This window comes from Cervus elaphus, chromosome 1 (genome assembly GCF_910594005.1).
Source record: "Cervus elaphus chromosome 1, mCerEla1.1, whole genome shotgun sequence".
NCBI lineage: Eukaryota > Metazoa > Chordata > Mammalia > Artiodactyla > Cervidae > Cervus > Cervus elaphus.
In genome coordinates this window covers 73,935,101-74,079,279 of record NC_057815.1, presented here as the reverse complement: position 1 = coordinate 74,079,279, position 144,179 = coordinate 73,935,101, and the positions used below count along the sequence as shown (strand labels likewise).

Here is a 144,179-nt window from a genome sequence, read left to right as displayed (position 1 = left end):
ACACAAGGTTTTGTTTCTGCCCTCGCAGAGTCTGTTTCCCCAGTCCTGTGTAAGTTCTGGCGGCTCTGTGGTGGGGTTAATGGCGACCTTCTCCATGAGGGCTTATGCCATACCCAGGTCTACTGCACCCAGAGCCGCCGCCTCTGCAGCATCCTGCTACTGACCTGCACCACCTCAGGGCACTCAATATGTGGCTCAAATTGCTCAGTCCCAGGAAGGCCCTCTTTTTCTTTCGTGTACCCTCCCAGCAGTACAGGTCCTGACCCGATCACTTCTCTTCCCTTCCTACCCACTTCCATGAGTATCTTTTTCACAGTCTTGGTTGTGTAAGAGTCTTTGCCAGTCTCTAGTTCAATTTCAGTGTGATGTACCACATGTAGATGTATTTTTGATGTGTTTGTGGGTAGAGGTGAGTTACACGTCCTCCTACTCTGCCATCTTGATCTGAATCCTCAATTCAGTATTTTAAAATGCCTAATATAGGTTTGGTTTCTGTAACTGGACTCTAACTGATACACTCTAAATATGCAATACAGACCTATCACAGTATGAAACAACTATACTCTTTTTCATTGTTCTTAAAATTTGTCTTCAATTTTACTCCATTTGCTATTCACCAACAGACAGTTTGCATAAAGGGCACACGGCATTCTATACAAGTTGTATAAAAGCTGTTGAAGTATTTTGGGCCATAACGGAGTAACTATGTTGAAATAAGTAGAAACTTAAATTGAACTTTTACCTTTTTTTCTTCTTGTAAATTGTAGCATATGAACTGTCTTAACATAGGATAGGGCTCACATTTTCCCACAGACACACTAGGTATTTTTGAACAGTTCTCAAGAATTGAAATGCTACATGGTTTTATATTTAAATGTAGACTTCTGTGGGGGAAGGCATTGCTCCCTGCTGTAGAACTAAGCAACTGTTTTATTTCTCTGAGGATGATTAAACGTTCTTTCATTTAACCAAATCAGATGTTCTTTTCTATGCAAGTTTCAGGGAAAGTGTTCTTAAAGTTTCTATTAATCTACATTCTCAAGTAATACGTCCCATTAAATCCTGATAATGAGGGAATTGTTCCTACTGAAAGTGTTATCTCTCTGGATGATATACAAGTATGTAAATTGTACTAATGACTGTTTTGGGCCCTTGTAGAAATATTGCATTAAACAAACAAAATCTCACAGTCTAGAAGGAATGTCTATGGCTGAACAAGAGAGAAATTTGTAATAGGTTTCCAAGTTAATTATAGATAGGACCTCACTAAAATCCTCCAGATAGTGATCTAAACTGCTTTTAGCATCCTTTTATTACTCAGGATAATTTTACTTTTAACATTATAAAAATTGATCATGACTGAAAGAATTAATCCACTAAATTGTTTTTTCTCTTTCTGACATCAAATTTACCATTTCTTGTGGCTCTCAATGAATTAAAACAATTAATTCAATATTTTGTCATATAAACTCAGCCAAAAATCTAGATTTTGCTAATTTGACACATTCTATATATCATTTTCAAAAAGGAATTATGATCCTGTTTTAAATATCTCTGTGACCTTCATCATCTTAAGTACATGGACGATAGTCTTTTTCTCACAGTCCTTACCCCTTGTCCAAAATTAGATCCTTTAGATTCCCAGACATTGAAAACTGCTTGGTAATAAGGATACAATTTAGTCACATTGGTTATAGCAGGTAGCTTCAGTTGCCTATTCAGCCATCATTCACACCATTTTCCTTGCTAACCACACCTGATTTTTATATATTTCTGGCAACAAAGTTGTCCACTGAAAAAGGGTATGTGAGGCAACACTTACAAGAATGTGAGCGCTGGAGATGTGGCAGTGATTTTGTGAGCATGAAGAGAACAAGTCAACATGATGAGGGATGAAATTAACATGATGAGGCTTGTTGTGGATGGGGGAGTAGAAAGGAAAGGGGCTTTGGCTTTGATGGTATTTCAGAGCCAATTATGGACTTCTTCTACCTTCAGAGCTTTTAGTATCTAAGGTAATTAATGGCTAATATTTAAACTGCTTTTCAATGGATCTTCTATGTTATAATCAACTCTTACAGATTTTGTAATTAATGATTTGTCATCCACTGGTCACAGGGCTTAAATTAGGTTCCTGGACCCAATTCCAACATGTGTGTGTAAAGGTGTCCCCACATCAATGAACAATTCAGTCCCCACTGTTCAACAAAATCATGACACTGTCTAGCTGGAGAGATTCAGATCCTACAGATTAAGGGCTTAGTCCCACAAGACTGTTATTACCCTGTTCCACTCCCCTCTTCAGATGTCAGCCATAAGTCCGGGTAGTCACTTGTACATCTGACACTGGCTGTTGATCAGAGATTCCCACCTCTTCCTTCTGCTCAACTGATTTTCTAGAGGAGCTCAGAAAACTCAGAGAAAATATATAGAGAGATATGTATATCCATATGTATACTTTTATGTGTAAGTTGGGAGCAGCCTAATGGAAGAGATGCATAGGGCCAGGCACGGGGAAAGGATGAGGACCTTCCACACTCTGTTATCGGCATGCTGCTCCTCCAGCAACCCCATGTGTTCACCAAACCAGAAGCTCTCTGAACCCCATTCTCTGGGGATATTATGGAGGCTTCATTAATAGGCAAGATTGATTACATCCTTGGCTATTGGCAGCTGGTCAGCCTCCATCCTTTCTCTCCTCCCATGAGGTCAAGGTTTCCAGTTCTCTAATCACTTGTTTTGCTCCAGCTCTCATTTGGAGGTGCTTCCCCAATGGTCACTTAATTTACATAAGAAAAGATGTATTTATCACTCTTAACATAGGAAATTCCCTGGATTTTGGAAGCTGTGAGCCAGTAACTGTGGAAAAAGACCAAATATATATGAGAAATATATGTTGGTCATCTGAATTACCAAATATGTGTTTCTTATAAATTACAACGTTGCAGGGCCAGAGTGTTAAAGTTGTTCACATCTTCTTTATGGTCCATACTTAAAAATCATTTTATAAATCATTTAATAAATCCTCCAGTCATCAACCTTAACATTTGTATTTTACTTCCTGCCCAGTAGAGAATGTCCTCCCCTGACAACTTTTCACCACTAGTAATAAGAAGGGCTCTGGACCAAGCTCTCCTTTTACTCTATTTCCTGACCAAAACTGATGCTTCTTCATGTGGCCCTTCATGATGTGCATACCTTCTCTTCTTAAACTGTAAGTAATAAACTCGTCTTTCAGTGTTATTGACCTCTGCAATTGAGACAGTGGTGCAATGGGCAGGGTGACTTGCTGTTTAGTGAAGGTGCCCCTAGCTTGCTCTTGGTTTATTAACTGTATTCACCAGAAAATGCTCCCTAGGAGGGCATGGCTGATGCTTGTGCTTTAGTTGTAGTGGTTTTATCTGTGCCATTTGTTGCATTAGTGTTCCAACCTAAATCGTAAGAGGACCTCTAAAGTATATGCCTCTATGATATACCTGGTTTAATTTAGATTTATGGAAGGACTAGCCACCTTCTGGGATATATAACTGGCTCCACTGGTACTGTTGGTTGCTTTAACCTGTGCCCGGGAAGGGGTGGTTAGGTTGATTGACTAAACTGCAAGGCAAAAGGTCCTTGAAAGGAGTGAGGAGAGGCTTCTTCCAGAAGGATTGTGTTGGAGGCAAGTCTGATTCACTGACTCAATAACACTGAAATCAGTGGAAGAGTCAGATTAAGTTCTTTTCTCTGAGAAAGGGGCAAAAAAATTTGATAGTCATAAATTGCATGGAGAAAAATATGTGGAGTAAAGGGACAGTGAGTGTTCTGAGGATAGAAGTATTGCTGTAAATGGTGCTTTAAAAAGGTGCAACAACCATGTATGTGAATGAAGTAAAGACAGGAGCTATACATTTACCTGGAAAAACATTCCAGGTCGAGGAATTAGCAGATGCAAAGTTCTGAAGATGTTTAGTTTGGCTGGGGTCATGCAATGAGGGGGCAAGTCAGAGAAGAGTGTAACTGATTGGTATAAGAATTAAGTGATAAATACAGAACACAGCACAGTGATATGCAGGTAGTAAACAATGAATAACTATTATTTATCCATTCCATTTTATTGCAATTCAGAATGCACACAATCTTGGTATGTTTTTTAATTTACAACTTTGTTCCTTGGTTCACATTTTCTGTACAAGGTAGCTCATTATGGCCTAGAAACACAGTTCAATTCAGTAGCTCAGTCATGTCTGACTCTTTGCGACCCCAAGAATCGCAGCACGCCAGGCCTCTCTGTCCATCACCAACTCCCCGAGTTTACTCAAACTCATGTCCATCGAGTCGGTGATGCCATCCAGCCATCTCATCCTCTGTCTTCCCCTTCTCCTCCTGCCCCCAACCCCTCGCAGCATCAGGGTCTTTTCCAAAGAGTCAACTCTTCGCATGAGGTGGCCAAAGTATTGGAGTTTCAGCTTCAGCATCAGTCCTTCCAATGAACAACCAGGACTGATCTCCTTTAGGATGGACTGGTTGGATCTCCTTGCAGTCCAAGGGACTCTCAAGGGTCTTCTCCAACACCACAGTTCAAAAGCATCAATTTTTCGGCACTCAGATTTCTTCACAGTTGTCTTAGATTCAACTTTTTATAACTTTTTCCCCATGTCACTCATATGATAATCCTGACATTCACACTTAATAACTGAGCTTTTAATCTCACCAATGACATTTATGGCACTCATGAAAAATGAAAAGTCCTGAAGTCTGCAGAATTTTCTATTGATTTCTCTTATTTATGAACCAGAGTGGTATATGTAATTTTGACACCCCAAAGCTATTATTATATTATGCCTAAAATTGTTGACCAAAAGTAATGTGAAATATGGAAAGTTATCAAAGACATGTTAATTGAAAAGGACAGGTTGCAGAACCATAGGTAGAGTATCCATTACTTTAAAAACAAGTGATGTGACTGAGGAAACCAGATCTAAAAGAGACACGTGCACCCCAATGTTCATCGCAGCACTGTTTATAATAGCCAGGACATGGAAGCAACCTAGATGCCCATCAGCAGATGAATGGATAAGGAAGCTGTGGTACATATACACCATGGAATATTACTCAGCCGTCAAAAAGAATTCATTTGAACCAGTCCTAATGAGATGGATGAAACTGGAGCCCCTTATACAGAGTGAAGTAAGCCAGAAAGATAAAGAACATTACAGCATACTAACACATATATATGGAATTTAGAAAGATGGTAACAATAACCCTATATGCAAAACAGAAAAAGAGACACAGAAATACAGAACAGACTTTTGAACTCTGTGGGACAAGGTGAGGGTGGGATGTTTCAAAAGAACAGCATGTATACTATCTATGGTGAAACAGATCACCAGCCCAGGTGGGATGCATGAGACAAGTGCTCGGGCCTGGTACACTGGGAAGACCCAGAGGAATCGGGTGGAGAGGGAGGTGGGAGGGGGGATCGGGATGGGGAATAAGTGTAAATCTATGGCTGATTCATATCAATGTATGACAAAACCCACTGAAATGTTGTGAAGTAATTAGCCTCCAACTAATAAAAAAATTAAAAAAAAAAAAAAGAACCATTAAAAAAAAAAAAAAAAAACAAGTGATGTGTGTTTAGGCATTCAAGAAGGGGTGCTAAAATGGTTTTGTCTTGAATGTTAACTGAGTTCTCAGAAATAAGGAGAATAGATGTTAAATTGTAAATACAACCGCATCTTCATTGAAATGCTTGACTATCAATGTAGGATATGCATTGGGAGTGAAAAAAAATTCCTCCCAGGATTAGCTTTTTGCCCATATCAAGGCTAGATTGTGTAATAGACTCTCAGAGAGCTAAGAATTCTTGAGAGCAGTCAGAATGTGACTATTTTGGGAGAGACTTGTAAGTGTATGGAGTGATTCCTGCATCTGTTTGAGAAGGAGTGATAAATAGGCTTTCCTAACCTTGAAGCCAGGTGGAGGGCCCTCAGAAGAATCATTTAGTTAGCCTAGCTTGTGTCCTCTGGGGTTTTATGGCTGTAAGGCCTGGCATGTGACTCCTGCCTGAACAAAGAAAGCAACAAAGAAAGAAATATTCCTGCACTTGCTGAGTTTGGTGGGAAATAGATGTGTACTTATGTAGACCCCAGAGGAAGCAAGAGGAGGGGCTTGTCCAGAGACACAGAATACATGAAGAGACCACAGAACAATGGGGCATTTGAAGCTGGGAAACAAGCAAAGATGTCATTCACATCTAGGAAACTGCAGTCAGAAATTCCTGGATGAGGATCTTGGAGGATCCCTGGAATGTCTCAGTATAAAGCTTGCAATTGACCACCTCTGAGAGCCCTGATACAGACAGTAACCATATCAGTCAAGTAAAGTCTTTCCTGACCTTAACTTCTCCCTTCCCTGCTTTACTTCTTGTGGAACCAGAAAAGTCCTGGTGGATAAGGAGGTAGAAGTGAGGAACAAGATAAGCAAATAATGAAGAGGCCATTATGCCCTCAACTCCTTCCCCACAGCCACTTTCTTAACCCATGGCGGGTTCCAAGCAGGAGCAAAGGAGAAGCTTTAGTGTACTAAAGAGGTACTGGGTTTTATATCACGTTAAAGGATGCTTTTAGAAAGGTAAAATTATGCTCTCATGCAAATGTAAAATGAACTTGTGCCTAAGATTATATTTAATTTATAAGTTAATGGGGGAAATAGTATAAGCAGATGCACGTTTTGTTATTGTTTTTATCAATCACTAAGTCATGTCTGACTTTTTGTGATCCCATGGACTGTAGCCAACCAGACTCATCTATCCATGGGATTTCCCAGGCAAGAATACTAGAGTACATTGCCATTTCCTTCTACAGAGGATCTTCCTGACCCAGGGATTGAACCTACGTCCCTGATAGCTCAGTTGGTAAAGAATCCGCCTGTAATGCAGGAGATCCTCGTTGGATTCCTGGGTGAGGAAGATACACTGGAGAAGGGATAGGCTACCCACTCCAGTATTCTTGGGCTTCCCTTGTGGCTCAGCTGGTAAAGAATCCACCTGCAATGTGGGAGACCTGGGTTCAATCCCTGGGTTAGGAAGATCCCTTGAGAAGGGAAAGGCTACCCACTCCAGTATTCTGGCCTGGAGAATTCCATGGACTGTATAGTCCATGGGGTCACAAAGAGTCAGACATGACTGAGAGACTTTCACTTTCACTTTTTCACTCCAACATTGGCAGGTGGATTCTTTATTGCTGAGCCGCTAGGGAAGCCCAGGTGCAAGTCTTAAGAATATATGTAACAAATGCTTCAGTGTAAAGCATCTGTCTTTGCCAGGTTAGTGTGCACACAGTAAGGGTCGGATGAAAGCTAAGGACACTGAGTACAGTAAAAATTCAGAGCAAGAAAATAGTACATGGAAGCTGACAAATCTGGTCAGACTCTGGAAGTACATATTAGGAGCAGAGAATGACCTTACGATAAGCAGAGGGAAGACAGGGAGTGGTTCTTAGCAGAAACACTTAAAATAGAGTCTGGAGATCATGTTTCCTGGGGCTGAAGAATCATTTAACTGAAATGGGCTGAAGATTTTAGGAGTAACATGAGAGAATATTAACAGTGTAGGTGAGACAGATGACATCTGCTTTGCTCAGCATTTTAGCTCTAGCCCCAGGCTGGGGTGCTTGATATTTAATATAGGATTAATAGTTTTTTTTTTTTGCGTGAATGACTGTTTACATTATTATAAAGTGAAAAAGGCCATGAAGCTTTGGATCAGCAAAATGAGCTGGATATTTTAGAAATGTGATGAGTAGTGGTAGAGGCGTTGGAGTAAGAAAGATCAGGCATAGAGACTTCCCAGGTGATCCAGTGGTTAGTTCAACTTAGTCCAACTAAGACTCCAAGTTTCCAATGCAGAGGACTTGGATTTGTTCCCTAGCTGGGGAACTAAGATCCCACATGCTGGGGTGGCTGAAAAGTAAATAAAGAAAAAAAAAATAGAAAACCAAGATCAGGTATAAAATGCTGAGAGCCTGAAATGAGGGTGGGGGCTTTTGGAAAAGTAAAGGAAGAAGTAGGTGTGAACTCTATTATAAGGATAGGATTTGTGGGCAGGGTTTGTATATATGAGGGACTTCCCTATAACTCAGATAGTAAAGAATCTGCCTGCAATGCAGGGGACCCAGGTTCGATCCCTGGGTCAGGAAGATCTCCTGGAGAAGGAAATGGTAATCCACTCCAGTATTCTTGCCTGGAGAATCCCATGGACAGAGGAGCCTGGCAGGCTACAGTCCATGGGGGTCACAAAGAGTTGGACACAACTGTATGTGTATATACTAATATATGAAGAGGGCCAAGGGAATAGAGAGAAAAAATATTACAGGTTATTTCCATATATTTAGTTTATATTGAGGAAATCTGTGCTTAGAGCAACATTTCCATTAAATTTGCCAATGTTTAGACATGGAAGACCTTTGTTTTTTTTTTTCTGTAGACATACAAATATGGTCATAGGACATCCCAAAGCAAAATTTGAAAGTCGGGGAAATACATTTTCCCTCCTTTTCACACATTATCACCATTTTATTCTTGACCTCTTCCCTTTCATTTGAATGGGCCCTTCTACCCTCTTCATGAACTTCTCTCCGTAACCTGGAAAAGCAACACTTGATCCTTGGACAAAAAGCTATGACCAACTTAGACAGCATATTAAAAAGCACAGACATTGCTTTGCCAACAAAGGTCTGTCTTCTAGTCAAAGCTATGGTTTTCCTGGTGGTCATGTATGGATGTGAGAGTTGGACTATAAAGAAAGCTGAGCTCAAAGAATGGATGCTTTTGAACTGTGGTGTTGGAGAAGACTCTTCAGAGCCCCTTGGACTGCAAGGAGATCCAACCAGTCCATCCTAAAGGAAATCAGTCCTGAATGTTCATTGGAAGGACTGATGCTGAAGCTGAAACTCCAATAGTTTCGCCACCTGTTGCAAAGAAACGACTCATTGGAAAAGATATTGATGCTGGGAAAGAGTGAAGACAGGAGGAGAAGGGGACAACTGAGGATGGGATGGTTGCATGGCATCACCGACGTGATGGACATGAGTTTGAGTAAACTACAGGAGCTGGTGATGGACGGGGAATCCTGGCGTGCTGCAGTCCATAGGGTCCCAAAGAGTCAGATGTGACTGAACTGAACTGAACTGAACTTAGTCTAGATTCCTCCAAAAAGCAGAGCCCAAACACAGGCTTCTGTAATGGTTATTTATTTTAGGGAGTGGCCCTAAAGATTAGGACTAGGGGAAGGGGAAGAGTGACAGAATGAAGTAGAATAGAAAGCCCCTTTAAGGAGGTCCTATTACCTGGTATCTGCTGTGGACAGCAGGGCCTTGATCTTGCTGGAGACTTTTTGAGTTATGTAGCATGCCTGTCAGAATTGTCTGTGAGCCAGAAGAAAAAAGTATTTATCCATAGGCTCCTTTAGCCCCTGGATCAAGACTTGCCTCAGAGTGTATTAACTCTTTCTCACTGAGTTTTGCACGTCAGAATAGGTGAGAGGGATCCTTCAGGCAGTGGAGGTTGTCAGTTTAAAGAAGTTCCAAGATAAAAATCAGAAATTATGTGCCACAGTTGAGGCATCATGAAATCAGATTAACCTAACCTACTTATAGCTGAGTGCCCAGAGTGCCCTAGCAAGAACAGCTGGAGTGAAAATGTGGGTGAGAAGGGTGTGAGCTGGGCAAAAGATGTGTCTGGTACAGTTCATGCCTTGAACTTGTGCCCTTAATTCAACAAGTTATCCTAATTAAATCATCATACAGCATTCAAAGCTGGTGACAACACTTAAAAAGATATCCTATACAAAATTAGGATAACCTGCTCTGTGGATATCAGTTTTGTCCTTAGCCATCCCAGAACTTGCTTAATGAGTCTATGAACAGAGAATCCAGGTAACAGGTGGAGGCAATGCTTGAGTATACCATTATAAGCTTCTTTTTTTTTTCAAGGATATCTAACTACAGCTTCTCCTCGAAGGCCAAGGTGCCAGTATCAGAGATCAGTGCTAATTGATATGTCACTGTTCCTCAAGGAAACTAACCAGTCCTTTGGTGACAGATTAATTATATCAGACCCTTTCCACATTGAAGGAGGCCAAAATTCACTGCTGTGGAAATTAATGCATGCTCTGAATGGTTTCACCTTCCATGCCTATAGATCTGCCATCTTTGCCACCATATATGACCTTTAAAATGCCATATTATGAGACAAGTCTTTGGTAAGCAGCTCAAATTATAGATGACTTTGCCTAGGCTGAGAAATTGATGCTGATTTATTTTGGCCAGTGAGCGAGTGTAATTCAGGGGGCTTCCACATGGTACTTGCGACCACAACGTTTCTTATTTTTATTTCAGGGAACCGCTGTGAAAATTCTGCCAGTTATTAAGAACACTAATACCAATTATGTACTCAGGAACTGGGGAAGTAACCACAGGGTGAGTCCATGGATTCTTAAGAGCCACTGTGAGATGGACTTGGGCCAGGATTTGATTTATGATTTGGCCTCCATAAAGCACCTAATATAACCAAAGTTCATGTTTATGTTTCTGGTTCCAGATATTAGTAAAAGTTCAGACCCTGCGAAGGTCTGTGTATTTTCCCTTCGCAGGGTATAGCTATTATGATAAATATCTGTGAATCCCTTTGTGGGAGAAATGGGAGAATGTTTATTCTGTACTTGACTTGGTTCCAGACTTTCTCCTCCAGAGAACATGACCTCTACTGCAATCAATGGACTCTGGCGTGAGAATTTACTCAGATGTGGGATGTGAGTGAGAAATCCTGACTTTTCATTTGTAGCAGCTGACTTCAGCCTTCGGCTTGTCAATTCTTGACTTTATTTGATTAAACAAGTACACTTAGACTTCATGCCTCTTTTTTCATCCTAAGAACACCATGGTCTTATCCCTTCTACCATGGCCCCTCTGTTTATGAACTGACTGAGTTTGAGTTAATAGTTGTGTAAATTGCTTTCTGCTTATGGTCGCCTCTATGTTCATTCATTCAACTGACAGTACTGATGGAATGTGGACTGTGTGCCAGCCACTGTTCCAGACATTGAGGGTGCTGTCAGGAACCAAAGAATAAAGTCCTGTTCTCACAGAGCTTACATTATAGTTGGACATTCACATTGTCCAACAATCACTAAATATACTTAGAATTTGTTAGCGTGACTATAATTTGGTGGCAATAGTAAACATTTTAAATGCTGTTTAAGTATCAAATAGAGTGCGGTGAACTCACAATTTATAAATAGTAAAGAACTGCTATAAGTTGTGAAGGTATAAGTTGTATTTAGTTATGTACTTCCTATTTTTTCCTTTTCCACTTCTTGTAGACATTAGAACCATCTTTATGGTAACTGATATGCACAGATGTTGAAAATCCTAGACCATATCTATAGTGTTTATAATACATATGTAGTATTATGTTGTTAAAAGGCAAAAAAAAAGTGTATTTTTAAATTTTAGTGCTGGGAGTTGAGCTGTGGTAGAAGGATGTTGAATCTACAAACCACAGCTTCAGAGTATTGCCTGGAAAATATGCTTGGTTGACCTAGAAATTTAGGTTGGCACATTTGCATGTATAATATGTAAGAGGAGATTAATGTATTATGCACACAGTAAATATCTACTCAGTAATATTAAAGATGAGTTAAATATGTATCATATCAGAGTAGTGATGCTTAACTAGGAGAATGGACAGAATTAATTGAGGGTCTTAAAGACCTTAAAAGCCTGTAATATGAATTCCAACCATACTGGAACTGGAGGTTCTGATGTTCTGTTGGTTTGTGGTAGAGTCTGGGCATCTGTATTTGTTAGTAGCTCCACAGGTGATTGGGATGTACAACAAGCATGTATAAACAGTGTGTAAAAGGTACAGAAAGTCTGGTTTTAATTCAGTGCAAAAGAACTCTCTTACAACTATTTTATCTGAAGAGTCAGCATAAGTAGGATATCAAAATAAAATGGAGAAAGTTAGTACTAATATTCAGACATATGCTTATATACATACTATTATTGGCCAAAGTAAACTGTGCTAAACAATTTCTTTTTATTTTCATCATGAACCAAATGTTTCCACTTCATATGATATTGTTTATATTAGTGTAAGTCAAAGACATCCCCATATTTCTTTCTAGACTACTTTTACTATAACCTCTACAGCAAAGGCAATACAACCGAGTAAGTTCAGATTACTTATACTTCCCATCTTTACCATCCACCTGTATTCTCATTAATTTTTTTATTCATGTATATAAATGGGTGTGGTTGTGATGCCTATTCTTGGACATTATCTTTTTCTCTTGTTTTCTTTCTTTGTGGAGATATCTCCACTGGAAAGCCACCATGAGTCTCTCACCTGATGAATGCCGTGTTGTTCTGTCCAAATTTCCCCCATTAGAACCAAGTCATTCTTTTTTTTTTTTTTTGTCTGCAAGGATGTTGACTGCCCACAGGCCACAGCTGAGTCACACTGTAAGGATGGCCTGTATCTGAAGGAATGGCCTTGCCCAAGTATGTCATCTCCCGGGCACAGCTTTCATCCATTGACTAGTCAATATAGGAGACAAAGGCCTGTCCCTCTTGCTTTAACACAGCTCTGCAAGGCCTCTCCTCCAGAGGTCTTGGAGGATCTGCAGGGGCCTTGGTTGCAATTACATTGCAGTTCAACTTCTCCTGCTGCCCAGTCCTGCTTCCATCAACCCCCACCGGTGTTGAACCCCAGGGAATTCCCCAATAAACCTCCTGCAGTTAAATCTCTATCTCCAAGTCTCTATCCAGGGGACAGACCTAAGATAGGCATCTTCTGTGATTGGTGAATATGCAAGATGGAGGCCTGCATGCATTTCTCAGCCCTCTGAGGGTTTTTCTTGTAGATCTCTTATTTTCCGTGAGTGTATGCTTAGGCCAGGTCATGGTCTTGTCATTGAAGGACCCTGGCCTTCCAGGAGACAACCGTGGTGTATTGCCACCTGAGACAGGGTGGAGTCACTTGCTCCATATCTAAAGTCATGTTCTTTGATCAGCCTTATATATAATAATCATCTTTTGATCTCCATCTAATTGTTTCATCTATCTTCTAGTTAGGAACTCAGGCATGGTAAGACATCTATGTGACTTATTGAGCCATCTAAAACTCCATTGAATATTACCTCATTGGGTTATCATGACAATTAAATGAAATATGTTTAAATTGCTTAGCATAGCATCTGTGCATGCATGCTAAGTTGCTTCAGTTGTGTCTGACTCTTTGCGAGCCTATGGACTGTAACCCACCAGGCTCCTCTGTCCGTAGGATTCTCAAGGCAAGAATTTGGGAGTGGGTTGCCTTGCCCTCCTCCAGGTGATCTTCCTGACCCAGGGATCAAATGCACATTTCTTATGTTTCCTGCATTGGTGGGTGGGTTCTTTACCACTCGTGACACCTGGAAAGACCCCAGTGTAACATCTAGTATTAAGTAAGTACTTGAAAAATGTTGCTTTTAATTATTTAAAATAATGTGACTCAACATTATGTGTATTTTTAAATGTATTCAATTTATCCAGATTCAGATCCCTCTGAGTAGTTTTTGGAAGTTTTGATACTGGTATGAAAAATGAAGATCAAGGGGAATTTATGTATTAAATTTTGGTTTTTGGTCAATAACCATCAAACCGACCTATATCTACCACCTCAAAGTTCAGTTGCCTGTTTGCGATCTTCAAAGTTTGCACAAAGATGGTTTTAGTTCTCCTCCCCTCTCTCTGATTAGTAGCATGTATGTTTATAAATCTTTCTAGGCAACAGAAGAAGCATCCAAATGACAATTCTCTGAGTCTTGGACTCTCATTCATTCATTCAATTAGCGTTCATTGGTCACTTACTCTGCACTAAGCTTTGAGTTAATAAAGCCTACATGTGCTATTTTATTTAATCTCCCAGGAAGAGAACTCCTTTGCTATCATCATTTCCTAGTAGCTTAATTGAAATTTCTTTTCTAGAGGACTTTATAAAGCATTGCACATCTTGACACAATTTAAAAACGATTATGTGCAAAGGTAGGAAAACAAGTTGCATTTATTTTCAGTGAGCATCCTTCTGCTTGGAATTAAATAACAGGAACGATGCCAAGAGTGAACTGTGAAGAGGGCCATTTTAAAGACTTATCCATGTTTAGATATATGGATCATCACATGAACATGAGATGATTTGGGTTTTGGGGTCATGCAGGCCTTGGTGGTAGTGGTTTAGTCACTGAGTTGTATCCAACTGTTTGAAGGCCCATGGATGGTAGCCAGACAGGCTCCTCTGTCCATGGGATTTCCAGGCAATAATAGTGGAATGGGTTGCCATTTCCTTCTCCAGGGGACCTTCTCAACCCAGGAGTCGAACCCGCGTCTCCTACATTGCAGGCGATCTTCTGCACTGCAGGTGGATTCACTACCGGCTGAGACACCAGGGAAGCCCCCATGCAGACCTTAGATGAAGTCAAACCCTAACTAAATAAATTATATTGGCCTTTTCAGTCCTTGAAGCTCATTGTATAAATTAAACAAAATACCACAAGAATTACTACAGTGAATTTCCTGGAAAGGAGTACTCCTTCAATAAAAGATAATGGTGCTACTAGTAATAGTACTAGTAATAATGGTCATACTATTAAGTCAGCAAAATAAAATCCAGTTATGGCAGATGCCATTCAACAGCTATCACCTTTCAGTTCCTTAAGAGAACCCTCATTTTGTACAAGTGCTAGACAGTTCTAGAGCTCAGGGAAGTTGGTCTTTCCTACCCCACCAACTCATGAGGATAAGTCATAATTAGTCTGAAGAAGACATTTAGATCTCATTCCCCTTGAGCTGTTTCGTGTATGACTGTCTCAAGCTCTCTAGGACAGAAGGAAATTTTCTGAGGAGCTTTTGGGAAATGTTTTTCATTCCTGATGAAAAGGAGAAAGGTGCACAGGAATATCTCTTGTCATTACGGCCTCAGCACAGGAATATCTCTTGTCATTACGGCCTCAGCCCCTTCCTCCTCCCTTGCTTCTTTACTCCTGGCTGGGTGATGCTCAGAATGCTACAGTGACTGCAAGGTGACAGGCATAAGGAAGAGCAGCTACCCTTTTGAGGAAGCCAGAGCAGAAAAACTGCAAAAGCAAAACCTCTTGAAGGTGCCTAAGCTATTGGTTGTTGAATATTCTACTACTTGAAATCACGGTTGGCATTCACAAAATAGTCATCAATAGGCACATGTTGGCATGCTTCTTAATCTGTTGGCAATAATGATTATGATAAGGAGAGAAATTAGTTCAAGATGGTCATCACAGGATATTGCAGTGATCATTGATATTGCAATGGCCGTCTTCCTTATTAAGGTAATGTCTGAAGAACTACTGAAGCACTTTCTGCCAGTTCTGTCTTTGGTGGGGAAAGTAGCACAGCTGTATTATGGAGTTTTCCCAGTGTACTCTGTACTTTTGGAGGATCACACATGGTCTTTTAAGTAATTTTGCATCTGTAGGTCATATCTGCCTGGAGTTGAAGAGGACTCTATGCAGGGCACGTCCCAGTTTACTCTGGAGTAGGAATCAGAGGTGCTGAAGTCCAAGCATTATCTCCCTTCCCTGACTTCTCCTCTCCTGGTTAATCTCTGCTGAGACTGGCTTGGTGACGCTGAGCACTGAGAGTGCTCAATGATGGCTGGGACTGTCTTACAACAGGGGGCTAGAACACAAATATTGGCGTCCCACTAGTGTTTCAGTGCTACTCATCACAGGGCAGGGCCAGGCACTGCTTATACCACGTCACCAACCCAGCTACTGAATGGGGGCCTTCTTTTCCTTCATCTTCTTTTCTCCAGCTTAAATTTCTGGGGCTGCAGAGAACAGTGATCTAAGGTCCACAGGGAAACTATGAAATAACAGTATTGGAGAGTTTATAGGAATTCTCTGCTTATCAAGACCACAAGTCATAGAATGACTATCAATTAATTGGGGAGGTAGTTGGGAGAGTGAATGTGGTTTACCACAATACATTATGGCTCAGACGGGGACATCACTTAGCTAGTGACAGCTCTGTCAAACAAAATCACATCAATGATCCATAAAAATCAACAAATGACTTGGAAATAATTGGAAGACGATGGATAATGCATTTCACATAGAAAACAGTTCACTTTCAGCAGAAAAGGAAATGTATATTAACTTTTTGAGTCACACATTTATTTGTGTGTTTACTATATTACTGTTATGGTTGGTATTTATTTGAAACATCACTTTTGCTTGCAGTTAAGTGCTTCTAACTGAGGGATCTCGATGGAGAGAAGGAAGAGCTGTTTCATCCAATATGAAGAGTTGACTCTCCAGTGGAAGTTTTAGTCTGGCAACAGAGAAATAAAAGACAAATTCTACCAACATTGGTAAACTCCAGCATCTTTTGAAAATCTCCTTGGCACTACTCTCCTTGTTGTGCCTATGTCAGGGTTATTTGAAGTTGTCTCTTGCTCAGTCCAACGTGAATGAGAAGACACAGAACCACATTTTTTATTAAATGTGAAGCCCAGACTTTGGTACATTTCAGCTGTGAAAAAAAGAGACAGGGAAATAGTCCATGTTCCACTCACTCTTTAATGAAAGACTTTCCATCACAAGTATTTCCTCCTTTGTGAGTAGGCTGTACCTAGAATACTGAGACTAACAAGCTCGGTTTTCACTTGTGAAAACATTACAGGCAGGTACATGGATCTTTAACATCACTCCACAGTTTTTCAAAAAATAACCTCTCTGATGTTAATTATACTTTTATAAAGGCTAATTATCATATTGAAGATAAATATGGAAATGATGAAATTAAAATAAGTAAATTTTCTTTAAGGCCATTCCTTTAAATAGGTACTGTGAAGTGTCAGTTTTCATTTTTTATTCCATTGAGTCCTAGTTATCCTTCATGGCTTCTTAAAGGGCACTGTGTAATGGGAAATTCCACTGGGTGAGTCGGCAAGACTTCTATGACTATATCAGATATTGAATCTTTACTTCTTTTCTTTTTATATGTTGGGGTTCCACAGGAGGTTAAACAATATTTTTGTTAATAATCAAATACAAGGGACTTCCCTGGTGGTCCATGGCTAAGACTCTGAACTCCCAATGTAGGACACTGCATTCCATCCCTGGTCAGTGAGCTAGATCCTACATCCCTCAAGTAAGAGTTCACATCCACAACTAAAGATCCTGCATGGTGCAACTAAGACCTAGCACAACCAAATAACTAAATAAATAAAAATTAGAAAATAATCAAATACATACTCACACTCAGTAAAATACATCTATTTTAAATGTACAGTCTGAGGCTTTTGACAAATGTGTTTATCCATGGACATTAGTGTTGTGTACAGTGTTTAGCTATTATAAGCAAAGTTGTAATGAACATTTGTGTAAAAGTTTTAAATTTGGGGGCTTTTTTCATTTTTATTGGGTAAATACTTAGGAATATAATGGCTGGGTAGCATAATTATAGGTTTAATTCTATAAAGATTTGCTGAACTGTTTTCCAGAATGGTTGTGCTATTTTGTACTTTTATATTCCTACCAGTTCTAGTTGTCCCAAATCCTCACCAAAACTTGAAATAATGTCTTGTTAATTTTAGTCATTCTAGTGGATATGTAGAGCTATTTTATTGTGGTTTTGTTTTTCCCTGATGACCAATGATACTGAGCATCTTTTGATGGATTTAATGGTCATCTGTATATCAAGTCTTATGAAGCACCTTTTAAAATCTTTCATCCACTTTTTAACTTTTAGCTTTTTAACTGAGTTGTTTTTCTTTGTATAGAGTAGTGTGGATTCTCTCTATATTTTGAATTTAAGTCTCTTGTTACATATATATATATATATAATAAAAGTATTCCCCCATCTATGGTTGACTGTTCATTTTCTGAAAGGTGACTTTTAAAGAACAGAGTTTCAGGTAGATTCCCTATCTCCTCTTGAAACTCTGCTCTTTAAAAGTCACCTTTCAGAAAATGAACAGTCAACCATAGATGGGGGAATAGTATATTTTCTATGGTGAAACAGATCACCAGCCCAGGCGGGATGCATGAGACAAGTGCTCGGGCCTGGTGCACTGGGAAGACCCAGAGGAACTGGGTGGAGAGGGAGGTGGGAGGGGGGATCGGGATGGGGAATACGTGTAAATCTATGGCTGATTCATATCAATGTATGACAAAACCCACTGAAAAAAAAATAAATGAAATAAAAAAAAAATAAAGAGCAGAGTTGTTTAATGTTGAAAACATCTAGTTTATCTTTTTTTTTTTTTTCTGTTTAATGTATTTTATTTTCTGAGAAATGTTTGCCTGCCCCAAGGTGGTGAAATTTTAGTTTTAATTTTAAGTCAATGATTTCCTTCAAGTTAATTTTAGGATGTTATGTTGGGTAAAGGTCAAGTTGTTTTTTCCAAATAGATATCCAGTTCTCCAGGACCATCCTTACCATGTATGTGTGGGTATATTTTTTGGATTTTCTATTGTTTTCTCTTTCATCTACATATTTATTCTTTCACCGGTCCCTCATTCTCTTGATTGCTGTAGCTTTATAGTAAGGTAAATTGAGTATAGTCCTCCATGTTTATTTTTCAAAGTTCATTTGACTGGTCTAGATTCTTTTTATCTCTATGTAGATTTTAGAATCAGCAGGTCAATTTCTATGAAAGGCCTGCTGGAATTCTTACTAGGATTGTACCCCACCCAGAAATAATTCTTTTACTTCCCACATATTTCTCATTCTGATTACTACTGCTTTCTTTCAATAGATTCCAGTTCCGATATGGTGTCATTTTCCTTCTGCTGGGAGATTTTCTTTTACTATTTTTCTTAGCACAGATCTACTGGTAATGAGTCCTGTTGGCTTTAATCTGTCTGTCAAAATCTTTGTTTTAATTTTATTTTGAAGGATATGTTTTATACATGTGTACCTTACAGTTTACGTTTATTTTTTCAGGTATAATGTCAACCATTCTTATTGATGCTGCCCTGTTTATAATGTTACTTTTTCTAAAGCTGCTTCTAAGATTTCCCCCTGTTTTTTTCATTGAGAGCCTTGCAACTATGGGTTTACAGTTTTTACCAAATATCGAAAACTTTCAGGTATTATCGCCTCAAATATTTTTTTTTCATCTCCTTTCTTTTCTGAGACTCCAGTTTCATGGCTGTTACACTGTTGATGTTTTCCCTCAGGTCACTGAAGATTTAATCATTTTTTTTAACCTTAAATAAAAATGCTTTAACTTGAATAGTTTCTATTTCTATGTATCCAGATTGCTATTTTTATGTAGTCTCTAATTTGATGTTAAGCCAATTGAATACATTTTTTCAAATATTTTATTTTTCATCTCTAGGAATTCCATTTGGTTCTTTTTTATGTCTTCTATTTCTCTCCTAGTGTGACAAGCAGTATAGTTACTTGCTAATCAGTTTTATCCTTTCAAGTTTAATTTTTAAACTTTGTTATGGCAGGTTTGGGCTTCCTGGGTGGCTCGGCAGTAAAGAACCTGCCTGCAGTGCAGAAGATGCAGGAGACCTGGGTTTGACCCCTGGGTCAGGTTGATCCCCTGGAGGAGGGCATGCAACCCACTCCAGTATTCTTGCCTGGAGAATCCCATGGACAGAGGAGCCTGGCGGGCTGCAGTCCATGGGTCACACAGAGTTGGACACAACTGAAGCAACTTAGCACGCGTGCATGTATGGCAGGTTTATAGAAAGGATAGTTTATTCTAAGGATGGTTTAGTCCTAATACTTAAGTGTGAGTTTCCGGAGTCTTCACTATGTGTTCTGTGTGTTCAGTGAGGAATTCCCACTCTTGATTGCTGGAAACTCAAGTGTCCTGTACCCCTGTGTGAGCTTTGGGAATGAGTGAGATGCGGTTTCCTGGTGCTTCTTCCTTTTCTGGTAACTGTTCTGTGCCCAGCATTATGGAGGACCAGTGTAAGCTTTTACAGGTTAGCAGTAAGCCAAATTTTCGAGGGGACTTGTCTGGAGTGTCTAGCAGTCATTCTTTGTGAAGCACTCTCTTTACTGGTACTCTGCTTCATACATTTCAGCCACCTTTACCCCACAACTTGGATTTCTGTCTCCTCATCTCAATGAGAATGCAGAATTCTTCCCTGAGAAATGGAATAGAAAGGGCCTATAGGCAGAAAGCCTAGATGATTCTAGAATTCATCTTATTTTCCTTTATTTTGTGACTGCAAAATTCTGTCCTTGTTTTGCTATATTGGAATATGGATATTTTGTCTAATTTCCTGGCTGTTTATGGCAAGAGGACAAGTCCTGTACCAGTCAATCATTGTGACAAAAAACAATAATCTAATTTTTAAGGGCATTTTTCCAACTGAAATTATCTGAAAACCATCCCCATATATCTGTTTCTAAACTGTATACACATAAATACTAGGTTGAATTACATAAATGAACAGAATTATGTAAATAAAACATTATTTTCTTAAAGAAGTAGTTTGAACTATAAACAAGTCATGGCCATATGTCCAGATATTCTAGAAAAGAAAGTTTTGAATATGTCCCACTTTGGATCTCCATGTCACAATCCTGGTTCTATCACATCCTGTGTCTATAATCTGGGAAGGACTTATGCAATAAAGAAGGCGTTATGAAACAAAAAGATTTGTAGGTAAAGAACCACCCAGAAATAAATACAAAAGCCATGTGTGTGTGTGTTGTGGGGATTCAGTGCTAAGGCAAGGTGTTGCAAATCTGGTAGCATCTGGAGTTACTGTGCAGAATTAGTTAAGTATTCTGGGAACTGAACATTAGTGGGGCTATCTTGAGAATAAAATCCATTAATGAATTTGCTTCTGGACTCTTTGTTCTATAATTTTAAGTGATTCTGTCAGTTGGAAACTCATTTGGTGATGTAGTTGACCTTTAGTAAACCTCAGTGTACTCACTAATGTATCAAAAGAATTACTGGTAATGCATTCTGATGATAGATTAACACCATAATAGGCCCCTGGAGTGGAGCTTTCATACTATATTCCTCCAAAGGACTGTCCAGGGAAGGATAGATCCCAAAGATGATTCCATTCAATTAGCCGGGGAAGTGCAGTGATATCATGACCTGTTCTACTTCTTTAGATATAGGATCATTCGGAGATGGGCCTAGCATGGTGGGAGTTTCCCTGGTGGCTCAGCTGGTAAAGAATCCGCCTGCAATGCGGGAGACCTGGGTTTGATCCCTGGGGTGGGAAGATCCCCTGGAGAAGGGAAAGGCTACCTACTCCAGTATTCTGACCTGGAGAATTCCATGGACTGTATAGTCCATGGAGTTGCAAAGAGTCGGACACGACTGAGCGACCTTCACTAGCATGGAGAAGTTGATCCCTGTGTCTCCTAGAAAGAGACTGTTCTGTTTTCTAGAATTTTCCTACAGGAAAATTTCCATTTTGGAGTTTCTTAGCTTTGTACGTTCTCAGTAATCAATTTGAATATGTTCTATGCCTGGAACTAGATTGTAAGCATATATCAGAGGTGCTGTTAAGCAGCTATGTTTTTAATGGTGCCTGGCCAGGCAAACACATATATCAGCTATGGTGCAGCGTTAATTTCTTTCTCTCTGTTAGTGTGGAGTGGAGAGGCAGGACTGACAATTTGAGAGTGAAGACTGAGGGTAATGAGCAGATTTCATTTTGTGCATTATTTCTGAGAATATAGTAGCAGTTACCTAAAAGATTGTTTCGAGAGAGATTCTGAGGCAATAGTCAGACACTGCAGGAAAGTATGCCATGATCAATTAATGGTAACTGTGCTCGAAGTCTAGGTAGAAGAGGAGAAAGTGGAAGCACTATTTTTTTTTCTTTCGGCATCCCTTGCAAGTGGAAACTAAGATTGCTATAAACTATATTTTAAGAAAAGAGAAGCAGGGGCCCCACAAGTACAGAGTGAGGTTGCAGGGCTATGCTGCAATGTGCTTGAAAGTTAAGCTCTAGAATTTCAGTAGAGGCTGGGTAAGGAAGGTGATATATATGCAATAGTGAGTGAATATTAGAGAGAGTATGAATGGCTTTATTGAATGGAAAACAGAGTGAATTTTAGATTTCCTTGGAGATGATTTTCATGCATAGAAAAGGCTATTTTTGGTTATTTTAAAGTAATATTCTATTTATTCAACTTACACATTCAGAAACTTTGTTTTTCCTTTAGTCTTGGTTCATCTTATTATTCTATTTTTAAGTGGAGCAAAATTTGATGATTATTTTGACTAGTTTGGTTTAATTTACAAACTTGGTCTATTAAGTTGCTTCAAATCTTTTAAACTTCATTTAACCTATTTCTTTTTTAAACAGTTCAAAGGTACAACTAATTGTCAAAATCATCCCAAATACTTAAACATTTCCAGAAAGTCTAATACATTCCATATGGTGAATCAAAAAGTATTCACCAAGATTAAATACCATTATATTTTTCAAACAGAAAAAGCTTAAGAATAGTCGCTCAGTGAACACAAGGCTAATCTGTTAGATCCTTTGAAGTGTCAAATTATTTTAGAGTTAATTTAAATATAAAACGCAGACTCCTAAGTTCAAATTAAGTCCTTAGCTTATCATCTTGTAACCTCTTTGATTTAAAAACAGGTAAAGATTGTTTGCTTTAATATAGAATTTTTAAAAATCCCTATATCAAAACCCAATAGAAGACAGGTATTAAATCTTTCATGGGATATCAAGGTATAAAGTAAGAAAGATAGTTATCCCAGGATTCCAAAGGTCCATGGAAAACTCTAGATTTCCATGAAATATATTTTTCAAAAATTACTTCTGTTGCAAACTTGGGCTACAATTATTCAAAACCAAGAAGGTTCCTGGCTTCTGGGACTCCCACTTTTTTTTTTCGAAGTGAGGTAAGACTCATTATAACACAGAATTAACCATTTAAAGTATGCAAACCAATGGCATTTGACATGTTCACAGTGTCACACAATCATCACCTCTACTCATTATCAAAATTTTTTCATCACCCAAAAAGGCAACCTTATACCCATTCGTCAGTCATTCCCTAGCCCTTTCCCAGGTGGCACTAATAGCAAAGAACCCGCCTGCGAATGCAGGAGACATGAGGTGAGGGTTTGATCCCCAGGTCGGGAAGATCCCTGGGAGAAGGACATGACAAACCACGCCAGTATTCTTGCCTGGAGGATCCCATGGACAGAGGAGCATAGAGGCTACCGTCCATAGGATTGCAGAGTTGGACACGACTGACGCAACTTACCATGCTTGCAGGTGTCAGCCCTTGGCATCTGCTATTCTGCCTTCTGTCTCTGTGGATTTACCTCTTCTGAATATTTCTTATAAATTAAACCATATCGTATATGGCCTTTCATGTCTGGCTTCCCTAAACTAGCACAGTATCTTCAAGGCTCACTCATGTTGTAGTAGGGATCAGCACTTCACTCCTTTTCTGGCTGACTAATATTCCATTTGTGTAGATGCACCAGGTTTTGTTTATCCTGTCCAAAAACTGATGGGCATTTGGGTTATTTTTACTTTCTGGCTATTGTGTATAATAGTGCTTCTATGAACATTCATGTACAAGTTTTTGTTTAAATACCTGTTTTCAACTCCTCATTTTGAGGAGCTAAGAAACTTACCCACATTCAACAGCTAATACTGGAATTGGGATATGAATATGGACTTCATGGTCTAAAATGTATGTTTTTTCCAGGAGAGAGCAATACTTTCTAGGGAAAAAAAGAGCCAAGGAGATAGTCCATTTTTTTTTTTTGTAAAAGGATTTGAAACTACTATTTTCCTTTCATAGAAGAATCAAATGGAATTTGATTATTCCTCACATTCTAAAGTAGTCTATAATTACAAAGGGACAGAAAAGACTTAGAGAAGAAAGGGATATAATTGATTATAAATTATCCCTACATTTACATATGGACACTGTTTCTCCTACTTCCTTTCAACTTATGTCAGGGGGCTTCTGCTTTATAAATATTATTGACTGATATATCAGTTAGCTATTATCTGGAGGAAAAAGTCTCTGAGAGCAAACAGCATCATGCTCTGTCAGTGTCCTTTTGTAAATGATTCCCTCTAGTGGCTTGAAATTTTTGTCACTATGTTGACAAGATTTTTGTCTTTAAAAATATAAGCAAGAGAGACCCAGTATATTTGTTACTGATAGTAATCAAAATCACAACAGCAAAGCAATAATTCTGAAGGTTTTGTAATGACTGTCATTACATAGAGGAAACCAGGGTGATCGTTTAAAATATTTATCACACGAAGCTACATCCTGACTTTACATTCCAATTAGAATAAACTCCAAACTCTTTTCTGTGCCTTATAAAACCCCAAAGGCTTGAAGTCTGCCTGTTGCTCCATACTCTTGCTAGAAGAGTCAACCATCGGGGTTCAGGAGCTTCTCTGAATCTGTGTCATTGTTTTGTCTCCAGCACTGGAATAATGCCTGGCAAATCTCTGGTGCCATTAGAAGCATGTGAGTCTTCTCATGAATGAATGAGAAGTCTTCTCATTCTGAACGAATGTCTTCTCCTTCTCCTCTCTTGGTCTGATCTCCTCTCTTTTTTCAAAACCTTGAGCACATCAAACTCCTTATTGAATCATGGCCTTGGCATTTGCAATCCCCAGTTAGCTGGAATTTTCTCCTCCAGATCATTGCATGTAGAGGAAAATTCTTCACACCCCTCAGGTCCCAGACACCATGAAGAGATCATGTGAGGTAGATTCCTGCCCCTTTCATTATATCCTATCACATCATTCTTTATGTTTCCTTCACAGTCACACTTTGCAAAAGCTAATTGATATATTTGCTTGTTTCTCATTTGATTTCCCTCAAGATGGCAAAATGTCAAGGTCCAAGTCTTGCCTATTCCTTAGAGTATATTAAGTACATAAGACAGTGTGTACTATGTGGTGGTCCCTCTTTCATTATAAATGCATTGAATAAGTGAACCAATGGCATATCACTGGAGAATTTTCAAAGTAAGTTAAAGTTGACTGACTGTAATAACCTTCAACAATCTCAGTGGCCCTGATTTTATCAGAAGTCCACTTTGGATTATTACATTTAGGAGGAAGAATAGAGCAGAGTTACTTAGCCCTGAGGCTTTCCTTTGGAACAACATTGGGATGGATCACTTAGCTGACTCATCATAGGTTGGCCAAGTGGGTGAAGTTTTGAATGATTTCACACATCCCTTGGCAATGTATGACTTCTATGCTGTACTGCAAGAAAGGCCTAAGCCTTATGGCCTTTGGTACCCTAATTTTCAGTGGTGAACTCAACTGATGGACCCCAGGAAAGGACTAGATATTCTTACGGCTCTATCAGAGAGCAAAGCAGTTTAAATGAAAAAGGGTCCAAACTTTGGAGTTGGAACTCGATTTGAATTTTAGCTCAGAGACTGAATAGCAGTATAATCCAAGGCAAGAGATTTAACCTCTCTGAACCTCTGTGTGTCTTTGTCTAAAATGCATAAAGAATAATAATGCCACACAGAGTTGAGGAATAATGAAGCTGAGACTAAGGTAAAGGTCCCCTGATATTTGCCAGGGTGCTTAACCATTTATATAAGGTGAAAGGTACATTCTAAAGGGAACAGGATGTGAAGAGGCTCTGAGACAGGAGAGAGACCATGACCCATCTGAAACACTGAAAGATGGTGATACATGATCTGAGCCAGTGAGCAAAAAGGAGGCCGATGGGAGATGATGCTGGAGAGGCAGGAAAAGGGAAACATGTAGGGACTTAGAGCAATGGGAAATCAGAAAACAGTTTCAAGCAGGGAGTAACACATTGCATGTTTCACTTTGCTTTTGTTTTAATGTTTTGGCCATGCCATGGGGATCTTAGCTCCCCAACCAGGGACCAAACCTGTGCCCCTGAAGTGGAAGCTTGGAATCTTGACCATCAGACTGTCAGGGAAGTCCCTCACTTTGTTTATCTTGTGTAACACACTAAATGTTTCATGATTCATGAACTACTGGGTTAAGTTTTGAATTCAGATCTGCTGACTTCAGAGTTTCACCTTTTCCTCATTCTCAACAGGTACACCCTAGCATTCTCAACAGGTACACATTCGTCCTTTAATAAGGGCTTTAAATGTCTAATCCACTAGCTATGTGACCTCTGGTAAATTATTTACCCTTGCCATATATCATTGCTCACATCTCTAAGACTGTTACTATGTGTGTGCTCAGTCATGTCCAACTCTTTATAGCCCCATGGACTGTAGTGTGCCAGCCTCCTCTGTCCATGAAATTTTCCAGGCAAGAATGGAAATTTTAGTATGAAATTTTGGAAATTTTAGTATGAATCTCTCTTTGGGTTACTGTGAGGTCAAAATAAGCTAAAGGGACTTAGAGCTCTTAGAAAGAAAATAACAACATAAATATAAGGAAGCTGGCATTGTTTTTAATGTTATGGTTGAAAGGTGATGGCTTTACACCGTGAATTCCCCTGTATAATTTGCTTTGTAATGGCAAAATGAAATGGCCCTAAAGAAGTCTAGACATAGCTGGCCTCCCTGATATTAGTGAAGCTGAATAATACAGTGGGGTTGCCATTTCCTACTCTAGAGGATATTCTCAGCCCGAGGATCGAACCTGCATCTCCTGTGGTGGCAGGAGGATTCTTTATAACTAAACCACCTGAGAAGCCCACATTTTGAAAATTAAATGCTTTGTAAATGTTTGGCACGAGGTACATACTAAGTATCTATCTGCTACAACAATCAAAATCATTATTTAACCTTAGAGATAGGGTCAGGGTAAATATATACTTTAGGAAGATGATGAGGAACTTGTTTTGTGAGAGGTGCTTCTTTCTTTGTCTCTCAGTTGAATTCTACCAAACAAGCTGTTCGTACAAGGCAGAAAGTCAAGAGACACATGTCCTAACCTCACCTCTGCTGAAAATTACTTTCATCTCCTTGGACCAGTTATTTATCTGTGATTCTCAGTTTCTCCATCTGTAATGGGAATTGGAAATTTTAGTATGAGTCTCTCTTTGGGTTACTGTAAGGTCAAAATAAGTTAAAGGGGCTTAGAGCTCTTGGAAAGAAAATAACAACATAAATTTAAGGAAGCTGGTGTTGTTTTTAATGTTGTGGTTGAAAGGTGATGGATTTACACCATGAATTCCCCTGTATAATTTGCTTTGTAACAGCAAAATGAAATGGCCCTAAAGAAGTCTAGACATAGCTGGCCTCCCTGGTAGTAGTAAAGCTGAAGAAATATCAATTAAGATAAATGCCCCAAGGCAAAAAAGTCGTTAGCTTTTTGATTCAGGAAGAATCTAAATATCTTCCTCAGAACTCAGATAGTCATTCATAAATTTCCTCCGGTGTGTTTCTGTGACTCAGAGGCAAGAATGCACTGTATCCATTTTATAAGATGAGCAGCTGACTTGCCTAGGGTCACAGAGTAAATCAACAGCGATTAGACTCTATTATTTCCTGATTTGGAGTTCAGAACCAGAACTTACTAGACTTAATTGATATCCCAGCTTGATTTTGGAATTCACTGGACCTTTCTATTAAACTATGTCACAAACCATCAAGGCAGAATAATTCTGAGATTTCTTCCCACTTAACCTGTCAGTCACAGCCTTTATGTTCTGTGCTATGCTTAGTCACTCAGTCGTGTCTGATTCTTTGCAACCTCATGGACTGTAGCCTGCCAGGCTCCTCTGTCCATGGCGATTCTCCAGGCAAGAATACTGGAGTGGGTTGCCATGCCTTCCCCAGGGGATCTTCCTGACCTAGGGATCTAACCCTCATCTTTTATGTCTCCTGCATTGGCAGGCAGGTTCTTTACTACTAGCACCCCCTGAGAATTATATTATTTCACATATAATATATATGAAAGTGAAAGTCTCTCAGTCATGTCTGACTCTGCAACCCCATGGACTCTACAGTCTGTGTATTTCTCCAGGCCAGAATACTGGAGTGGGTAGTCTTTCCCTTCTCCAGGGGATCTTCCCAACCCAGGGATCGAACTCAGGTCTCCCACATTGCAGGTGGGTTTTTTTACCATCTGAGCCACAAGGGAAGCCCAAGGATACTGAATTGAGTAGCCTTTCCCTTCTCCAGGGGATCTTCCTAGCCCAGGAATTGAACCGGGATCTCTTGCATTGCAGGCGGATTCTTTACCAGCTGAGCTACTAGGGAAGCCCCCGTTTATGTGATGAGCTTGCTATTTGCCAGTTACGCTGCTGTTTTCTAAGGATCTGCAAATACTTGCCTCAGAGCAGGGCCAACTTAAGACCAAGTTGTGAAAGAGGCCAAGCTTGCTGTGTTATTCATCTCCTTGGACCAGTTATGTATCTCTGATTCTGTTTCTCCATCTGTAATGGGAACTGGAAATTTCCCATTCCCATTCCCAAAGCCCCAGTTATTCCTGGTCTCCTTTTATCAAGATCTACTGTAGTTATTCTCCTCCCACCTTTTTACATCAAAGTTTACCTTTCCAATGTTCTGTTTCCAGTGCCTGTGAGAGGTGAATTCTTAATATCATAAGGGAGGTAATAGGCACTTAATTGAACTATCACAAGAATTTTCTGAATCCTAGATTTTTATACCTAAGGATGATTTCATTTTTATTTTTGTGTCTTCTATAGATTCATTTTCTGAAAAAAAAATGTAGCTATCAAGCCAACTGCGTATATTAAGTAATAGTTAATCTGTTTTCCCATATTTAATTAACAAGGGACTTAAACAGCTGCTATGCAGAGCTCCTGATCAGCATGAGATATAAGCAGTATGACCATCCTGAGATGATTCTATCCAGTAAAAAGCAAGGAAATTTCCAGCCTTGCCATATGCAAATGGAGAACTTCATTAGGCTTTAAAAAATAGCAAAAATTTTGCTCTTGAAAATCTATGTTCCTCTGTTTAAAAATACTTCATTTTCGGAGACCTAGGCTAAGAGCCACTGACTTAACCGAAGTCATCGCTCTTGGGTTAAATGTTAGGGTAAACATTTTTAGGAGTTCTCAAGGTCTATAAAGATTTTTTTTAAGGGTCAGCATCTTAGTTGAATGTTCAAGAAACATTTTTACCATAATGCACAAATATTTGCATTAACTGATAAATGCCAGGAATTAATAGGTCAAGAGAAATAAATTTCTGCCCTTTGCCTTAATGAAATGACAGTGTAGGGAGAGCAGACTTTAAGCATTCTTTATTTATGAGTAGTTTCTGGTTTCTAACTTCCACCTCTGAGGAAATGTGAAACAAAATCTGTGACCAAATAAAATAATGAGGAAAATGAGGAATGCAGCTATTTTGCCTATAGAAAAGATTAGTCATTGTTTGTCAAGAAAGAATCATGGGCCCGTCCTCCTAAAACTTTTCCATTGGGCTTTATAAGACATTTAATTTCATCCATGGCTAGGATTTCATTTAGCATTGCTACAAGAAACATTCATATGACTCTTTTTTTCTATTTTGTTAATTAATTTGTGGAGAGAAAATCTTTTCTACCTGAAGCTTGATATTTAGGAAATGAAACACTATCATATCCTCACACTGATTGAGCCTTTCAGATTTATTATCCAGATATATCAATTATCACATCACATCATATCATATTGTAACTCAAAAATAGTCTTTCCTTAAGTAAACACTAAGCTCTTCAGCCTGACCTAGGAGATGTTATTGTTGTGACATAGGAGACAGAATATATTTAAACCTGACCTCATGCTCTTTAATTCTTAGTTAACGTTCAAGGGTCAATTTAAGTGCTGCTTCTTCCAAGAAGGACTTCCCAGGTGGCACAGTGGTAAAGAATCCACCTGCCAATGCAGGAGATGTAAGAGATACAGGTTCGATCCCTGGGCTGCAATGGGAAGATCCCATGGAGGAGAAAATGGCAACCCACTCCAATATTCTTGCCTGGAAAACTCCATAGACAGAGGGGCTTGGCGGGCTACAGTTCATGGGGTTGCAAAGAGTTGGACATGGCTGAGCACAGATGCACAGGGGTCTTCTGAGAAACCTTACCTGCTGGCACTAGCTGGAAATGAATGCTTTTTTTTTTTTTTCCTGTGAGCCCTATATCATTTTTAAATTCTCTTATACGCTGTCTAAAATCAGAGTCATGTACTTATTTTATTTCTCACTGTAGATGGTGGATTCTTTTAAGTGAGGGCCTTTTTGAAAGTCTATATTCACAAAAAGCGTAGATTGGCAGAGTCCTTGATTATATGTACTGATTGAGTGAATGAACTCAGTCCTTAGTTCTTAATATTGGGTAACCAAAGTACATATATCTCTTAGTGTTCAGTGTATTGTGAGCTATTTACTTGGGCCGTAAGATATTTGGAAGAAATGATCTGACTCTGCTGGAAATGGAGATGGGGCTAATGAGGGCATTTAAATTTTTTTTTGTTTTGTTTTGTTTAATAAAAAACTCGCCAAAAACAGTGGGAAGGAGAGAGAAAAGTTTCCATGGCAACCTCCAACGCTGTACCTCTGAAGATTCAGTTTATACATTTAAAAAAATGTGCCTTCATTTATTCTTCCCATGGAGACTGGGCCTTAGTTAACTGCAAAAAAGTTTTATGGAGGAGGTTTTAATGATACCTGCCAATTTGGGGGAAGGTAAAGAGGAAAGAAAGCTTACCGTAGCTGATGAAATATACCCAGACTTCTGCACTTTTTGACTTCCCAGAATAAATGTGTATGAGTGATGATGGGAGGAGTGAAGGTGGGGTTCATGCCTTGTCCAGAAGGAATATGACTAGACTGACCTAATGCCATGTTTGTCCACATTACCCATCTCATTCTGTGGTGGTTTTAGTCACTAAGTCATGTCCAGCTCTTTTGTGACCCCATGGACTATAGCCCGCCAGCCTTTTCTGCCTATGGCATTCTCCAGGCAAGAATACTGGAGTGGGTTTCCATTTCCTTCTCCAGAGGGTCTTCCTGACCCAGGGATCAAACCCACGTATCCTGCCTCTCCTGCGTTGGCAGGCAGATTCTTTACCACTGAGCCACTTGGGAAGCCCCCATTTCATCATACTGTTAGCTTGAAAGAAGCCTTAGTAAATACAGTTAAATTGATCATCAAATGCAACCCTTTTTTGGTGTAGGAAATATATGAGTTCAAAATCAGCATATGTTTATCAAGAAAGGTAGAGGGATAAATTTTGACATTAAAGTTAATTAAAAAATCTTAGCTGCCCAGGCATTTACTAGCCATATGGAATTGAAGAGTTACCTAATTTTCCACAAGCCAATATTTCATCATGTGTATAGCAAGGACAGTATGTACCCTATTAGGGATTTTGTGACATTTAAAAGACCAGAACAGGTCATGACATACACAAAGATCTCAGAAAACATTAGATGATGCTGATGATAGTGATGTAATGATGGGAGTGATAGTTGTGATGTGATAATGATTTCCTTCTGTAAATAGCACAATGTTATGCATCAAGAATAAAACAAATAAAATCTTGCATAGGAAATGCCCTCACAGAGATTGTGATTTAACCTGGAATATGTGACTGTCACAGTACAATTAAATAGTAATACAGTTCAAACTCCTAAGACAACATCAAAGCCCCTGATTACGTTTCCTGCTACCCTTCTGTTCATCTCCTGCCACCACACCCAACACAAGTTGACATTCACACGCAAGCCATACCAATTACTGTCTCCCCTCCGAGCCCACCACCACCCAGCTCTCATTCTTCTGCCTTACACATACCACTTCTTTTTGGTCTGCTCTCCCCCTCTTCATTCACCAGCTGATCCATCCTTCAGAACTCAACTTCTTGAAACTGTCCCTACGTCTCTTCTGGGTCCCAGAGCACTCATATTTATCTCTGTTAAGAAGCATTTCATTACATCAACATTTATGATGCATGTGCCAGCCACTGAAATAGGAATGGGATACAAAACCCAAGAAATCATGAGATCTGCCCTGGGGAACTTTTGCTTTTATTTTTTACTATTGTCCTTGTGCTTAATGACAAATGTTGCCATATTTTTTTATCGCCCCCCCCCACCCCCCTTTTTAACCTAAAGGATGAATACAGGGTCTGACATGTAATAGATAATAAAGGTTGATGGGATAAAAGAAAGGTTGATAGAATAAAAGAAGGGCTTCCCTGGTGGCTCAGATGGCAAAGAATCTGTCTTCAATGAAGGAGACGCAGATTCCATCCCTGGGTCAGGAAGACCCCCTGGAGAAGGAAGTGGTTACCCACCCCAGCATTCTTGCAGGGAGAATTCCACGGACAGAGGAGCCTGACAAGCTACAGTCCATGGAGTCACAGAGTCAGACAGGACTGAACAGCTGACACTCACTTTCAGGATAAAAGAAAGAGATGGAGGCATTTAGCACAGAGAACAGTTACACCAAATAGACTGTCAGTGGTAGTGAAGAAGGAGAGTTCAATAAGTTAGGCAGTAGGAAATGGAGGTTAGATAGACAGATGCTCTGATTCCAACAAGGCTGTGTTCATTTTGAAGGCATGCCTGCTGGGATACTTTTCTCACAAACAAGTGGGCACACCAAATGTAAGCTGTCTCATTTAATCTTATAAGCATATTGAAAAGAGGAACGCAAGCCGGTGGCTGCAGAGGGACAGTTATCGCATGTATTTGAATGTGTCTTGATTCTCTTTCAAAGCCAGTTTTGCTGCAGAATATTCATTGTTTTTATAATCAGGTGGAAGTTATTCCTCTATTTGTGTAGGCCATGTAGGAGTGAATAAAATTAAAAGTCACTATTTTTATGCCCAGTGAGTGATTGGATTGTACTTTAAGCAAGGGTAAGCCCCCTAAGTAGAGAGACATGGCCCAAGGACAGGTTCCCAATATTTGAAACACCAGATGTCTGTCCCCCTGGGGAGAAAGCCTCTACTAGAGAGGAGAGGGTTTTATATTTTTATTTTGTTTTTTCCTTTTGGGTGATGCTTGTTTATTTCTCTCTTATTCATTTGTAGAAAATATTTATTGAGCCCTCAGGCTATTTAAGGCACCATGCTAGGTGCTAGGACTGAAGTGGGGCCTAGATCAGATCTGTGCAGAGATATTTAATGTAGATTATCAGAATTTCTAAAAGAGGATAATAGCAGATGTAGGCCTAGTCCCCAGTGTATACCCTGCCACAAAAATCTACCCCCCACCTATCTTTTCCAACCCCAAAGCAGTTTCACACAAAAGAAGTGACCTATTTTGAACCTGAGTGGTAGGGTGCATTTACTGTTTCTCGAGCCTCTGTGTGAAAAAAATAAAAAGGAGAAAAACAACATTTCTGTTGGGTTAGAGTTGTAAGCAAGTCTTCCCAGCCAGGAGCAAAAATGATGACATCATTTTTTTTTTCTATCTTTCTTTTTTTGGTCTCCACTACTATACCGAAGAAAAAGGAATCATTTTTCCTTTCTCTCTTCCTCACCAAAGCTGGTGAAGGAGGCTTGTCTTTTGCTATTAACAGACCTCCACCCTATTCTCAAGGAATCTTAATAAGTGTCATCTAAGAAGGGCCTAAGGAATGAAACTCCAGGAAGTTGCTAGAGGTGAAAGCACCAAACTCCTCCCTGCAGAGCTGGCATCAAGGCCCCATCGAGCTCAGGGGAGTGGCTGCATTGGAAATTTGGACTAGGCACCACACTTTCTCAAAGCGGGTGCGGGGTGATCTGCTAAAACTGCAAGGAAATACTTTTGTTGTAATAACTGACCAACTGCCACATGGCTGTAGATGTTAAATAAAACATTCTTCCCACCAGATTACTCATTTGTGAAGGCTTTGGTAATAACCAAAGTTATCAAAATGGTATTACTAAGGGAAAAGGACTGAGATTTGGTGATAGAACTTCTGGTTGTAGATTAATTTAACCTCTAAATACAACTTATATTTCCTTTTAAAAACTGTGTCCTTTATATGTTGTTTTTACCAAAAATCGCCATATTTGATCTGTGAAAGAACACATGAACTTTGACATTAAGGCAGTAAAATTCCTGCACACTACGAAGTTGCCCAGGGTTATCAAGTTAGGAAGCGGTGGAGCTGGAGCTGAAATGGTTCACCATCCTTTATATGTCTAGAATCATTGCTTTTTTCACAACCTTTACAAATGTATTGATCTCGAAATATAATATTGCTTATGACCTTTCATTGGTTTCAAGAGTTTCCAGTAGGGCTTCTTAAAGTCAGGCAGTATATTTAATATTACTGATGAAGAATTAAACATGATTTAAGACCATGTTGCAGATATGAGATGATTTAATCATAGGATACAACAAATCCAGGAATTTTCCTCTCAGTAGCATAGCACTGTTTATAAAATGAGGTATGATAGATTTTACACGAGACTGCAAAATAATCATACCCTTTATCATATATTTCTCCAGCCATTTTGCTTTGTTAATGGTTGCACTTTCAAATGTTGAGTTTTTACATCGCTGTTAATACACTACTTTAAAAAAAAAAAAGCTATTTAACATTGGCCCCTCTTACATTAACTGCTCTTGCCATGTATTGTAGATGATCTCCAAAGCTTTCTGTCAACATGCAAAACACAACCAAAAGGACTGTCCTATTCACAGTCACTGATAATTGTTACCAGTAGAACCACGTTGCATGTTTAGTCCAGATTAGATTGACATGTCGTGGTCTAATTCAGTTGAAATGGAAAAATATTTTTATCTTTTATATTCAATATATTGTACTTGGTTGAGGTGAAACAATGAAGGGAAAATGAGTGGGGAACTTAAAAATTCAGTGGAAGAGAAAGATATACAAACAACTAATGGAAATATAAGGCTGAATGAAATACATATTATTCATTCATTCATACATACTATAGGTAAATGCATTGCTATGGGAGCGAAAGTGAAAAAGCAATTAAACTTAGGAAAACTGGGGAAAGTGTCACAGATCTGTGACAGCTGAGCTGGGCTCTCATGGATGGGTTGAATTTTCTTCTGTAAAGGAGTGGGTAGGGGCTGGCACTCTGGACTGAGAGAATATCAAGGGCAGGCAAAGATAGAGGAGTGTGCAAATATGTTTAGGAAACCACACATGGCTAAGGGAATTGGAAATATGACTAGAGAATTGGAATAAAACGGAGGTGGACCAGGGCACGACACAGGCAGCAGCAGTAGCCATACTTGGTTTGCCAGACTTAGCAAATAAAAATGATCAGTTACAATTCTCTTGAAAGGACTCCCTCAGTAAATCTGTTTCACATAAATTCTTGTTTTAGGTTTTGCTTCTAGGAGGCCTGAACTAAGGCTAAGTCCTATATGATCTGGTCACTGCATACCTTGCTAATCTCATTTCATACTGCGTTTTCTCCTATGTATTTGATTCCAGCAGTGCTGGCCTCCTTGCTGTGTGTTGGTATGCTAAGCATCTGCTAATTTTAGGGTATTTATACTTATTCTCTCCATTTGAAACTGTTAATGTCAACAGTTAATGTCAGTCCCCTCTAGATCCTATTTATCTCTCTATATCTATCTATCTATCTACATCTGCACCAACACCTATATCTGTATCTATATTTGCATCTGTACCTACACTTACAGCAATATCTATTTCGGCATCTGTCTGTTTATTGTTTTGGCCACAATAGTAGATTTTTAAATCAATGATACCCAATTAGTTACATGTGTCTCAGATGGTAAAGAATCTGCCTGCAATGCCGGAGACCCAGTTCAATCCCTGGGGTTGGGAAGATCCCTTGGAGAAGGGAATGGCAACCCACTCCAGTATTCTTGCCTGGAGAACCCCATGGACAGAGGAGCCTGGCTACAGTCCACGGAGTCACAAAGAGTCAGACATGACTGAATGACTAAAACACAATACACACCAGTAACCATATCTTTGATTAGTTCCCTCCTAGGGTGACTCTGGATTTGGTCCTATAGACTTGATCAGTTGGACATCAACACATGATGTAAGCAGCAACTTCTTAAGTGCTGAAACATTGAGATTTATCCTTTAGAATGCTGTTGCCAGCTTGTTCCAAGCTTGGGCTAGTCTGTTGAAGAGACCACATAGAGGAGTATCTCGGGTCTGACTGATAGCTTTAGATAAGCAACAGTTATGCCACTGAGGCCACGTAGGATCATTCAGCTTCTCCAGTTGAGATGCCAAGTGATTACAGCTTTATTATCCAGAGGTGACCAGCCAAAAGCTGCCCAGCTGAACCCAGCCCAAATTGCAGAATCTTAAGCAAATCAGTGGTTGTTATTTTAAACCTCTGATTTGAGGGTATTTGGTTACATAGCAATTGATGAGTGATAGAGCTGTAGCATACTTATTTGGAAAATATTTGTCCCCTATATGATCATTCCCAATACCTCTATTGCAGTAACCCTAACCCTAGCCAGAGTCATCTGTCATTTACTTCACTCCATAATCTAACATTACATGGGTTCAATCCCTGGGTTGGGAAGATCCCCTGGAGGAGGGCATGGCAATCCACTCCAGTATTCTTGCCTGGAGAATCCCACAGACAGAGGAGCCCGGCGGGGTACGGTCCACAGGATTGCAAAGAGTCGGACATGACTGAAGCGATTTAGCACGCATAATCTAACATTATACTACGTATGGTAATCTAATCATTTAGGGAATCAAATGATTTGCTGAAGACTTTGACTTGCAGCCAGATCCTTTCATCACTCTCTTTCCTTAGTTTCCTGGGATCTTAACTAATTTCATTCTACCTTTTTATTCCTCACCTGGTATCTTCCTTTGATCTTGTGGTATTTCTCAAGTTTATTCCAGTTGTATTGACCATACAGAGTTAAAAGACACTCAGTGGTCAGAGGAGTAATTAGCTAAACTCTTCTAGTTTAGATTTTTTAATCTTTAAAATGGGACAGTTGGAATGTATTTATATTCCTGGTGATCCTCAACCAGGTTCAATATTTAATCTTTAACCCGTATGGTAATTTTCCTATTGTTTCTATTTCTGTATTGCTTTTTTAAAAGTCCATCCCATTAGACTTTAATTTCATGGGTAAAGTATTCTGTTTGTTAAAAAGAAAAAAAAAAAAGAAGAACTCCAGAGCTATTGAACATAATTTTCAGTTGTGGTTCTTCAGGATTCCAAATTTAGATATAAAGTTATTACACAAAGTATTTTACTAACTGAGCTGAGCTCCAGTTTTCCAATTTATCTAATGGTCTTTTCCTTTGTAGATTTGCTGATATGATGAGATAATGAAAATATGGAGTTCCTTGGGCAGCTCCTATAAGACAAGGTAGGCAATAAATACATGGTAATCATTATCATCATGATAAATATTAATTTTAACAAGGTGAGTTTCTCAAGCACATTCTTCCAGCTAAGTCTGAAATTACTGACCTATTCTGATATATTCTGAAGACTTTATATGATTTATTTCCCTGATGTTTTATGGAAATTGAATGACATTGGTGGATTAATGATAGTAATGCCTGGTAATTATTGAGCACACATCACGTGGCAGGCACCACTCTAAACATTTTTCATGTATTAACTTGTTGAATACTCACAAGAAGCCTGTTAAAGAACATACGGTTTTTCTCCCTCTTTTACAGTAGAGGAAATAAGATGTGAGAAGTTAAGTAACTTTTAGAGGCAGCTCAGCTGATAAGGACAGAACGAGACTCTTATCCAAATGAGTGTAGTTTTAAATCTATACTCATAACTCAGCTGTGTACTCTTGCCTTTCCAAGATTCATTTTGATGAGTGTTTGATGGATTACTTCTACCACAAACACCAGATTTCTTATTAAAGTTGGTTTGTTCTTTGTTCTGTACACAGGCTTTCCTTTGTGATTTACATTGTTTTATTCTGATTTCAGCTCAATGGGTAATCACCTTTTCTCTGCATCCATGACTAAATCTTACTCTGTGGAAAATGAAATCCACCCCTGCCTTCTCATCTCTCTCTGTGACAGGAGGAACCACCCGGAGTGAGACAAGAACTCTTTCCTTCTTGAATTATAGAATTGAGAGTACCTTAGAGATCATAATCTAACCTTCTCCCTACATATACAAAGGAACTGAGGCCACAAATGATTCTGTTAATTTCATTATTTTATTCAGTCATTCATTCTATCATTCAACAATAGTTGAAGTACCCTAAGAACAGTTTATGTGTGTGTGTGTTCTCAGTTGCTCAGTTGGGTCTGACTCTTTGCAACCCCATGGACTGTAGCCTGCCAGGCTCCTCTGTCCATGGAACTTTTCAGGCAAAAATACTGGAGAGGGTTGCCATTTCCTTTTCCAGGGGATCTTCCTGACGTAGGGGTCGAACCCGCATCTCTTGCCTCTCCTGCATTGGCAGGCGGCTTCTTTACCACTAGCGCCACTTGGGATGCCCAGGAACCAGTTTATACTTTGCACTGAAACAAGTTATTTCCCTGAGAGCTGTGGAGAATGTCAGTTGATACCCTAGGAGTTGAGGGCAGCTGAGAGCTCACAATCCAACACTAAGAGGACTGTCAGATTGCCATGATTTCTAAAATGCTGGGGTCACATTTTAAATAAAATGATCCTCAGAACTTCCCCAAGTATTGTTGGTCTCCCTCCTCTAAGTTGTTTTAACGCCCTGAGTCATATCATATTTCTTTTTCTTTTTTTTTTTCATATTTCTAACAAAACATTTTTGCTCGAATCTAAGTTTTTTAATAGGACACATGTCAATTCGTCATACTCTTGGGGCAAAGACAACTCACTTTGAGCTATTCAGTGCATTTATATTGAGTTTTTTTAATATATGCCATTTTGGTTAACTCATACTGTACTTGAAATTGCTTTTCAGAAGGAGTAAGTGACCATTTCAAACCATGCTATTTAGAAAGAACAATTTCATTTTAAACAATTCACCACAGGTCAGCTCATTTCAGAACTCCTGAAATCCAGTGGCCTATCATTATGACAGTTAGTTGAAATTCTCTGTGGAAGGATTTCTATCCTATATTCTGACATAATGGAAGGAACTAAAATGTTACAGACATATCACTTTCTTCTTTTTCCTAATACAAACATTGATTTGCCTGCAATTTAAAATTTAAAGTTATTTTTCAAGATCCATCATCCTTGGCTTGCCTATAACAGGGTTGTTATGGGAATTTCATGGGGTGATTTCATGCTATTGAGGCATTTTTTACTTGTATAAGGATATATGCTAGGGGTTACCGTGTGCTGGGAATTATGCTAGGTGTCTGAGCTACAAACATGAAAACATGGCAGAGAGTTCGACGGAGTGATGGAACTAAATGTTTTAGAGTCTGTAAGTCTGAGTCAGACATATTGTTGGGCACTCTATATATGCCAGTTCATTTAGCTTTTTAACCCTATGGGGTATGTATTCTGATTTTTCAGATACAGAAGCTGAGCTCAAAAATATCAGCAAAACTCAGATCACTCAGTTTAATAAGTATGATAGAGGAGAAATATGGTATCATGTAATATTTATTAGTTTATATGTATGAATTCTAAAACAGAATTATAAACAAATGACCTGGGAACTAAGGAGAACACAAATTATTCTTTCTAGAGTGCTGCTCTAAGGTAATATTTTAGTTAGGCTTTGGGAGTTGTATGAGAAAGAGGTGGAACTAGTGGACTTCCGGATTAGAGAAATGGAATAAAGACGTTCTTTCAAAGATGAAACTGCATGAGACAGGGAGTAGTCAGGCATTTCTAAGGTATAGAATACATTGCAGGAGGGGATGCAGAGCAGAGTGGGCCTAATAAATGCCATTAATGTGTCAGTCCACATCCTGAAGTTTACCTCCGCTTTCCCCTGAAGCTTTTGTAGACAATTTCTCAATTTCAACACGAATCTCTGCTTCTCTGCCTGGTAACTTTTTTTGGCAACAGAGACCTTTGTTCAACTGCAGATGGGTGCAACCTGGATGTGTGAGAAGGTTAACAACCTCAGGAGTGACCCTCAACCAATGTGCGAAGGGACTTAGCGGTTAATGCTTTAGTCCCTTGGTCCCTTGGTCGGGAAACCTGAGACTCACGCCCCACAGTTTCACAGGGGCCTTCCGGTAGAACTGAACTGCAGCTGCCTGGCTTTTAAATGCACATTTTAGGGTCTTTTCTCACTTTCCTGTCTTTATTATTCTTTGAGCAGGTATTCATTTATTCAGGTCAAATTGCCTTTACCCGAGTCCTTGTTTTAGGGTCTGCTTTGTGAGTGGGTGGGACTCACAATAACAGGGCAGGGAAAGTGGGAGCAGAGGAAGAGATGGATGGGAGTCCCCCCTTACATGTTAAGAGACATGGATTTTACCGTGAAGGAGAGGGGAAGTCATTAAAGGCTTTAAAGAGGAAAACAATGTCAAGTTTTAATTTAGAAAGATCACTCAGGCTATGTGGTTAAGATACAGTGGAAAGGTCAAGGCTGGTCAGGGAGACTACTGGGGGAATTTTTGCAGTCATCCAGTAGGCCTCAGTTTGAGCTATTGATGTAGGATTGGTGACAGATTGAGACTTTTAAGATGGTATATGAAAGGGGATGGTTAGTACATGTATCAGCCAAGATAACAGCAACAAATGGATGTGTATTCAAAAAAGGTGAATTTAAAGAATGTATAATAAAGGAACTATTATAAAAATTGTGTGCAGGATAAAGCAAAACCATGAAACATAGTATTCCAAGGCAGGTAAAAGCAGAGGAACTTTTTCTACCCTAGACCCAAAAGGACATTGCCCAAAGAATGGATTCCAGAGCCTAAAGGAGAGGGTAGTACAGACAAGTCCCCTTGAGCAGAGGGTTGACCAGTCCTGAGGCTGAACCAGTCCAAGGACACTCTGTGGGGAGGAAGCCAGAGGAAGAAATGCCCAGAATTCTTTCTCTTCCCTTAAGTATCCTGATGCAGCTCTCCACTGACAAAACCAATTGGAAATCAGAGGGTAAGGTCACATGTTGGTGTAGACCGTACAAATCTGCCACCTGGGATGAAGGGCAGAAGGTCAAAGGAAAAGGGTGGATCTGAAAGGCAAAAGAAAGATAGCACACAGTGTCCAGCAGGAAGACCAGAACACAGAACCAAATGATTTAGGACAAAAATTAGAGGGGAAAGAAGGGAAGACCCTGCCTGCCTTGCAGAGGCTTTCTTAATGTGCTCTGTAATGGTCTCCTGTCTAGGTGAAAGGTGGGTAGTGTGCTTGGATAGGGTGTGATGGCATGGGCGCTGGGAAGAAGCAGGCTGACAAGAGTGTGAGGCTATGAGATCAGAGATGGGACCAGTGTCTGTGCTTAGTCCAGGGGTTGTTGGATCTAGGTGGCCTGAAGCTGTGTAGAATGTATGTGTGTGTGTGTGTGTGTGTGTGTGTGTGTGTGTGTGTGCTCAGTCGCTTAGTCACGTCTGACTCTTTGCAACCCCATGGATTGCAGCCATCCAGGCTCCTCTGTCCATGGGATTCTCCAGGCAAGAATACTGGGTGGGTCCCCAAGCCATCCTCCAGGGCATGTTCCCAACCCAGGGATTGAACTCATGTCTCTTGCATCTCCTACATCGGCAGGCAGACTCTTTTCCACTGCACCACCTGGCAAGCTTGTCGTGCTGCAGTCCATGGGTCGCAGAGTCAGACATGACTGAGTGACTGAACTGAACACTTGGGAAACCCTGCCTTAGACTAAAATGAAACGTCTCTAAAAGTTCCTTTTTTCTCTGAAAATTGAAATGAGAAATGACACTTTCACATCCACATGTCCACTTCTCAGCTCTGAAATGTGAAGACACACACAGACACATACACACACTTGTGAACTTGTGATGCTGAAAAGTACATTGGTTTTGATAATATTTCTATTAAGCATCTGGTGATAGGTCCTAAGAAACTGGAATATTCATTTTCCTGTTCTTTGCAGGCCAGAGAACAGTCAGCCATCTGCAACTTTTTTGTGTTATTACTGTGACTAGTTCATCTGTGTACAAGTGGGAAACAGGACTGCAGTCATTACTGAAGAGGTGTCTGGGAAATCAGTGCCCTAGCAAAGACTCCTGCCTTCCTGGGGAATAGAATCCATCAGAACCAGGTCTGTCTCATTTTGCTAGACAGACAGTATGTCTGAGAAAAGCCTTGGTCTTCAAGTTAGCGATTCAAGGTTCAAATCCTGACTTTACCTCTTCCCTATGTAAGATTTAGCTGGTTACACATACCTTCAGTTTCTTATCTGTAGGATCCAGAAAATGAGTCTGGCTTACTTTTTGCAATTGCTACAAAGCAATTTATGCAAAGCACAGTCATTTACTGCTTATTTCTATCTGAGAACTATGTCTATTTATATATAGATAGTTTCCATCGTGTCCCCATCTATATATATTTCTATATAAAGAACTATCACTATTTATTTTGTTACAACTTTCTACTGGGTGGAGACAGAGTCCTTTGTTCCCATGGCTTGTAGACTTTTAGAAGAAAATGCTAAATTCTAGGTGGAAACATTGTTATGAGCATGGGCTATTTGTTCAGATGGATTTGGGTTTTAAGCCAGGCTCCTCCATTTATCAACTGTTAAAATCTAGGCAAGTTTCTTAAATTCCACTCAATTTCCATACCACTAAACTGAGAATAATAATATTCGTGTCACAGGATTATTGCAAGAGTAAATTAGATGATACACAAAAAGGATTAGCATTCACCATGGAGAATGAGCACTCTGCTAATGGTAAATACATTTCATTGGCTGGTAAGCTTCTTTTCTCCTTCTCCCAGTCCTCTTCCCCAACTCTCCCATCCCTTCCTTTTTCTCCTTCTCCTCTTGCCTGAGACTAAACCCTCAGGGATGCTAGAATGAGTATGATGTGACACTTGGCCTAGAGATGAGTCTAGAAACTTTACATATATTAGTCTATTTCATCCTCACAAGAAACTTATAGTCCCCATTTGACACATGAGTAACCAAGACTCAGAGAGGGCATATGACTGCCAGAGTCACACAGCTGATAACTGACAACACGAGTTTAAACATGGATTTGCCCAGCTCCACAGTTCTTCCTACATCTCCATTCTGGCTCACACAAAATTAAATGTGCCTATGTAGTATAGGAAAACACTCTGTAATATGTGAAGTGATACGTGTGAAATGCTCTTATTTTATGTACTGTAAAAATGTTAACAATTACACTCCTGGCTTGGCACAGAGGCCTTTAACATACAGTCTGACACACCAGGTGGATGAGGCTGTTTGGTTCTACGTTGACCGACAGGGTAGACTGAGCGAAAACTGCAAGGGGACTGTTCAGTGATCCCTGTCTTTTCAGGCACAGGGAAGGACAAGTAAGACAGGCCAGCAGTCTATTTCCTCCCCATGGTGCAGTTGAGAACCAGCTGTGAATGGTGAGGGGGTGGGTCCACAAGTGACCCAGAATGTGGTTTCCATCAACAGGCAAGCTGGCTTCCAGGAATCTCAGTCCCAGAATAGTTAAGGAGAGTAACAATGGGAAGCGTACTGCACATCCGGTTTGATACCAGGGTATGGGGATGGCCCACTGCCTGGGTCTGTAAAAGCCATTTACTGAGCTAAGAACTTAGCTGAAACAATAATTTAAGCATCCAATTAGCACAACAGCTGGATTTTTAATTCTTCTTTTTTTTTTTTTTAAATCTTCTTCACAAGTGAACTGCCTTCTAAAAAAACAATGACCTATTTTTAAACTCACATGTACTGGCAGAGCAAAAATTCTGGTTAAGGTGCACTAGACTATCACTGATAGTGATAATGAAGGAAGAAAAAAGTAAATGTCTGAATAAAGGTCCAACCAGAGATGTTTGATTAGTTTTTACCCTCTCTTGCTTGCCTTCCATCCCTCCTTTCTTCCTTCTTCTTCTATTATTTCTCTTCCTTATTCAATTGGAAAACAATAATACAAGTTTTTAGGAGAGTGGTGATGTTTTTCTAAGGCTAGGGGTGATACTAAAACTTCTTTGTGGTTAATTCAGAAGGCCCAAGAGAGGTCAATGTGATTAACTCTGTGACTTTCTTAAATGTCTTAATCACGTGAATATTTTTTTTTTCCTCCAGGACATTATCTAAAATCCAGCAGAAGAATTTCAACATTTTCCTTGGAAGCTTCTTAAAGTCACCTAACTTCATGTCTCCTCCTAAGCTCACTTAAGCAAATCTGCCATTGTGCACAAAGTTCCATTTAACCTATGATGTGTTACATGGGCTTATTTAATCGAAGGGCTTCCCTGATAGCTCAGTTGGTAAAGAATCTACCTGCAATGCAGGAGACCTGAGTTTGATTCCTAGGCCGGGAAGATCTGCTGGAGAAGGGATAGGCTACCCACTCCAGTATTTCTGGGCTTCCCTTGTGGCTTAGCTGGTAAAGAATCTGCCCACAATGTGGGAGACTGGGGTTCAATCCCTGGGTTGGGAAGATCTCCTGGAGAAGGGAAAGGCTACCCACTCCAGTATTCTGGCCTGGAGAATTCCGTGGACTGTATAGACCATGGGGTCTCAAAGAATTGGACACAACTGAGCAACTTTCACTTATTTAATCATAAGTGAAAAATGGAGGAAAAATGCCATTGAGACGAGTCTCATAAGCAGTTCTTTTCTGTGAAGTTAATTGGAGTTGGTGGCATTCCTAGTCATTTAATCTATCTGTATACTAATTTATACATATTTATCTATAGGTAGATATATACACACATCAGGATATCAGCTTTATTGCTGAGCACATCGATTCTAAATACGGCTGCTTTGTGTGTTATGTTCTGTACTAAGAGCATCATATAAATGATATTAATTAATTCTCCAGTGATCTGGTAAGAGATATATCATTTATTGCATTTTATAAAAGAAGAAACCCAAGATTAGAGAGGTTAGGCAACTTTCCTAAGTCAGAAAGTGGCAATTTTCATATCAGGATTTATTTCCCAACTGAGATTCTTTAAAATGTCCATTCTATTTCCCTCCTTTTTCATTAGAAGACTATAACTTCTTCCCACTTGGTAGCTAAGTAAAGTAAACATAGAAAGCATTGCTATACCTACTATACACATGAGAAAACAGTACCAGAGATCCTAAAGTGATTGGTTCACAGCAATGCCAGAGACTTCAGGGATTTTTCTCAGGTAAAGTGAATGAATCACTATGATAATGAACTGTCATATTATCAAGATATTTTATTAAGTTAAAATTTAAAAAGTGTCTTTTTCTTTGCCCAAGAGAATTCTCTACAGAAAAAGATGATTTTTAATGAGAAGTGAAAACCATGACAACTAATGCAACAGGGAGCAAGCAAGTGCAAGTGCTCAGTCGTGTCCAACTCTTTGTGACCCTATGAACCGTAGCCCACCAGGTCCCTCTGTCCATGGAATTTTCCAGGCAAGAATACTGGAGTGGGTCGCCATTTCCTCCTCCAGGGGATTTTCCTCACCCAGGGATCAAACCCGCATCTCTTGCGTCTCTTGTGTCTCCTGCATTGGCAGGCAGATTCGTTACCCCTGGAAAGCCTGGCAACCTGGAAAGCCTGTAATACAACAGGAAAGTGAAACATAAATGCTTTTATAGGATTGATGATTATCTTCTGTCTGCTCTGAAACTATAGGGAACTTTCATTTGTTTTCACCTGCTTGGTTTATCTCTAACTTTGCATCAATAGGTTTTATTTCTTGTGATTGTAACAAGATCATCATCAACTTTTCAACTCCCCTTTCACTGCAGGAAGCCCCAGTAGTTCTCACTGCCAGTAGGACTGTGAATCCTACAATAATTTCTGTAGGATTCCAAGGCAGGTTGTTAAGATACCAACCAAAGCAATGACAGACTAGACATCTTCATGGAAACACTGAAACTCAGCTCCAAGTCTTTCTTCCCATCTCATTCCCAGTTCCACCACAGTACAGTTTCCTCAGATCTTATAACCTTTTATCATATTGACTGAATACTGCTGCAAATGGATCCTTAGTTGGGTTATTTTCTTCTGGCCCTTACTGTGAAAATGAACAATTCACTTGGATTTGACCTGTCTAGCGGAGATATAGTATGAAGCACATGTAAAATTTTCAATGTTTTTACTAATGACATTTTTCAAAAGAAAAAGGTAAGCTTAGTTTTAATAATTTTCTTAGCCTAAAATATCACATATAGTATATAACCAATGTAAAAAAAATTAATGAGGTGTTTTGCAGTCTTCATACCAAGTTTGTGAAATATGATGTATATTTACACTTTATAGCATATCTCAACTTGAACGAACCACATTAAAAATGTTCACTAGTCACATGTGGTTTAGTGCCTACTTTATTGGACCATGCAGGCCTAGCCTTTGCAATTATGGAGATAAAAATGGGATTTTGCATGATGAAAACTTGCATTAAAGACTTTGTCATGAAATTTTAATTAAAAACAAGAACCAGTCTGTCAAATATTTATTAAGTGCCAACTATGTACCATACTAGGTGCTAAAGATATAAGAAAAGTAAAGTTGTTAGAAAGAAGTATAAAATATAACTTTTCCATTGTTCCATCACCAAGGAGCTAAATCCCTCTAAATGGCTGCAGTGGGGGAGGTGTTGGTAGGATGAAGAATATGAACTAGTATTACAAAGGAATTTCTTTTAGTACTCATTTTTCTATCCAATGGGAGAACTATTTTTTATAGCTAGGACATTAATGAAGTCACTCTCCCAACTGCATTCCTTCCCTATTTTCCCTCCACCCAACCCAAAGAACTAAACAAGGTTCCTTTCACTCGCACAGCTTCAGGATAAGAAATTCAGAACAGAGGGACAAGATGCCCCCAGATCATAATGCTCTCAGGGAGAGAACCAAAGACCTAGCCCTACACAGGGAGAAAATCTGATAATTACTATCAAGCCTTTTTACCAGCTGTGTGATACAATGGGCAAATGTTTCTTTATTTTTAAATCTAGACTTTGGATTTTTTGATAGAGAATAAAAGACGGTGCTGTCTTTATTCGATAATGGCCTTGGTATAAGAAAGTGACATCCCTGTGTAGCTTAGGATGAGACAAGATTAATATGGGACAAATCAAGAAATTCAACAAAATGGAGAGGAACACTCTGCCAGATGAGATCTTCTTGGGTTAAGGGATTACTTTTCAATAACTGTTCATAGGGAAGAATTTAGGATTCTAAAATAGGACTTGTCTGCATATCTTTTATAAGTCATGATATTGTAAAATCCTTCTGAGGTCTGGTTTCTGAATTCTTTGCCCATATCCTCTACTTTCTTCTTGTTATTCAGTTGTTCAGTCACATCCAACACTTTGTGACCCCATGGACTACAGCATGCCAGGCTTCCCTGTCCTTCACTATCTTCTGGAATTTGCTGACTCATGTCCATTGAGTCAGTGATGCCATCCAACCGTCTCATCCTCTGTCACCTCCATCTTCTCCTGCCCTCAATCTTTCCCATCATGAGGGTCTTATCCAATGATTATGTTCTTCATATCATGTGGCCAAAGTATTGGAGCTTCAGCTTCAGCATTGGTCCTTCCAATGAATATTCAGGGTTGATTTCCTTTAGGATTGACTGGTTTGCTCTCACTGAAGTACAAGGGACTGTCAAGAGTCTTCTCCAACACCACAGTTCAAAACTGTCAATTCTCTGGTACTCAGCCTTCTTTATGGTCCAACTCTCACATCCGTATATGACTACTGGAAAAACCATAGCTTTGACTATATGCATCTTTGTTGGGAAAGTTATGTGTTTGCTTTTTAATATGCTGTCTAGCTTGGTCATAGCTTTTCTTCCAAGGAGCAAGTGTCTTTTAATTTCATGACTAAAGTCTGTCCGCAGTGATTTTGGAGCCCAAGATAATAAAGTCTCTCACTGTTTCCCCATCTATTTGCCATGAAGTGATGGGATAGGATGCCACGATCTTCGTTTTTTGAATGTTGAGTTTTTAAGCCAGCTTTTTCACTGTCCTCTTTCACCTTCATCAAGAGGCTCTTTAGTTCCTTTTCACTTTCTGCCATAAGGGTGGTGTCATCTGCATATCAGCCAGCAATCTTGATTCCAGCTTGAGCTTCTTCCAGCTGGCATTTTGCATGATGTACTCTACATATAAGTTAAATAAGCAGGGTGACAATATACAACCTTGATGTACTCCTTTCACAGTTTGGGACCAGTCCACGTCTGGTTCTAACTGTTGCTTCTTGACCTGCATACAGATTTCTCAGGAGGCAGGTCAGGTGGTCTGGTATTCCCATCTCTTTAAGAATTTTCCAGTTTGTTGTGATCCACAGAGTCAAAGCCTTTAACATAGTCAAGGAAACAGAAGTAGATGTCTTTTCCTGGAATTCCCTTGCTTTTTCTATGATCCAATAGATGTTGGCAATTTGAGCTCTGATTCCTTCCTCTGCCTTTTCTAAATCCAGCTTGTACTTCTGGAAGTTCTTGGATCAAGTACTGTTCCTAGCTTGAAGGATTTTGAGCATTATCTTACTAGCATGTGAAATGAATGCAATTGTGCTGTAGTTTGAACATTCCTTGGCATTGCCCTTCTTTGAGATTGGAATGAAAACTGACCTTTTCTAGTCATGTGGTCACTGCTAAGTTTTCCAAATTTGCTGCCATATAGAGTGTAACACTCTAGCAGCAGCATCTTTTAGGATTTGAAATAGCTCAGCTGGAATTCCATCACCTTCAGTAACTTATTTTGTAGTTATGATTCCTAGGGCCCACTTGACCTCCAGAATGTCTGGCTTTAGGTGAATGACCATGCCATAATGGTTCTCTGGGTCATTAAGACCTTTTTTGTACAGTTATTCTGTATATTCTTGCCACCTCGTAATCTCCTCTGCTTCTGTTAGGTCCATACCATTTCTGTCCTTTTATTGTGCCCATCTTTGCATGAAATGTAAAGATAGACCTTACTTGGCAATTACAGTCATGATTCTCATCCCCAGGACCACTTAAATGGAGCCTTGCAAAGAAATATGCTTAACAAGATTTGTTTCTTTCTGGTGTACTGTGAATTATACTAATAGTCTGTATAGGATGTCAAAAATGTTTATAGAAAAAAATTTATCAAAGCAAATGCCAAACGGATGGAACAGATAATATGCAAGTAGAAAGGCAAGAAAGATCAATGTGAGCCTTGTTGGTTGGGAGGTGAGACATGAACTGGACTCGAAAGAATGGGTAGAACGTGTACCATCATAAGCTGGAAAGTCATCAAGCAGAAAACCAGAAAGTTTCACTTGCTGTTTTTATTTATGGGCTGAACATGCAATTTAGGGAGCCCATGTGGCCTTTTCACAGTGTAGATAGCCTTAGTCTGGTCTTAATCAGGCTGTAAGTATTGGCTTCAGACTCTAGCTCAGGTTTTCTTTCCTGGCATTTTCTGTTGTTTAGAGGAAATGGGAAACACACTCAGCTCTGTACTTCGGAATATACCATGGGTATTGCTGTAATTAAATAAGGATTATTAATGAGAGGAGTAATAAAACAGTGATAGCCCAGTACCTGGAGACAGAACTGAAATTTACCAGAAATTGTATAGCTTTTGATTCATCTATCAGAGCACCCTCCTAAAGCAAACGTAAGAGAAGGTTAATCAATATCTATAATCCTTTAATAAATTGTTTTTAATGGAATGTGAGAGACTTGTTTCTTATTTGCTTTTCCTTTGTTTGGTAATTCAGCAGAGTGCACATCCTATCAATCCATTCTAACGAGTTCTTAGTTTATATATTTCATTTGTCCCTGATGACATATTAATAGTGGATTTGAGGGATTGTACTATTTGTAAGAAAACAGGCAAAGGAAAAAACATACTTTCCTTTGTCTAAAAATGAATCTCTACTGCTTAAAGAATCTAATATTTTCTTTACTTCCCATCCTCCCACCCTCTTGTTCACTTTTTCTCCCTCTCTGCCTCTCTGTTTTGGTTTGGTTCCTTTTATTTGTTAGAAGACAGTGATATTGTTCAATTATAACAGAGAATTTACTGTCTTCCAATTTTAAATTATTCTTCAGAAGAATTTGGATGTTCTTAATATATCATGTAAAATGTCATTTAGCTTAAAAAATATGAAAATCTCCATGTAATTACGTGTTCTATATAGTATATTAGACCTCATGTTATTCACAAGGATCTCTGGATTCTATCTAGCTCCACCCCTATGAAATTTCTCTTGGGAAATTGACAAAATTCCTTCACCTGTCTGTGTTTAGGTTTCCACATCTGAATGTAAAGGGATGTCTTGAGAACCCAATACAACTATATCTGCAGAAGTGTGCTAAGAGCTTATCAAACACCTCCATCTGAAAGTTAATAGTCATATAGGCTATATGGGAAAATGTCTTTGATTTTGTCACATTTATTTATTACTGTTTGGCCTAAGAATCAGTATATTTGTTCAAAAGTTAAAGTTCTTTATATGAGTGAGTCTGTTTCTTAGATTCCTGTTAATATAATCAGTGGATTTGGAAATTTCATAGAGAGATAAACCACTAATTTCTTTCTGATTAACTATATGGCTTAGGCAGTTGGTTTATCCCAGTTTTTGTCTTAATGCACATTCACTTAAAAAAATTTCAGCTTATGTAAAAGGAAGAAGAAAATGAATTGCCTATGATACCATACCACTCTTCATCACAGTTAACATTCTAGTGTATGTCTTCTGGTAAATATATATATGTATATGCATATATTCATATATGAATACATGTTTATATAGCATGTAGATGTATAAATTATACATGATATATGTAAGCAAATATTATATTTTATATAGTATATAAATATATGTTAGATATATTATTTATTAACCTATTTGCTATGCTGTGCTGAGCCACTCAGTCATGTTTGACTCTTTGTGACCCCATGGACTATAGCCTGCCAGGCTCCTCTGTCCATAGGGATTCTCCAGGCAAGAAGACTGGAGTGGGTTGCCATGCCTTCCTCCAGGGGATTGTCCCAATCCAGGGATCGAACCCAGTCTCCCGCATTGCAGATGGATTCTTTACCATCTGAGCCACCAGGGAAGCCCATCAGCCTATATAAATAATGTATATAAATATATAAATGTACAAATAAATGTATATGTATACATATTTATATACACAATTATATGTATCTGAATATGTATGAATATACATTATAAAATTACCACCAGTATTGGTCATTTAATATATTCCTCTTAGTAGTTTTACTTACATATATATGTTTTCTATTTTTACATTACAAAAATGGGCTGTGATGAACGTTCCCATAGCTAAATTTTGCAGGCAATAATTTTTTATAAAATGTACTATTTTCCCAGTTCTGTTTAAGTCACATTTTGAACTGTGCTGTCTCTCTTTACATCATGGAGCTAAAACCAAATGAAAGCACATTTTGGCGGTTTTGGCCTTATTCACATGAAAAGTCCTGAATCCTACTCCTTCCTGTCTTTGTTCTTTGATTCCACTCTGCTTTTAGCACCCTCAGACCTACTTGGTTTTAGCTGTCATTCCTGAGCCCCAATTTAGCTCTTAGTCTTGACAACAGATCTGGCTTCTTTTCTCTAGCTTTAAACCTTGGCATTCTCCTCTGGATGCAGCTTACCCTCCCCAACTGGCTTCATTCCCTCCTGACCATTCTGGGAAACTGTGAAGCTCAATCAAGTCTGAGCTTGGCTGCCCTGTTCAGTCTGGCTGGAATTTAAATGCATGGCAGAATACAGTGTTTAGAACTCGAGGTTGTGGTCAGATTACAGAGGCCTTGAGTGCCAAAGTAAAGGGTTTAGACTCTTTTCTGTAGACATTGTAGCCTCAATTAAGGATTTTAAACAGGGTGTGCTTTAGGGAGATTAATTTGGGATTTGTACGTAAAATGAAATGCAGGGGGAAAGACCCGAGATGAGAGGCTATCAGTATGGACCAGGTGATGGATACTCTGCGTCTGTTATGAGTTAGAAAAAGAGGAAGAGGGGATGTCACAGTTTTGTTGTTGTTGTTGTTTGCTTTTTTTAGTAGAACTGGTGGGACTTGTAAGACACATGGATATTATTAGTACTAGTAATACTATAAACAATAATATTATAAAGATCTTACTGTGTACTAGGTACCACACTACGTATTTTAGCTCATTTAGCTCTTTCAACAATCTGAGATGAAAACAATTATTTTCCTAATTTTGCAAATGAAGAAATTTAGGATTAGAAAAGTTAATTAACTTGCCCAGGATCATATGGGTTAAGTGGCCTTCTAATCCAGATTTCTCAGTTTTCAATGCCTGTAATCCTGATTGAGTTAAAATGGAAGATAATAGCAGAAGTAAGGAATATGGAAGAGGACTGCATTGCTGCCTGTAAATATAAAGAGGAGGGATTTCTTAGGAGAAATCATTATTTTTAACTGTAGCTAAAACCTCAATGACTGTTTCTGATTTTCAGGATGGAATGCTTTTTATTCTGTAAAAGCTAGGAATAATCATCCCAGTCTTCCCCTCCTTCCCTAAAATCTCTCACAGAGCTTCCTATTCTTGTTTACATGGAATTGAGCAGCTTGCATTGTCAGAGCTTTGCCTAAATTGTGATTGCAGAATTAGCCTCCTGCTGTTATAACTCAGTGTTGTGAAATGAGATCTCATGATAAAGTTACAGTCACCCAGTTGACGCTGATACTTTTCAGTTGCTGTTTCCTCCCATACAAATAAAACTGCTGCCAAACATATTTATTAGTTCCTGATAAAAAGCATCTCTTGATTTTAATCCAATACAGTGCATTAAGTTAATTGTCAAGGTAATAGCAGTTTTGTCTTTGAAGGGTACTGTCATACAAAAAACCCTGGGATTGTCTTTTAGGTAAGTGCAAACCCTGTTCTAGGTTTTGTAAATGTATTAGCTTGGCCAAAAAGTTTGTTTGGTAAACCCAAATGAACTTTTTGGCCAGTCCAATAATACAGAAGATTCCCTCTCTTAAGGAGATTCACTTTCCATCATAGCTGCGTATATACAGCCAACTTTTCCAGCTAGCTATATCAAAAGTAAACAAATGACTTTTACAAAAGATTAAATTATTACAGTAAAGGTTTTATATCTCTCCTGAATGAATGAATAGATGAATAAAATACATTTTAGTCAATTATTCATCAACCCTATAGCCTGCTTGTAAATAATTGGAGACTAGACCAAGTTAATGAAATGAGAGAAGAAAAGGAAATAACTGGTATAGAGATTGGGAAAGAATAGATAAAACTGTTTTGTTCACAATTGTTTATGTAGAAAATTCCAAGAAAAGTAAACACACACACACACACAAACTCCTTGAGTCAATAAGCAATTATAATAAGGCTGTAGAATATCAGGCTAATACACAAAAGTCAGTGATTGTCTATACATCAAAAATGAGCAATTGGAATTTGAAGTTGAAAACCTGATGCCATTTTTATTATCACCAAAAAAAGGTATGAAATGCTTAAGCATAACTCTAATAATATATATATATATAGGATCGATATTAGGAAAACTAGAAAACTTCTGCTTCATTGACTCCACTAAACTGTTTATTTGTGTGGATCACAACCAACTGTGGAAAATTCTTAAAGAGCTGGGAATATCAGACCACCTTACCTGTCTCCTGCAAAATCTGTATGCAGGTCAAGAAGCAACAGATAGAACCGGACATGAAAAAATGGACTGGTCCCAAATTGGGAAAGGACCATGTCAAGGCTGTATATTGACACCCTGCTTATTTAATTTATATGCAGAGTACATCATGTGAAAGCCAGGCTGGATGGAGCACAAGCTAGAATCAATATTGCTAGGAGAAATATCAATAACCTCACAAAGGCAGATGACACCACCTTTATGGCAGAAAGCAAAGAGGAACCAAAGAGCCCCTTGGTGGAGGTGAAAGAGGAGAGTGAAAAAGCTGGTTTAAAACTCAACATTCAAAAAATGAAGATCATGGCATCCAGTCCCATCAGTTCATGGCAAATAGATGGGGAAACAATGGAAACAGTGACAGACTTTATTTTTGGGGGCTCCAAAATCATTGCAGATGGTGACAGCAGCCATTAAATTAAAAGACACTTGCTCCTTAGAAGAAAAGCTATGACCAGCCTAGAGAGCATATTAAAAAGCAGAGACATTACTTTGCTTACCAAGTTCCATCTAGTCAAAGCTATGGTTTTTCCAGTAGTCATGTATGGATATTACAGTTGGATTATAAAGAAAACTGAGCAATGAAGAATTGATGCTTTTGAACTGTGGTGTTGGAGAGGACTCTTGAGAGACCCTTGGACTGCAAGGGGATCAAACCAGTCAGTCAATCTAAAGGAAATCAGTCCTGAATATTCATTGGAAGGACTGATGCTGAAGCTAAAACTCCAATACTTTGGCCACCTGATGTGAAGAACTGACTCATGGGAAAAGACCCTGATGCTGGGAAAGATTAAAGGCAGGAGGAGAAGGGGATGACAGAGGATGAGATGGTTAGATGGCATCACCAACTCGATGGATGTGAGTTTGAGCAAGCTCTGGGAGTTAGTGATGGACAAGGAAGTCTGGTGTGCTGCAATCCATGGGGTCACAAAGAGTTGACTCGACTGTGTGACTATACTGAACTGAACTGAATGAAAGAAATCAAAGCTCTAAATGAACAGAGATAGTCTATATTCATGGATAGGAAGATTATTAAGATATTAATTCTCCCCAACTCGATCTATAAATTCAACGCAATCTCAATCAAAATCCTAATGTCAACAAAATTGTTTTAAAGGAATAATTTAAGTGTATTTGGAAAGACAAATCTCCTAAGTAACCAACATAATGTTGTGTTGAATAGTATGTAATATTGATGAAAAAGACTAAAATTGGAGAATTACCTTGACCTGACTTCAAGACTTATTTTAAAACCATACTAATGAGTAAACTCCGGGAGTTGGTGATGGACAGGGAGGCCTGGCGTGCTGTGATTCATGGGGTCGCAAAGAGTCAGACATGACTGAACTGAACTGAATTGAATCAAGACAGATGTTCTGGTGAAAGAATAAACAAATAAATCAGTGGAACAGAATGGAGGGTCAAGAAAGAGACCCTTACAGCATATCTCTGACAAAGTAGCTGAAGCAATTCAATGTAGAAAGGGCAATCTTTTCAACAAATGGTGCTAGAATAACTGGACATCGACATGCAGAAAAATGAACCTAAACACACATCTTATACCATTTATAAAAATTAACTCAAAATAGATCACTGGCCTAAATGTAAAATGCAAAACTCTAAAATTTCTGGATGATAATTTAGGAGAAAATCTACATTACCTCTATTGGGCAATGAGGTTTTTAAATACCAAAAACACAATCCCTGAAAGAAAATTCATAAGGCAAATTTCTTAAAAATAAAATTTCTGCTCTGCAAAAGGCACAGTTAAAAATATAAAGAGACAAATCACAGGCTGGCAGAAAATATTTGCAGAACACGTACCTGAGAAAGGACATATCCAAAATATACACAGAATTCAGCAATTAAACAGCAACAATACAATTATAAAATAGGCTAAAGATCTTAAAGTCACCTCACCAAAGAAGATAAATGTGGAATAAGCATATTAAAATTTGCTCAACATCATATGTTATTAGGGAACTTCAAACAATGAGACACCATTAATACCTATTAGAATTACTAAAATCTAATAACATAGCAGCACCAATTGCTAGCAAGCATGTAAAGCAACAGTAACTCTCATTTGTTGTTGGAGAGAATGAAAAATTCTACAACCACTTGCAGAGTTTCAGTTTCTTGCAAAGTGAAATGTAGTATCTTACCATGTGATTTTAAGATTACACTTCTAGATATTTACCCAAATGAGTTGAAAATATACACCCACTCAAAAGCCTGGACACAAATGTTTATAGTAACTTTATTCATGATTGCCTCAAATTAGAAACAGTCAAAATGTCCTTCAACAGGTGAATGGATATGTAAACTGTGATATGTCTAAGCAATTGTATATTACTCAATGATAAAAAGAAATGAGCTATCTTTTCATCAAGCCATGAAAAGATACGGAGAAAACTTAAAGGCATATTGGGAAGTGACAGAAGCCAGCATAAAAAGTCTACTGTATGATTCTAACTATATGACATTCCAGAAAAGGCAAAGCTACAGAGATAATTTTTAAAAGGCATGAAGGAGAGGGATGAAGCATAGAAAAATTTTAAGGCAGTGAAACTAGTCTCTAGGGTGCTGTAATGTGTATATATGACATTACAGATTTGTCCAGACACACAGAACTATACAACATAAAGAGTAGACAGTAATACACACTATGGAATTTAATTAATAGTAATATATCAGTATGAGTTCATCAATGTAATGCATGTTCCACACTATTGCAAGATGTTAATAATAGGAGAAACTCTGTAGGGGAGATGGAGAATATAGAAACCCTTTCAAAAATCTGCTCAATCTCTCTCTAAACCTGAAACTTCTAAAATCCAAATGAAGTCTACTAATTAAAAAAAAATATGGTGGTTAATATCACCACTGATATCAGAAAAGTCTTTATGTAAAGGAAAGCTGTCAAGGTCAAGGTAGTAGATGCAAATATTCCAAAATTTTGGTTTTTGCTTAAAACTCAAATTTTATCATCGGCAACAAATGCTGTCAGTTGTGTTCCTTGAAGTGACAGGTTTGTTTCATTCATTATCAAGAAAACTCTTGGAAAACATGTAAGTCTGAATAACCATAGTATGTCTGTTAGTCGTTCTTTCAAGTAAAAATGGTGATTGATGAAAAAAGCAGCTGGTAGAGCTCGTAGCTCAAGTCGTACATGTGCTTTTCTTCTTGAGAACCTTATACTATAGTATGCAGCAAAGAGGCTTTGTGTGTGCTCTCCATTTCATCGCAAAAATATTAAAATGATGTACTCAATGATCAGCATTTAATCCAAGTTTTTAGTACCCAATTAAAGGTATTCTTAAGTGAAATTAGCTTTTTAAATGCAGTACTCTGAGCAGTAGTATACTGGAGATACTGCCTTGATGTGGGTCAAGTTATCAGCAGTCTCATCCTTCCCTTTCCAGCCTCACCATTCCTTTTGTACCAGCGGTACAAATGTCAACCTGGTGAAAAAGGAAAATTCTGATATTATTATTAAAATAGTTTTGACCTTTAGATCTTCTGAATGGGTCTTGGGGTCAGTCCTGCAGGCATTGGTGGATCACAATTTGAAAAACATTGGCTTAAATTTTGGCTCTGTAAATCCTTCATATCGTCTCAGTGTTTAAAAATGTCTCTAAGGAGATTTCAGTATAATTTTTTTTCTTTCAATTTCAGCAGATTGGTCTGAATAACCTAGCTCATCATCTGAATAATTAGAAAGATATTTATTTGACTCGTTTAAAAAAAGAAAGGAACCTTCATTTTTATAGGTTTTGTTGTTTAGCCATCCTTTGGCTTTTTAGCTCTTTAAATTTTTCATCTATTTTTATATTCTGAAGTTTTTAACTGAGATCAAATAGACCATATTTGGTTGAAATTTTATAAAATTCTGAGACTATAAATTAGGGATGTTCTAGAGGATATTTGTATTTGCCTCTTGCATAGAGTCAGCTAGTATTAATCATTGGGGACCATTTTCTTCCCCTTGAGGATCTTGGTTAGTGTGGGGGTGAGTATCACATTGGCCCTTGTGAACAACTAGAACAACTTCGTCCTTCTCTTTGGCTTATTAAGCAAAATTCAAGTTTCAGTTGACTGATTTTTTCCTTCATTTTATTTCTTTACTTCCTCTTGAAGCAATTGGTATTAGCTTGCCTGTTTTTCTCTATTCAAGAATCTATTCATGTTTCATGAATGGGAGATGATAACATTTGGAAAGAAGACCCTGAATTTGCCTGGGATGTTCTTTATTGTTTTCACAGTACTACTCCTGGCAAAAATTGTATCTTTAAAATTTACCTGTCTCTTTTCTTTTTTTTTTTCTTTGAAGTCATTTTTATTTAGGTCATGTGCAACATATATTCTGATCCATAATATGTTCATTTTGAAAAATTTATTTTTTTTAATTTTTTTATTATTATTTTTTTAATTTTTATTTATTTATTTATTTTTTTTTGTCATACATTGATATGAATCAGCCATAGATTTACACTTATTCCCCATCCCGATCCCCCCTCCCACCTCCCTCTCCACCCGATTCCTCTGGGTCTTCCCAGTGCACCAGGCCCGAGCACTTGTCTCATGTATCCCACCTGGGCTGGTGATCTGTTTCACCATAGATAGTATACATGCTGTTCTTTTGAAATATCCCACCCTCACATTCTCCCACAGAGTTCAAAAGTCTGTTCTGTATTTCTGTGTCTCTTTTTCCGTTTTGCATATAGGGTTATCATTACCATCTTTCTAAATTCCATATATATGTGTTAGTATATACAAGCAACTCCTGCAGCTCAATTCCAGAAAAATAAATGACCCAATCAAAAAATGGGCCAAAGAACTAAACAGACATTTCTCCAAAGAAGACATACAGATGGCTAACAAACACATGAAAAGATGCTCAACATCACTCATTATTAGAGAAATGCAAATCAAAACCACAATGAGGTACCATTACTCGCCAGTCAGGATGGCTGCTATCCAAAAGTCTACAGGCAATAAATGCTGGAGAGGGTGTGGAGAAAAGGGAACCCTCTTACACTGTTGGTGGGAATGCAAACTAGTACAGCCGCTATGGAAAACAGTGTGGAGATTTCTTAAAAAACTGGAAATAGAACTGCCATATGACCCAGCAATCCCACTTCTGGGCATACACACTGAGGAAACCAGATCTGAAAGAGACACGTGCACCCCAATGTTCATTGCAGCACTGTTTATAATAGCCAGGACATGGAAGCAACCTAGATGCCCATCAGCAGATGAGTGGATAAGGAAGCTGTGGTACATATACACCATGGAATATTACTCAGCCATTAAAAAGAATTCATTTGAATCAGTCCTAATGAGATGGATGAAACTGGAGCCCCTTATACAGAGTGAAGTAAGCCAGAAAGATAAAGAACATTACAGCATACCTGTCTCTTTTCTATCTCTCCCATTAGAATGTAAGCTCCAAAAATGCAGGGAAATGTTTTCTTGATCTTTGTTGTTTCCTTGTGTCTAGCCTGGGACACAGCAGATTCCCAGGAAATGTTTATTGAATGAATGAATGTGTGAAGTTCTAAATTCCATCTACTGATAAAGTTAAGCAATAAAACTGCTGCTCAACTGAAGATGGCAACTGACAGCCTCAAACCCAGAACCTTGACTCTCAGTTTTCCCCAAGGTCTTCTTGTTCTTACCATCTTTGTAGGCTCCTGTAGACATTTTAACTCTCTAGTCGATAGTGTTGCTTATGAATGAGTTGAGTGTATCCCAGAGAGTGAAGATGATTTGCCAGTGGTCACAAAGGATGGTTTCCAGTAGAACTTGAACCACAAGTACCTCTGCATGTGTCATACACAAATCTGCACTTTTCATAACTGTCAGAGACCAGAGCATCCCCTAACTGATTAACCACTGAAAAGATTTCTTCTTATCAACTCTGGTCAGAGAATTTGAGCTACTTAGGAGACTAATGGATGTCTTCAAAATGAGTACTACTTCTTCAATTTGTGAAACATTACATTTAAGCAAATAGCAACCTTTCACTGCTTGATTCTGGTGTAGGGATAGATATCCACCTCTCATTTCTCCCGAAAGCCTGTGATAAATATGACTCATATCTGTGTCAGATGAGCAATATCAAACCTTAGTATCATTTGTGTGCCTTTGAAATTCCTCTCTGCATTTCCCTGATCTTGTCAAACCTGACACTTTAAGGGTAGATCTTTCTTAACAGCCTTGTACAGTTAAACTATATAACAAGCTAGTTTCCAACCATTTAATTTTCTTTTTTAACATTTGCTTTTTGAAGTTGCTTATATGTTAGGGCATTCATCAAACAAAACCCACATTTTGACACCCACATTAATATCAAAAGAGACCATTTAATGAGCAGTGTTCTTATCGGGAAAAATGAAGAACTCCTGAATAGTAGAATAATCTAGATTGCACAAAAAGTGTAACATTACTTCGGGAGAGGTAGGGAGGGGTTTGAGATCTGCCTAATGACTGGATGGGGCAAGTCTTTCTGCTGCTGTAGGCTTCCTGGGATTATTTCCCTGTTCTGCTGTTGTACTGGTGCATGAGGAGGCAAAATCAAACTAAAACAGGTCCTTGTTTTAGGGAGAGATGAAGAAAGCCGGCCTCCTCCCCCGTGACTCACCCACTTGGCTATGAGGTTGAAGGAGTCTTTTTTAAGGCTGAGAGGAGAGTGGAGGAGGTAAGAGGAAAGCTCTGGAAGGCGATGCAGAAATTAAGTCTTTTTAATAGTGCATAGGAAGGTGCAGATGTGGAGTAGATGAAAACTTGGTCTTGCCAGAAAGCATGCAGTTTGCAGATAAGTGATATTTGGAGAAATGAACACCCAAAGTAGGTTGTAGGGCAAACCTATAAGGATTGGTTGATGAGGAATCCCAGAATCCTTCTGTGTTCATCCTTTTTGAGCCTGGGAAGTGTCTAGAACAGGACCTGTAGCCTAATAGCTGCTAAATAAACAACAGCTGTAATTATTGTCATGGATTCCTTGGGCCTCTCTGCTCTGTTTCCCAGCTGGCACCAGTAGTAAAGAACCCGCCTGCCAATGCAGGAGGCCTAAGTGACCCGGGTTTGATCCCTGGGTCGGGAAGATCCCCTGGAGAAGGGAATGGCAACCCACTCCAGTATTCTTGCCTGGAGAATCCCATGGGCAGAGGAACCTGGCAGGCTTCAGTCCATAGAGTCTCAGAGTCAGACACGACTGAAGCGACTTTGCACACACTTCACAAGTGATGTGGCGAAAAACAGTGAGCAACACTTTAAGAAAACAAAGGACCCACGTATCCCAAATGCCTCTTCCTAATTGCTTGATTATAGTCAAGTCATTTAAGTTTTCTGGGCTCCAATTTCCCCATCTGAAAAATGAGGGTAATGCCTGTCCTATTCATCAGCATGCTACGCAGCATTGAAAGGAGAGTGAGAAGATGGATATAATAATGTTTTATTAAAAAAGTTATGAAGGATGGCATGTGATGATGGTGATGAAGATATTCCTAGCTAATTCTGTGCTATGGAAATTTCACATCAATAACATTAAGTGTTCTGATTAAAACAACAACAACAACAACAAAAACTTGTAGAGTAAGTATTCCACAGCTAAGGAAATTGAAGCTCAGAGATGATACTCAAGGTTGAATTGGACAAGTAAGTAGTAGGATTAGTTTTCTAACTTAGGTCTGTGCTTTTTTTTTTTTTTTTTTTCATTATGCCATGCTGCCTCTGATTCTCATTATTAACTTTTATTTATTAAGATTTCACTATAAGCCAGACATTACTCCACGGCCTCTGTATGTTTCACTGCATTTGGATCTTCACAGCACTACCCAGAGGGTATTTAAATAATGTTATCATCGTTTTACAGTTGAGGAAATATCATCACTTACTGCTATTCTATTCATTGTACACGAGGCCAGCTCCAACCCTCGGAAAGCTTTAGTCTAACTGGGTCACAGAGGGTTCCAGCTGCCCACCCACTACCGGCCCCACAGGGATTCAGGAGAGCGCTATTTATGTCTCCTGCCCTTCCCACAGAGCCGGGCACCCGGCTCCCTGGGGGAGGACTGCTCTTTGGAATTCCTGGCACGGGCTCCATCCTCCTCCTCCTCATACGCTGCTCATCTCTCCCAGTGCCTATGTTCACAAGCAAGCACGGCCCTAGCTGAGGGGTAGCAAATTGGTGACTGATCTCTGGTCAAAGCCCCTAGCATCTCACTCTTCGGAAAGAGTGCTAGGGGTGAATTCCCAGGGGCAGGATCCTCACCTGCAGCCAGCCCTCTGGGAAAGTTTGTTGGAAGGATTTCTCCACCTACCGAGTCCAGGTTTTTGGTGCAGCTGGGTTTGCTGCGAGTCTCTGGGCATTTCCTTCCCTTCTCTGCAGCCCTTCTGGGCTTGGGCTCTGGTAACCTAGGAAATGGCGGGGTGTGGGGGCAGGAGGCTTTGGTTGTGCCCAGAGCCGCCAGTGTGACTGTCAGCCCGGTGGGCTGGCCGGGCGGTGGTGGGTGTGTGAGGGGGTGTGCGGGGGTGCCGGGCGCCGGCTGCCGTGGATGTTGGCGTGCGGGCACGGGGCTGTGGGCGTGACTGCAGGGTGACTGATGCCTGGTGACGGTAATTGTCAGGCGCCTCAGATTTTTTCCTCTGTCTTTTTCTTCTTCTTCCCCCCCCCCCCCCTCCAATTTCTAGTAGGCAAAGAAATCCTCCGCTGCAACAGTGAGGTGATATTTTTGAAAAGCTTCCAAGGGGATGAATTATGTACTGTCTCAGTTCCTCAGTGTTATTGATTCTCCAAGGCCTTGTGACTAATAATTCTTGATGAGGGGGCCTGGGGTCAGGGTGAAATGTGGGAGGCCAGATTTGCCTATTTTTTTTTTTTTTTTTTTTGGTTTCACTGTGAAAGAGATGCAAGCCAAAAGCATCCTGGGGAAAAGAAACCTGTAGAGTCAGCCTTAGTTTGTGCATTCAGCATTCGCCCTCCACCCAAGCCTTTTGGTTGTACTAAGTCCAGCTTTGCTTGAGGGGAAACATCCCATCTGTTTTTTCAAAGCATGAGATTGGGTAAGGCTGACCCCGTGCCAATTTAGGGGTGGGCTCATAACCCAGACTTCAGTATATATCATGTAGTTATTACAATGGTTGGCTTTGGGATGAGCCTAGGACTTAATTAAAAACAATGAGGTCACACTTGAACTACTTAAAAATAGAGAAAAATTATTTTTTTATTGATCTCAGAAGTGAATGATGAAATTTAAAATTTTGATAATAATCTTACAGAAAGGCCCTGCATGAAAATGAAGGTAATACTAAAGGATTCAGGAAAAAGGAGACAGTCTAAGTGATGTCATTTGAGACCCTGGATCCAGCTGTTCTTGAGGCAGGTTCTACATCTAAACTTTCTCATCATGTGAGCCTATAAGCTTTGTTCACACTATAATCAGTTTGAACTGGGTTTTCTGCCATGGAAAAGCACTGCTTTTCAACTGGGAGAAATATTGCCCCTAGGGCACCTTTGGTGGTAACTGTAGATATTTTTAGTTGTCACAGTGGGAATGGGGTTCCTATTGGCATCTAGTGGATGGATGCCAGGCATGTTGCTAAATGTCCTACAGTGCACAGGATGGCCCCCCACAAAGAATTATTTAGTCCAAAATGTCAATATTACCAGTGTTGACAAACGTGATACACATGAATCTGCAAAATTGTGCTAATGGGTAATAAGGCTTTCTTCATCACCTCCTCCTTCCAGGGTCAGTTCATTTTATTAGAAAAAAATCTTGGGTTAGAGACTTATGAGGGGCTTCCCAGGTAGCTCAGTCAATAAAGAATCTGCCTGCAATGCAGGAGATCCAGGTTCCATTCCTGGTCGGGAAGATCCCCTGGAGGAGGGCATGGCAACCTACTGCACTATCTTGCCTGGAGAATCTCATGGACAGAGGAGCCTGGCAGGCTATAGTCCATGAGATCTCAAAGAGTCAGAAACAACTGAGTGACTAACACACGCACACACACACACACAACTCATGGAGGATCCTGCAGCCTCTTGGTTGCCCCAGAAGTGAAACTGTGCACAAAGCCAGCCCTGACTTAGCTCCAATGATTTGGCTTCCATATGAAAATTGCAAATAGCCCAGACAAGGGCTGCATTAGTGTCCTCATGGCATGGCAGCTGGCCTCTTCTAAATGAATGATCCAGGAGAGAAAGCAAGGAAAATCTGCCCTATCCTTTATGACCTAGTCATACACCATTACTTCCACCATATTCTACTTTTAAAAGGGAGTCACTAAAGTATAGCTCACATCTAAAAGGAGGGGTAGCAAACTCTACCACTTGAAGGATGGAGTGTCAAAGAATCTGTGGATATAACCACAGCATACAGCTTTCTTGAATGAAATCTATGGCATAGCTCATAACTCTTCTGGTCATTCTCAGATAGTAAAACTATCAAGCTTGGTCTAACAAAAACCCTTACTCAGTTTTAAGTTACTCACTTCCCCCTGCTTGTGTTTATCCAACAAAGGGAAGGGGAATTTGGTTGATCCCGCCTTCTTTCTTTCTTCATTGTTTCCCCCTTTAATCGGCTACTACTGGGGGATTCCCCCCAAAGTTAAGCGTTGGTGGGTTTTGGGGCAAAGAGTTTCAAGAAGGCACAGCCTGGTTTTGTTGGTGTCTGTGTTTAGTTCAGTTGGGGCTTTTCTTATTGGGCCCTTTTTGAGGTCTTTGGGACTTCTTCTTTGTAGGAGTCTTTTCAAAAGCAGATGCAGCTTGAAACTGAAATCTCTTCTGTAAGGTCACTTACAACTCTATCCTCACTGTCTTCTGTCTTCTCCTTGCTGTGCCACTACAGGCCACTCGAGCCATAGCCAAACTCTTGAATGTTTTCATAAGACTATCCTCATTTAGCTTTAGGTCAGGAGAAATACTCTTCCTACGTTGAGGGTGATGATTAGGGGTTGAGACATTTACACCCAGCACAGTAGAAAAACTGTTCCAAGTCTCCATTTACACCTTCAACCTTCAACTCCAAGGTGCTTGATGAACTAAAGACTAAAGAGACAATATCACATCTTTTAACATAGCCTGATTTATGTACCCTGCTGCCTATAGTATTGTCTTCAAATGTTAAGGTGTCTGTAGAAGTTGAACAGAATAGAAACAAAAAATTTACATTTCACATTCTGTTACATGTCTATAGAGTGACTGACAATTCATCATATTATAGAGTCTTAAATATCAGCGTAGATATATTTCTCCTACAAATGAGGCCCAGAAACTTCATGTCCGTGCTCCAGAGCAACAAAACTTTGATTCTAAAACTCTTAATGTGATTGCTAATTTTTAGATTCAAATTTTGGTCATGAAATGTGATTGGGGGAGTGTAAAGTGTTATGCCAGTTTAACCCTCTAAGAAAACCTCAGCTCCATGCTTATGAGCACAGTGGTGTCCTGGCAAAGATAATAGTCTTTCTGAAGAAGCTACCCTATTGACTCTTTGAGAAGCCTGGTTTAATCAGAAGCCCTGAAACCTTCACACACATTTATTATTGATACAGGACTTAACCTTCTGGCCTTCCAACACTTTTTCCTGATAGAACCCTTCACTTTACCTGTTATGTTCATGTTTCTGATGGAAGTTAACTTTGCAGGATGTCATGCAAAGGCTGTGGTAGGTTCACAGTCCTGCCAATGGCTTAGAACCTTAATTTTATCATCACTCTTGAGAAATGGGACCAAATATATAATTTATGGAGAAAAAAGCATGTATCTTTCTCTTTGCGCTAAAACATGTTAGTGCTCTATTTATGAGCTTGTTATGATATTTTAATCTCCATATTATATAGATTCCTCTATATGACTTACCTTTCCTATCAAACCCTATACTTCCATATTTGTCTCCTAATCATCTACTGTTCCTCATCCCATTCTCCATATCCAGATATGGAAGAATAGGTATATATTTGACTCTTTAATCAAATATTAATGTGGGTGAGTGTGTGTGTTAGTTGCTCAGTCTAGTCCAACTCTCCGTGACCCCTTGGGCTATAGCTCGCCGGACTCCTCTGCCCATGGAATTCTTTAGGCAAGAACACTGGAGTGGGCTGCCATTCTCTTCTCCAGGGGATCTTCCCAACCCAGGGATCAAACTTGGGTCTCCAGCATTGGAGACAGATTCTTTAACATCTGAGCCACCAGGGAAGTGAGTGAATACGTGAATAATTAGATGAACCATTGGAGATCTAAAGAATAGAATGTTCTCAGCAAATCCACTTTACTAAACTCCATGTTTCCATTTTAGAGAATCAACTTTGTCCTCTTGTCATCACCCTGTTTTTTAAAAAAAAAAAAAAAATTCCCCAAGTATCCACAGATTGAATCAAGGACAATAATGGCCCCAAAGGATTCTTCTTCTGTTTTTCTTTTTTTTCCTTCTTCTTTATGACTGTGCTGGGTCTTTGTTACAGCATACAGGCTTACTCTAGTTGGAATGCGCTTCTCTTATGCCGCAAGAATTTTAGTTACCCCACAGCATGTAGGATCTTAGTTCCCCAAACAGGGATCGAACCCCAAAAGGATTATTGTTGGAATTTGAATTTGTGAAATTATCTGAATTAACCTTTGTCAAGCAGTACTGATGAAGTATGTTTATGGAGAGTAGAATTTAGGATGAGCATAGAGAGAAGCAGTGACAGGATGGTTTGGCCCTTAAGAGAACAGTTAGTTTGGTTTTCGAAGGCTTTTCAGTCTCTGATGACTTTTCAGCTCCTGGTTCTGGGTTCTACACTTCTAATCTAGAGTTCATGGATACTCTTTTCCATGTTGTAACATAGTTGACTTCTCTTGTCCTTTTGGTCTCAACTTGAATGAATGTCATCTCCTAGTAGAAGCCTTCTCTTCAGAGTTTCAGTTTTTATGCTCTTTATCCCAAGTCACTCTGCTTTGTTTTCTCCAAATCATTTAATGCCACAAATGGGTGTTTGACTTTTATATTATTTATTATCAGTTTCCCCTACTAGAATTCATCACATGACAACAAATGAAGTGAAGTGAAAGTCGCCCAGTCGTGTCCAACTCTTTGTGACTCCATGGACTATACAGTCCATGGAATTCTCTAGGCCAGAATACTGCAGTGGGTATCTGTTCCCTTCTCCAGGGGGGTCTTCCTAACAAACACCTCATCTATTTGGTTCACCACTCATTCTCCACCACTATAAAATAGTGTTTTTGTATCAGAGGGCTGGGTAAATAGTTTCTGAATAAATAATAGATTAATAAATCCTTCCTGTTACCTCAGCTATTTTGAGGCTTTCATTATTCCAACATAAAAAGTACCAACCTCCGAGCATGGAACCTATAGGGCATATCAGTGCCCATGTTACTGAAAGGTCTCCTAAAATAATCATCCACTTCATCTTCTCCACCAGGTCCAAAGCAAGAAGCCTATAAATGGTCTTCCCAATATCTGATCTGCATTGTCCCTTCAATCCCTTCTCCCCCAATCTCCTCAAACTGGTCAATTTTATATTTACCTACATCTGTAGACTATTGGAGAGTATTCTCACACTTCTCCATATTATTAAGCCCTTCAAATCATGTGTCAGTTTTCCTATTATGCAGGTGCTTTGCAAATGGTGATGGTGAGGGTACTGATTTAACTTAGTCTGAAGCCTTTTTATATAATAATAGTCAGGAGTAAATTATCATAAAGTGTTGGAGCACAGTTCCCACCTGTTTAATGTTGAAACTCTTCTGAAGGAGTTTCAGGGGAGATTAAAGATGTACAGCCAAGTACCCATCTTGCCTGGGAAGGAAGTGAGAAATTCCACCTTGTAAAGGGCATCCAGAAATGCAGAAGCACTTAAGAGTTCTGTGAGACAGATGTGGCAGCAACTCTGCCACGTGCCTCACGGCGCTGTGTATTCAGGGCTATTGATCTCCTATCAGCAATCAGAGCCCCACGCATCCTCTCAGGAATGAGGTGTGGGAGTGCATTGTTCAGTTCTAAGGTACTGAGTGTGCGGGGGCTGCGCGTGCTCTGGAGCAGGCTCCAAATGAGTCAGATGTCTGTTAGGAATGCTGCTTTGAATCTGTTGCCTGTGCTTTCTGTCTCACATTGCCCACAAGTACCTTTCCAATAACGTAGACTCACATTTCACAGTTTAAAATGGCCCAGACTGAAGACGACCAATATGGCTGAGTCAAACCCCAAAAAGACCACTTACGAAATACTGCAATATCCATGGTGTCACGGGGGGAAAGAATGGGTAGAGAGTGGATTGTTAGAGTCAGATGAGCTTGCATTTGGATCTCAGCTCAGTTATTCCCTAGCTATCAGAACTTGGGAAAGATATTTCACTTTAAGTCTTAATGTTCTTTATGTTCAAATATTATTGGCATGCCAAACAAAATTGACCTCATAGGACTGTGGTGATATAAAATGACATAAGCAGAACTCTTCATCACAGTGCTGGGAGATGGTAGGCGCTCCTTTTTACCCCCTGGAACCTCAGTTCCTTTTTTAATAAGAAGAGTACTAATAATAGATATCTTACATTTTTAAAGCACTTAGTATATGCTCAGTCGTGCACTAAATACTTTAATTATTGGGGCAGACATGGTCAATTGTTTTCCCTATTCTATTTTTCCTGTGTTAACAGAATCCTAAATCATGTGCCCAGTTTAAAAGCTACATTTCTATGAGGCCACCATCACCCTAATTCCAAAACCAGACAAAGATGCCACAAAAAAAGAAAACTACAGGCCAATTTCACTGATGAACATAGATGCAAAAATCCTTAACAAAATTCTAGCAAACAGAATCCAACAACATATTAAACAAATCATACACCATGACCAAGTGGGCTTTATCCCAGGAATGCAAGGATTCTTTAATATCCGCAAATCAATCAATGTAATACACCACATTAACAAATTGAAAGATAAAAACCATATGATTATCTCAATAGATGCAGAGAAAGCCTTTGACAAAATTCAACACTCATTTATGATTAAAACTCTCCAAAAAGCAGGAATAGAAGGAACATACCTCAACATAATAAAAGCTATATATGACAAACCCACAGCAAGCATCACCCTCAATGGTGAAAAATTGAAGGCATTTCCCCTGAAATCAGGAACAAGACAAGGGTGCCCACTCTCACCACTACTATTCAACATAGTGTTGGAAGTTCTGGCCACAGCAATCAGAGCAGAAAAAGAAATAAAAGGAATCCAGATAGGAAAAGAAGAAGTAAAACTCTCACTGTTTGCAGATGACATGATCCTCTATATAGAAAACCCTAAAGACTCTACCAGAAAATTACTAGAGCTAATCAATGAATATAGTAAAGTTGCAGGATATAAAATTAACACACAAAAATCCCTTGCATTCCTATATACTAACAATGAAAAAACAGAAGGAGAAATTAAGGAAACAATACCATTCACCATTGCAACAAAAAGAATAAAATACTTAGGAGTATATCTACCTAAAGAAACAAAAGACCTATACATAGAAAACTATAAAACACTGATGAAAGAAATCAAAGAGGACACAAACAGATGGAGAAACATACCGTGTTCATGGATTGGAAGAATCAATATTGTCAAAATGGCTATTCTACCCAAAGCAGTCTATAGATTCAATGCAATCCCTATCAAGCTACCAACGGTATTTTTCACAGAACTAGACCAAAGAATTTCACAATTTGTATGGAAATACAAAAAACCTCGAATAGCCAAAGTAATCTTGAGAAAGAAGAATGGAACTGGAGGAATCAACCTGCCTGACTTCAGACTCTACTACAAAGCCACAGTCATCAAGACAGTATGGTACTGGCACAAAGACAGAAATATAGATCAATGGAACAGAATAGAAAGCCCAGAGATAAATCCACGAACCTATGGACACCTTATCTTTGACAAAGGAGGCAAGGATATACAATGGAAAAAAGACAACCTCTTTAACAAGTGGTGCTGGGAAAACTGGTCAACCACTTGTAAAATAATGAAACTAGAACACTTTCTAACACCATACACAAAAATAAACTCAAAATGGATTAAAGATCTAAATGTAAGACCAGAAACTATAAAACTCCTAGAGGAGAACATAGGCAAAACACTCTCCGACATAAATCACAGCAAGATCCTCTATGACCCACCTCCCAGAATATTGGAAATAAAAGCAAAAATAAACAAATGGGACCTAATGAAACTTAAAAGCTTTTGCACTACAAAGGAAACTATAAGTAAGGTGAAAAGACAGCCCTCAGATTGGGAGAAAATAATAGCAAATGAAGAAACAGACAAAGGATTAATCTCAAAAATATACAAGCAACTCCTGCAGCTCAATTCCAGAAAAATAAATGACCCAATCAAAAAATGGGCCAAAGAACTAAACAGACATTTCTCCAAAGAAGACATACAGATGGCTAACAAACACATGAAAAGATGCTCAACATCACTCATTATTAGAGAAATGCAAATCAAAACCACAATGAGGTACCATTACACGCCAGTCAGGATGGCTGCTATCCAAAAGTCTACAGGCAATAAATGCTGGAGAGGGTGTGGAGAAAAGGGAACCCTCTTACACTGTTGGTGGGAATGCAAACTAGTACAGCCGCTATGGAGAACAGTGTGGAGATTTCTTAAAAAACTGGAAATAGAACTGCCATATGACCCAGCAATCCCACTTCTGGGCATACACACTGAGGAAACCAGATCTGAAAGAGACACATGCACCCCAATGTTCATCGCAGCACTGTTTATAATAGCCAGGACATGGAAGCAACCTAGATGCCCATCAGCAGATGAATGGATAAGGAAGCTGTGGTACATATACACCATGGAATATTACTCAGCCATTAAAAAGAATTCATTTGAACCAGTTCTAATGAGATGGATGAAGCTGGAGCCCATTATACAGAGTGAAGTAAGCCAGAAAGATAAAGAACATTACAGCATACTAACACATATATATGGAATTTAGAAAGGTGATAACGATAACCCTATATGCAAAACAGAAAAAGAGACACAGAAATACAGAACAGACTTTTGAACTCTGTGGGAGAATGTGAGGGTGGGATGTTTCAAAAGAACAGCATGTATACTATCTATGGTGAAACAGATCACCAGCCCAGGTGGGATGCATGAGACAAGTGCTCCGGCCTGGTGCACTGGGAAGAGCCAGAGGAATCGGGTGGAGAGGGAGGTGGGAGGGGGGATCGGGGTTGGGAATACATGTAAATCCATGGCTGATTCATATCAATGTATAACAAAACCCACTGGAAAAAAAAATAATAATAATAAAAAAAATAAAAAATAAATAAATAAATAAATAAAAGCTACATTTCTTATCTTCTCTTGAGACTAGGACCTGTTGTGTGACCTGAACTTCGTAACAGTTTTAGACTCAGACGTTTACTATGGATTTCTTGGAAACCTCTGCCACTCCTTTGTTACTTCCTCCTTCTGTTTTCTGCCTCCCATGTACATGTGGGCCTGCTGGGGAGAAGCCCTCTGGCTTTCATCAGGCAGCTACGAGGGTGTGAGCCTCTTATAAGGGATGATGGAACAAGAAGATAGAAGGATCCTGGGGCATTCTGGACTCTTTGTACTAGCCCTGGAATATCTCTAGACTTTTAATTTATGGAAAAGATGTCTTCTATTTGGTTAAACTTTTATAATTGAGTTTTGTATACATGCAACCAAATGCAGTCCCTAACCAATATATGTACATTATCTTAATTATTACTCCAATAAGTTTTTTGGCATTATTGTTATCAAATGTATTTTATATTAAGGATATTGAGGCATAGGCAAGTATTCTACCCAAGGTCACAAGCAATTCACCTAGTAAGTGAAGCAGGGGTTTGAATCTGTACTTAAAACAGTGAATATAAAGTAGGGGAGTGATAATATTTCTTCCCTGGTCTTTCTATTTTACAAATCTTTGAGCTTACCTTTGTAACCTCAAAACTTTCTCTGACTGCCTGATCTTTTTATAAAAATTTCTTTGAATTCTCCCAGACCACAGTGCTATTGGAAGACATTTAAGCTCATGTGGTCATTCTGGCATCATTTAGCTTCTCTGGTCATTTTATGGTAAGAGGGCAGCAGATTATTTCTAATCATCGCTTATTTCTAACTGTCTGTGATTCTAAAGGTGAATTTAATAGATTTCTAATTATTCCATTGGCTGATCATCAAAGTTTTACTTTATCTAGTTCCATCTCATGACCCAGAGGGTATTGAATAAATATTAATTAAAGACTGTACTAGGGATAAAGCAACCTTTTTTTTTTTTTAATCTCACTTTCCCTCTAAGTCATTGGCTTTTTATTCTTTCTATTTTCATCTAAAATCCAGCATCTCATTAGATGATTTGGGGGAACTGATCCAGTCAAGATCAAAGACCATTGCTTCCAAAGGATGAAGCTTACTTCAGTCAGGGAAGAAGCAAAGGGAACAAATCAAAGGCCTTGAAAAGTCATATTTGGGGTAAAAAATGAAAAAAGGAAAAGTACAAACCATCCCTTAGGTGAAGGAATGGGGTTGGTATGTGGATTCAGAGAAACAGTCTTCAAATAAGAAACAACAAATCAAAGCAGCTTTAGTTGGAAGGAAGAAGAAAGGACAGTAAACAAAAGGGAGGATTGGTATTGTTTTGAAGTATTTTAGAAAGATAGGCAGTGAGCAGAGCATTGAAAATTATTAATAGAGATTTGAGCTAAAGGAATAATATTTGTATTGTGAATGATCAAAATATATCAATTAAGTAGGTAGAAAGTGCTTTAACTTAAGCAGAATCTTTATCTGGGGAAGATCATGTCAAGAAAAAGTTTTGAAACTTATAAAGTACTGTTGTAATACTGCAATGGGTTAGGAGAAGGCTGCTGTCTGCAAGCCAGGGAGAACATCCTCACCAAGAACTTGCCAGCACCTTAATCTTCGGCTTCCTAGCCTCCAGAACTGTGGAAAGTAGATGTGTATTGTTTAAGCAACCTAGTCTGGGTATTTTGATACAGCAGCTCGAACTGACTAAGACAGACTTCATGGAGTTCTTACAGCATATTTAAGTTCAAAATTCTAATAATATATGTTGGCATTGTTGTTGTTGTTCAGTTGCTAAGTCATGTCTGACTCTTTGCGACCCCATGGACTACAGCATGCCAGACTTTCCCGTTCTTCATCAACTCATGGAGCTTGCTCAAACTCATGTTCCCTGAGTCAGTGATGTCATCCAACCATCCCATCTTCTGTTGCCCCCCTTTCCTCCTCCCTCAGTCTTTCCCAACGGGTCAACTGTTCACATCAGGTGGCCAAAGTATCAGAGCTTCAGCTCCAGCATTAGTCCTTCCAGTGAATATTCAGGGTTGATTTCCTTTAGGATTGACTGGTTGGATCTCCTTGTTATCCATGAAACTCTCAAGAGTCTTCTCAAATACCACAATTCAAAAACCAGTGTTTTGGCGCTCAGCCTTCTTTATGGTCCATCGCTCACATCCATACATGACTACTCGAAAATCCATAGCTTTGACTGTACAGACCTTTGTCAGCAAAGTGATGTCTCTCTCTGCTTTTTAATATGCTGTCTAGGTTAGTCATATCTCCTCTGTTCTTGGAATTCTCTAGGTAAGAATACTGGAGTGAGTAGTCATTCCCTTCTCCAGGGGATCTTCCTGACCCAGGGATCAAATCCAGGTCTCCTGCACTGCATGCAGATTCTGTACTATCTGAGCCACCAGAGAAACCCATGTTGGCATTAACACAGAGAAAATCATCATGGGATAAGGAAAGCAGCATGGGAATTGAAGCCATAGTTACTTTCCAAACTCTTTCTCTAATTAATTTGCTAACATCTTGGAGACTCAATTTATCTAAAAGTAGAGTTAGTAATATCTACAGCAAGGGTGATTTGCACTACATAAAAACAACACAAGTCTTCTTATGAAATGACTGATATGCAGTAGCTATACAATAAAAATTAATTCTTCTTTCTGGTAACAATAGGTAAATTTTCTTCTCTTGTTTTCTGAAACTTCAGTTTTACTTGCTTTAAAGCCCATATTTTAGAATCCAGTTTTCACGCAAAGAGAATCTCTAAGAAGAGTACATTGTGAGTAGTTCCGTAATGAAAGATGCATTAAAAAGCATAATAAATTTGTATTTTTATAATATGCTGTTTACAGACTGCTTGTATTTTATCATACTTACAGCTGAAGTTTTCACTTTTCAGGAATTTTGACATTTGTTTGGAGAGCCTCACTTGACCTCTTTTTGGAGAGCTGAATTGGACTGAACGTGAGGTATTGTTTTTTCTCCTGAGGTACTGAGTTTTCTCAGAAAATAGAGAAAGCTATTTTCTCCAGAGCAAATATGTTTATTGCACTTCATGTGGAAGGAAAGTAAATCACTTTACTAGAAACACCGTACACATCCTGGATTTAATTAAAAATATGGCAGAGCTAGAGAAATTTGTTTCTGAGTTTCTTAGATAGACTGTATTTCATGGAGTCATTTTTATTTTATCAATTACTCTCTAGGAAATGAACACTTTTAGACTCTAGTATGAAAAAAAAGCGTGTGAAAGACTTAGAGCTTCCTTTGAATAAATGTCTTGTTTTATGCATTTTTTCAGGACATTTTAAGGCTGACATTATCCAGAATTACTAATAGAATTTAACTGGTACATTGATTGTGAACTATTGGACAATAGCTAGTTTTGTTTTATGTGATACAGGTTTTTAATGCATGTATAGATCTGGATGAGAAGCTAACTGGTGAAGTGGACCTGTGAGCTCTTATTGATACTCACTTCCCTACATCAAGTTAGTTTCATGGAACACTCTAGGCTGCCATTAGATCTAAGCCTCTCAAACTCTGTATTATGGATGGTCCTACTGCATAAAAATAAGCCAGTCCTCAGGCCCTTTACAAATTCCTTGGGGTACAATGTAGAAATCTCATTTTTAAAGAAGCTTTCCAGATGATTCCATGAGCATCAATGTGATTTCCTATCACCCTTGTGGTCAAAAATCCCACAGCCTCTGTATATGATACTGAGGTGGTTACACTGTGATGTTCAGTTATTTAAAGACTTAAACACTACTTGAGGAAGTGAAATACACCAAAAGGACATGAAAGGGAACCTACAAAAATCACAGAATGAAATCAACATTAGGAACCTTTATGTCTGGCAATGACCACCAGTGCTGAGATCAAAAGTAACTGTCATTAGATTCTGTCAGTCACTGGAATGACACCATTTTGAAGAGAGGCTGCTGTGAGTCATGATGATGAACACCCCTGCCAGTATCTTTGGGAACTGCCAATAAGGAGAGAAACTGCCTACTTTTTGCTTCTTTGAGCCGCTGAAGAACCTGTCATTACCCACTGTTGGGCATCATCACAGATCAGCAGATATTTGTTTTATTGGCTTGGGGTTAATTAAGAGAATAATAATTTGTGGGATAACTTTAAAATAAAATAACACTATGATTCTATTTCAGAATTCCTTCTGGACTTGATCTCTCAGGAGACTAGAGGTCACTGCCTTTGATGCATTCTTCAATAAAGGGAAAGAAATATGGTAAGGAGGGAGGCTCTGGAATTGCTGGGAACAGATTCTTCCTAACTGGAGAAACCATAAAACTGCCTCCAGCTTTGGATTCCCAGAGTAACTTGAGTGAAGAGGGTTACAGAATAGAGATGAAATCACAGGCTGGATCATGTTCTGAAGGCTGTTGCTATTAAGTAGCACATACTAGGTGGCTTAAAAGATCAGAAATACATTGTCTCACAGTCCTGGAGGCTAGAAGTCCAAAATGAAGATTTTGGCAGAGCCATGATCTCGCTTAAGACTCTAGGGTAGGAGTGTTCTTTGCTTCTCCCTCATTTCTGCTGAGCACAGCCAATCCTCAAGTGTTTCCTGGCTTTAGATTCATAATTCCAATCTCTTTTTCCATCATCACGTGGCCTCCTCTGAGGTTTCTTTGTATTTTGTTTTCTTATAGAGACACTAGTCATTAGATGGGGGCCAACTGTTATGTAGTATGACCACGATTTAATTCTGTCTGCAAAGACCCTATTTGCAAATAAAATCATATGCGAAGTTCTGGGCTGACATGAATTTTGGGGGGTGGATGCCATTAAACCAATACACAGAGAATTGGTAAGATTTGAATTTCTTTAAAATGCACAACTTAAATGAACCAAAGGACAAACTGACTCTTAAAATCGGAAAAAACAGCTATTTACAAGGTCTGATTTTTTATTTTTCTGAATGGCTGTGGCCATTGTCCAAGTCATACAGATAAACTAGTTTGCTTGGATTCTAGTACCTGTGTTTAGGACTGAAAACTTGAAAAAGATGTCATTAAGGAGAGCTAGATATCCAACCATCTCTCTGAGTCTCCATCATTAGTTTTTCATGAAAGGACAAGAACACCAGAAATTAACAAAGATTTTGCTGGGGAATTAAAAAAAAAGTTATCTGATTGTCACACATCGTATTACAAGGCAAATGAGCCGATGAAACTAGTTGGCTTTTTAACACAATTCCAAAAAGTAGATCATAATGTGGGAGTTCAAGATGGTGAACCCTGAATGGCTTCAGAGTCTAAGAAATTGTAACTTAGGGAACATAAATGAAGATAAGCATAAATCCCATTTCCCCCTGATATTATTTTTTTCATTATCTGATTGCACAAACATCTTATTGGTATAAAACAATGTCTGAAAGCATAAAAGTATTGACTCTTCCAATGCTGCCCATTTTTGCACAAATCATTTTCAGCATAAGAAGAAAAATGATGATGAAGGATTTGGTAGAGTTGTCTATGGTTCTTCATTATGTCAGCAAAAGCTATTTGAGCATTTATTTTCAGAAAAAGGAAAGCTCTTTATAATAACTAAAGGCTTCCCTGGTGGCTCAGATGGTAAAGAATCTGCCTGCAATGCAGGAGACCTGGGTTCAATCTCTGGTCAGGAAGATCCCATGGAGAAGGGAATGGATACCCACTCCAATATTCTTGACTGGATAATTCCATGGACAGAGGAGCCTGGTGGGGCTACAGTCTATGGGGTTTCAAGAGTCGGACACGGCTGAGTGACTAACACTCACTTTCTTTCAATATGAAAACTGGATTGGGAGAAAATAATAGCAAATGAAGAAACAGACAAAGGATTAATCTCAAAAATATACAAGCAACTCCTGCAGCTCAATTCCAGAAAAATAAATGACCCAATCAAAAAATGGGCCAGAGAACTAAACAGACATTTCTCCAAAGAAGACATACAGATGGCTAACAAACACATGAAAAGATGCTCAACATCACTCATTATTAGAGAAATGCAAATCAAAACCACAATGAGGTACCATTACTCGCCAGTCAGGATGGCTGCTATCCAAAAGTCTACAGGCAATAAATGCTGGAGAGGGTGTGGAGAAAAGGGAACCCTCTTACACTGTTGGTGGGAATGCAAACTAGTACAGCCGCTATGGAAAACAGTGTGGAGATTTCTTAAAAAACTGGAAATAGAACTGCCATATGACCCAGCAATCCCACTTCTGGGCATACACACTGAGGAAACCAGATCTGAAAGAGACACGTGCACCCCAATGTTCATCGCAGCACTGTTTATAATAGCCAGGACATGGAAGCAACCTAGATGCCCATCAGCAGATGAATGGATAAGGAAGCTGTGGTACATATACACCATGGAATATTACTCAGCCATTAAAAAGAATTCGTTTGAATCAGTCCTAATGAGATGAATGAAACTGGAGCCCCTTATACAGAGTGAAGTAAGCCAGAAAGATAAAGAACATTACAGCATACTAACACATATATATGGAATTTAGAAAGAAGGTAACGATAACCCTATATGCAAAACAGAAAAAGAGACACAGAAATACAGAACAGACTTTTGAACTCTGTGGGAGAATGTGAGGGTGGGATATTTCAAAAGAACAGCATGTATACTATTTATGGTGAAACAGATCACCAGCCCAGGCTGGATGCATGAGACAAGTGCTCGAACCTGGTGCACTGGGAAGACCCAGAGGAATCGGGTGGAGAGGGAGGTGGGAGGGGGGATCGGGATGGGGAATACGTGTAAATCTATGGCTGATTCATATCAATGTATGACAAAAATAAATAAATAAATAAATAAAAATTAAAAAAAAAAAAAAAGAAAACTGGATAGATTTGTCTAGTAGAATCCAAGTGAAGTGAAGTTACAAAGTTGTGTCCGACTCTTTGCAACCCTATGGACTGTAGCCCACCAGGCTCCTCCATCCCTGAGATTTTCCAGGCAAGAATACTGGAGTGGGTTGCTATTTTTTCTCCAGGGGATCTTCCCAACCCGGGGATCAAACCTGAATCTCCCGCATTGCAGGCAGACTCTTTACTATCTGAGCCACCAGGGAATCCCCTAGAATTCAAGAGTCAGAGCCTAAAATTCTGGCAGAGACAGAGAGAAGTTAATAAGAAATGACACAATTTATTAAGTAGCTAAACAACTTTCCAAAGGAGTTGACCTGAAATCAAATACGTTTAACACTTCTGGAAGCACAGAGAGAAATTCCCTTGCACATTTAATACAGGCATGAATTTATCTTTTGAGAATTTTTTTATGGGCACTTTTGCCCTGATGTTAGTAATTTGTGTCTCTCTGAGGGAGTGATATTTGTCAGGGATGCAAAAAAGGCATGGTATGATACAATTTTTTTTAAACTTTTTATCATAGAAATTTTTAATTTCTTTAATCAAGGGGATGGACTAGTATACTCTAAATCCATATTATTTCCCTGAGAGAATCTAATCCTCATCTCTCTCCTAGTTCAGGTCTGGAGGCTTTCCATCCTCTTCCTCCACTCCCCAACCATCCCTCCCTATCAGCCGAACTTCTCTAATCAATAGATCAGAGATTACTAAGCTGAAATGGTCAACTTTGCAATGCCTCTTGGCATAGCCTCACAGACTACTATCCTAAATGTAATATCCAAAGGACTGTGTGTGTTTGGAACTAGCTCTCCAAATTCAGAGCAATCTGTCTGCTGCTTCCGAAAGATCAGTCTGCCTTTAGCAGTTGAGCCTCAGCAATAGAAGCAGCACAGAAGAGATGGTATGATTCTTGTTCCTCTTTATCCTCCAGCTGAATATTATTTTTAGGTCAAGCCTGATCCCTTTCTATACCCCAAACTATGGGATGATGCTAATTTGTGAAGTTTAGGTGCAGTATAAGCTAATGATTTATTCAAGTCAGAAGAAATTGCTTTCTACCTCTGATAATTGAGGATTATATTGAGGAATCACACACATTAGGGGCATTTAACTCCCTCTTTGAAGCAGACATTTTTGGCTACTGGAATACACCAGATGCTATGGCAATGGAGATGATGTGTGATGTTGGTTTCTGATTTGCATATAGAAATAAATGCTTGTGGAAAAAATAGGAGACAAAGCATGAATAGAAAGGGAAATACATACCAGAACCCTGATGATCAGTAAAATATTAGTACCCATTAATATTTGTTTTGACTAGAGTTTTTTAAAATCCTCTTTAGCTGCAATTTTACATAGAGAATAAGAATAGTAAATGATTATTTTCTAGGTGGAGAATTATCTAGATTATAATTATTTTTACTCTGTTACAGAATATTAACTGTATCTTTCATGGAGGCCACACACACATGGAGAGAGAAGTAATAGTGATAGATATGGACTCAGCTCCATTCTATTTGCAACCTTCGATTAAGCCTATTTTTAGCCATTCTGCATTGACTAATGCTTTATTAATATATGTTATCTATCCTACTTTGGCTTATAAGATGGAGAAAGCAGTGACTAATTACTAGTCATGCACACACCTATGTAGGATATTTTTAGAGTCTATATTGTAAAGTACCTCTCCAACTTTTTGCTATAATTGCACACAGAAGGTTCAAGTCAATAAAATAATGTTGCTCTCCCCAAAGTGAAGTAAATGGTTGTTTTGAAGCTTTCCCAGTGTCCTTAATTAATTGCTGTGGGCCACAAGAATTGATATGTGCTTTTTTTGTTCAAAATAAATTTCCTTAATTAATGAATTTTCATGACCAGAAAGTCCGGTTTAAAGCCTACATAGAAACCGACCATTAGTTTTCTAATTCCAGCTAAACCCCTCAAACCTTTGCTTGTTTTTATGTGTGGAGAGACAAGAAGATATGACCCTTCATTTCAGTCTGGATTTGAGTTCATTCTTGACTGCCACTAACCACGGTCAAATGTGAAGAGATTTCTCCTACCAAGCATCACACTCTTGAATCTCAGCCAATCTGCTTTCTTGACTTACTTTTTTTAACTGCTTGAAAGAATAAGCCCATTTGGTTGGGTAAAACAGAGTTAATACATTCATTCATGCAAATAAATATTTATTAAGTACTCTATTGGATTGACTAGTGTCCCTCAAAAATTCATGTCTACCAAGAACCTCAGAAAATGACCTTATTTGGAAACAGGATTGCTGCAGATGTAATTCATTAAAATGATGTCATGCTGGATTAGGGTAGGCCTGAAATTCAATAACAGCTGCTGTTATAAGAAGATGTGATGATGGAGACAGAAGTTGGAGGGATGCAGTTACAAGCCAAGAAATGTCAAAGGTTGCCAGCAGCCACAAGAAGCTGGAAGAAGCAAGGGAGAATTCTTCTCTAGAGCCTTCTGAAGAAGCATGGCCCTGCCAACACCTTGATTTCAATCTTATAGCCTCCAGACCTGTGAGAGAATAAATTTTTGTTTCTTAAGGTACCAGTTTGTGGTAATTTGTTATAGCAGTCCTAGAACGTTAATACACATTCCTACTATGGACCAGTAATTGTCCCAGTCAATTGAGGTACTGCATGAACTAAGTCAGTAATCCTTTTTCTCACAAACCTTGATAATGGAGGATATCATATTCATTTGTTTGGAAAGATAGAAGCACAGTTCAAAAATAGAGTCAACATTTATTGAAATATTATTGTCATTGTTCTTAAAATGTTGTTATACACTGAATCATCTCACCCAAAAATGTATATGTTGAAGCCCTAAGCTCAGAGTTTGACTTTATTTGGAAATAGTGCTTTTAAAGGGGTGCTTACATTAAAATGAAGCTGTCAGACTGATCCTTAATCCAATCTGACCACTTTTTTTTTTTTTTTAAAAGAAGGGGAACTTTAGATATACACATGGCACCAGGGCTGTGCAAACACAGAGGAAAGATGAAGTGATGACCCAGGGAGAAGGAAGCCGTCTGCAAGCCAAGGAGATGGGCCTCAGAAAAAACAACCTTGCAGACACCTTGGTCTCAGACTTACAGCTTCCAGACTGTAAGAAAATACATTTCTATTGTTTAAGCCACCCAGTCCATGGTATTTGTTATGACAGCCCTAGCGATTTGCATGTATTAATTCATTTAATTTTTATAACAGTGCTGAGTGGTAGGTTTTATTTTCCCTATTTTAAAAAAGAAGAAGAAGAAAACAAAAAACTCTCCTGTGATAATCTGAATAATGTTCCCCAAAGATATCCAGGTCTAGTCCATGGGCCTGGTGACTATCATCTTATGTTGTAAAAGGGACTTTGTAGATATGATCAAATTTAGAATCTTGTGTTGAGGGGATTATCCTGGATTATCTTGAGGGGCCCTATGTAATCACAGGTGTCTTTATGAAAGAGAAGCAGAGCAGACATGACTGTAGAGGAGATGACGGGACAACAGAAGCAGTTTGGAGGGATGTGACCATGAGTCTAGGAATAGCAGCAGCCATCAGAGGCTGGAAGAAGCAAGGAACAAATTCCTCTGGAGCCTCCAGAAGGAACCATCCATGCCATTACCTTGATTGCAGCCTTGTGAGACTCATTTCTCACACAGGGCCTCGAGAACTACACTTTTTTTTAAAATGTTGTTTAAAGCCCCTATATTTGTGGTGGTAACTTGTTATAGCAGTAGCAGGATACTAACACGTCTTCTAAGGTGACTCAGTCATTAGGTGGCAGAGCCCTAATGACTCCAACCCACCTGGCTCCAGTTTCTTGTGGTTAGCTACTAAATCTACTCTCTCTCTCTCTTTCAATAAATGGATTTGAAATCACTCATTATAATGTACTGGGATGGGGTTGGTTTAATGTTGTGAACACAAATTTAAGAGTTAAGCTGGACTGGAATTCTGATATTCACTTACCATTTTACTGGTTGTCTTACCTTAGTTGACTTAAACTTTCTGTGCCCCAGTTTTCACAATTAAGTGTGATTATGCTAGTACTATTTAGGAATAGTACATACAAAGTGTCCAGTAGAGTATATATTTTGTACTAGGCACTCAATTAATGTCGCTATTATTTCTCTCATGACTTAAAGACACAGTCATCTCTTCATAAAGCTCTCTGTAAAAGTTTCTGGGCCACTTACATTTATGCTTCTTTAAGGCAATCACCCTACTTTCATAGGCCATTCTTTTTTTTTTTTTTATTAAAGAATAATTGCTTTACAGAATTTTTTTTTTCTATCAAACCTCAACATGAACCAGCCATCAGTTCAGTTCAGTTCAGTCGCTCAGTCATGTCCAACTCTTTGCGACCCCATGAATGGCAGCATGCCAGGCCTCCCTGGCCTCCCTGGAGTCTACCCAAACCCATGCCCATTGAGTCGGTGATGCCATCCAGCCATATCATCCTCTGTCATCCCCTTCTCCTCCTGCCCCCAATCCCTCCCAGAATCAGGGTCTTTTCCAGTGAGTCAACTCTTCGCATGAGGTGGCCAAAGTATTGGAGTTTCAGCTTCAGCATCAGTCCTTCCAATGAACACCCAGGGCTGATCTCCTTTAAGATGGACTGGTTGGATCTCTTTGCAGTCCAAGGGAGTCTCAAGAGTCTTCTCCAACACCACAGTTCAAAAGCATCAATTTTTCAGTGCTCAGCTTTCTTCACAGTCCAACTCTCACATCCATACATGACCACTGGAAAAACCATAGCCTTGACCAGATGGACCTTTGTTGGCAAAGTAATGTCTCTGCTTTTTAATATGCTATCTAGGTTGGTCATAACTTTCCTTCCAAGGAGTAAGTGTCTTTTAATTTCATGGCTGCAATCATCATCTGCAGTGATTTTGGAGTCCCCCAAAATAAAGTCTGACACTGTTTCCACTGTCTCCCCATCTATTTCCCATGAAGTGAGGGGACCAGATGCCATGATCTTGGTTTTCTGACTGTTAAACTTTAAGCCAACTTTTTCACTCTCCTCTTTCACTTTCATCAAGAGGCTCTTTAGTTCCTCTTTACTTTCTGCCATAAGGTGGTGTCATCTGCATATCTGAGGTTATTGATATTTCTCCCAGCAATCTTGATTCCAGCTTGTGCTTCATCCAGCCCAGTGTTTCTCATGATGTATTCTGCCTATAAGTTAAATAAGCAGGTGACAATATACAGCCTTGACATACTCCTTTTCCTATTTGGAACCAGTCTGTATACATACATCCCCTCCCTTTTGACCCTCCCTCCCACCTCCCTCCCCATCCCACCCCTCTAGGTTGATACAGAGCCCCTGTTTGAGTTTCCTGCATCATACAGCAAATTCCCATTGGCTATCTATTTTATATATGGTAACATAAATTTCCATGTTACTCTTTCCATACATCTCACCCTCTCCTCCACGCTCCCCATGCCCATAAGTCTATTCTCTATGTCTGTTTCTCCATTGTTGCCTTGTAAATGAATTCTTCAGAACCATTTTTCTAGATTCCATATATATGTGTTAGAATATGATATTTATCTTTCTGTTTCTGACTCACTTCACTCTGCATAATAGGTTCTAGGTTAATCTACCTCATCAGAACTGACTCAAATGTATTCCTTTTTATGGGTGAGTAATATTCCATTATGTATACCTGCCACAGTTTCTTTATCCATTCATCTGTTGATGGGCCTAGGTTGCTTCCATGTTCTAGCTATTGTAAATAGGGCTGCAATGAACAATGAGATACATGTGTCTTTTTCCACCCTGGTTTTCTCAGGGTATATGCCTAGGTGTAGGATTGCTGGGCCATGCTGCTGCTAAATCACTTCAGTCATGTCAGACTCTGTACGACCCCATAGATGGCAGCCTACCAGGCTCCCCCGTCCCTGGGATTCTCCAGGCAAGAACACTGGAGTGGGTTGCCATTTCCTTTTCCAATGCATGAAAGTGAAAAGTGAAAGTGAACTGGCTCAGTCATGTCCGACCCTCTTGCTGGGCCATGTGGTGGTTTTATTCCTAGCTTTTAAAGGAATCTCCATACTGTCTTCCGTAGTGGCTAGATCAATTTACATTCCCACCAACAGAATGCAAGAGCATTCCCTTTTCTCTACACCCTCTCCAGCATTTATTGTTTGTAGACTTTTTGGTGATGGCCATTCTGACCAGTAGGACGTGATATCTCATTGTGGTTTTGACTTTCATAGGCCATTCTTATAGCAACATAAGATGTTTCTGTGTAATTAACTCATAAAGATGACACAGTTGAGTGTCTGTTGTAAATAAAATACAAAGTGAAAAATTTTTGAAAAAGAAGGAATCTTTAACCACTTGCACCATTTTTTTGTTTGTTTCTGAATGAGTTTTCTTCTTGGTTCACTTGGTCTTCTATTGGCTGCATGGCTTGCAGAGTCTTTCTCAACCATAGATGGGAACCATGTCCCCTGCATTAGAAGCACAGAGTCTTAGCCACTGAACTGCCAGGGAAGTCACTCCTCTTCTTGGTCCACTATTCAAATCCACATTTGTGAATTCTGGTTTCATCTGCTCTGATTTCCCATTCACTCTGTCTATCCTTTGCCTATTTGCTCTCACAGTCCTTCCTCTCCTGTCCTCTGATCTGCCCTGAATTTTGAAGGGCCAACCATTGTTATTTCTAAGATTTACTTGCCAGCTGGCTTCCTGCTAAATTCAGATAACAGAAGCCCTGGCAAGAGATTGGATGGTCAGAGGAAGAAAATAGAATGTTCTTTCCTTCACTCCTCTGCTCCCATGACATCTCTGCCAGATGCTGTCTCCTTTGCAATTCAAGATCCTGCTGTGAAAGCCCCTCTTTTTGGCCCTGCCTACTGGGCTTTGATAACGTCCACTCCTAGATACATTTCTTTATGTTGCAAGCCCAGGTATCACTGTGGCTCTGGTGTTGATAAAATTGGGATTGCCTTGTGTCTCCTTGTTGGATTCCAGTTTGTTCTAGACCTTTTAAACAGCTTCATGCTATTGAAGTACCTCTACTGAACTAGGATGGATGAGTTCTGTCTCACTGTCTGGACCCTAACAAACAGATCCACCTTCCTCCCCACCTGCCTTGAATTTAAACCTGAAACATGATTTTATCTCTGTGTCCTCTCTTGACAAGTGCCCAGGCCCAAGTGCTCCATGTGGGCCTGGTTTCTGTGATTTGTATTCATCATCATAAAGGCCTCCTACTTCTTACTCATTCAGTTTGATTCTGTCTGTGTCCCTACCTGCTTCTTTTTATCATGCTGCACCTACCTGCCTTACAATCTTGGGTGGGAACCACTTTCCCTGCCTCTTTCCTCACACATGAATCCATTCTGCTCTCACACCTTTCAGTTGTCACCTTTGGACATTTGATCACCTTGTCTATTTGGCAGTGAAAGTCCATCCTGAGTTTCATGCTTTGCCTCAGTTCTTTCCGTGGCACATGCGCTTATCTCTAGCCTATGTTGGTTAGTTGTTTCTCTCCATTATTTAGACCATGAGCTTCTGGAGTTTAGAGACTTTCTTTCAACTCTGCATCCCTACAGCCATCCATAGTGCCTGGTAAAGGGCGTATACTAAGTAAATGAACACTCTGTAAACAGTAGTGGTGGCTTAGCTTAGAGAAGCTGCGGGCAGACTTAATTATTATTTTCAAGTTTATGTGGGAGATGCTGAGTTTGATAGGGGCATAAAATCTGCAAGCTGGAAGAAATCCTAGAGACCCAACTAGACGTATGACAGTTGGTCATTTCTCTAATGTATGAAACTTAGAAGAAGGCTGTTGTTGTTCAGTTGCCAAGTCGAGTCTGACTCTTTGTGACCCTGTGGACTGCAGCATGTCAGGCTTCCCTGTCCTTCACTATCTTGCAGAGTTTGCTCAAACTCATGCCCATTGAGTCAGTGATGCCATCCAACCGTCTCACCCTCTGTTGTCCCCTTCTCCTCCTGCCTTCAATCTTCCCCAGAATCAGGGTCTTGTCCAATGAATCAGCTCTTCACATCAGGTGGCCAAAGCATTGGAGCTTCAGCTTCAGTCCTTCCAATGAATATACAGGGCACAAACTTAAAAAGGAGTGTGGTTTTCAAAGGAAATACAGAGGTCCATTCTGACTATCAGAGTGGTAACAACCCAAGACACATAACCAAAGGGTCTTTAATGCTGGAAATCTGTGTGAAAATAACATACAGTTTCCAATCTTGAGTGCCTTACAGATTCATTTTGTAAAGACTGCAGGCTGCACCTGAATGTTCTCAAGGCCCCCTTTGGTTATAGGTTTCTAAATTAGGTCTGAGTCTGAGGAGGGTTGGAGAATAAAAGAACCTGATTAACCTTATAATTCACAGCATGAAAATAGACATATAAGTGCTAATTAAGATGTTTATTAAATTGAAATGTGATTGAACTAGGTTAATAGGGACTAGGTTCAGGAGAATTTTGAGATAGGAAAGGGAAGACCATCATCTAATCTGAATATAATTGTAAGTTTTGAATAGCTTTCATTCAATACTTGTGTCCTTAGATGAGGGCCATTTGCAGCTAGAAATGGTTTTAAAAAAAAGCAAAACACAAGCAGAGAGGCACCATTTACAATCTCAATTCCAATTCCTTTCTCCTACTGCTCTGAGAAACATTTTATAAATGAGGCCCTTTATGTGTCCAGCGTTCTTATCCCACTTTCTGTGCGGCCTCACACAGGAGGCCACACACAGAAGTGCTTCCATCTGCTAGGTCCATGCGTGAATGATGCCTGCAGCATTGCAGCCAGCCCCTGGACCGAACTCTTCAACCTGGCTTCCAAATGGGAAGTTCTGATGCTGAGTGAAAGGCTGATGACAGGAGGTCTCCAGGCATCTCAGAGTCAGTTAAGTCAGTACTTCTAGGAGGCAGCAGAAACCCCCAAGATGTAATAAGGAGTGAAGGAACTGACCTTTCAGAGAGATGCAGTCCTCTGTGGTGAAAGGGTCTGGCCTCTGAAGCTGGAGAGCTGTGTTTGAAAGCTGGTTCTGCACCTCTTGGGCTGTGGCACCCTGGATGGGTAACTTGCCTCCTCTTTTCCTCATTTGTGCAATTAGAGAATGGAGTCAGGGGAGATAAGACTGTCTCTGAGTTCCCTTCCAGTGACAACACTCTTGATATGATGGAAGCATTTTCTCAGCATCATGGTCGTGGAGACGAATGCAAGGAAACCAGAGGATGAGGATACATTAGTGTGAATTTCCAGAGTTGTTCTCTTTTCTGACTCTTTCAATATCCTATTATCCAAGAGGTTTTGTTTTGTTATTTTGTTTTATTTTGACGTGGAAACATAACTTTTGCATAAGAGAAAGAAGCCTCAGGGCTGCTGCTATAATCACAAGTGTAGGTTTCTTCTGATTTTTCTTGCTGGTAGGTTTACTGTGAGGGTTCAGGTTGATGAACATCCAAATTCAGAGCAGGCTCCGATGTCATAAACTGACCCATGGCAAGGACATATAACATTTATTTTATTGTTTCAGTGAGGATTAACCAAGTACCTACTGTGGGTCACGATCTGTAAAAGGGAGTTAATCAAGGATGTCTATGGACATTTTCTTTCTCTTATTCCATGTTTTATCTCATTTAACTCCATCACCTAATATTTATCATGTACCTAAATTGTAACATCCTAAAGAGAAGGCTTTTATAAAGCCCCAGTTAGAATCAGTCACCTGGAATATCCGTAGCAAGTTATTTAGAATGTGAATTTTCATTCCATTTAACACTTTACATTCTGCTTTTTGTTAGAGCTAATTGTTTATGTATTTTCTCACCCTACTAAAGAATATGTATTTTTGAGAGTAAGACTGTCTTACTCATTTTTATATTTTCCTTCTTCATTTCTTAATATAATAATCAACATATGATAAAGCTTAAATATTTATGAAATATGTGCAAACTAATAAGAGCTGAAACTGACTGAGTCCTTGCCATATGTTAGGAATGAGTCTTGACACTCTATATTATCATTATATGTACTTATAGTTCTATAGTATAGGTACCACTATTATCATCACTTTACCAATGAGGAGACTGAGGTCAATCACTTTACCAAGGTCATGTACCAACTAGAAAGCCTGTTCTTTCAGTCATTATGTTATACAATCTTCTAGCTAACATTAGTGATTAATCCAAATGGATGGAAATGTAAGTGGATATCATCAGCTATTTTTTAGAGGCACTCCAGTGATGGTATTTGGTAAGAGATTTGACTGACATGCATAATAAGAATTGTGACCTATTTCCCTATTTGGTGGCTTGTTAATGCAGTCAATGTTTAAATCATCATCCTTTCTACAATTCCCTGTATAGTTTAAAGATTAAGTGACTCACTGGGTAATTGGAAAAGCCAGCAGCCCACTTTCCATCTCTTTTATGTTCCCTAATAATAGTCAAGAGAATATGAAAGATAGTTGTGACAAGTTTAAGGGTGGTGGCTGGTGGTGATAGGCTGTTATGACATGAGTGGCTTACTCACCATAATGGCAACAACAGAACTCTTTTAGGATACCTGGGAAATAGGATAAGTGTAGCCTGTGGACTTGGAAACACAGTATCACACCCAAGTGACTGAGCATTTGCACGGATCATGTGGCTTGCATGGGGAATTTGGCATGGGCATTCACATGTACATATTATCTCCTGAAACTTACAAGAAAATCATATCTAACCAAAGAATTGTCAGCTGAATCTGTGATGTTTGTCAAGCATTCTACATCTGTGAGAAATTTCATCACATTAGAATATGCTTTCTTTTCCTGATTTTTGAGAAAGATACCTGGCTGAGTTTTCTCACATAGCAACAAAATAGGATCTGGGATGTGTGCGTAGCTCTTTGGTACTTCATCTTCAACTGTTGACATCTCTCAATCACGCAATCATGGGGATATTTCAGTTAGTTCAGTTCAGTCGCTCAGTCATGTCTGACTCTTCGTGACCCCATGGACTGCAGCACGCCAGGCTTCCCTGTCCATCACCAACTACCTGAGTTTACTTAAACTCTTGTCCACTGAGTTGGTAATGCCATGCAACCATCTCATCCTTTGTAGTCCCCTTTTCCTCCTGCCTTAAATCTTTCCCAGCACCGGGGTTTTTTCAAATGAGTTAGTTCTTCGCATCTGGTGGGGATTGGAGTTTCAGCTTCAGCATCAGTCCTTCCAATGAATATTCAGGACTGATTTCCTTTAGGATGATCTGGTTGGATTTCCTTGCAGTCCAAGGGACTTTCAAGAATCTTCTTCAACACCACAGTTCAAAAGCATCAATTCTTTGGGGCCCAACTTTGTTTATAGTCCAACTCTGACATCCACACATGACTACTGGAAAAAACATAGCTTTGGCTAGACAGACCTTTGTTGGCAAAGTAATGTCTCTGCTTTTTAGTACGCTGTCTAGGTTGGTCACAGCTTTTCTTCCAAGGAGCAAGCGTCTTTTAACTTCATGGCTGCAGTCACCATCTACTGTGATTTTGGAGCCCCCAAAATAAAGTCTGTCACTGTTTCCACATGGGGTATTTAAGTTAAAAGAAATGTCAGATAAGGTCTGGGTACTCTCAGTATACTTACCTCCCAAGAGGATCTACAAATTAATATTTATTTTGTTAACTTCACTCAGGGCTTCCCTGGTGGCTCAGTGGTAAAGAATATGCCTGTCAATGCAGGAGCTGCAGGCTTGATCCCTGGGTCTGGAAGAATTCCTGGAGAAGGAAATGGCAACCCACTCCAGTATTCTTGCCTGGGAAATCCCATGGACAGAGGAGCCTGGCCGGCTACCTGGCGGGATGCAAAGAGTTGGACATAGCTGAGTGACTACACAATAACAACTTCACTCAGGGCCAATATTAGCCCTGTGATTAGGATGATTTGTGAAAATTTCTAAAAAATCACTACATCTGCGTGGGGTCTCCCTCCTACCAAATCACATGGCTGGATTTTGGCCTCTGCTTCTTACTTTGACTCAGCATATACAATGGTATGTGGTGGTCCTGGCCATACTGATCGATGTTTGATCTTTAGATTAACATACGTATTACTCAGCAATCTTTTGGTTAATTAACTTTGGCATAAAAGGAGGATAGTTAGACACTTTGCTTACCTGAGGGCAGGGTAGCAGTGTAGCGGGGGCAGGAAACAATCGTCATGCTTGGTAAGTTGATCTTCTCTTTCTTTCCTCTGGTTTTCTCTATGTGCAGTTTTGTTTATTACCGTAGACTGACTTGGGTTTCCCTGGTGGCTCAGATGGTAAAGAATCTGCTTGCAATGCAGGGGACCTGGGTTTGATCCCTTGATTGGAAAGACCCTGTGGAGAGGGGAATGGCAACCCATGGGCAATCCCATGGACAGAGGAGCCTAGTGGGCTACAGTCCAGAGATTGGACTGTCTCTGGACACAACTGAGCAACTAACACTTTATAGACTGGTTTGTTTCCACAGCATGGAGACTGTGGCTGCTGTGGCTCTGAAGTCACATAGTACCATCTCAGGAAAGAACGTGAAGTGCGCTGTCTCTCTCAATACCAGGTTGACCAGTCCTAGAGACATGTTCCATTTGCAGTATGAGTGTATACTCTGGACTCACAACTTGGTTGGTAGATTAAATACTATGATAGGCCCAGTGTGTGTCAGCTGCTGACTGTGGCAAGGGAGATTGAATCTGCAAAAGTTTGTAAACTTCCATTCAAAATCCATGCTTCAAAAGGAATGGAATATCTCCTCAGTCGTGAGGTGGTAGAAGTTGTCTCCTGATCCAGGAAGAGAAAAACATTAGATGTCCATTTCACAGGTCCATTAGTTCACCCTTGTCAATGTCTTGTTTCTGAAGGTGTATAAAACAAACTCACACTAATACTTTACAAGACTAAGGTATTATTACCTTACTCGCTAACAATAGTCAAGAGAATATGAAAGATGGTTATGATGGATTTAAGGGTGGTGGCTGGTTGCAGCAAGTAATTGTAATGCCATTAGATTCAACACATTGTTTTCCTGTAGCAAAGTTATAGAAGAAACTGAATTATTAAGGACCAGTGGTGAGCCTGGAATCAGAGAAGGGGAAGCCAGCTCTGGGATTGCTATGTTTAATAACTTCAGTTCAATACAGGCTGCTGTGTCTATTTCCATACTAGGAAGGGGCCTTCCAGTGGGGATGGGTACTTATTTCACAGCTGTGTTATCTTGTGAAAATCTACCATCACATGCCTTGCAGAGTTTCCACTGTCTGTGCTTCCTCTTCGATTGGATATATAGACTGTAGTGGGTTTAAATTTTCATGTCCTGACTCTCATTTACTACCTGTGCAAACAAGCAAGTAAGTTGTTTAGTGGCCCTCCATTTTCTCATTAGAACAAGAGAAGCATGTGCCATTTTTTCTCATAGAGTTTTGTTAGAATTAAGTGCAATAATCATGGTAAGTGCTATACACAGTATCTAACATGCTGTGCATTGATTTAAAAGTTTTCTAATCTGTTGCTCATGTTACTATAGTTGCTGTTGACCCTGTGCTTGTACTCTTGACAGCCAGTTTTGCTTATGATAACTGCATAAATCTGCTTTGATGCATTTCTGTACCGATTATATTATATTTCTGTACTGATTATATTTGATTAACTCCCAAATAACAATCTTATTTCCATCTTTTCCATTTCCTTAGGGGTCATTAAAGTGTTGCCCCATGTAGTAACTGCAATTTTATTCACTTTTGAGGCCAGTCCCATCAGATCTTGACATTTCAGCTTTTAAAATTTAAAGACGATTTGTCACAAAGGTGCTTGGAAGGAATCATTGTGCAGAGATTTCCCCTGTAAACTCCTTCCCATCCAGAGAGATTATCTTGAATCTGCAGGGTGTACATGTGAGACAGAATAGAGGTCTCCCAGGATAAATTTGGGACCATTCTTATTTCTGGTCTAGTGGCAAAAGAGTTATACAGAGAAAGAAATGTTCTTTCTGTTTCATGAAACTCAAATGAAAGCAAATCTTAAATTTTCCCCTCCCTCGCCAAGAAAATGTAATTCGCAGGGTTGGCTGGATGAAAAGGCTGAAACACTTTAATTATTGATAAGATAAACTAGAGTAAGGGTGATCAAGGTATCAGACAGAAAACACTTGAAAGGGTAAGTTTGAAAGCAAGTATTACATGGTGACTCAATTGAAATTGCAGGTGGCTATAGACAGCACAAGTGATGAGGAAAATTGAAGAGACTTATTTTTATCAAGAAAACCAATTATGGAACCTCTAGGTACTTTCTTCAAGGAGGAGTTATTATCAGTTCAGTCTTTGCCTGGTTCCCTATTTTATGTGAACAGCGACTGCCAGGCCAGAAGTGATTTAGTGCGGATGAAAAAGACTTTCAATAAACAAGCATGAGGACTGACTGAGGTGAGCTGCTGGCAAAATTCAGATCTGTGAGGACTGTTACAGATGCCAATGCCACGGCTGAGAAGTAAAAGTTTAATAATGCTGAAAGGACTCTTTGCCACTATAACACAATCAACTTTTATTAATTAAGCTGAAAGGAAATGTGTTTTCTTATAATATCCTGAGGTGTGGATTTTCATTTTCAAGGAGTCCCTTGGCTTTTCTTTTCCTTTCCCCTCTGTGATGGAGGTTTGGCATTCCGAGGCATTCAGACTTTATATTGACAATTAAATTATGCTGAATCTTTTTCATTTGTCCTTTCTTATCCATGCTCCATTCTTTTCTATCTGGCTTTGTGTATCTCTGCTGGGAGGCTGATCTTCATGGACTATAGCGCTAGCCTCTATTGCCCACTGGTTTCCACTTGAGTTCAGCAGGAAACTGATGGGCAGCAAAAAGTGAAGTTGGGGACTTTTTCTATCAGTTTGCTACCTAATAAGTTGATAGGCATTGTGATTCTTTACTGAAGGTCACATCTCCTCATGGGCAGTCCTTTCCTGTAGATAAAGGCCTATGCCTAGGTTGGAGTTCAGTTAATGCTTTGCCTATATGTATAGCTGAGAAATTTGAAGTACCACCAGGAAAGAATAAAGAGAAATGGATATTGGTGTGGCACCCACAGATGTCCTAGATGAAAACCAAACTTTCAAGTCTGAATGAGGAAGTTAAATCTCAGACAGATTCAGAAAGTACACGGATGACAGAAAGTAATGAAACTGGAATTAAAGCCCATATTTCCTGAATTCAAGGGCCACATTTCTTTGAAAGTGTGCAGCCTTGGCTTGAATTCCAGTGTTCTTCTCTTCACTCTAGGATTCCAAGGACTTGTTTTTATTTGGAAGATAGCACAGTATATCCAGGTGAAGAGTACTGGAACCAAAATGCCTGGGTTCATATACCAGAACTTCCCTTACTTGTTCTAAGGTCTTGAGTAAAATAAGCTAATTCTTGGTCCTGCATTGTCTTCGTTTGTAAAACGTGAATGAAAATAGTGTCTACTTCATAATGTTTTTATAAGGAAAGTGAGATAGCCCAATTCTTTAGAACAGTGCTGAACAGATAAGCGCATGTGTACATACTCAGTTGCTAAGCGGTGTCTGACTCTTCGTGACCCATAGACTGTAGCCCACCAGACTCCTCTGTCCATGGAATTTTCCAGGCAAGAATACTGGAGTGGGTTGCTGCTGCCTTCTCCAGGGAATCATCCCAAGCCAGGGATCAAACCTATGTCTCCTGCATTGGCAGGTGAATTCTTTACCGCTCTACCACCTGGGAAGCCCTGACAGATAAGTACTAATTGTTAGCTTTATCATTAATATCCTAAGCATCATCACTAGTATTAAGTCATAAGGTTTTTTGTGAGTATTAAGTGTTCTATTGAAAGTTATGGGAAATGGTTGCATTCAAGAGTGTGAAAGTGAAAATTGCTCAGTCATGTCTGACTCTTTGCAACCCCATGGTCTAGATAGTACATGGAATTCTCCAGGTCAGAATATTGGAGTGGGAGCCTTTCCCTTCTACAGGGGATATTCCCAACCCAGGAAGCGAACCAGGTCTCCTACATTGCAGGCAAATTCTTTACCAGCTGAGTCACCCAGGTAATGCCCTGGAAGCATCCAATATTTATACTGAATTTATTGCTAAGAGATGTGGAATGTGAAAGAAAGAAAAAACAGCAATCAAATATGGTTCCAAAATTTTGGTTAGAGCAATCAGAAGTCATGATGTGGGATGTGGAGACATTTGATTTGAATAAGAATTCTGGAGGATGAAACAATTTATTCTCTTTTTATATGTGGGAAAACTGAAACCCAGATGGGTCAGGTAACTTGTCTAAGATCATAGGATCAAGAAAAGGTAGAATTGAAATACCAACCCAAGTTTATCTGACTTTACAGCCTATTTTTAGATTTCAGTTTTAGGCCCTAAGTAAGATTCTTCTTTTTTTTTTTCTGGCAGTTGCTTAATTCATTCAAAATCTGAATATCAGAACGCTCTTTTGCCTCTGAATTTATGGTTCAAATGCTCAGTTGTGTCTAACTCTTTGCAACCTGCCAGGTTTCTCTGTCCATGGATTTTTCCAGGCAAGAATACCGAAGTAGGTTGCCATTCCTTCTCCAGGAGATCTTCCCAACCCAGGGATCAAACCCACATCTCCTGAGTTGTCAGGCAGATTCTTTACCACTAATACCACCTGGGAAGCCCCTCTAAATTTGTAAGTGAATTCATTTACTCTAATCTGTTTCTCACAGCTATAATATAAAATATATTTCATTTTTACACACCTCTTTCACTCTCATTTCAGAGATGAAAGACTTAAAGAATGAAAAGTGACACAACCTGGGTCTTACAACCAGTTTATAGTTGAGTTCGATCTTGAATTCAGGCTTTATGCCTTTAAGCCCATTGAGTATTTCCAATAGGAAAGGACAAAGGCAATATGATTTGGTCAGAAATGCAGCTTTAATTGGTTGAGAAGCATGGGATATTATTTATGTTCTGTAGATGGAAATAAATGCTAAATGGAACCTTCTAAGGTTATTCTGGGTTTCTAGAGTTAACCTTCTAGATGAAGTGAAGAACATACTGATGGGGTTAGGATGATGTCATACTGGAAAATATGCAAAAATAAACATGGCAAAAAACTCTAAGATTGGCATAAGATTCTTCAGGCACTCAAGTAAATATCACTATTAATATAGAAGTTAAAGCCAAATTAGAGTAAAGGAATAATTTCCAATTGAGATGATGCCATCTAGCATATACCTTAATGTTTATTCCATGGGTTTAAACACTCCTTTTATTATGAGAGGAGACACTAATAAGGAAAATAATAAAAAATAAATAACACAATGATTAATTATTAATACTATTGTATTATATATTACATAAAATAATCTTATTGTTATATTGTTATATATAGTGATATATTAATAATAATAATAATAGCTTTTTAATTTCAGAGCAAAGGTGATGCACTCAAATAAATTACTTTTTCTTTTTCTCTTAATCATTTATCAACAATTTTTAAGAAGTTACACGCCAGTGTGAAAGGAAAACAGAAAGCCATTAACTCATTCAGTCATTTATTTATTCATGAATTCCGCAATGTTTATAAGATACTTATTATATGTCAGACTCTCTACTAGGTGCTGGGGGTCTAAAGATCTCTAAAACATAGCAGTTTGCTCTCAAGGAACTTCTAGTGTCAGAAATGCCAAAAAGCACTGCAGTTAAGTCTAATGTTACATTGGTGCCAAGAAATAGAAAGAGAGTATTTATTTTGGTGGATTAGATGGATTTAAGGGAGAAGAAGATGGGGCTGAAAATAAGTAGAAATGACCTTGTAGAAGAGTAAAAGTAAAGAATGAGGTGGATAGAATTCCAAGAGGGAATTTTATGAACCAAGTATGGAGGTTAAAAATCTTGGGGAAATGAATGAATTGTAGATATGTCAGTATGACTGTATTGGGTGAAAGAGAAGGAAGGAGAGGAAGCTAAAGATGAGTCAGGGTCTGCTGCTGTTGCTGCCGCTGCTAAGTCACTTCAGTCGTGTCCGACTCTTTGTGACCCCAAGGACTGTAGCTCACCAGGCTCCCCTGTCCATGGGATGTTCCATGCAAGAGTACTTGAGTGGGTTTCCATTTCCTACTCCAGGGGATCTTCCTAACCCAGGGATTGAACCTGCGTCTCCTGTGGTTCCTGCATTGTAGACAGATTCTTTACTGCTGAGCCACCAAAGAAGCCCGAATTAGGGTCTATACCATATGTAATCTTGAATTCTATCTTAAGAATTTTAACTTTACATAATAAATAGACAAGAACATTACAAAATATATGAAGTAGGAAAGGAGCTAGAACAAAGTGATAGAATATGAAATATTTTGATCTCTCAAGATATGTGTGTAGTCAGTTTATGTTTAGGTTTTGCTGCAGTAACAAAGTACTCCCAAATCTCACTATCTTCCCAAAAGATATTTTATTTCTCACTAACATTATACATGAATTGTGGCTCTGCTTATGCCTCTTCGCACTAGGATCCAGGCCAAAAGAGCAGTCCCTATCTGGGCTCGTAGTACTGGAAAAAACAATGGTAGAAAATGCAGTACTGACATTCATGGCTTCCTGTTTCAATTTTATTGGTAAAAACAAGTAACATGGCCAAATCTGATGTCAGTAGGACATGATCATGTCCTCCTATTACAGGGAAAGGGAGCATTACTAATAATGCTGCTGCTGCTGCTGCTAAGTCGCTTCAGTCGTGTCCGACTCTGTGAGACACCATAGATGGCAGCCCACCAGGCTCCCCCATCCCTGGGATTCTCCAGGCAAGAACACTGGAGTGGGTTGCTGTTTCCTTCTCCAATGCAGGAAAGTGAAAAGTGAAAGTGAAGTCACTCAGTCATGTCCGACTCTTAGCGACCCCATGGACCCCATGGCCCTAGTAATGCTAGGAAGTAATTAATTCATAATTACTAATTAATAGCTAGGAAGATTCATATAATCTATGACAGCATGGGTATAATGTCTATTTATTTCTGTTTTTTTCTTCTTTTAACCCAGAAGACAATCTTGTATGTGTATGTTTTGGTATGTGTGTTTCTATCATGTATCAGGGTGCTGGCATTGATCATATCCATGTCTTAAACATATTCTCTCCCTGTAACAATGATATCAATTTGTATCTAGCACACTTGACATACTCAGAAAGTTAGAGGAAAACAATAGAATTGGAAAGACTAGAGATGCCTTCAAGAAAATTAGAGATATCAAGGTAATATTTCATGCAATGATGGGCTCAATAAAGGACAGAAATGGTATGGACCTAACAGAAGCAGAAGATATTAAGAAGAGGTGAAAAAAAAAAAAAGAAGAGGTGGCAAGAATACACAGAAGAACCATACAAAAAAGATCTTCATGACCTAGATCACCATGATGGTGTGATTACTCAACTAGAGCCAGACATTCTGGAATGCGAAGTCAAGTGGGACTTAGGAAGCATCTCTATGAACAAAGGTAGTGGAGGTGATGGAATTCCAGTTGAGCTATTTCAAATCCTAAAAGATGATGCTGTGAAAGTGCTGCACTCAATATGCCAACAAATTTGGAAAACTCAGCAGTGGCCACAGGACTGGAAAAGGTGAGTTTTCATTCCAATCCCAAAGAAAGGCAATGCCAAAGAATGTTCAAACTACCGCACAATTGCACTCATCTCACACGGCAGCAAAGTAATGCTCAAAATTCTCCAAGTCAGGCTTTAACAGTACGTGAACTGTGAACTTCCAGATGTCCAAGCTGGATTTAGGAAAGGCAAAGGAATCAGAGATCAAATTGGCAACATCTGTTGGATCATCAAAAAAGCAAGAGAGTTCCAGAAAAACATCTAATTCTGCTTTATTGACTACACCAAAGCCTTTGACTGTGTGGATCACAACAAAGTGTGGAAAATTCTTCAAAAGATAGGAATACCAGACCACCTGACCTCCCTCCTGAGAAATCTGTATACAGGTCAGGAAGCAACAGTTAGAACTGGACATGGAACAACAGACTGGTTCCAAATAGGGAAAGGAGTACATCAAGGCTGTATCTTGTCACCCTGTTTGCTTAACTGATATACAAAGTACATCATGCAAAATACCAGGCTGGATGAAGCACAAGCTGGAATCAGGATTGCCGGGAGAAATATCAGTAACCTCAGATATGCAGATGACACCACCCTTCTGGCAGAAAGCAAAGAAGAACTAAAGAGCCTCTTGATGAAAGTGAGAGAGGAGAGTTAAAAAGTTGACTTAAAATTCAACATTCAGAAAACAAAGATCATGGCATCTTGTCCCATCACTTCATGGCAAATAGATGGGGAATCAATGGAAACAGTGAGAGACTTTATTTGGGGGGGCGGGGGGGGGGTGGCTACAGACGCACTGCAGATGGGGACTGCAGCCATGAAACTATAAGACACTTGCTCCTTGGAAGAAAAGTTATGATCAACCTAGACAGCATCTTAAAAAGCAGAGACATTACTTTGCCAGCAAAGGTCTGGCTAGTCAAAGCTATGGATTTTCCAGTAGTCATGAGAGTTGGACTATAATGAAAGCTAAGCACCAAAGAATTGATGCTTTTAAACTATGGTGTTGGAGGAGACTCTTGAGAGTCCCTTGGACTGCAAGGAGATCCAGCCAGTGAATCCTAAAGGAAATAAGTCCTGAATATTCATTGGAAGGACTGATGCTGAAGCTGAAACTCCAATAATTTGGCCACCTGATACAAAGAACTGACTCATTGGAAAAGACTCTGATTCTGGGAAAGATTGAAGGTGGGAGGAGAAGACGACAACAGAGGGTAAGATGGTTGGATGGCATCACCAATTCTATGGATGTGAGTTTGAGTTACCTCCAGGAGTTGGTGATGGACAGTGAAGCCTGGCATGCTGTAGTCCATGGGGTCGCAAAGAGTCAAAGATCACTGAGTGACTGAACTGAACTGAACTGAACACACCTGACATACTCAGAAAGTTGACTGGTTGTTTGGTGTACTAGTATTATATGTAGAGAGAGAAGTAAGAAAGCTAAAGTATCTTTGTTCTCATGATTACTCCCCAAAATATTTTAATCATAAATTCTAGTTTCCTTTTCCAAAACAACTGAAAACCACTAGGTAGGTAACTTAAGTCTTTATACAATAGCTATGAGACTGAGTCTGTTGCCCAGAAACTATCCTCTTTGATCACTGGTCCAATTCACCCCCAAAGCTTCTGGTTGCACACAGTTCCCTTCCTCTTTCTCTTTTGTGGTCAGTTATAGAACATATTATTCAAGGAGTTGCAAACCAAAATGAAAGAGAATGATAACAGCACAGAGAAAATAAGTTATTTTCTGCTTGAGGGAACTATGAGCCTGTGAATTTGGACATCTCAGAAGGGAAGTCAGAGGCTGATATTTGTTACTGCTGAACCCAGGGTTCATTTTGAAGAAGAGAAAAAGTGAGATGACGATGTCAATCTTTCCTTTACTGCTCTGCTTCTCCCAAGAACTTAGATTTATGTGCCATAATTTTAGAGAAATGTATTATTGTTTGAACTTTGCAAATGCAAAGGACTAGGGGAAGGGACTTGTTTGGGGCAACTTCACAGTAGCTTTTACAGATGGGATAGGTAACTCCAGGAGAAATAGGATTGCATGTTACTTGAGGGCATTCATAAGTTTGTTTCATGGTCATGTCAGTCGTTTTTGACCAAACATGGTTTCATATTTCTTGTATTCAGCTCACTTGGTAGTGCGTGGTGAGCATTTTGAATATTAATTTCTTTTTGGGGGGCTTTTGCCTATCTGAAGATCTTACTTGAGGGAATTTTTAAAGTGATTAAATATTAGTAGATATATTCTTTATCTAGATTTCTTGAATGTCTTCTTGCCCCAGACCTGTGTGAATCAATATGGGAATGATGGCAAAGAAAACAGACTACTTCCACCTATGGTGCATATGTTCTACTATTTGTTAATTTAATTCACCCAATAATATGTGTTGTCTACTGTATGTATTGCTAGGCCCTATGCTAGGCGAGAAAAAGTGAATGAAATTCCTGACCTTCAGGAGCTTATAACTTATTCATGGAAGAGGAACTTAATCCACAGAGTTAGTGTTCTCAACAATAAAGTCCCTTTCCAGTTGTTTCACACATTTGATGAATGCTTATAAATCACAAAGAACTGTGGCAAGGGGTGGCTGCAAAGGATAGGGTGTTATCCTTGTCACTTGTGAGACTTATAGTCCTAATTAAAATTAGCCAAAATATTTTGAAAGGCAGTATATGATATGTTCCATCACACAGGTAATATTATTAACACTAAATAGTAGTAGTAACAATAGTAACTAACACTCATTTGCTCTTACCATGTGCTAAACATTCTTCTAAGAGTATTAAATGCTTTAGCACCTTTATTAATTCAATAACATGAGGATAAGAGTTGTCTTCATTTTGTAGTTGGGATAACTGATGGTATCTCAGATAACTGATAGGTTAAGACCATATGGCTAGTAGGAAGTAGGTCCAGATTTTCAACTCCAATAATAAAGCTTCAGGACCTGAATCCTTAAGTGAACCAGAAATAAATAGGACTTGTATTTTATAGGAATCAGTAAGGACTTTATTGGAATAAATAAAAACAGGTTGCTTATGGGAGCATAGAAACATGGGTGTTTTCAGACTGAGGTGATCAGAGATGCTTACTGGAGAGGATGGGATTTGAAGCAGGCTTTTGAAAATGGGCACTGCCCCTGAGCTGTGACATCAGACAAAATACTAAGGTGATCTCCTGAGCATCTTCTCAAATGGCATTTAAAAAGTCCTTCATACCTATCCTCATGAGTAGGAAGCTCTAATTAAATTTGCAGAATGTTTTGCAGGAACATCTGAGAGTGAAATATGAATAGTCCTACCTTCCAGAAGGTTTTCTGTGAGGAGCCTCAGAGTGTGAAGAGACTTCACTACAGAGAGAAGACACGATTCCAGGTTTGCCAAATTTAGAAATCACATGAGCTGCTGGATGTAGAACAAGTTTTGATTCCTCTTTGGTCTTTTATCCCACTCTCTGTTAAATCAGTGTGAGCTGACCTTGTCTTCCGCTGGACCTCTTTCCCCTCCTTTTATTTTTCTTTCACCTTCTACCTTCTCTTCTTATTCTATCTCTCCTCTTCTAAATGCATCTCGAACATGAAATCATATGTGAAAGAAAATAAGCTTTTTGCCACAATTAATATGGAATGGATCAAGATCTAATTTCTGGATCTCATTTCCCAAGATATGAACATGACTTTAAAGTTAGAATAAACATACTGCTTCATAGAGCCCACAATATTTTGGCCAAAGATTATCTCCATGCTGGACTTGGTTAGAATTTTATGTTCAGCTAAATAAGCCACAAGTTTCTGTCAACTAATACTTAATGTCATCAATTTCTTCAAAAGTTCCAAAGAATAAAAATAACCCTTGCATTTTGATGTGTTTGTGTGAATATACTGCATAACATTTTCTCTAGGTTACCCAGCACCATACTTGGTATTTATGTCAGCAGTATTGAAAATACACTCCCCCTGGCCTCCAGAATTCTTATGTGCTCAATAGCATTGGCCTGCCTGCTTTGGTAAAACATGAGATAGGAACATATGAACATAGGTACAGATAAACTAGAAAGTTTCAAAACAATGCTTAGCTTCAAAGCAACTCTATAATGGCACAATTTTGAATGCAATGAGATATTCATAGTAGGATTCAGTTCCTAGACATTATTTTTTGACATTCAACTTTTCAGTTTCCCACCTATCATGTGAAATGAAGAACACATATTCATAGAGCAGCTTTCTACTTTAAATTCTTTTAAAATTAATTATGTGGTGTTCCAGCTTCAAGGTAAAAAATAGGTAGACAAGAGTTTTTATGCAACTGTATGTTTCAAATGTGATATGCATGGGTAAGGATGCGATATGTATAAGTGGAAAAGTTTAATCAGAACCATGGACACAAAATTCTAACACCGATATAGATTTCTGTGGCTTTTATTCCAGGAAAGGGGAATTTAGTCCTCAAAATAGGATGTGCATTCCCCAAACCAATAATTAACTTGGAAAAAATAGTTGAGGCAGATTTTCTGAGTCACTGGGATATGGTCTTCGAGTCATCTTTCTAATTAGTTGGGGGCATCCATCAGCACAGTTTGGTAAGTTAAATGATATGGTGCGGTGCTGGGAGTTTGACAGGTTACTCTATTGCTTTTCAGTGGGGACATTTTAACAAAACAGACTTTTGAAAAATAGCATTTTAAGTGGTGGATGAAATGAAAAACTGTTCAGAAGCTCCACAGCCATACTTATTGGAGAAACAGGATAAATATCTACATTCTGAATTATTGTCTAGCACATACAATCACTTCAAAATGGATATTTATTATATCAGTCTATGAAGAAGCAAGATGACAGCTATGGAATGAGGGAAACCGCATGGTATCTCTCGATCTGTCATCCACCCTTCCCCTAAGCCCAATTACATGGTGCTTCTGATTTTATTTTTCCCTATGAACCCTCAAAGCAGTGGCTCTACAGACAGGCAGGTACAGAGAGTGGCAGGAGAAGACTGGTTTATCAAGGCAGTTTCCCACGAATATGACTCAAGGAATCGATCACTAGAGTTGATTCCAGAAGCCTGGTGACGATAGAGAGTAATTAATTGCTAAGGGTATAGGCTATAGAGTCAAACAGACCTCTAAGTCAAGTCCTCTTTTACTTTTTTACTGATATGAACTTGGGGAAGTTTTCTTTTTCATGCTTGAATTTCTATAATTGTGCAATGGAGATAAATAACACAGCAGAGAATTTCCTTTAGGATTCAATTACGTAAGTACAGTTACTGTTAATATTACCATTATCACTTTTGCTTTCTTTCAAAATTTCTCTTGTATATGACTAGTCCTCTGAGAGCTCACAAACAAGTCTAAATTCATTATTAAGAGTTGTTAATGGACAACCACATATTCTTTGATATGCTTTTTCCTAACCAAGAGAATATTTATGCTATTAAAAGCACCTCTTACTATACTTATAAACTACAAGGCAAATAAACAGACTTGTGATTAAACTGAGAAAAAGAGAGTCATGTAGCTCTCCAGAAAGAGACCCAGCTCTTTGCTTGAGCTTTATGATCTAGGCCCCTGGGCTCAAGGCTTATTTCTGATGACTGACTTATATTGCACTTGGCTGATGTATCCTGCATAGGCATTGCCACGTCAGAGGATTCAACCATTCATCCTGCAATAGAAGGAGCAGGAGACTAACCCTAGTTTAACTATAGACTACATTCTCTAAGCAGCTTTCTGCTCAGCAAAATCTTGACTATGGTAGAAATGTGGGTAATGTGGATGAATGTCCTGCAGTTTCACTTCACCTACCCTTGGTCAGAAGGGGAGGAATGAGAAAGAGATAAATGGTCAGTGACATCTAGGCATTGGCTGGAACTTTCAAGACAAGGAATGAAGCCCAGATGGGACCTCTGAAAAATATACCAGGTTCTCTCATTGGAGCCTTATGGCTAGAATTTTCCTTCTGTTATGACGGTTTGTATTTCAAGGGTAGGAAACTGAATTAAGAGGGGGACTAGAGAAATACTGTAATTGGACATAGGCAATTTGGAAACGTTACTCCTGACTTGATCCTAAGATAACATACTTGATCCAGGGATAGGAAAGACATCTTGAAAATGTTCCGAGTGAGTTTCAGTAAACCGGACTGATTCTTGCCATCTTTATGTTATCCCAGGAAACCCAAGAAAGTTGTGATTGCTGTGGGATGCCTGTCCTTTGATGACAGAAATATAGAAAATTTTTTACATATAAGGATATTCATATTGAATTATTTTTAGTTGTAAAAATTTTAAAAATTATTTAGCTAATTTTTAAACAGTGTAATGCATATATTAAAAGTTGTCTATAGATATTAAAAACCCAAGTTGTAGCATAATATTTAACAACATGAAATGTCTTCATGACTATGTTAAATAAAGTAGGCTGTCATGAAACAGCATGTCTAATGTGATTTATATTTGGAGAAGGGAGGATTTTATATGTGTACTCATGCGAAAAAAAAATCTAGCCAGCTATATTCTAAAGCATTAGCAGTATTGATACTTAACTGACAGTCTTATTTTCTTCCTCTATTTTTTTCTGAATTTTGTATGTTGTCTCCAGTGGATACATTACATTTTCCTAATCAAAAATAAAAATGGGAAATAAAATCATCAACCTACCTTAGAAAAAGAATAATAATTAATTTTTGTCTTGGTATAAAGTTAAAATCATGACATCCATGAGCTGTGAAATGCATCTCTTTGCATGTCTTCTCTATTCATGGCATTTAAGGTTGTCACCCTTGTGAATCTGTATAGAATATTATTTATGTGAAGAGGTGTCAATATCTTTTTAAAAGAAGATGCCAATATTCAGGGTCATCAAAAATTCTAATGATGATGGCTGCAGTAATAATAACTGCACACATTTGCATAGCATTTGGAAGTTAACAAAGATTCTTCAGATGTTTCTATGAAAGAATAGCTCTGCTCAAGGAAAATTTTCTTATTAAGCATGAGGAGAAAAGTGTAAATAAATGAGGCAATTTAACCATTTATTATAAAGTAATAATTTAAAATAGAAAAGAACAAAGCATAACTTTTATCTCTCAAAGAGAAATAAAAAACTAAGTCTCAACCAAAGCTTCCTGTAAGTTGCTTGCAAGTGACAGATCTGAACTCTGCCCAGTGGAAATTACTCTGCTGCTGCTATATTACCAAGACTCCATACAGCTAATCTTGGATCTAGTCCTCTCCATCCACCTATTTTTCCACTAAGAAAGGCATAATACATTTTCTAACGGCATGAGAAAGCACAGTTAAATGCACAAAATAGCTCTTTCTAGTCTGCTTCCCCAACCCTACTGCTTTACAAATATTTTGCCAGCCACATTTTAGATGCAGGAGAGTCAGATTTTGGATCTAGCAAAAAGAAAATCAACTGCAAACAATTTGAGGGTCCATCTTTCTCAGAAAAGAGATATGGTTCTCTTGGTTTAAGTATGTGCCATGCAAGATTATACCTATATAGGTTTATTATATTCTATTTATTAAAAGGCATGCCTTCCTATTTCCTTTATTTATTATTTTTTAGTCTCAGAATTTATTCTAAGTTCTGATTTTTATCTCTTGAATCAGTCTTAAGACATATACTGAGATCACTCAAGAGTGAGAAGAATGAACTTGAAAAAATAAAGAAAACTTTTAAAAAGTTTGATTGACAGTCCCTTATTGAGCAAAGCTCTGATTGTCACAAAAAGTGCAAGAAAATTATTCCCATTCTTATAAATAAATAGTTCAACTTAAACTCAAATGGAAGAGAAGAATGAGAATTGAGTCAGGTTGGGGAATTTGCTTCAGAGGGACCAAGGTGAGGATGCGTGTTCAGTTAGAACAGGTTTTGTCCAATATCTCCAGCTGACTGAAAGAGAGGTCTTACAGAAATTCCATTAATTATTTGGAGTAAAACTATTGCTTACTGTTCAGTTGCTCAGTAGTCTCTGATCTTTGCAACCCCACGTACTGCAGCACGCCAGGTTCCCTGTCCATCACCAGCTCCTGGAGCTTGCTCAAACTCATGTCCATTGAGTCAGTGATGCCATCCAACCATCTCATCCTCTGTCGTCCCCTTCTCCTCCTGCCTTCAGTCTTTCCCAGCATTGGGTCTTTTCTAATGAGTTGGCTATTCATATCAGGTGGCCACAGTATTGGAGCTTCAGCTTCAGTCCTTCCAATGAATATTCAGGACTGATTTCCTTTAGGATTGACTGGTTTGCTCTCCTTGCAGTCCAAGGGACTTTCAAGAGTCTTCTCCAACACCACAGTTCAAAAGCATCCATTCTTTGACGCTCAGTATTCTTTATGGTACAACTCTCACATCTATACATGACTATAGGAAAAACCATAGCTTTGACTATATGGACCTTTGTTGGCAAAGTAATGTCTCTGATTTTTAATATGGTATTGAGGTTTGTCATAGCTTTTCATTAAAGGAGCAAGCATATTTTAATTTTTAGCTTTAAGTGTCTTTTAAAATTATTGCTAGAAGGTCATAAACATTGGTTAAAAACATGAACTTTGAGTTCAGGAAGACCATGTTTAAAATTCTGTCACTTCCCTTTCTGAGGTTCAGTTTTCTTGTTTTCTCACTTGTGAAAATGGGATGAGCCTATCTATTTTCCAATATCATTTCAAGGATTAAATACACTAATGTATGCAAGTGTTTAGCGTAATACCTGGTGCACTCAGTTCAGTCACTCAGTCATATCCATTCTTTGAGACCACACAGACTGCAGCATGCCAGTCTTCCTCATCCAGCAACAACTCCCAGAGCTTACTCAAATTCATGTCCATCGAGTCAGTGATGCCATCCAACCATCTCATCCTCTGTCATCCCCTTCTCCTCCCGCCTCAATCTTTCCCAGCATCAGGATCTTTTCCAATGAGTCAGTTCTTTGCATCAGGTGGCCAAAGTATTAGAGCTTCAGCTTCAGTAGCAGTCCCTTCAATGAATATTCAGGACTGATTTCCTTTAGGATGGACTGGTTCGATCTCCTTGCAGTCCAAGGATCTCTCAAGAGTCTTCTCCAACACCACAGTTCAAATACATCAGTTCTTCAGCACTCAGGTTTCTTTATGGTCCAAAGCACTCAACTATACACTACTACTGGAAAAACCATAGCTTGGACTAGATGGACGGTTGTTAGCAAAGTTATATCTCTGCTTTTTAGTTTGCTGTCTAGCTTAGTCATAGTTTTTCTTCCAAGGAGCAAATGTCTTTTAATTTCATGGCTGCAGTCACTATCTGCAGTGATTTTGGAGCCCAAGAAAATAAAGTCTGTCACTGTTTCCATTGTTTCCCCATCTATTTGCCATGAAGTGATGGGACCAGATGCCATGATCTTAGTTTTCTGAATATTGAGTTTTAAGCCAACTTTTTCACTCTCCTCTTTCACTTTCATCAAGAGGCTCTTTAGTTCCTCTTTACTTTCTGCCATTAGGGTGGTGTCATCTGCACATTTGAGGTTACTGATATTTTCCCTGGCAATCCTGATTCCAGCTTGTGCTTCATCCAGCTCAGCATTACCCATGATGTATTCTGCATATAGGTTAAATAAGCAGGATGACAATATACAGTCTTGACGTACTCCTTTCCCAATTTGGAACCACTCTGTTGTTCCATGTCCATTTCTATCTGTTGCTTCTTGACCTGCATACAGATTTCTCAAGAGGCAGGTCAGGTGGTCTGCTATTCCCACCTCTTTAAAAAATTTCCATAGTTTGTTGTGACCCACACAGTCATAGGTTTTGTTGTAGTCAATAATGCAGAAGTAGATGTTTTTCTGTAACTCTCTTGCTTTTTCAATGATCCAACGGATGTTGGCAATTTGATTTCTGGTTCCTCTGCCTTTTCTAAAACCAGCTTGAACTTCTGGAAGTTAACGGTTCATGTAGTGTTGAAGTCAGGCTTGGAGAATTTTGAGTATTACTTTGCTAGCATGTGAGATGAGTGTAATTGTGTGGTAGTTTGAACATTCTTTGGCCTTGCCTTTCTTTGGGATTGGAATGAAAACTGACCTTTTCCAGTCCTGTGGCCGCTGCAATGGCAACCTACTCCAGTACTCTTGCCTGGAAAATCCCATGGACAGAGGAGCCTGGTAGGCTGCAGTCAATGGGGTCGCTAAAAGTCAGACACAACTGAGAGACTTCACTTTTACTTTTCACTTTCATGCACTGGAGAAGAAAATGGAAACCCAGTCCAGTGTTCTTGCCTGGAGAATGCCAGGGACAGGGGAGCCTGGTGGGCTGCCGTCCCTGGGGTCACACAGAGTCGGACACAACTGAAGTGACTTAGCAGCAGCAGCAGTGGCCACTGCTGAGTTTTCCCAATTTATGGGCACATTGAGTGCAGCACTTTCACAGCATCATCTTCTAGGATTTGAAACAGCTCAATTGGAATTAAATCACCTCTACTAGCTTTGTTCATAGTAATGCTTCCTAAAGCCCATTTGATTTTGTATTCCAGGATGTCTGACTTTAGGTGAGTGATCTCACCATCGTGGTTATCTGGGTTATGAAGATCTTTTTTGTATAGTTCTTCTGTGTATTCTTACCACCTCTTCTTAATATCTTCTGCTTCTATTATGTCCATGTATTTCTCTACTTTATAGTGCCCATCTTTACATGAAATGTTCCCTTGGTATCTCAAATTTTCTTGAAGAGATCTCTAGTCTTTCCCATTCTATTGTTTTCCACTATTTCTTTGCATTGACTACTGAGGAAGACTTTTCTTATCTCTCCTTGCTATTCTTTGGGACTCTGCATTCAGTAGGGTATATCTTTTCTTTTCTCCTTTGCCTTTCACTTCTCTTCTTTTCACAGCTATTTGTAAGGCCTCCTCAGACAACCATTTTGCCTTTTTGCATTTCTTTTTCTTGGGGATGGTCTTGATCACCACCTCCTGTACAGTGTCATGAACCTCTATCCATAGTTCTGCAGGCAGTCCATCTATCAGATCTAATCATTTGAATCTATTTTATCACTTCTTCTGTGTAATCATAAGGGATTTGATTTAGGTCATACCTGAATGGTCTAGTGGTTTTCCCTACTTTCTTCAATTTCAGTCTGAATTTGGCAATAAGGAGTTCAGGATTGGAGCCACTGTCAGCTCCCAGTCTTGTTTTTGCTGACTGTATTGAGCTTCTCCATCTTTGGCTTCAAAGAATATAATCAATCTTATTTTGGTATTGACCATCTGGTGATGTCCATATGTAGAGTCTCCTCTTTTATTGTTGGAAGAGGGTGTTTGCTATGGCCAGTGTGTTCTCTTTGCAAAACTCTGTTTTCTTTGCCCTGCTTTATTTTGTACTCCATGGCCAAATTTGCCTGTTACTCCAGGTATCTCTTGACTTCCTACTTTTGCATTCCAGTACACTATAATGAAAAGGACATCTTTTTTGGGTGTTAGTTCTAGAAGGTCTTGTAGGTCTTCATAGAACTGTTCACTGTTGGCTTCTTCAGCATTACTGGTTGGGGTATAGACTTGGATTATTGTGACATTGAATGGTTTGCCTTGGAAATGAACAGAAGTCATTCTGTCATTTTTGAGATTGCATCCAAGTACTGCATTTCGGACTCTTATTGACCATGAGGGCTACTCCATTTCTTCTAAGGGATTCTTGCCCACAGTAGTAGATATAATGGTCATCTGAGTTAAATTCACCCATTCCAGTCCATTTTAGTTCAATCATTCCTAAAATATGAATATTGATTCTTGCCATCTCCTGTTTGATCACTTTCAATTTACCTTGATTCATGGATCTAACATTCCAGGTTCCTATACAATATTGTTCTTTATAGCATCGGACTTTATCCCATTACAAGTCACATCCACAACTGGGTGTTGTTTTTGCTTTGGCTCCATCTATTCATTATTCCTGGAGCCATTTTTCCACTGTTCTCCAGTAGCATATTGGGCACCTACCTACCTGGGGAGTTCATCTTTCAGTGTCATCTCTTTTTGCCTTTTCATACTGTTCATAGGGTTCTTAAGGTAAGAATACTGAAGTGGTTTGCCATTTCCTTCTCCAGTGGACCACATTTTGTTAGAACTCTCCAACATGACCCATCTGTCTTGGGTGGCCCTACATGGTATGGCTCATTCAGATCAGTTCATTTGCTCAGTCGTATCTGACCCTTTGTGACCCCATGAATTGCAGCATGCCAGGCCTCCCTGTCCATCACCAACTCCCAGAGTTTATTCAAACTCATGTACATCAAGTCAGTGATGCCATCCAGCCATCTCATCTTCTGTCACCCCCTTCTCCGCCTGCCCCCAGTCCCTCCCAGCATCAGGGTCTTTTCCAATGAGTCAACTCTTTGCATGAGGTGGCCAAAGTATTGAAGTTTGAGCTTCAGCATCAGTCCTTCCAATGAACACCCAGGACTGATCTCCTTTAGGATGGACTGGTTGGATCTTCTTGCAGTCCAGGAACTCTCAAGAGTCTTCTCCAATACCACAGTTCAAAAGCATCAATTTTTCAGTGCTCAGCTTTCTTCACAGTCCAACTCTCACATCCATACATGACCAATGGAAAAACCATAGCTTTGACTAGACGGGCCTTTGCTGGCAAAGTAATGTCTCTGCTCTTTAATATGCTGTCTAGGTTGGTCATAACTTTCCTTCCAAGGAATAAGCGTCTATTAATTTCACGGTTGCAGTCACCACCTGCAGTGATTTTGGAGCCCAAGAAAATGAAGTCTGACACTGCTTCCATTGTTTCCCCATCTATTTCCCATGAAGTGATGGGACCAGATGCCATGGTCTTAGTTTTCTGAATGTTGAGCTTTAAGCCAACTTTTTCACTCTCCTCTTTTACTTTCATCAAGAGGCTTTTTAATTCCTCTTCACTTTCTGCCATAAGGGTGGTGTCATCTGCATATCTGAGGTTATTGGTATGGCTCATAGTTTCATTGAATTAGACAAGGCTGTGGTCCATGTGATTAGTTTGATTAGTTTTCTGTGATTGTGGTTTTCATTCTGTCTGCCTTCTGATGGAGAATAATAAGAGGCTCATGGAAGCTTCCTGATGGGAGAGGCTGACTGAGGGGGAAACTGGGTCTTGTTTGACGGGCAGGGCCATGCTCAGTAAATCTTGAATCCAGTTTTCTGTTGATGGGCAGGGCTGTGTTCCCTCCCTGTTATTTGACTTGAGGCCAAACTATGGTGGAGGTCATGAAGATAATGGTGACCTCCTTCAAAAGGTCTGACGCACATACTGCCACATGCAGTGCCCCTGACCCTGCAGCAGGCCACCACCGACCCACGCCTCCACCAGAGACTCCTGGACACTCACAGGCAAGTCTGGGTCAGTCTCTTGTGGGGTCACTGCTCATTTCTCCTGGTCCTGGTGTGCACAAGGTTTTGTTTGTGCCCTCCAAGACTCTGTTTCCCAGTCCTGTGTAAATTCTGGTGGTTCTATGGTGGGGTTAATGGTGACCTCCTCCAAGAGGGCTTATGTCATACCCAGGTCTGTTGCACCCAGAGCCCCTGCCCCTGCAGCAGGCCACTGCTGACCCATACCTCTGCAGGACACACTCAAACACTCAAAGTCATGTCTGGCTCAGACCTGATGCTCTGGCCATGTCTGGTGCATTATTAATGTCCAATAAATAGGAATCATGCAGGATTATCATGTAGTATCATATAGTATGATGTCCACAGTGATGTCAAATATATACTTTGCAACAATTCATCTGAATTGATTAGAGGCAATAAAAGAGACCCATGAAAGAATCTTAGTCACATGTCAAAGTGAACTAATATGTCAAAAATAGTCACATGTCAAAGAAAAAAATGATAATTTTCCCAAATCTCTTTATATACAGGGAAGTTTCCAACTGGACTTTCTGTCAATGAGCCAGAAAGAATAATGTCTAATTACAGGCTTATTAAGAATTAGAAATGTATGTTTGGCTAAAAGAAAAGGTAGCAAAATATGTAGCATAAATTCACTAAAATAAATTTTAAAACTTCTCATTTAGATTCCATTCCCATTTATACTGATGAGCACTAGATTTTTAAGGCTGTCCTCAAACCTATTTTTAAAATAATTTTTTTTTCAAATGTTGTCTTTGTTTTCAGAACTAATTTTGAACTTACGTTTTTACTACAGTTTGGCATTTTGGTCTTTATTGCCCACAAAATTCTGTTATTTGCCTGGGGCTAATATTATCCCTTATTTATCTTTTATGTTTACCTAAATACTTAGTAGAATATTTGACACATTAGATGTTCAGTACACATATGATACACACGTATACATAAAATGATGCCATTATTAACTCTTCTTTACGTGTGTGTATATGCATGCTCATTCATGGGCTACTGTTTGTGACCCCATGGACTGTAGCCCATCAGGATCCTCTGTCCCCAGAATTCTCCAAGCAAGGATACTGGAATGGGTAGCAATGCCCTTCTTCAGGAGATCTTCCCCACCCAGGGATCGAATCTGGGTCTCTTGCATTGCAGGCAGATTCTTTACCACCTGAGTCACCAGGGAAACCCCACTGGGAACCGCCTAACTGCCTTTTAGCATGCACTTACTATTTGCTGAGCACTAGAATAAGAAATTCACGTTCATTATTGTATTTAATTTTCTGAGCAATACTGAAATGTTAGTGTTGATATTCACATTTTAGAGAGGAAAAAATAACAGAGGCTTAGAGAGGTTAAGGCTTCCCTGGTGGCTCAGATGGTAAAGAATGTGCCTGCAATTCTGGAGGCCCGTGTCTTTTCCCTGGGGCAAGAAGATCCTCTGGAGAAGGGAATGGCTACCCACTCCAGTATTCTTGCCTGGAGAATTCCATGGACAGAGGAGCCTTGCAGGCTACAGTCCATGAGGTCACAAAAGAGTCAGATGTATATAAATAACATTATATATGGGAAGGTTGTTAAGAGAGTAAATTCTAAGAGTTCTCATCAGAAAGAGAACTTCTTCATTTTTATTATGTCTATATGAGATGATGAGTGTTAGCTGAGCCTATTGTGACAATCATTTTACAATACATGGAAATCAAACCATAAACTTATATAATGATGTTTGTTGATTATTTCTCATGAAAACTGGAGAAAAAAGGAAAACCTGTTTGCAGTATTTACCAGCATGAAGCTGCATTCTTTGGCAATGGGATGTTAAGAATTTCCACAATTACTTAGATATTATTCTTTAGTTCCCAAATCATTTTGATCCCTCAAAAGAGTAGATCAGAGTAGTCTACATATTTTATATTATATATAGTATAGGCATGGATTGACATAGGTTAAGATCTGGCATAAAGGAGGCACTTGATACTCCAGGATTCTTGCCTGGAGAATTCCGTGGACAGAGGAGTCTGGTGGGCTACAGTCCGTAGGGTTGCAAAGAGCACATGGCACTTACAGGCGCTCAGTGAATTGCAGGTGAATTAAACTGACTTAAATCTCACATTGCTTTTGGTTGTTTGGTTATCTATTTGAAATTACTTTTATTTCAATAAAGTTGAAAACAGAAACACACACACTTAAAATGAGGCGAGCTGAGTCAATAGTGGAAAAGAATAATCAGTAAGTGAGATAAATAGCTTAAAAAGATGGGGATACAATTTGAAGCCAGCTGTGTTTCTTACACATTCTTGCATCTAAGTGTTTAACAGTCAAAGGAAAGACAGAAATATAATCAGCTACATAAATCATAGAGGAAAATCACCAGTTTAGGAGGAGCACAAGCAGATCTGGTTCTAAGTTTTTTTTCTTTTTTAATGTGTGTAAACTTAAGTTATAGTTAGCAATATCTTCAGAGTAAATAAGACAATACATTTTCAGATGGTGTTTCTGATACCATCTTCACTAGGAGCTAAATTCATTGTGACCAATGCAAAATAATAAAAGAAACATCATGGGCAAAAGGCAAATATGAAGGATGCAAGGCCCTACACAAACCATTGCTAATTATGTACAGTTTTTGTCTTATTTTCCTGTGGAATTTAGTTACTTAGTATTGTGAACTGTGTCATGCCTGTTTTTAACTGCCAGAGGATTCAGGGAATATAATCATGTTAGGTATTAAAAAACCTGCAAACAAAGGATTAAAGGAAAAGAGTTTAATAAATCCCTTTAAAAATCCTCTGCAGCATTTCTTCCTGTATTGTTTATTTCAGACAATAGTTAGAACTTGGAACCTTCAGGCAGTTTGCCTTTGCATTTTATGGGTCCTTGCAATTTTCTGTAAAGATAAGATACGTCCTCTCCTGTATGCTTTCATGGATGTTATTTCCATCTTTTAACAAATTCTCTTTGGAAGAAGCAATGGGTGCATCTCTGGCTATGAGAAGAATGTTCTCATTTAACTCCCTCATCAAGAGGCATGCAAGATAATATGGTGTAAAGATCTTGACCTTTGAGATCAACACACCATAACACACTGGATAGTAGCTTTATGAATTTGAACATGCTTTTAACCTCTCTGAGCTTTAGTTTCCTCATATATAATATTACACTGATAATACCAATTGTGATAGACAGGGTTCATTCATTGTTAGCAACAAATAGTGATTGGTCAACTTAATATAAACTCCATGAGTGTGGAGTTTATTGGGAGGATGTTGCGGAAAGTTGCAGAATATATGGGAAGACAGTAAAATGAGATTATAGGTGGGTGTGCAGCAGGGCTACCAAGGGATTCAAGAGGCAGAAGCACTCTATAATCTCCTCAGAAACTACTACTGTAATGAATGCCCTCCACTGCTTTTCCTTGAATCACTCTGGTCAAGTTTCAAGATTCCTGGAAAGAGAGTCTATTGGCCTAACATGATGGTTTGACTAGGAGAGCGTAGGACACTTTGATTTATAGACTTAGAAAGATTACATACAGAAGATGAGAAGTAATTCCCCAAAGGATGTCATCCCCAAGAAGGGGAAATAAGTGCTCAGTTCAGTTCAGTTCAGTCGCTCAGTCATGTCTGACTCTTTGCGACCCCATGGACTGCAACATGCCAGGCTTCCCTGTCCATCACAAACTCATGTCCATTGAGTTGGTGATGCCATCCAACCATCTCATCTTCTGTCGTCCCCTTCTCCTCCCGCCTTCAGTCTTTCCCAGCATCAGGGTCTTTTCCAATGAGTCAGTTCTTCGCATCAGGTGGCCAAAGTATTGGAGCTTCAGCTTCAGCATTGGTCCTTCCAATGAATATTCAGGACTGATTTCCTTTAGGATTGACCGGTTGGATCTCTTTGCAGTCCAAGTCACTCTCAAAAGTCTTCTCCAACACCACAGTTCAAAAGCATCTATTCTTTGGTGCTCAGCTGTCTTTATAGTCTAACTCTCACAATCACACATGACTACCGGAAAAACCATGGCTTTGACTAGACGGATTTTTGTTGGCAAAGTAATGTCTCTGCTTTTTTGTATGCTGTCTAGATTGCTCATGGCTTTTCTTCCAAGGAGCAAGAGTCTTTTAATTTCATGGCTGCAGTCACCATCTGCAGTGATTTTGGAGCCCCCCCCCCCAAATAAACTCACTGTTTTCAGTGAGAATTCCAGTTGAGCTATTTCAAATCCTAAAAGATGATGCTATGAAAGTGCTGCACTCAATATGCCAGCAACTTTGGAAAACTCAGCAGTGGCCACAGGACTGGAAAAGGTCAGTATTCATTCCAGTCGCAAAGAAAGGCAATGCCAAAGAATGTTCAAACTACCACACAATTGCACTTATCTGACATGCTAGTAAGTAATACTCAAAATTCTCCAAGCCAGACTTCAACAGTATGTGAAGTACTTCCAGATGTTCAAACTGGGTTTAGAAAAGGCAGAGGAACCAAACTGCCAACATCTGTTGGATCATCAAAAAAGCAAGAGTTACAAGAAAACATCTACTTTTGCTTTATTGACTACACCAAAGCCTTTGACTGTGTGGATCACAACAAACTGTGGAAAATCCTTCAAGAGATGGGAATACCAGACCACCTGACCTGCCTTCTGAGAAATCTGTATTCAGGTCAAGAAGCAACAATTAGAACTAGACATGGAACCACAGACTGGTTCCAAATAGGGAAAGGAGTATCAAGGCTGTATCTTGTCACCCTGCTTGCTTAACTGATATACAAACTACATCATGTGAGATACTGGGCTGGATGAAGCACAAGCTGGAGTCAAGATTTCCGGGAGAAATATCAATAACCTCAGATATGCAGATGACACCACCCTTATGGCAGAAAGTGAAGAGGAACTAAAGAGTCTCTTGATGAAAGTGAAAGAGGAGAGTGAAAAAGTTGGCTTAAAACTCAACATTCAGAAAACTAAAAGAAAAAGTGCTAGTCACTCAAAAAATGAATAAAAGAAAAAACATCTCTACTACATCTACCAGGATGCTGTCTTGTGGAGATTAAATGCCTGGCACATAGCTCTCCTGGAGTGAAAGCTCCATGAGGGAAGACACTTTGCTTTATTCATTGCTGCATCTGAAATGCCTCGAATGGTAGCTTGCAAAAGTAGTTGCTCAATTAATAGTTACTGAGCATGGATTCAGGGCATTTTTCTTTTCTTCTTTATTTCTGTCATCCTGACTCCCTTTTAGTTAAGCTTGTCAGGAGATGACAATCTCTGGTAAGATGTCTTTTGTATAAATGGCATTTCATTGCATATGCTACCTGTACTGCATGGTTATCATATGATTGTTAGATTTTCATTCATTCATTGAGGCCAAATGGAAAGCATCGGCAGGGCATTAGAGGATGGTGGCATTTCCCTCAACCCTTTTAGAAGTGAAAGCTTATCCACTTTTCAATCTGAATGTCTGGTTCTGTGAACCAAAGCTCTTTGGCTCTCTGTGTTGCTTACCTTTTCCCATTTTCCTCAATGTATTTTCATGACTCCCTGGTCACACCTTATTTATTTTCCTGATCAAAGTTTCTGGGTGGAACCAAGAGTCACAACAGATCCAGGGCTTGAAAACTGGAACTACAAGTACAGCATCTAGAAGCTGTCTCTTAAAGAAGACAGCACCTTTTATATCACTTTGTCCTGATAACGTTGTGACAAGTTGTCAGTCTCTTCATAGTGCTGAGCAGGCAAGAAGCAAGTCTTTTAAAAAGAAGTACAGGTTACTTTAATATATCCAAATGCGCATTGGAAAAACTGAATCATATTGTCCAAATGGCTTGCGATAAATGATGCTACCATTATGCACAGCCAAAAGCATACACACAATCCTTTGTGTGTTGAGGGATTGACCCTTTGTGTGTTGAGGGGTTCAGGAGGAAATGAATGAGCAGCATCAGGGATATAGGTTTTTGGATCTTGCTTCTATTTTTACAAGTTGTATGACTGAGTAAATAACTGTCTTTTCTGAACCTCAGTTTCCTATCCCTAAAAATGGGCATAAAACTGCCTGGGTGGTTATTATAGAGATCAATGTATTAGTGATAAAAATTAATCTAGAAAAAGTAAAGCACATGAAAGGTAGTCAGTAATATTACACCTTCAACTCTGTTGCATAAAGAGCTCCAGGGTACTCTGAGAGATCTTTCTACAAGTGAAGAAATTTCTACTAATATTCAAAATGCTTCAGATTGAACCCTGTCTTCATCATGAAGTAGTTGTGTGAACTTGGGTAAGTTTTTTTAAAACTTATTTTAGTTTCAGATATACTCATATATAATATAGGGGTAGGTATCCCCATTCTGTCTATCCATAATTACACAGTTTTTATGAGGACCCCCTGAAACACGTGAAGTTGTGAGTGGTGAGTTCTTGTTAGTGTTGACAGCATTCGGTTATAGTGCTACATCTTCCATTATTCAGTACCTGTTGTGTGCTAGGCCCAGTGTTACACTCTTAATATACATTGTCCCTGAATCTCGCAAGGCTGGTACATTTTGCATTAGAGGAAACTGAGGTTTAAACAATGTAGGAATATTTCCTGTGTTAGTTTTCTAGGGCTGTTGAAACAAAGTATCATAAACCAGGTGGTTTAAAACAGCAGAAACTTACCTTCTCAACATTATTTAAAAACTAGACATTCAAAATTAAGACGTTGACATGGTCATACTCCCTCTGACACCTTTAGGAGAGATTTGTTCTTTTCTTCTTCCTGGCTTCTGGTGGCATCAATCTTTGAAATTCGTTGGTTTGCAGATGTATCACTCTAATCTCTGTCTCTGGCATCACATGAAATTCTCTATGTTTCTATGTCTCTGCTTTCCCTTGTTTTAAGGACATCAGTCATGTTAGATTAAAATCCACTCTAATGATCTCATCATAACTTGATTACATCTGCAAAAGTCCTATTTCCAAATGAGATTACATTCACTGGTGCCCAGGTTTAGGACTTCAACAAGTCATTTTGGGAACACAGTTTACTCTATAACATCACAGAAAACCAACTATCTAGAAAGTGTTACAGATTTGATCCCAGGAATTCTGTTTCTAGAATTTGAATTCTTAAGCAGTAAGACTTACTAGAAATTCATCTATTTAGATGGCAGCTGAGATAGAATTGGTACCTGAGCTCCATGAGTCCCAGGTCACTGATTTTCATTCTTTGCCTGCCTTTGAGAAAAAAAAATTATTCTGAAGTAGAAGTAGCAGGATTTTTTTTCCCTCCATTTTAATAGATAATGATTTTTTGTTGTGTTTGAGATCCTGATTTTTAAAGACAGTATGGTGAAAAATTGGCAATTTTAGTGAATAGTGACAACACCCCTCATCAACTCTCGGTCTCTGTTTTTGGGTTGGCTGATCTTCCCCAATCCTGTTTTGAGGGTGGGCATGTGACATAGGCTCGTCAGTGAGAATGTCCTATCTCACTGGCTTCACTGATAAGACTGGGTGATGGGCAAGCAAAACCAACCAGGTCAATGGGACGCAGAACCAAAGTTACATCCAAAAATATTGAAAAGAAAATATTAAAACATTTTTTTCACTCATCCCAAGTGGAGTTGATAAACTATGAAGAGGCAAAAGATTGAAGGCGGGAGGAGAAGGGGATGACAAAAGATGAGATGGTTGGATGGCATCACTGACTCAATGGACCTGAGTTTGAGTAGACTCTGGGAGTTGGTGATTTACAGGGAGGCATGGTGTGCTGAAGTCCATGGGGTTGCAGAGTCGGACACGACTGAGCGACTGAACTGAACTGAACTGAAGAGGCAAAGCTGGCCAACTTCCTACTACAGTATAAATAATCTTCTGGGGTTAAAGTTGACAGAGAAGAAGGTAATGTTGAAAATGAAGAGCACCTAGATTCAGATGTTGCTGATGTTTATCTATTCCTGAACTTTGAAACCACTATTTAAATTTTTTGCCTAAGCCAGTTTACTGTTTTGTCATTAACAAACAAAATAATACAATGGTTTCCTGGAATTTGAGACTTGAATATCATTTAGAACTTGTACCTTCCTTGAGACTGATTCCCTATATAAGGGATAAAAAGTATACTATTATTAGAAATCAAGTTTTTATTAGAAATCAAGTTTTATATCAAATAATTGTTAGAAATTATTTGATATAATAAATATTACTGGAATCAAGATTACCAGGAGAAATGTCAATAACCTCAGATATGCAGATGACACTACCCTTATGGCAGAAAGCAAAGAACTAAAGAGCCTCTTGATGAAAGTGAAAGAGGAGAGTAAAAAAGCGGGCTTAAAACTCAACATTCAGAAAACTAAGATCATGGCATCCAGTCCCATCAATTCATGGCAAATATATGGGGAAACAGTGGAAACAGTGAGAGACTTTATTTTTTGGGCTCCAAAATCACTGCAGGTGGTGACTGCATCCATGAAATTAAAAGACGTTTGCTCCTTGGAAGAAAAGTTATGACCAACCTAGACAGCATACTAAAAAGCAGAGATATAACTTTGCCAACACATGTCCATGTAGTCAAAGCTATGGTTTTTCCAGTAGTCATGTATGACTGTGAGAGTTGAACTATAAAGAAAGCTGAGCTCTGAAGAATTGATGCTTTTGAACAGTGGTATTGGAGAAGACTCTTGAGAGTCCCCTGGACTGCAAGGAGATCCAACCAATCCATCCTAAAGGAAATTAGTCCTGAATATTCATTGGAAGGACTGATGTTGAAGCTGAAACTCTAATACTTTGGCCACCTGATGCGAAGAACTGACTCATTTGAAAAGACCCAGGTGTTGTGAAAGATTTGAAGGCAGGAGGAGAAGGGGACAGCAAAGGATGAGATGGTTGGATGCCATCACCAACTTGATGCACATGAGTTTGAGCAAGCTCCAGGAGTTGGTGATGGACAGGGAAGCCTGGCGTATTGCAGTCCATGGGGTCACAAAGAGTCGGACATGACTGAGTGACTGAACTGAACTGATTACTAGAAAAATGTCTGATCTTGATATAGTAAAAGAAAAAGATAATGCCATTATCAGATGTAATTTGAATGTCCTTTGAGTTATACATATCCTGGGGATAAAATTCAATCACAGTCACAGTAGTTTTCATTGTTTTTTAAAATTTATTTTTTTAACTGGAGTAAAATTGCTTTAAAATATTATGTTGGTTTCTGCTGTACAACACAAATCAGCCAAAATTATACAGATATCATCTCCCTTTTGAGCCTTCCTCCTGTCTCCCCACCCCACGCCTCTAGGTCAGAATGGAGACTGCGCTTCCTGTGTTACACAATAACTTCTCACCAGCTCTCTTACACATGGTAGCTTAAACATATGGGGCTTGCCTGGTGGCTCAGCAGTAAAGAATCTGCCTGCAATAGAGGTGTTGCAGGAGTTGCGGGTTCAATCCCTGGGTCAGGAAACCCCTGAAGGAGGGCATGGCAGCCCACTCTCGTGTTCTAACCTAGAGAATCCCATGGACAGAGGCGCCTGGTGGGCTATTGTCCATAGGGTCTCAAAGAGTCGGACATGACTGAGGCAACTTAGCATGTACACGCGCAGTATATTTATGTCAGTGCTACTTTCACTGTTCATCCCACTCTCTCCTTCCCCCACTGTGCCCACAAGTCCATTGTCTACATCTCCATTGCTTCCCTGCAAATGGGTTCATCAATACCCTTTTTCTAGATTCCATATATGTGCATTAATATACTATATTTGTTTTTCTCTTTCTGACTTACTGCACTCTGTATAACAGGCTCTAGGTTCAACCACCTCACTAAAACTGACTCACATTTGTTCCTTTTTTATGGCTGAGTAATGGGCTTCCCAGGTGGCACTAGTGGTAAAGAACCCGCCTGTCAATGCAGGAGACATGAGAGGTGCAGGTTCGATCCCTGGGTCAGGAAGATCCCTTGGATGAGGGCATGGCAACCCACTCCAGTATTCTTGCCTGGAGAATCTCTTGGACAGAGGAGCTTGATGGGCTATGGTTCAGAAGGTCGCAAAGAATCAGACATGACTGAAGTGACTTAGCACACTCACACACATGGCTGAGTAATATTCCATTGTGTATGTGTACCACACTTCTTTATCCATACATCTGTTGAAGGACATCTAGGTTGCTTCTCACATTCACAATTTTCAAGTGAGCTCAATAGACAACCCAGCGGCCAATGGGAACCCTCTTGTACATGCTGATCACTTTATTTCAGACACAGACATTTCTTAGGGCCTCATTTTAATGGGCATATCCTTGAATTAGACCTTTGGTGGGAGCCACTTCTTTTCACATCCATTCTCTGCTTATTTCCTGAAAGTTTGTAAAACAATTTGATTTCAAAGTCATATGAGGTTCATTACAGTTAAGAATTGCAGAAAAGTGATCAATGAATATGTGTTTAAATTGCTTTATTATTTCAAAATCTTTTGTAACTGATAGATAAGAACCAGTCTCTCAATTGCCAACCAATCTGACAAATTGTAATAATAAAACACAGGCAGTGTGAAGAGTCTTCCAAGGAGATACACACGGCTACTAGGAAGATTTATGGTTCATCATTTTAAAATACAGATGAACTATTTATAACAGTGAAAGGTTCTGAGTGGAAAGATAAAAGTCTTGCTAAAATAAAACCCTAGTGTTTCTTTAGATCAGAATGAAAACAAGACAAATTACTAGACGAGTATACACTTGAGATGGTTCACATTAGTGCAAAACTACTGTTTTTACAAATAACTTGGCCACATTTAACTTTGTTAGTCTTGCCAGTCATGTGGAGTAACTTGGAGAAATACTTCAAATTGTACCCAGAATCAGAGTAATTAAGACCATAAACTCCCGAGGAACATTACATGAGTTTAGCCACTTATTGAATCCTGCCACTTATGAGTCGTGTGAGCTTGAGTTGTGTGATCTCTCTGTAAATCAGGATCCTCCTTGGAAAACCAAGATAAATCATAGCACTACGTCATCAGGTTCTTATAATTTTAAATGATGGGTACATAAAAGATGAGATTATAGTATGTCTTGTGTATAGTAACTTCTCTATAAATTATAAGAATTAATAATATTATTAAACATGCAGATAATGGTGGCAGTTGTTTTTAGTCATAAAAATAATGATCATGCTGGAGAGGGTGTGGAGAAAAGGGAACCCTCTTACACTGTTGGTGGGAATGCAAACTAGTACAGCCACTATGGAGAACACTGTGGAGATTCCTTAAAAAACTGGGAATAGAACTGCCATATGACCCAGCAATCCCACTCCTGGGCATACACACTGAGGAAACCAGATCTGAAAGAGACACATGTACCCCAATGTTCATCACAGCACTGTTTATAATAGCCAGGATATGGAAGCAACCTGGATGCCCATCAGCAGATGAATGGATAAGGAAACTATGGTACATATACACAATGGAATATTACTCAGCCATTAAAAAGAATTCATTGGAATCAGTTCTAATGAGATGGATGAAACTGGAGCCCATTATACAGAGTGAAGTAAGCCAGAAAGATAAAGACCAATATAGTATACTAACGCATATATATGGAATTTAAAAAGATGGTAACGATGACCCTATATGCAAAACAGAAAAAGAGACACAGATGTACAGAACAGACTTTGGGACTCTGTGGGAGAAGATGAGGGTGGGATGTTCTGAGAGAATAGCATTGAAACAAGTATACTATCGAGGGTGAAACAGATCACCAGCCCAGGTTGGATGCATGAGACAAGTGCTCAGGGCTGGTGCACTGGGAAGACCCAGAGGGATGGGATGGAGAGGGAGGTGGGAGGGGGGATCAGGATGGGGAACACATGTAACTCCATGGCTGATTCATGTCAATGTATGGCAAAAACCACTACAATATTATAAAGTAATTAGCCTTCAACTAATAAAAATAAATGAAAAAGAATGATCATAATTTTTGTTTTGCACATTATTTTTGAAGAACAAAGCCTCAAGAAATATTTGTTCAGCATCCACCATTTGTTAGGCATTGTTTCCACTGGTTTTAATTCACTGAGACATATCAGTGAACAAAACTGACAATGTTCTCTGCCTTTATAGTATTTTTTTTTCTAGTGTGGGTGGAGATAGTCAATAAATAATACACTAAGAAAAGAAGTACACTGAGGAGTTGTTTTAATGTGAAGAATTCTATGGGGGAAAATGAATATAGAAAAACAAGAGGAATTGAAAGTTCTCAGAAGTGCAATTCTAAGTAGACACATGTATCATTTGGGGTGTAGTTCTGCATACACACACACACACACACACACTCCTTAAAAATTCCTTATGTCTTAAATCTTTACCTGAAGAGAGAGAAACAAAGAAAGACACAAATATGGCATATGTGTTTATATGTGTGTGTGTGTGTCTGTGTGCCTGTGTAAATATAGACAGACAGAGACAGACAGACAAAGTAACAGAGGGAGAGAGAGAGAGACAGAGAGAGAGCCAGAGAAACAGAAAAAAAAAATATTAAGAAATTGGCTCATTTGTTTGTGGGAGCTGACAAGTAATAAAATCTGTTGGGCAGACCAGCAGGTTAGAATCTTAGGCAGGCTCTATCTTATAATCTTGAGCCAGAACTCTTTCTTCTCATGGAAACCTCAGGTTTTGCTCTTATGGCCATTGGCTATGTATGAGTCCCATTCATGTTGTTAAAAGTAACCTCTTAACAACTGATTATAAATGTTAATTGCATTTATAATATGCCTTCACAGAAACATCCAGACTACTGTTTTTTTTTTTCCATTTATTTTTATTAGTTGGAGGCTAATTACTTTACAATATTGTAGTGGTTTTTGTCATACATTGACATGAATCAGCCGTGGATTTACATGTATTCCCTGTTTAACCGAACAACTGGGCACTATAGCCTATCAAGTTGACATATGTAGTAGTCATCAAAGTAGTCATGGCAGGTCCTACAAAAAAAGTGGTGTTAAACCAATATTTGAAGGATATGGAGGGATTACTCACATGAATATCTACAAGGAAGAACTTTTCAGGCATAGGGAATAGTCAGTGCAAAGCCCTTAACTGTGGAGTGTGACTGGCATGTCCGAGGAACATCAAGCGGACCAGTGTGGCTGGAGTGGAGTGAAATAGTGGGAGCATAACAAAGTATATAGTCAGAGAATAAAGATAAAGAGGTGACGGATATGGGGCCTTGTAGACTATTCTAATGAAGAGGAATATGAAATGAAAGAAGAATAACTAGAGAGTCAATGAATGTAACATTGACTAAATTGGTGGGATATAGCAATAGAAATATGTACCAATGTTTGAAATCTAGGTATGTCTCAGAATGGTCTTGGATGGTACAGCTCTGAAGGCCAAGGAAAGACAAATGCTGCAATGGAAATAGGGAATAAATGTGATTCTCCGAGAAGCAAATGATACAGTTATCCCTCCCAAAGCAGGGAGTACAGGCTCCTGAAGGCAAGGGCTGAAAGTGTCTTGCTCACCATGTATCCCCTTTACTAGCACTTAGTAAAATGTATGGTATGATGTGTGTTTTTAAAAGGAAAATGTACCTCTACTTAGGGCCAGTTTCTTATAGATTGCACTTCAGTTTGGGAAACTATTACTACTAGTCTGTAGGCAAAGGGATGCTCTCTTGACCATAATCCAGTCTTCTCACTGTTTTCCTGTTCCCAGTGTTGCCTCCTTTATGCTTCATTCTTCATCCTTTTAGTCATCTGCCATCCACAGCCTCTGGCACAGGATTGAGAATGCAACTCACCCCTTGTTATTGATGACTCTGATGTTGGCATACATTTTTCTAGGCTTTCTAAATTCTGAGTTGTAAAGTAATAGTGGATAATCTAAGAGAATACTTTTATATATTTTATCAATTTTATAATTTTATCAATAAAATTATAAATTTTATATATTTTATCAGATGAATGAATGCTCATGATAGTCTTTGATTTATAGGAGATTTATGAATAATGGAAACAAACAAAGGCAGAGAGCCCTGATCAATTAGGTATCTTCATTTTGAAATAATGGAAGCCTAGAGGAAATGTGATTGAAATAGATGGACTCACAAATGGGCAAAATAGGAGCAGGATGAACATAAATTCATCCAATTCTTAAATGCTATACTTAAAATTTTCAATCAACCCAAGAGAATAATTTACACCATAATACTTGAAAACACTTGGAGCATAAGGAACTGCAAGTTAAAATATAGATAGATTCAAGAATGGATAGATTTAATTCTTAGATCGCAAAGTCATAATGTTATTGGGTAGCATATTTTTAGAGGAATACTATATAGCTTAGATCTTATACTGCTATATAAATTGTCCTTAAACTGGGGGTGTTTAACACCATGTTCTTGGATTAAAAAGAATGGTTATATATTGATACTTAAGTTGATAATAAACTTTAATGATATTAATGCTTCATAGCACAACACTTATAAATAATAATGAAATAAACAATATTCTATACTTTGTATTTCACATAATCTATTAATTCTCAATAAATGATTTCATTTATTTTTTTAGTTTTTTCTATTTGCAGCCTACCTATTATTGAAATTCAACAATAATCTGACAGAATCAGTCTGCAAATAAATGCTTGATTATTATCAGATTTGACAAAGAAATCACTAAGGACATTGATAAATGACTGTAGACCCAATATGAATATTGACTGATATTTTCATTTACTTTAAGGAATAAGATAAAAGTGAAACAATGAAAATGCTGATTGCAAGTCTACTCATTCTTCAATCATGCAAGTGATTTCTTTGCTAAATGAATAATAGTTTTTGAATACCAGAAGAATATTTCCTTGTTTTGGTGGGAAATTCATAACATAATAGCTAGAGACATCATCCACTTTAAATTTAATCTTCATTTATTAATATTTTTCATCACTTTGTGTCTAGACAACCAAAGACACAATAAATCAACCTTTAATTCATAGCATTTGATGGTTTCTGTGGTTTTAATTCTCCCAGAATAGCCAATTTCAAGCTACCAATGTAATGTCATAGAATTGGGAAAAGATGCACAGAATCTACTATTATATAGTATGTCTTTATAGAGTTAGAATAGCTGTAAATAACCTCAAGAGTATAATTACTTGTAAGATATGGCAAAAATAATCAGGAAATGATGAGTTTTGAGTATTTATGACCTTTGTTTTTAATATTTTTAATTATGAGTTTATGTAACATAACTTTTTAATAGTGGCTGTGTTTCAAAACTAGTTGACAAAATCCCTGAGCACTTAATTTTGGGCTCTCACTGGTCAATACAAGCAGTTCCAGACCACCACTAGATATGACCACAGGCAAGAAAATTCATCCTTCCTATATACTGTGTTTTGGTAGATATCTTAAACACAGAGCCTGGACTCATTAGAAGAAAAATTTGATTGTATGTGCCATTATTTACATTCTTCTGTAAAGAAATCAATTGACTCTTATCTCCTAGGCCCTGCTATACTTATAGATTATCTTCTTTAAATGGACAAAATTTAGGCAATTCTTTTTTTCCCCATATTTTCAGCCAAAATAACTAGGGAGAAATAAGCATACACATTAAAGTTTGTTTTTTTTTCAAAATCTTGTTTTCCAACTTACAGGATTAAGTATTTCATAACAGAGTATATAAAAGCACAACATAAGAAAATATCATAAAGCCTGATTTTGTCAATCCTCTTTACCTCCCTTTAACATGCATATCATTTTCTTCTCAGAAACCAGTTCAGGATTGCAAGTTCTGGCTTGAATACAGTTTGCTTTGCTTTCTTTTGGCTTTCCTAAACTGTCTTGCAAAAATATCCATAGTCTACCACCCATTTTAGTTCTATTTATAGTTCTTAGTACCTTACCCCCAATTTTCAAAAATTATTTCTATCAGACACTAAAAGATCTATAGTAAGCGCTTGAAACATCAGAAACCCTCATTGTAGTTAGTTTTCTGATGAAGTAACTATTTTTGGAGCATATGGTTCTAAAAATCTGTTTTGGGATATTTCCAGCCATTTTGAACATGAACCTAAATTCTTGTCCAATATACTGCTTAAAAGTCATTTTATTCCCGAGAAAGAAGTAACAGAGTAAACCATGTAATTTTCAGAGCAGCGCTATTCTCTACTGGAATAGGTGTCTTTATTCCTGAAGGTGTTATTGATTCAATTACAAGCGATTTTGCTGTTCTGAGGCCTCAAGTTTTCCAACAATTCACTTCTGGCAAAATTTTGTTCTAAGTGTGCAGTCCATGTGACTAAGTACATGCTTCAGGGATATTGAAGTAATGGTACATTAATCACATACCAAGTTATGAGTTTATTGGGCAGAGAAACAAACGGGAAGCATAGGTTTTTGTGTTTGTTCAGAAAGAGTGTTAACAGATGACATCTTGCAGGCTAATCATTTACAAGCATGCCTATTTTCTTTGGCTGCTTTCCACACTAAGAACTTAATGATATTTTAGTTTAAACCTCTGAATAAACACCATATATGGAAACTGGATAAATTGGACAATAAATACATCTGGTTCTCCCAAATAAATATTCTTTATATTTTTTCAAAGCAATGTTTGAAGTGGGTCATTCTGAGGCACATATGTATTTTAGGCTCATATTAATGCTAATGATATTGACATAATGAAAATGAGGCAGGCATTAATTGGACCCAGAAAATGGATATATGATTCCAGAAATTTCAGTGATGTATGAAATCTTTGACTACTATGTGACTAATTGTGATTCTAACTGAATTTCGTATGTAACTAGTTTTATGACAGACTGGTTTCAGATAGGAAAAGGAGTACATCAAGGCTGTATATTGTCACCTGCTTATTTAACTTATATGCAGAGTACATCATGAGAAACGCTGGGCTGGAAGACGCCCAAGCTGGAATCAAGATTGCCGGGAGAAATATCAATAACCTCAGATATGCAGATGACACCACCCTTATGGCAGAAAGGAACTAAAAAGCATCTTGATGAAAGTGAAAGAGAAGAGTGAAAAAGTTGACTTAAAGCTCAACATTCAGAAAACTAAGATCATTGTATCTGGTCCCATCACTTCATGGGAGATAGATGGGGAAACAGTGGAAGCAGTGTCAGACTTTATTTTTTTGTGCTCCAAAATCACTGCAGATGGTGATTGCAGCCATGAAATTAAAAGATGCTTACTCCTTGGAAGGAAAGTTATGACCAACCTAGATAGCATATTAAAAAGCAGAGGCATTACTTTGCCAACAAAGGTCCGTCTAGTCCAGGCTATGGTTTTTCCAGTGGTCATGTATGGATGTGAGAGTTGGATTGTGAAGAAGGCTGAGCACCGAAGAATTGATGCTTTCAAACTGTGGTGTTGGAGAAGACTCTTGAGAGTCCCTTGGACTGCAAGGCGATCCAACCAGTCCATCCTAAAGGAGATCAGTCCTGAGTGTTCATTGGAAGGACTGATGCTGAAGCTGAAACTCCAATACTTTGGCCACCTCATGCGAAGAGTTGACTCACTGGAAAAGACCTTGATGCTGGGAGGGACTGGGGGCAGGAGGAGAAGGGAACGACAGAGTATGAGATGTCTGGATGGCATCACCGACTCGATGGGCATAAGTTTGAGTAAACTCCAGGAGTTGGTGATGGACAGGGAGGCCTGGCATACTGCAATTCATGGGGTTGCAAAGAGTCAGACACGACTGAGCAACTGAACTGAACTGAACTGAGTTTTATGGCAATGAGGTTGTGGATAAGAAAATCTTTTGATTGTAAGTTTCTTAAAAGAAACTAATAAAACTTTGAAATGACTATAATAACTGCCTTCTACCTCTTCCCCAGGGTCTTTCACATGTAGATCGTGATGTGTCACTTGAGATGATAGACTCTTGTGTGGGGTGTCCAAGAAGTGTCCCTACAGGTAGTGGGCATTTTGTCTGTCCTTTGTCCCTTCCTCCTGCTGCCTGAAATGTGAAATCCCCAGGCCTCACAGCTTTCTAGAAAAATGAAATGGCCAGGAGAGTAGGAACCAAGTACTGTAGAGCAGGGGTCCCCAACCTCCAGGATCTAATGCCTGATGATTTGAAGTGGAGCTGATGTAATAATAATAGAAATGAAGTGCACAGTAAATGTAATGCACTTGAATCATCCTGAAACCACCCCGTTTCCCAGTCCCTAGAAAAACTGTCTTTCGGGAAACCATCCCCTGGTGCCAAAAAGGTTGGGGACTGCTGCTATAGAGTGATGAACAAGAAAGCGCTCCCTGATAAAATGGAGCCACCACATCACTTGTGGATTTATTTCTCTGGGTCTTTGTTTCTCAGAGCTGAATATATTGTAATTAATACACATGCATTTGCATTAGCCCATTTAATCCATACAAGCAAGAAGCTGCTATTATTAACATCAGCATTTTACAAATTATTAAAGAGTTACAGAGACAAATGAAGTAACCTGCCTAAAGTCAGATGTCTCAGTGCAGAGCTGAGGCCGGCTTTGAGCCCAGGGAATCCTTTTCTAGAGCTTCTTACCTGCAGTCCTCTATGAAAAACAAACAAGAAAATTTGACTTAGTCTGTCTGATAAAAGCAGTGAGCATCTACCGCATGAATAAATATAAAGTGGCAGGTACACCACTTCATAATTTTAATGGAACTTTGCAAAACATCATCTAGTTACTTCATCTTCTAGATGCCAGTGAGCAAAACAGCCTCAGTGACGCTGAGGACTTGGAAAGACTTTAATGCTGTGCAAAGTGCTGGGGCTGGTCCTGGCAATATGATAATAAGAGAAAGAATTGTTTTTGTCAAAATAATTCAGTTGCTGTGGTTTGTAAAGGGCCATAGGGGAAATATGAAATTATTTGTCATAGATGCTCAGGGTGCTCTTATTCCTGAAAATTCTTAATAGAATGGCTTGATTTTTAGAGCATAAAAAATTGTTAATGAGATGATTGATAGCTGAATGAAAGCATTTGGTCAGAATGCTTAGCTATTTGATACTAGTTCAAAGAGGTGAGATGCTATATTTCTGGATGAAAATATATTACTTATCACAAATATATCCCTGGTCCTAGTCAGACTGATTGAGTCTTTTTTTTTTAAATTACTGTTCTGCACCTGTGGTTATTCCCTTCCTAAATCATGTCCAGTTGAACTCATTTCGCCAGATCACACAGACCCCAGTTTCATTCCTGCTTTTTCCAAAAGGGCTTTTTCCTGATTAACCTGGTCCAGCATGATCTCTGTCCTCTGCAGAGTCTAAAAATGCTCTATTTGTTTTACTCTTCTTAGGTATTCTATTGCTTAGAGATTCTTGCAGTGGATCCCTGGCGTGTCTTTTCAGGTGCGCAGAGCTCTGTGACTATGCATTACGTCTCCTGTGTGTGTCCAAATGTGGGTTATCTAGGGCTCCTTCACTTTTCACAGGTCTGGCAGCAGTGCTTGGTGGTTTAGTCGCTTAATTGTGTCTCAATCCTGAGACCCTATGAACTGTTGCCCACCAGACTCCTCTGTCCTTGAAATTTTCCAGGCAAGGATACTGGACTGAGTTGCCACTTCCTTCTCCAGGGGTTCTTCCTGACCCAGAGATCTAACCCAGGTCTGTTACATCTCCTTCATTGCGGGCAGATTCCTTACCGACTGAGCCACCAGGGAAACCCAGAAATCTAAACATGATCAATTTCAATCCTGACTAATTCCATGCCTGGAAAATCTGATTTTCTCAGGATTGCTACTCCTTTTTATGGACATTTGCTCTCATCTCTTCTCTACTTCTCATCTTTACATACACATATGCTTATCCCTTATCCTTTTCTCCAGTTTCCACAAGATGTGTGTTCATGCTACAGATTTTGTGAATTAGTAATGTGAACTGAAGATGCAGGGGTGGGGTGAGGGATGGGAGGCATCTCCTCAAGCAACACTCAGTTAGCTACCATCCTGCCAGCTTGCTTGCATTTCTCACTCTCTCATCCTCATCTCTTCCTTCCCAGATTATCCCCTCTAGCTCTAACTTTTCCCCTCTCTTATGTGTAGAAACTCAGTTATTCTCAGCTTCTGAGCAAAACTTGCAAACCTAAACCCATAAAAGTACAGCAGAACAAGGCAACTTTGAGTTACTAGAATCCATGTTCTTTAAGAAATACTTGGTATGATAAAAAGGCTTTTTTCCTATTTTACTTGTAGGCTTACCAACTTGCATAAGCTGAAGATTAGTTCAGTACCAAGGGATGTGTTAGGCACTGGAAATTAAAAAATGTAAGAGAATGTCCTTGACTTCAAAGAACTCCCAGTCTAGGGAAGAGACTGACACATAAACAGATTGTATGAATATAGTACAGTGAGAATAAATTTAATAAATTAAATGAAATGATGGAGGTCTAATAGTGTGAAATATGAGCCAGTTTGAAGTTTAAAGTAAGTTTCCATCTATGAATACAGAACAGAGCTTGAAGCAAAGAGAGTTACCTAAGCAAATGGAGGTTGAGAGTGGGGCATGAAGGGCATCCTAGGCAGTTGGAAGTTAATTCACAAAAATATGGGGATCTGAAGAAACCTGAGATATATGTAGACACTACCACAAATTCAGAATTTTAGGGCTGCAAGTATAAGGAGAATGCTAGGAGATAAACTTGCATTTAGATGATGGACTACAGGTGTATGGGCTTCCCTGGTGGCTCAGATGGTTAGGAATCTGCCTGCAATGCAGGAGATCAAGGTTTGATCCCTGGGTCAGATAGATCCCATGGAGAAGGGAATGGCTATCCAGTCCAGGGTTCTTGCCTGGAGAATCCCAGGGACGGGGGAGCCTGGTGGGCTGCCGTCTATGGGGTTGTACAGAGTCGGACACAACTGAAGCAACTTAGCAGCAGCCGCCAGTGTTCTTGCCTGGAGAATTCCATGGACAGAGGAGCCTGGCGGGCTATAGTCCATGGGGTCACAAAGAGCTGTATGCAACTGAGCACTTTTCACTTTTTTTTATGCAACTATACTATCGCATGTGAAGGAGCTCAAACTTTATCTTGAAGGCAAAGGTAAACTGCAAATGACTTCTAGGAATATGTGTGTGGGTCCTGATCATTTATGCCCTTTAGATAAAGATGGATTGAAGGGAGGCAATATAAGGCAAGGACAATGACAATCATTAAGATGAGAAGTGGTAAGTACTCAACTTAGGGAAGTAAACATAGGCGTACTCACTAAATCCAAGTGAAGATGTGATGCTATGTGATTCCAGGAGAACCACTGTTTCCAATGTGGATGGTGACACAGTTGCAGGACAGTTGGAGTGAAAGGATAGATTGAGGCAATATTTGGGGTAAAAGTACAAGGGGGGAGAATTTTAGGGAGACTATGAAGTTTTGGGGCTCCCCTGGTGGCCCAGATGGTAAAGACTCTGCCTGGAGTGTGGGAGCCCCAAGTTCCATCCCTGGGTCAGGAAGATCCCCTGGAGAAAGAAATGGCAACCCACTCCAGGATTCTTGCCTGGAGAATTCCATAGACAGGAGGCTGGTGGGCTACAGTCCATGGGATCAAAAGAGTTGGACGTGACTAACTGAACAACACTTTCACTTTCATGAGGTTTCTGACTTAGTAGAATGTAAAAATCTAAAGATTATATTTCAAAAGTATTCTTATGGAAGAAAACGACAACCCCTCTGTCTTCTACTCTTATAAACTGGACTATATATGAGAGTAAAAACATGGCTTTGACCCAGAGTCCATAAAACACAGTGAAATGACTCAACAAAAGTGAATAACTGGTATGTTATTGCACTTCTAAACATGTTTCTGTTATTTGGCTAATGTAAGAAAAGGCAGAGGAACCAGAGATCAAATTGCCAACTTCCATTGGATCACCAAAAAAGCTAGAGAGTTCCAGAAAAGCATCTACTTCTGCTTTATTGACTATGCCAAAGCCTTTGACTGTGTGGATCACAACAAACTGGAAAATTCTTAAAGATGGGAATACCAAACCACCTTATCTGCCTCTTAAGAAATCTGTATGCAGGTCAGGAAGCAACAGCTAGAACTGGACATGGAGCAACAGACTGGTTCCAAATAGGGAAAGCAGTATGTCAAGGCTGTATATTGTCACCTTGCTTATTTAACTTATGTGCAGAGTACATCATGAGAAACACTGGGCTGGAAGAAGCACAAGTTGGAATCAAGACTGCTGGGAGAAATATCAATAACTTCAGATATGCAGATGTCACCACCCTTATGGCAGAAAGCGAAGAAACACTAAAGAGTCTCTTGATGAAAGTGAAAGAGGAGAGTGAAAAAGTTGGCTTAAAACTAAACATTCAAAACTCAAAGATCATGGCATCTGATCCCATCACTTCATGGCAAATGGATGGGGAAACAATGGAAACAGTGACAGACTTTATTTTCTTGGGCTCCAAAATCACTGCAGATGGTGATTGCAGCCATGAAATTAAAAGATGCTTACTGCTTGGAAGAAAAATTATGACCAACCTAGACAGTGTATTAAAAAGCAGAGACATTACTTTGCCAACAAAGGTCTGTCTAGTCAAAGCTATGGTTTTTCCAGTGGTCATGTATGGGTGTGAGAGTTGGACTATAAAGAAAGCTGAGCATCGAAGAACTGATGCTTTCAAACTGTGGTGTTGGAGAAGACTCTTGAGAGTCCCTTGGACTGCAAGGAGATCCAACCAGTCCATCCTAAAGGAAATCAGTCTTGAATATTCATTGGAAGGCCTGATGATGAAGCTGAAACTCCAGTCCTTTGGCCACCTGATGTGAAGAGCTGACTCATTGGAAAAGACCCTGATTCTGGAAAAGATTGAGGGCAGGAGGAGAAGGGGACGACAGAGGATGAGATGGTTGGATGATATCACCAACTCAATGGACACAAGTTTGAGTAAACTCCGGGAGTTGGTGACGGACAGGGAGGCCTGGTGTGCCGCAGTCCATGGGGTTGCAAAGAGTCGGACATGGCTGAGTGACTGAACTGAACAGAACTGAGCTGAAATACTTTGATAACACACCAACATAGGTGACACATATTCGAGCTTCCACAAATATTGTACATTCATTTTTAAGAATGATTTTATAATTATTATTATTAATATTCTATGTAAAATACAAAGCATGTATATAAGATAGAATTCTGAAACACTAAGATTTTAAAAAGGTAGAAAAAGCAGTTCCAGTATTTCTTCCATGGGTTCGCAAAGATTATGACACACTGCCACTTTTCACAGTGATTCTAGTTTCTTTGCTCTTCGAGCCTAGTCAGAAACTAGGTTTACATCACATTCTTTCTCTCGCTCTGTCTTTCTTTCCACTTGAAGATTCCTTATATGGGAGGTCAAAGTAGCCAGGGCCATTTTAACCAGCATTCTTGTAGTACTTGGGAAACTGTAAAACTGACCCAAATAATAAAAGTGGTGGCAGTTGTTTTTGACACGAACAATAAAATTCTATGACATGCTACTGTCAGAACTCCCGTTCTGAGTTCCCTTTCACAACTGTGTTTGAAAGGCTGGAAAGATGCTGGTGGAAAATGAAGGTTTAGCAGAAGAGGGCAGGTTCATTTGAGGTCCGACAGTTTGCCAAGCCCTTCTCAAGCTGAGACCATATTGTTACTGATGAGTATGATATTCCTGTTGCAATATGCTCCCTTTTAGTCTGAAGGCATAGATCTCCTCTAGTTCGCATGACACAGTGATTAGGATTGTTTTTTTTTTTTGCTTTGGACAAACCATGAAAGTGATAAACCGAACTCACAACATCTGGAGGGGAAGTAGAAAAAATAGGATGTGTGCATGCTCAGTCGTGTCTGACTCTTTGGGACCCCATGGCCTGTAGCCTGCCAGGCTTCTCCATCCATGGAATTTTCCAGGCAAAAATACTGGAGTGGCTTGCCATTTCCTATTCCAAAAAATAGCATGAAAAAGATAAAATTCCTTGGCATCTGGGCAGGTATTAGGAGAAGGACTAGCACGGATGAATAGAAATCTTTGTAGGGACCACCAAGGGACATAGTGGCTGGATTGATCATGGTGTTATTAATAGAGGTTCAGCAGAGGAGGACCGTATTAGGAAAGGTGAGGGGAGGGCATTGGAGCTGAGGTGGAGAGAGTAGACAGCTGTTGAGTGCAAATGAGGGGTAATTTGTCATCTGTTTAGAGTCACAAGGAGTCAGAGATGGAACAGAATATGAAGCACTTGGGTCATTGCTTCCAGTTTGAGTGTTCACATTCCCCCATTCCTGCAATGAATCTCTATTTACTTAGAAGGCAGTCTGCTTGTTTGGGGACTGAACTTGAAGAAACCTGGCAGAGGGAAGGCTACTAGCAATTAACTTCTTATTATGGTTAAGATAATTGGAGCTGTCTCCAGAGAAAGGCATGTCTGTTGCAGAAAGCTGTTAAATTTAATTTTTCCCCTTCTGTCCATATAGCCTATACTACATTTTTTTTTATTACTCAGACGATAGATGATAAGTAGGGAATGACTTAGCAGTGTATATCTTTTGAAGTTGGAACACCAACATTTCTTATTAGACTGGCTTCACCTTTCTAGCCAGAATGAATCAAAGATGTTATCTTAAAGCATTTTAAAATTTGCCATGAAATGACAAAAGCCAGGGACTTTGAAACAAAGGTTGGTTATTTTTCTTAAGCTTATGATTCTGAGGTGGAAGAAAATGCTATTTAAAAATTGAAGTTGCATAACATCTTGCATTTTCTTGTGCTAGTTAAGCACATAATAAATCATCTTCATTTTTTTTCCATTACAATTTCTGTTTTAAATAAGTGAATAAAGATGATCATAGAAATTGAGCTTCTGAATGCTACTAAATATGTCACAGGCCAGTAATGAATGGATTTCATTTCTAGTCTTTGTTAATGAAGGAGATGTGATTCTTGAGATTAGGTGAGAGCTATGGTCTCTGTTGGTTTGAGCACTAGGCTGAAAATGAAAAGCTACTGGTTTCAGTTCTGGCTTTGAAACCAACTAGACCATAATCTTCACCATATTGTTCAGCCTGCTAAAGACTCAATCTTCTCTGATGTGCAATGCCCAACCCTTCCTTCCTAACTCACTGTGGCAACAAAAGGAATAACAACAGTGGGAAAAAATCCCCAGTAACTACCACTAACATTTATTGAACAATCATTAAGTGTAGCCATCATGTTACATACTTTTCTTAGCATAGTTAATGTAAAAAAGTTAAGTTCATAGCTGATAATGCTACTAAAAGAAGTAAAAAAAATTTTTTTTTTAGAAAGAGAAACTATTTTTTCTGTTTTGTTTGTTTTGTTTCAGATACTGTTATCCTTAAGTAAATACTTTGATTTGTGAATGCGTGTATGTTCTCAGTCATGGCTGACTCTTTGTGACCCTACGGAATGTAGCCCAACAGATTCCTCTGTCCACAGGGTTCTCCAGGCAAGAATACTGGAGAGGGTTGCCATTTCCTTCTCCAGGAGATCTTCCCAACCCAGTGACTGAACCTGCCTCTCCTGTGTCTCCTGCATTGGCTAGTGGATTCTTCACCATTGAGCCAGCCGGGAAGCCCAAAAATGATTTACCCAAATCTTTATTGAGCACAGACTATACCCAGAGCATGATGTTGATCACGGTGTAGACTATTAAGTTGGACCTTAACTCAGTACTGTCTTCAGTGAGCTTCCAGTCTAAGAGAGAAGGCAGAATATTGGAGCATGGCTGATGGTGAGTTCTAGATTTAGGCTGCCTGGGTTTTAAGGCTTCTACTGCCACCCTTTTGCAAGATATTCTAATTGTTATACCTCAGTTTCTTCATCTGTAAAATGGTACAATAATAGTTTCTATCTCACAGAGTTATTGTGAGAGTTAAATAAGACAGTTTAATTAAAGTGTTTATCCAGTGTGTTTGTCAGCATTGCTTGGATTAGGATGAATGTGTTTGTCAGCATTCTTGACATAGGATAAATACTCAATTGGTATTACTATTAACACTATTACTATTGAGAAAAGTTATATATGAAATAATTATATAATTAGATAAAATAGGATAAATGGTCAGTGGATTATAAATGAACAGATGAATTGTAAGTAAAACTCAGAAAATAAATATTTTCACTAGGAAGAATTAGAAATGGGGACGTCCAATTAGAATTAGAAATGAGGATGTTTACATTTGTGCTAGACCTTGACACATATAAGTATGATTTACACCTATGAAGATGAAAGAAGCAAAGCAGGTAAGGGAAGAGTTTAACTAAAATCACAGAGGGAAGAAAGTACAGAGCCACAGACAGGAAATAGTGATTGATCCAGTTTGGCTATAATACACGATGATGGAGAAGAAGTTCAGACTAAATTGGAAAGGAAGGTGGATCCATTAATATAGAAATTCTTGAAAGTGAGTCCATGGAAGGAGTCTGAACTTTGGTTTGTCAGCAATGGGAGTCATGGAAGTTTTTCAAGGAGTGATGTGAAGTGAATACAGTCACTGTTTAAGTTCAGCCTGGGTAATGATGAATGGAGCCAATCTTGGAAGCAGACAGAAAGCATGAAGTTAATCACTTTAGAAGATTTTTAAACTGGGCCTAAGACTTCCTTGGTGACTCAGACAGTAAAGCCTCTGCCTACAATGCAGGAGACCCAGGTTTGATCCCTGGGTGGGGAAGATCCTCTGGAGAAGGCAATGACAACCCACTCCAGTACTCTTGCCTGGAAAATCCCATGGACGGAGGAGCCTGGTAGGCTACAGTCTGTGGGGTCGCAAAGAGTCGGACACCACTGAGCGACTGCACACCCACAAAGGGAAAACAGTAAGACAATAGAGGTGACTAAATGCAACTGATTTATTTTTATTTGTGGATGTATTTATTTAGCTTTATTTTCCCCTAACACATAGAGGCCTCTTTGACCACAGTGAGGAAAACACTAAATACTTCACAGCTTAAATTCAAAAGTATATTCCCAGAAATAAGCTGACTCAGCCCTCAATTTCAGCTCAGAAATCATTGCAAAAGTTTCTTACGGGCTCATCTTGGGCCAGAAAATGTTCTTTGCCTAATAAACTCTGTGAAAGTTTTGGAGTATATAAGAATGTTTGAATTATATCCTGTGGAGCAGGATTTCTTAGATTTTGTGTGCCATGCAGCTATTTGGTAGTCTATTGAAGCCTACAGATTACTTCTCAGAATGATATTTTAAGAGTGACATAAAATTAGGATTTCAAAGAAGTCATTTAGATTGAACCAAAACTGTGGTATCATACATTGCTTCTTTATTGTTTTCGTAGTCCCTAAGACGTGTCCGACTCTCTGAGATCCCATGGACTGTAGCCCACCAGACTCTTCTGTCTGTGGGATTTCCCAGGCAAGAATACTGGGGTGGGTTACCATTTCCTCCTCCAGGGGATCTTCCCAACCCGAGGATTGAACCAGCATCTCCTGCCTTGGCAGATGGATTCTTTAGCACTGAACCACCAGGGAAGCCATATTGCTTCTTTACTAATGCAGTAAATGACAACATTTAGTGGCAGGCCTAACAGCTAACATAATTACAAAATGGTGATGGCAATAAATAATATTTTGAGATATTTTGCAACTGTGAAGTGATATGAAAATATCTGTACTTTCTATTAGTGACAGAGTTGGAAGTATTGCTAATGCTATAGTGTTTTGCCTACATTCATAAATGAAGGATGTGCCAAAGTGAAGGACTTGTTAAAAATAAAAATGTCATTTTTTTCTGATCCATATTTATAGACACAGAATTCTATCTACAGCCAATTTACAGCAGCATGAGGAACCTTGCTAGAGATGATGGGAATCTGTCAAAAGATTGTAATCAAGGGAATGATAAGATTTTAGAAATACTATGTAAGAATAGTTAAGATCATAAAATTTGGCATCAGAAAAATGTGGACTTAAATCCTAGTTCTGTAACTCTGCTATCATTGTGGATTGACTGAACCAGTATCTTAACTGTTTAAGGATTTTTTTTTAACTTAACTCTAAGAGTCATTGTAAGGATTAGATATAAAAAGAGATAATGCATGTCAAGTGAGTAGTGAGGGTTGGCAAAGAATTTTTAAAGTAAAAATGATCACTGTGAGTATTGCTATCCCGCGCCCCCCCCCTTTTTTTTTACCTCTTATACTCTTTGGATATTGACATACTTTGATATATATTGTAGGAAAAAACCTTTGGCTATCTTCTTAGAAAGAGTGTTAGACTATTGCACATTAAACCTTTCTTGGAAGGAGATGGGGGAGAATGATATTTCCTTTTCCTGTTAGTTTAGGGTTACAGGCATAAATTCATGACATCTTGGAAAGAGTGACTTCTCATATGGATGGCAGATGGGGCTGTCATGTGTCTTAAAATACCAACAGCATAACCAGGAAAGGCTCTATTCTAAGTTTGGGATGTAAGCTCAATCTCTTGGGTATGGCAAGCTGTGCCTTCCATCCTCCTGAAATGATTCTGCTAGCTAAAATAACACTGAAGTCACTAAAATTTTAGTTGATTTTGCATTCAACACCTGGCTCTTGCTTGAATTGTTTATACTCGTGGGTTTAATTTTAGATTTAAGCTTCATATTTTTCCTACTACTCTAGATATTCTTGATTTTCTAACTGGATTTGAGATGTTTATAATTTACCAGCAGATTCTGTAGTTTTAGACCTTATTGTAAATATACAAAATACAGCAGCAGCCCATTAGTGTTAACTAGCTGATTTGCTTTCTGTCTGTTTTGCCAGGACACAAATCTGTAGCTGCTTTACCAGTTCCTTTTATATTCAACCTCTTATTCATTGACAAAGCCAATAGGGATAACGGTAATGAAGTGAAGTGGTGTTGATTTTGTTTAGTTGGCTTTTTCTTGCCAGTTTTTGTTTTTATTCTATCTGCTTGGAAGAAACTGTAAATATATTTTATTTCCAACAAGGCTGGTTAGTCAGATTACAAAGACTCCTTATAATTCTGTAAAATTCCCTGTAAGTTTTTAGCAAAGTCACTCATTTCTCAGGAATCTCAGCTTCTTTTTCTGGCTTTTTGGAATTTTTATGAGTAATGGTAAATGCTAAAAGTAACATGTTGTACAACCTGTCTGGGTCCTTTTCCATCTGAATATTCTTCCTTCCTTCTTGCCCTTCGAGGCTGAGATCAGACATGGCCTTCTTCATCATTGCCTCACTCTAGGCGAGTTTCTCTCTTCCGTTGTCCAAAAAGACATCTAAATCATTTCCTGTAGTGGGACTCCTGAATCAGTATATCAACTTGACATCTTCTCCTATCAGCTTCCCCAACTCTATTTATTAATCACTGCTATCACACTTACTACAAATATTGTCATTATCTTCACCAGACTGAACTGTTTGAAAGATACTTTTCATTCACTCAATCAACCAATTTGTAAAAAAAAAAAAGAAAAAAAAATCTTGCTTATTGAGCACTTGTCCTGTATCAGGAAATACAAGGCATAGAGTATATTATCAGTGAATAAGGACAAGGTTTCTGCTCTCACAAGATTTAGAACTTTCATTCTATGAAAGTGAAAGTCACTCAGTCGTGTCCGACTCTTTGTGACCCTATGGACTATGCATGCTGCAGGCCATGGGGTCACAAAGAGTTGGACAGGACTGAGTGACTGAATGGAACTGAACTGATGGCCTATATGGTCCAGGGAAATCTCCAGGCCAGAATTCTGGAGTGGGTAGCCTTTCCCTTCTCCAGCAGATCTTCCTGACCCAGGGATTGAACCAGGATCTCCTGCATTGCAGGCAGACTCTTTACCAGTTGAGCTATCAGGGAAGCCCCCGACATTTTCTAAAAGTTGGTATATAGGAGATACTCAGGAAGAGTTGTCAGAATAAATAACATAAAACTAAAATTTTGGTTTACAAGCCTGTTAAGATAAATGACTGAATTTACCAATATCTAGTTATAATAAAAAGAAACTCTCCTGAGAATATTCTGAGCAAAGCAAAAAGTAGAATGCAGGTGGTGTTTTGAGAAACATATCTTCTTTCTCAGGCCAGACAAGATTTAATTTGGGAGAAAGCCACTGCATTACTGATGAATTTTGAGGGAGCAGTACATCATTTCTAAAGCTTCCCAGTGCTGACCTAAGAAAAGGCTGCCTGCAGGTATTTCAGGCCTCTGAAACTTTCATTTCTAGTGATTGTATTCAGATGGGTGCTCATCAACATGCAGTGACATCTCGCTGTAATGGAATGCATTTCCTCTGCCTGAATAGATTTCAGTGCTCCATTCATTTGATAGTCTGATTCACAAACAAATCCAATCTGCACCAACTCTCTCCTGTTTCATTATCTTTGAAATAACAACCTGTAAGCAAAGATAACACAGAATGGATATTACTAACCGGACATTTTATACTAGGTGCACCAAATATCTGGTATGGCAAGGGGATTGTTTATTTTATTAGGGTGGAAATGAGGAGAGGAGAAGGCATCTTAGTACATATTTAGGTGAGGCAAGAGTCATGCAATTCACATGGCGTGGTGCAGAAACTGGTAGCTGGGAGACAAGAGGAAAGGGGAGCAAAGAGTAAGGAATAGGGTCATGGATGAGAAAGGGAAACAGTTTAAAATGTAGGCACTGGCATTCTTCTCCCTTTTAACTTTTTCTTTTACATTGCAGCACAGCAGATTAACAATGTTTTGATAATTTCAGGTGGACAGCTTCAGGTGGATAGTTTCAGCTATATAAATATATATACATGTATCCAATCTCCCCCAAACTCCTCTCCCATCCAGGCTGCCACATGACACTGGGCAGAGTCTCTTTGCTACATAGTAGGTCTTTGTTGCGGAGAAGGCAATGGCACCCCACTCCAGTACTCTCGCCTGGAAAATGCCATGGACGGAGGAGCCTGGTGGGCTGCAGTCCATGGGGTCGCTAAGAGTCAGACACGACTGAGCGACTTCACTTTTCCTTTTCACTTTCATGCATTGGAGAAGGAAATGGCAACCCACTCCAGTGTTTTTGCCTGGAGAATCCCAGGGACGGGGGAGCCTGGTGGGCTGCTGTCTATGGGGTCGCACAGAGTTGGACACGACTGAAGCGATTTAGCAGCAGCAGCAGCAGCAGGTCTTTGGTGGTTATCCATTTTAAATATAGCAGTATGTATATGTCATCTCAAGCTCCCTAACTATCCCTCCCCCACCATTCTTTTCTCCTGGCAACCATAAGTTTGCCCTCTAGATTTGTGAGTCTGATTCTGTTTTGTAAATAAGTTCATTTGTATCATTTCTTTTTCAATTCTGCATATAAGGAATGTCACACAATATTTCTCCCTCCCTGTCTGACTTACTTCATTCAGTGTGGCAATCTTATGTCCATTCATCTTGCTGAAAATGGCATTATTTCATTCTTTTTAATGGCTGAGTATTATTCCATTATGGGCTTCCTTGATGGCTCAGTGGTAAAGAATCTGCCTGCCAATGAGGAGGCATGGGTTTGATCCCTGATCTGGGAAGATCATCTGGAGAAGAAAAAGGCAACATACTCTAGCATTCTTGCCTGGAAAATCCCCATGGACAGTGGAGTGCTGCAGTCCATGGGGTCACAAGGAGTTGGACACGATTTGGTGACTGAACAACAAATATCGTGTTGTACATATGTTCCATATCCTCTTTATCCATTAAGATAAGAAAAGGAAGTTGTTTAAATATAAACACTGGCATTCTGAATTAAAATGGATCCAGCCAGTAAAATGGTTTTGCATTCCTATGATCAGTTAAGGCAACTGCCTAAGAAATCTGCATGTAATAGAAAGGCCAGTCATTGACTCTGAGTGATATTAGGCAAATAACTTGATATCTCTGGAAATTAGCTTCCTCATCTACCACCCAAAGACATAGGGGAAGTAGTTTCTAAGGTCCTTTGTTATTCACGAGTCTCAGGTTTTTTAGAGCACTCAAAGGCAATAAATACTTCTCAGTCTAACCCTAACCCTAACCCTAACCCTAAACCCTAACCCTAACCCTAACCCTAACCCTAACCCACAGAGCGTCTGACTCTCTGTGACCGCATGGATTGTAGCCTGCCAGGCTCGGCTCCTCTGTCCATGGGATTCTCCAGGCAGGCATACTGGAATGGGTGGCTATGCCCTCCTCCAGGGTATTTTCCCAACCCAGGAATGGAACCCTTGTCTCTAATGTATCCTGCATTGGCAAGCAGTTTCTTTACCACTAGTGCGATCTGGGAAGCCCCCCCTCCGCCCTTAACTACTAAGTGTTATCAAAAATAAAACACATAAAGCAAGAGAAAAATTAGCTAAGCTCTTAATGGATTTAAACTAATGGACTTTTATATTTTTTAACATAAATTTATATACTTTTTAAACTATTTTATACTTTTTATAGTTTTAACATATTTAACATTGGCTAATTATGAAATCTGTCAGAAGTTTGCAGCAGAAATAAGAATTACAGCATCTTTGTGTCAGAAAGCAAACAGAGGCATTATACATTTTGTAAGTTTTGTGGAAACTGGAAGTTTACTATAAAAATAAAAACTTACACAAATGTAGGTGGAGATGAGCAAGTGGAAGTATGAAAAAAGTCAAAATAAGAGTCATGAAGCTATCAGTCTGATACAGTGTGGTGAAGGACAGGTCAGAGACAATGTGGGCCGCAAAGAGGGAGCTCTTAAGGGGCCTGGGGAAATTGCTGCCATGGAAGAAGCTTTCACCTCTACGGAGGTGAAGTTACCCCTTTGTGGATCTATAGCCAAGTTTCTAGTGTTTGGCCTGGGGTCACAATTGGTGACCAGAGCCAGTATTTAGGCCCTAGCTGGATATTTAACAGCAGAGAACATGGGCAAGGATGGATTGGCTGGGTGCCTCATCATCTGTCCTTATCATATTGGTCTTTCCCATGTCTGACTGCAATGACTTTTGGGGAGAATTGACTTGACTTCAGCCCTGTCTTCTAAGTCATCTACCAGTTCTTCTTTTGGCCAGTTCTGATCTGGGACATATGATTGACATAATACAGAGTGACAAAGAGAAACTTGAAATAAAATGTGTTTAAGTGTTCCTAATACCAAATTTGAAGTACAAATGACATTAGATATTATCTTTGAGAATTTTTAAGTAGAAGGTCAAGCTAAGACAGATTTCTAAAAGCAATATCTAAAACAACAAGAAGGTGAAAAAAGCAAAACCTGTAATTTTCTTGTCACATTACAGTATAAAAAATGCTTAAATTTTGTTATTTTGTGAGGTTTCACAATTACCTTCAGAAATAAGATGAATTACTAATCCTACTGACAGATGTAAAACAATGTGACTAAATTATAAATGGTTGGCCAGGATCATACAGTAAAAGAGAAGGATGAAATTCTTAGACTATGAAGAGTAGGGAGTCCTTTGAGCAACTTAAAAGATTCCAA

The 144,179-nt window shown here is 39.1% G+C and overlaps 1 long non-coding RNA gene across 1 annotated transcript; it reads left to right on the top strand.

The window, feature by feature from the left end:
* Positions 1-37,243: 37,243 nt before the first annotated feature.
* Positions 37,244-75,171, top strand: LOC122706222. The gene is made up of 3 exons (XR_006344348.1): positions 37,244-37,272; positions 73,839-73,908; positions 75,112-75,171. It is a non-coding gene; the product is annotated as an uncharacterized LOC122706222 (long non-coding RNA).
* The last annotated feature ends 69,008 nt before the right edge of the window (positions 75,172-144,179 follow it).